This window comes from Dipodomys spectabilis, unplaced genomic scaffold (genome assembly GCF_019054845.1).
Source record: "Dipodomys spectabilis isolate Male_0828 unplaced genomic scaffold, ASM1905484v1 ptg000024l, whole genome shotgun sequence".
Classification (NCBI taxonomy): domain Eukaryota; kingdom Metazoa; phylum Chordata; class Mammalia; order Rodentia; family Heteromyidae; genus Dipodomys; species Dipodomys spectabilis.
In genome coordinates, this window is record NW_024870701.1 from 25,091,128 (window position 1) to 25,235,306 (window position 144,179).

At 40.0% G+C, this 144,179-nt stretch overlaps 1 protein-coding gene across 4 annotated transcripts; it reads right to left on the reverse strand.

Moving 5' to 3' along the window:
• Window positions 1-21,538: 21,538 nt before the first annotated feature.
• Smad2 (SMAD family member 2) lies at window positions 21,539-86,417 on the reverse strand. 4 transcript variants are annotated; one of them, XM_042675012.1, is made up of 12 exons: window positions 86,336-86,417; window positions 63,500-63,785; window positions 48,133-48,222; window positions 46,924-47,117; window positions 45,891-46,025; window positions 42,035-42,109; window positions 34,838-34,891; window positions 33,502-33,714; window positions 31,218-31,355; window positions 30,886-31,030; window positions 29,283-29,444; window positions 21,539-27,538 (listed from the first exon to the last, which is right to left on the reverse strand). In XM_042675012.1, the coding sequence occupies exons 2-11, from the start codon at window positions 63,733-63,735 to the stop codon at window positions 29,321-29,323; spliced, it is 1,404 nt and encodes a 467-aa protein (XP_042530946.1). In that variant the 5' UTR covers window positions 63,736-63,785; window positions 86,336-86,417; the 3' UTR covers window positions 21,539-27,538; window positions 29,283-29,320. The 4 variants fall into 4 exon arrangements, with proteins under 4 accessions (XP_042530946.1, XP_042530943.1, XP_042530944.1 ...); XM_042675009.1 differs by having other exon boundaries at window positions 21,539-29,444; XM_042675010.1 differs by lacking the exon at window positions 86,336-86,417 and adding an exon at window positions 85,939-86,062 and having other exon boundaries at window positions 21,539-29,444.
• Between the last annotated feature and the right edge of the window lie 57,762 nt (window positions 86,418-144,179).

Here is a 144,179-nt window from a genome sequence, read left to right on the forward strand (position 1 = left end):
AAAATGGCTGGCAAGTTGGAGATGGGAACTTCCCAACCCAGCAATCTTTAATTACCTTTTGCAATGGGAAGGAGTCATGTAACCAGGAAAGGGAGAAAAGTCACGGGCTATCGTAGCACCGACAGCCTCAGGGATGAGTCATAGATGTTGATGTTACCATCCATCTGGATCACTGAGACTGAGGGTGGGGACATCTTAGTGGAGGGCAATGGTCACCACTCCTAGAACAAGAGGGAGGCTAGGGTGACTTGGCCCAGCCATTTAATATTTTGGAAACCCAAAATCCTTTTAAAATACACTTCCTCTCTAAAAGCCCTTTGCCAATTAAATTATACAAGTTAAGAATCGGTATGTTTCCTGTTTTTTACCTGATACATAGATCTGCAAGTCAGAGGCCCTGGTGAGCATGTGCTGAGCTGACTGGTACATGACACACCCAAAGTAGATGGCGATCCAACCCTAGGCCTTATCCCACCTCTGCGGTCCCCCTCTGGTCTCTTCAGTTCACAGCTGGGCAAACTGGGCCTGCAAGGGGAAGTGGCTTGACCACTTGGATATGGATAGAGAGCTGTCTTCTGGCGGTTGGTCTCTGTCCCACTGTTCACACACTTCCCATTGCCCAACTTTCAAACTCCAACCAACAGTTCTGACAGCACAATGAGAGAGCCAATTTGGCACTGTCTCAGAGAGGAGGGGGAAATAACTCCCAGGGAAAGGACTTTAAAAATCATTCACACCCACAATTGTAAGGCAGAAGGGACTCTAGCATCAGATGGCCAAGGCCATGCCAAAATGCCATAGGTACCGTAAATTAAGCAGCCAAACGTGTCTGACTTGTTATAATTGCCCAGTAAGCTGACAGCGTGTCTGGAGGCTGCAGGCTTTATGGCGGGCCACAGCGTGAGTCTGGCTTGTTACATGATCTCTGATGATTGATAAGGGAAAGTATTGTTTTCCCCAAACTGGATCTGGATCAAGTTCAGGGGCTGACCACCCAGAAAGCACTTAAGACATGTCACAATTTGTAGAATACTACTTCTAGCAGTATTCTTTGCCGGTAATCTTTGAGGTTTGCTAGTAATCTCAGCATCCTTGGCTGATAAAGACTCATCACTCCATCCTTGCCTCCATCTTCACATGGCCTCACCCCCTGTATGTGTCTGCTTAGTTTAAGCTCCAGTCATATTGGCTGCGGGCCATAAAATGACCTCATCTTAACTAATTATATTTACAGTGGCCCCATTGCTGGATAATACCTTATATTTATGGTACTAGGGATTAGGATTTCAACCAATAAATTTTGGGAGAACACAGTTCATCCTATAATAGTCCCATCTCTGCCATGTCTGCTTGGCCTGTAGGCCATAAACAGCCTAACAGACAAGCAGGCTGGGTGGGAGAGAGGGTGTGTACTCTCTTGGGAATCTGAGGGCCACAGAAAGGTGACTGTGACATCTTCAAGAAGCAAGCCAAGAGGTATGAGGAATCTGTCATTGTCTGCGATACCTCAGCAAAGAGCTGAGTTAGCAGTGTGCCCCTGAAGATTCTGGCATAAAGGGACATTCCTGGGGGTGAAGGGTTTGGCGTAGAGATAGAGCATTTGTCTGTCATTGGTGAGACCCTGGGTATTGTCACCAGCACTGGAAACCAGGCACATTCCCTGGAAGCCTTTGCACAGCAGCTCAGTGATCCACAACTGACTAGAAGAGGCTTCTGTTTCTTTCCTTTCCTGTGGAACAGTCAGTAGCAAATTAGCTTTAGCCCTTAGAGACCTGGGCAGGGAATTTTGTCTGAGTAAACTGCTTTGGACTCAGTCTTTTCTACTTCCACCCCCATGTGGTTTGGGCTGGAGGAGAGAAGTTGCCACTCCCTGCTCTGCTGTGTGCAAACAGGACCTTGTCCCTGCCAAGTGGCCTAGCTCTAGCTAGGCTAAGAACGGCAGGTCTTCTGAGCTGCCTCCACTTACTCTTCCAAATTCATAGGCCACTCTTTCTCCAGCCTGTCTCTTCCCATCCTGTGGACCAGAACTGGAAGAACATGACCAAGGGCAAGCACTTAGGGGGCAGAGTCAGCACTTGGACCATGCCAGCCTGGCTCAAAAGCACCATATTCCTCTGTGTCAGGCTGAAGCTGGTCAAGCTGACCCAGATCAAAGGCTGGGGTGTGTGGTGCCGTGTTGGGAAAGGGCTCTGAGAAAAGGCTAGGCCATGGGAGGATGGAATTTTCCACTGTTGCACTATAGCACTTTCAAAAGAAGTATCAGGAAGAAGGTGATTGGTGTTGAGACTGGCTCCTGGGACAGATGAACCATCGGGATAGGAGAAAACTCCTGGGTAGGGGGCTGTCCATAATCTATGTAACTTTTCTCATTATTTCATTTGGTTAATTAGAAAGCATATCAAACACCCACTAAGTTTCATTTGCTTTAGATTTTTTTTTTTTTTCCCATTTTAAGAGATAAAATGGTGGCTTGTGCCTATCATCCTAGTTTCTCAGGAATGGAGGTAGAGAACTGTGGTTCAAAGCCAGTCTGGGCACAAAAGTCTACTAGATTCCATCTCTCACCAGAAAAGCCTGAACTGGAAGCACAACTCAATAGGTAGTCAAGCAAACAAGCCAAACAAGTACTGAGCCCTGAGTTCAAACCCTGGTACTAAAAACAAAACAAAAACATCAGAATTACAGCCTCTCCGAATATTATTCCTGCCATCATTTCCATTCTCCTCAGAAATGTGGGGTTTTTGATTCCCCGGAAGATCAGGTTGGCATCACCGTGAGTCTCATGTGAGCTCACTTGCCCTGCTGCCAGGTTCACTTGCAGCAGGAAGGCCTTCTCCACAGGCAGCCTCTCTATCCTGGACTTCCTGGCCTCCAGAACCATGACCCAAATCAATTTTTTTAATTCTGTGTAATGGTACCAGAGCTTGAACTCAGGGCCTGAGTACTGTCCCTTAGCTTTTTGCTCAAGGTAGCACTATACCATCCTAGCTCTGTGCTGCAGAGAGCAAGGAGCTTGTTATTACAAGAATCTTCTCCAAGGTCATCTTCAGCATTAAAAGGGAGAGAGATAAAGGAGAGAGAGGAAAGAAAGGAAACAAGTAGAGCATAGACTTAAAACCTTGGTCTATCTGGCTCATGCCTGTCATTACAGCTATGATCTGAAGGTTGTGATTCGAAGCCAATTCAGGCAGTAAATTCTGTGAGTAAATTATTCAGTTATCACTGAGAGAGAGAGAGGTGGGGGAGAGGGGGGAGAAGGGGAGAAGGGGGGCGAAGGGGGGAGTAGGGGGAAGGGGGAAGAAGGCAGGAGGGAGAGAGAGAAAGCAGGAAGTAGAGCTGTGACTGAAGTAGTAGAGCAGTAGTGTTGAGCATAAAAGCTCAAGGAGAGCACCCAGGCCCTGAGTTCAAGCTTAGGTCTGGCACAAATCAAAAACTGAAAGTCCAAAAAACTGTGGTTAATCTAGTACTGTCAAAACAAAAGAAAATTCCTGGGCTGGGAAGGTGGCTCAGTGGTAGAGTGCTTGCCTTGCATGCAAGAGGCTCTGGGTTCAATTCCTCAGCACCACATAAGCAGAAAAAGATGGAAGTGGTGCTGTGGCTCAAGTGGTAGAGTTCTAGCCTTGAGCTGAAGAGCTGAGGGACAGCTCCCAGGGCCAGAGTTTAAGCCCCATGGACAAGAAAGGAAGGAAGGAAAACTCCTGAAAAATTTGGTCTGTCCACACAGTAGTTAACATGAACGAAGTATGGCCATATGGACCAACAATTTCAGTATATTGTTTGCCTCTATAACAGAATATCCCAGATCAGGTCATTTAAAGGAACAGCAATTGATTTGTAAGCCAGGTGGTTCATACCTGTAATCATAGCTATCAGGAGGCTAAGATTTAAGGATCATGGCTCAAAGTCAGTTTGGGCAAGAAAGTCCTTGAGACTCTTATCTCTAATTAACCAGGAAAAATGTGGAAGTGGAACTGTGGCTCAAGTGGTAAAACACCAGACTTAAGCAAAAAACTAAGGGAGAATACTTTGGTCCTGAGTTTAAGTCCCAATACCAGCATACATACATACATACATACAAACACACACACACAAATTATCCTTATAATAAACTAAAAATATGAACTCAAAAACCAGATATCAGTTTTATTGCTTCATTTCCACCTTGACTGTTTATAAAAGTTAATCTTAGTTGGGCATTGTAGCTAGCACCTCTAATCCCAACAGCAGTCAAGAAATAAGAAGATTAGGAGTCCAAAGACAGCCTGGGCTACATAGAACTTTTTTTTAAAATCCAAAGAAAGAAAAAAAGAGGGAGGAAGAGAGGGAGGGACAAAGAAAGAGAAAGAGGAGGAGCAGAAGGAGAAGGGGGAGGAGGAAAGGAGAAGGAAAGAAGGGCAGGAAGGAGGGAGGTAAGGAGGGAAGAAAGGAATGAAAGGAGAGAGCAAGGGAAGGAAATGAAGAGAAAAAGACAATGAAAGAAAAAAGAATAGAAGAATGAAAAAAGGAAGGATGCAAGGAAGGAAGGAAGGAAGGATGGAAGGAAGGAAGGAAGGAAGGAAGGAAGGAAGGAAGGAAGGAAGGAAGGAAGGAAGGAAGGAAGGAAGGAAGGAAGGATGGGCAAGTGAGTAGGTAAGGTGAGGGGGAAAAGGAAAGGAAATTAATCTTGATTCAATATGTTTCATTACCTCCCTCTTCAAAGCAGACATGCCCTCCTGTTTGGCTGTCCTTCTGCAAACTGACCTTGTCCAGAGAAACACAGGCTACAACATGAAACAGAAACAACTCTATCCTGCATAGAGCCTGCTCTCTTGAAGCCATGTCTACAACATCTAATCTAAGCTTTGCACCAGGCTCCTGTTCCAAAAGGCTGACACAAAAGAATGGTGTTTTAAATAATACTTTCCTTTTAAATTCCTATTTAATAGATGAACCAGGAAGATGTGGTCTGAAAAGACTAGCCAGCTTGTGACAGGCAGAGTGTCAACTGAATCTTCATCTAGGAGTCCAGGGTTGGGGTCCCCAGTCCAGAAGTTGGGCAGAGGGGGTCCAGAAAAAGTGCAGGATTCCCAGTTCATTTGAGGTACACAGTGGTTCCTTGTGTGCCCTCTTCTGGCAGTGGGCATTGTTAGTGGGTACATCTCGGTATGAACAGGAAGAATCTTCCTCCCACAGACAGTGGCCTCTGTCAGGGCAGCAAGCTGTGAAAAGCACCATCAGTGCCAGAGAACACCAGGGGCCTGCCAAGCCAGGTCAACGCTTACACATGTGTCAGGCCAGAACAGAACTTGGCATTGATTGAGTCACAAGCCAAGGGCCAAAACACACACACAAAAAAACAACCAGTGAGACCCTCACCCCCAAACAGCCAACCTCTCACTCCAGCAGATAGATGGTGGCCAGCAGGGATGACTCGGCTTTCCCTAGGGAGCAGTTATTGGAGGAAATGGCAGAGTGCATGGGAGGAGCTTTGCATGGGTGAACCTCAGGAAGCTCCTAGTCTCCAGGAAGGAAAAACAGAGCTAGGATGGAAATCACAACAGTGGTCACAGAACCGTCTCTAGGACATACGGGTCCCTAGTAAGCAACATACCAGGAAACTCAGTAAAGCATAGGGATGTGTGGTTGCTAGATGGAGAGCCACTGTGGCCTTAACTGAGACCCCATGGAGGGACCAAGATGGAACTGAGCCTGGTGGATCTCCCTGCTTCTAAAAGTACTAACTGGCCTGAGATGGTGGGCTGTCACATTCCTAGCTGTGTAGAGTCTATATGAGTAGAATAATTTGAATATTGCAGCCTCAAACCACCTTTTTTTTTTTTTTTCTTTTTCAGTCCTGGAGATTAAACCTGGGGCATTGAATTTTCTAGCCAGGCATACCGCCTACTGCAGGAGCCAAGCTCTCAGTTCTTTCACTTTTTTAGTTTTTCAAATTCTTCTGCTCACGTTGCCTGAGCTGACCCTTGGGCCTCAATCCTCCTACTTCTGCCTCCTTTGTAGCTGAGATTACAGGCATATATTGCCACACCTTTAACATTTGTAAGGAGTTAAATTGTAGATTTCTTATTAAAAAAAGAGACTGATGCTGTCTTTGGGGAAATCACACGTGGGGTAAGGATGGAAAGAAGGAAAGAATACAAGCATTCAAGACCATGTGCTTCTTGCCAGATCCCTTCAAAGCTGCCTCCTCACAAATAAGGCTCATCAAACACTTGGACCTCTTAGCAGTGGCATGGGACAGAAACAACAATAAGGCAGAACTCCCAGGTAGTCTGCTTGTGGCTAGAGAGAAATGAGTCACAGGATATACTTACAGGCTTCCTCCATGAGTCCTTCAGCACTTGGGTACTTAGCATCTCTGCTCCAAGCACCATAATGGAGCTAAAGACTTAGCAGTAGACAGGATGTTGTCCCTCCCTTTCCAGAAGTGGCTGATGCTGAGACCCCCATCTTCTGCTGGCTTAGAACTGAACTAAACCTGCTCCCTCAACTCCATCTCAAGGCCCAGGCTGTGCCTCTACACAACCAGGACCCCAAACTTAGCCTTTAATCCAAACCAGTCCAGCTTCCATAGTTGGAGGAGTATTAAGGTTTCTCTCCATGGTTCAACAGGGCTTGGTAGAGAAGGGAGAACAGGGCTGGGTCTCCTCCCTAGCTTTTGTGGGGCCCCAGCTTTTTAACCCTCTCCACCCCCGCCTTAAGAGGAGGGCACCAAAGAAACATAGGTCCTATGGTTTCCTTTATCTGCAATAATTAGTATATGTCTAGGACAAGCAGGAAAGGTCAATAGCTATGTACATATGACCATGTACGATGATGCTAAGCAAAATGAGCCCCAAGATAGGGACATGAGGTTTTATCTTTGTTGCTGTTGGTTTTAATATACTTACAATGTACTATGTGATTTTTTTGTTTATTTTGTATGTTCTTCCCCCATGGTATAACCCCTGTTTTCACTGTATTTGATTCCAGTGCCCTACATCTTGTATATACATTTTTCTAATTTGGGGAGGGGAAGGGAAATAACAAAATGCTGAAATAAGGATACAGGTTGACCCATTGTAACAATGAGGTATACAAGACACCATGTTGAAAGTGAACTTTACAACTTTGGTGGGGGGGAGGGAGGAGTTGGGGAGATGGGGTGGGAAGGGATGGTAGGGGAAAAACAAAGAAGGGGGTAACAATGCTCAATAGGAAATATACTCATTACCTTGCTCATGTATCTGTAACCCCTCTGTACAGTATATTTACAATAAAAATATATTAAAATAGTAATAGAGGAGGGCACACTCACCCCAACACAGGGGCCGCCCCCTTCAAAACCTACCAAGAGCCAACATTATGCCCTGTGCAGAGGGGCACAAACTGTTCACAATTCAACGACTGCATAGAAGTCCATGCATCGCTCTTTCAGGGGTAAGAGAGCCATATTACATCCCAGAGCCCTGTGCTGGTTGTGCCAGTCACCTTTTGGAGCAAAAGCATAAAATATATTATGTATGACTTCATATTTCATTTTGATATATTTAGATAATTTTTTCAGAAAGAAAAATCAACAAAATCTCTCTAAGAAAAGATTTCATGTTCCCCCCCAAGATCTTTCATGTTATTGTCAGTATCCTGGCCCTTCCTTTGGGGAGAGGAGAAGCAGGAGCTCGCCCGCCAGCTCTGGGAAGGGGCTGTAAGCAGTTCTTGGGGCACCCCTGCCAGCCTCACCGTGGGATGTCAGATTGATTAACTTCATCATGGTCCTGAGCTCCCTAATGTTTTTCTTTGAAATGTCTCAGCTCTAAACGATCGTGACCCAAGGCAATTTACAGTTACTTCCATTTTTTTTAATGAAGTCTGATTTAATAGTCGGAATGGTTAATGGCCTCGTCTGTCACACATAATAAAACAGAGCCTAATTGTGTTTTAAAAAGGCCCTTTTGGTATGAACAGAAGCAACAACTTGATTGAATTGTGAGAGGGCTTCGGAGTGTGCTAAGATGGCTTCCCAAGAGTGTTGTTCCTATGTTGCTGTTCCACTCTCTCCTCTCCCTCCGTGGCCCTTTCTTTCTAAGGGAATTTCATAACTCCCTAACGAGTTCAAACTCTGGCTGGCTGCCAGCTTCCCCGGAGTGTCCCATCCCAGGCTCCCAGGCTTCACAACCCTTTCTTATAATTATAGCCCTCCAGGCCCTCCCACAGCAGCAAAAAGGCTTATACCCATTTCGTATCTGGGAAAGCTGAGGCTGGCTGGACCCCAAGTCCCTGGGGTGGTGAGTCAGGCTCTCAGGAGGTGCTGTTGCCAACTAACAAACACTGAAACCAGATGTCCTGCAAGCCCTCCTCCCATGAAGCAGGAAAGGGCCCATGAACCAGGCCAGGCATCAATGCATCCTGCCCTCTCAGACATCCTGTGGTTACCCACTGAATTAAAGTTAAGGAGAGACTGAGGCAAAGAGAGGTCATTACCCAAGAGCCCAGAGCTCAAAAATAACTGAGGTTTCATTTGGGCCATTGAGCAATTAGCTTCTGTAGAGTAGGAAATACAATGCTCTTGTAGGAGAGCTGGGAACCCACAGAAACACTGCAGGACTGCCCTCCCTGTGCCATGGCCAGCCTGTGCCTGGAGTCCCGGTGCTTTCACATGAAGCCAGCCTGGAGCCTTGGCAAAGCCACCTGTTAGCAGGAGCAGAGGGGGCTCTGGACTCTGCTTCCCCTCTGGCAAGTACTCCAGCTGGAACCAACTGAATAGCCCACTCTCCTTGGGATGATGGATGGAGAATGGGACTCTGGAGTTAAGATCATGAGGCACCAACCAATCATCTTCCCAAATGGGTGTTCTCCTCTCTGAGGGCCAGCATCATTAGATCATGTTATCTTGGGGGACTGGTCCACTCCTCCATGCCCCCTGGTTTGGATGTTCCTGACTTGACTTTAGCCAGAGTCAGCCTAAAATTCAGAAGAAAGACAGACCCAGGCCAGGGATGGCCTAGCCAGAAAGGGCTGGGGAATATTTCCAGTGAATTTGACACCCATCATCAGCTTTACAGTCTAGCTTCAAGTAACATTCTCCATTTGCTTAGTATTCTCAATACCATCCACTCCCGTAAGCCAGAGATAGTCCTTCTTACTGTCATTGAGGAGAGAGGCAACAATAAGGATCGTTCTTGTCTCCTTCATGAACTCTCTTACCTTGGTGGTACCTGAATGCATGTTCTCCGCCCATCCCAAGACCATTGCGCTGTTCATTAAAACCACTGCCTGTGATTGTCATCCATCTCCTTCACATCCTCCACTTCCCCTTCTCTGCTGAATCTTCTTCCTGAGAAACAAACATGCTGCCTCATATCTCATCTCTAAAAGCCCTCACAAGGTACCACTGCCTGCCTGCTACCGTCTCATTTCTCATCTTTTCATAACAAAACTCTTCCAAAAATGTTCTCTTCCTGCTGTCTGAAATTTCTCAACTTCCTTTCTTTCTTAGTCTAGGCCCTTTAGGAGTTTTGTCTACCAGACACAGAAATCAGTCTAGTCACCAATGACCTCCCCATTGTTCATCTAATGGTCCTTCAGTTTTTTGTCTTTCTTATCCACTAGTAGCCTTTAAGAAGCCATCATTCCATCTTCCTGAAAGATAGCCTCAGGGGCCCTCTGTTCTCAAGTGTCATTGGCCACTCTCAATCTTCTTACTAGGTTCAACTTGGCCTTCCAAACCATTTTACTTTAGAGAACCAAAGACTTCATAGTTAGATCTCCTTTGTAGTCATGTTCACTTCCTCTGTTTTATGTCAGTCACATAGCACAACACCACATGTGGACTCTCAACTTACATCTTTCAGTTCTATCACCTTCTCTGCAATTCAGATTTTTTTGTCCAGATGTTGAATCAACAGTTCCACTTGGACAAATGAAACTTGATTTTAGCAAGGTGTGGTGGCACACAACTGCAATCCTAGTCCTGGAGCCCAGGTTGGTGAGACTATTTCAACAAAACCAAGAGCTGGGGGGTGGAGGGGAGGGGGAATGGCTCAGTGGTAGCATACTTGCCTAACATGAACAAGGCCCTGTTCAATCTCCAGTACCTCAAAAGTGAATCCATCAACTTTTAATTTTTAACCTCTAAACCTACTCCTCTACTCCTAGTCCCCTAGGTTCTGATTTAGTTATTGGCAACCCCATACTTCAATTCCCACTAAAAACCTTGAATTTCAAATTTATCAGGAAACAACCCTATTTGCCTCATCTTCAAAATCTATCACAAATATGACTGCTGTGTTTCACTTCCCTGGTACAAAACCATGACAGTCTTTCACCTGTACTATGATTGCAAGAGCTCTTCAACTGAGCCCCTGCTTCTGCCCTTTGCTTCCTCCAGGACACAGGGAAACTGTAACCTTAATTTTAAATCAAGATACTCCTCAAAACCCTCCAAAGGCTGCCAATGAAGACTAAAACCCAACACACTTACCATGGTCTACAAAAGCCTGTGTCATCTGGTTGATTTCAACTATTTCTCTGTCTTCTACTATGTCTCATTTGCTGCACCTGAGACAATGTAGCATTTCCCAAATTCACCAAGCATCTCCTTCCTTGGTCTAGAATATTCTTCTCCTAGATACATACCCACATGGCTGGATTCTACAGCCCTTTTTTCAGAGAGACCTTCCTTAACTATTTCTACAAAACATTCTCTTCACAATATCTGCCATGTTTTTACTTTTACACTTTGCAAGTTGGCTTGTTTTCATATCATTCATCATTATATACACATTTTTTCTTTCCCTCTCCAAAACAGATGGAAATATCAAATGAAGTATTTTTGTGTTTTCCATTGATGTAACTCCAGCCCCTAGAGCAGTGCCTAACACAAAGTGGACAACTAATAAATATGTGTTGAATGAATGAATGGATGGATGGGGGTAGTAGATCACAGAGTCAGAAAATAACTCAATCCTTTACAGCAGAAGAACTAGGGTACTTTGTTTTGTGACACATTAAGCTGTCTGGCTATTTAGGCTGTTTCAAATCAGATTCTTGTTCTTTTCTGCCAAGAACATCCTAACTGAATTTCTACCATTTCATTGATGGACAGGGACAAAGAACACACATGTGCCCGGCGCCAGTGGCTCATGCCTGTAATCCTAGCTACTCAGGAGGCTGAGATCTGAGGATCACAGTTCAAAGCCAGCCCGGGCAGGAAAGTCCATGAGACTTTTATCTCCAATAAACCACTAGAAAACTGGAAGTGGCGCTGTGGCTCAAGTGGTAGTGCTCGCCTTAAGCTGAAGAGCTGAGGGACAGCACCCAAGCCCAGAGTTCAAACCCCATGACCAACAACAACAACAACAAAGAACAAACACGTGCCCAAGAAGCATCTTGCCAGGAAGTCCTACCTGGCAGCATGACGCCAGGAAGGTACTACTTCAGGTGAGGCTTGCAAGACTCTCTCAAGTTCGGGCTTCACCAGAATTTTGGCTATACATTACTACACTCAATGGTCTCCCAGGGCTCTAGGTCCCTAGGGAAGGAATTTGGAAAGGAAAAGGCTACAATGGAATGCTAGTTTTGTCTCCTTGGTCCCCTAAGAGCAGTATCCTCTATCCTGGTTCATTCTATTGCAAACACCAGGTAAATAAGTGTCAGCTTCCCTCCAGAGAAAGATGGGGATGAAACCTGATCATAGCAGCCATTATTGTGAGCCACACATTTCACCACTGATCCCTCACATCAATTGCTCTTTTCTTCCATTGTTGCATTTCTCCAGCATTTCCTTTCATCGGGCTTCTTTCTCCCCTATCACTCTACCAAGCACAGTCCTGTCATGATTACCGGGAACCCCCAACAATGATTTCTTTTAGTCTTATCAGCATCAGATGTATTTGGCAAGTTGGCCATTTGCTTCCTCAGAACACTGCACTCACTGCTTGTCCTCCTACCTCAATGGCAGGTCAGGCTCACAGGCTGATTTCTCTCATCTGCCCAAGCTCATGCTACCAGGCTGCCAGGAAGCTCAGGCCTGCACTTGTTCTCTCTACCCATAACCACCCCCTTGGAGAGCTTACTCATCCCAATTCCAGTATGCTTCATCCCTTTCTTCAAGCCATCATTGGGCATATGTATCATTGGCAACAAGTTCTCTAAGCTTTTGTGTATCCGAAAATGTCTTTACTTAGAAAATTTAAAGAAACTACTTATTCAAATAGTGCTTCCTAACCTGGGCTGCAATTCTCCTACTTGTACTTCCCAACATTACTGGCAATGATAGGTGTTCACCATTGGACTTAGCCATTGATTGAGATGTACTATTTTCCTCCTGAGTTGGTCTCTAACAGACTCTCAATCTGCACCTCCTGAATAGGTAGGATGACACACTGAGCTACTGCACTCAGCTGATTTGCCTCTCAACAATTACATTCTTTTACTCTCCTCTTGCTCTTGGACAGAAAGCCTTGACCTAGATCAATAATGCATTGGTTAAAGAGGGCACATGGCAAAGAAGCACTCACATTTAGGAGTAGTATATGCTGACACAAACTTCATGGAAGGCAATTCTTAGTATCTTAATGTTGTAAATGTTATTTGGGCCAGCAATTCCACCACTCACTTGTATATGTGGATAAGTACAACGTTACTTATAGTAACATTATTTACAATAGTGAAATACTAGGTCCCACTAGTGGGGAGTGGGGGAACTGTTGGATAGGCTACAGCAAATCCATATGGTGGGATATCATGCAGCTGGAAAAAGAAAGAAAATGGAATAATTTCCAAAAAATAATCATGAAAAAGTTAAGGTCCAAACAGTGGATCTAATTGTTTGTGTGGTCATGAACTACATCTTGTTAAGATATAAAGTGCCCGAGGTAGACACTGTGAAGAAGCCCACATCACAAACTGTCTCCTTTCCAGCCCACCGAGTATGTGTGTATGCTATATCCAGGCACACCATCACTGCCCCTCCAGACACCCATACCTTTGGCTGGCCACACACTTCTAACATTCAAGCCAAGGAGTCCATAAGCTAATCTTGTTCTGCTCTATGAATATTTGCATAAGCATCAGAGATTTGGGAAACACTGACAAGAACAACTGATTGTAGGGATGATTATGCCTGAAAAATAGGCTATAATGTGGTTTAAAAAAAATTCTGGGACAGGAAAAATACTGACTTCAACATCCCTCTTCTGCTCTGTACCTGGAATATTGCAGAGATACCAGACTCTTGGTGCTCATGTTAAGACTTTCTACGCTAGGAACTTTCCTGTGAACACTCAGATATGTGCCTGTAATAATCACATTTTGACCCAAGTGATACCACAGAGAATTGAGGAAAGCAGAGTGAACAGGCTCTGTGCCAGCAAGAAAGAAGTCCCAGATCTAAAGGCAAAATGACTCCCCATATGCATAGGTCCCATGAACTTTTTTGCTGTGCTGAGCTGGAACATCAATCCTCCTAATCTCTCTGCCTCATGTATGTAGGTGGAATAGGTGCATGCCAATGTGCCCAGCTATTAGTTGAGTCTTGTAAAATGTTTGCATAGTCTAGCCCTGAATAAGAATTCTCCTGACCTCCGCCTCCCAAGTAGCTAGAATTATAGGCATTAGCCACTTGTGCCCAGCCTTCACCAAGCCTTTCTAAGCTCAAAAATTTCTGGACAACTCTGTATGGAAATAATCTGTGAACAAAAACACAAAAAAAATAGTCTCATTGCTTCAGCTCTACTTTTATTTCCAACACCAAGAAGTACCTAATTTCTAATCAATTGAGTGATGTGTGACTCTTTCCAACTATCTGTCTGCTGGCCTAATAAAGAACTATAGGTGCCCATAGCAGTGCTCCAATGCTATTCTCAATAATCATCACTGGACAAACACAGTGCTCTGTAGCATCTTTGGGAGGATGGAGGTAAATTGCGTTACCATGGAAACAGGCAGTCTCTAGACTTGGGAGTGAAGCCTACAGCAATCTAGTATTGCTAGTTTCTTCCTCTCCCATCCTGTGTTTTGTTTCTTCACATCTATGGCAGAGATTGGTTGGTGGTCAAAGAATGTCCATTTTCCAGGCCGGAAGCAAGCAGGGGGAAGCCAGAGGTGGGTAGCATTCTCCAATCCCTCCAATCTAGAAACTGTGTCAGGGAGAAGAAAATATGCAGGGGGAATGGAAAGTAGTCTAGAAGGGCTGTGTATGTTCAGAACCACCTCTCAGCCCCCATCCTACCCAACTCAGTGCCTGGGAACCCAGAACCAGAAAGACAATTAACCACTCTTGGGCCTGTGCCAGGTCTCCCAGACTCCTCTTCCCTCCAGGTCAGAAATAGAGTACAGGGTAGTGATTCCAATCTTTTAAGAGCTTTGTTGGATGATAGCCAATGTTCAGCCCTGTCTATCTGTAATTCTCTTTAAATCTTCCAGGATTTCCTCATTATTGAGTACCCCCAACCCCTCTCCTTGATTGATGATTAAGTTTGTAGGGAGATGCCAATTTTTTCCACCGTTTACATACCTATTACTTGGGTGGAGATTTCTTTTTTAAAATTCCCCAAGCGAAAAGAACTAACTAGCTTCTTCCTTTTGACTCATGGTCTGAGACATAGTTGGATATGGAGCTGAGTGAACTTGCTGAGTATGATTTAATGCGTAATAGAGCTCTATTCCATTTTGCCAACTTATCCCAAAGAGGGCTAATGTAGTCTGTTAAATGCTGGTAATTAGAACGTTGAAACACATAGCTTTTCAGACATTTAGTCAGAAGACTTCTGCCAGCCTAGCTGCCCAGATCAGCTGACTTGAGGCACAACCACAGAGAAGCCCTGGAAAACCTCACAGCCCAGGTAGACAGGGCCTTGAAATTGCTTCCCATCCTAGAAAGAAATTAGCAGAGATAAAAATCCTAAGAACCAAGCAAATTCCAACTTATCCACACGTAAGAATAAACTAGGTGTTCAATCAAGTAATTTCCCTGTTTACAACCTCCTGGGTTTTTTCCTGCCCCTCTTCCCTCCCCTACTTGACCTTCCCTTTCCAGCTCCCCATTCCTTCTTCACTCTGGCTGAGCTTAATTAAGGTCCTCTCAATTAGTTAGTTGACTGGCCAACTAACACATTTTACTTAGAAATGTAAAGAAAATATCAGCAAGCAGTGTTGACTGTGCCCTCATAATCTTGCACTGTCTTCTGAATCCAGCATTATCTTCCTTATACCATGAGATGTAAATCATGGTTTCTTATGCTAGAACAACTTCTATGCTCATCTTTCTCTAAAGATGATACTTACTGGCCTATAGGGTTCTGTTGGAGTGAGCATTATTATACCCCAAGGAGTGGAGGGCCAAACATATTATGGCACCAAGACAACACTACAGTAGATATAGTTTTAACTGAGACCAATCTGATCTTCAGCCCCCAAATATTCAATAAAGGAGACAAGAGCTACTTACTATCCATTTGGCTTCAGGTACAGGGTGAAAACTTCAATATATATAGCTTTATGAACTCAAGGTCAATATTGCTTTTAAAGAAGTTACTGGGTACTGGGCTGGACATGGTGGTGCATGCCTATATTCATAGTGTTTCAAAGGCTGAGGAAGGAGGATCAAGAGTCTAGGGGCATTCTTGTCTACATATGGCCTTATTGTGGGGAGGTGGGGGGTGGAGGGAGGTTGGTGGCTATTTTTCTTTTAAAAAATCTATCCTAAGATCTACAGCAGTATATCATTGATCCCTATACATATATACACTAGACTGGGTAGGATGGTCCCGAACTTCAAGTCTCTCTCAAGCCCCACTTCTGCTTCAAACACAGATTTCAAAGCTTATCAGAACTTTTAGCCACAAAAGAGAAAATGACACCCACTGATAAACATGAAATCTAATGGATGAGGGAAAGGAAGCATAGAAAACATTTCAAGGAAATGAAAAAAAATAAATGAACTCAGGGAAAGGAAAGCATCCCAAGGAAGTCATCATCCAGGCCAAGTCTTCTGAGCATCTGTCAGTAGACCAAAAATCATTTATTGCAGGCTTACTATATACAAGACACCAATGGAGATGTTGCAGCAAACACAAGATATAACATATGTGTGTGTATATGTACATGTATATATGTGTATGTATGTACACACACAACACACAAATTGGCTAGTGGGTAAGATGGGGTGGTACATGCCTGCAATCTCAGTGCTTGGGAGGTTCGGATCTCAAAAACTCAAGGCCAATCTAGGCTTTGCAGCAAGACTTGGGTTCAGACTTCAGTATTATCAGCAACAGAAAAGTTTGAGGAATTTGATTAGCACCACTTAAACCCCTCCTAAAGACCTCCACATTAAGAAAACCACTTTGTAACACAGCATTATACTGTTTCTTCCATATGTCCATCACTGTCTCCTCAAGTCCCCCCTGGATTCTTCCTGCATACTTCCCACCAACATCTAGCATTGCTGCCAACTATTGCTATAGGTAGGGGGACATTTTCAGTAGTGGAGGTTATGGAAGAATTCCACATTGAGACTGAGTTTTAAGTAGGTCTCGGGGAGCTCTGAAATGCAGAGCAAGGCCAGAATGCTTTGCAAAGAAAGCATCAGGACTCAGCAAAGCAGTTAAGAGGTCTTAGTTCAAAAATCCTGAATTATGACAGGATGAAGGCTCTTTCATCAGTACACAAGCAGTGAGGAGTGAGGACAGAAGGCAGACAGGATTGGCATGAACTGGTCCTCATATCATTTGGTGATGAAGGCCAGAAGGAAATGAATTTTCTAGCTATCTTCTGAAGGGGGGTAAATTATAAGCTGCTAACTGCAAGGTAAAAAAAGACCATAACGTATTTTTGCATGTTCACTGGAATGTGACTGTTAAAAGGAGCCAGGAGCCTGGCAAGATGAATGTGGGGACAGGAGTGTCATTTAAACATAAATCAAAGAAGCATACCCTGTCCTGAATGACTCGGCACCCTCTGATAAAGGAGTGGTGGACACATTAAGGTCCAAGGCCATCAAGCACCTGGAGGTTCCTAGCAAAGGGAACTCTTACCTCCCTGATAGCAGAAACTTCACATTCTACACAGTTTTTTGATACTGGTAATATAGAAACAGAACATAAACGTGGTCTGAGTGAACATATTCCTTGGTAGGTCAAATTCTTGCTATGAATGCATAAAGCATTTCATGCTTCTGAAGTGGCTAGCAAGGTGACAGCATTTTCATGTTTGGGAAATACCAGAAAGGTTTTGGATACAGCATCAATAAATGTCAATGTTTATCATAAAGAAGTTTCTCTGAAGGAATGATGCCTTCTATCTCGGTTACAAGGTGTGAGCTTTTCTAGTCAGCAAAGGCTAGGCTTAGATCAGGAGCGTGAACTCCCAGTCATGTGACAACAGCCACAAACAACCGCAATGATGGGACTTTTTCAGAAAATAGACTGCCTGGGTTTTAACACCCCATCGTGGGTTATGTTAAAACAGGCATCTACTTAATGCTTCTGAATTAAAAACACTTTGAATCAGTCTTAGGTTGGGACCTCATGTATTTATTTCTTCCCCTCTTCCTCATTGCTGGCAGTAATAGTAAGGATAGTAAGTAACTCATCAGTGCAAAGCTGACAGGGCCTGGCAGATTGTCACCTCTGGAAACTGTACAGCTTTCTACTGTGGAGCTGGCTGAGTAGCTTCCTTCTGAGAGCACTGCTCAGCATGGAGCTCGCAGAAAGGGACCAGTGAGATTGGGCGTGAATGTGGTTCTGCCACTGCCATGAAAACATTGGGTCTGTCTGGTGGAAAAGCATAGGAAAGAAGTAGAATCCCTCTAGGCAACTCTTCTGGTACACCAGGCAAGACTATGACTGCCCTAGACACTCAGTTCCATCACCAACCCACCTCATAAATGACATGGCTGTTGTTACACAGTAAGTACTGGGTCACTGGGAGTTTGTAGCTATTATGCATTACTTCAGTGATGATAACTGTTCCCATAGGCTTTCACTTATTTGACACTTCTGAGTTTTACACCTATTTTCAACTTTCCTGAGAATATGTTAGTAAAGACCGTGTTACTATCTTCTAGTATTTTGGACAGTGTGGATTCAGCCATATTAACACTGAGCCTCAGGTTGTATTATATACACTCACTGAAGAGATTGCCTTCCATCCTCAACTACATTGAAAATTAACCTCCCCATTTGGGGTAATTTGTGTTAATGAGGAACTTGAAGGGAGACTAATAAATTGATATACCCAAAGTCATATAAATTAATACAGTAAGGGTGGGGATGCCCTTCTAATTCTATTTTCCATTATTTCCATATTTAACCAAGGCTTAAAACTAACAGAATGGCCAGGTGCCAGTGGCTTATGACTGTAATCCTAATTACTCAAGAGTCTGAGATCTTAGGATCAAGGTTCAAAGCCAGCCAGTCAGGAAAATATGACCCTTATCTCCAATATACTGAAAGGCCAAAAGTGGAGCTGTGGCTCAAGTGGTAGAGAGCTATCTTTGAGCAAAAGAAGCTCAAGGACAGCACCCAGGCCTCCAGAGTTCAAGCTCCAGGGATCAAGGGGGGGGGGGGGGGGGAGGAGAGAGGAGAGAGGAGAGAAGAGAGAGGAGAGGAGAGGAAAGGGGAGAGAAGAGGGAGGAGAGAGGAGAGAGCAGAGAGCAGAGAGGAGAGAAGGAAAGGGAGGGGGACAGGGACAGGGAGAGAGAGAACTAGAGCGAGCTAGCACTATTATCTCAAAATCACTTAAGGCCAAGTAAGTATGTTCAAAGAAGGCAACTGGGTTTTTATCTCTTACAGCACTGTTTCTTCAAGCGTTCAATCCTCCAGTCTTAAATTGACCTCGGGACACTGCTATTGGCTATGGAGAAATTGCCTGGCAATCAAAGAGACTAAATCATACCAATAGAACCTCTGCTATTTCCCAGTTTAGTCTCAAAGAACTATGTTCAATATTCCTCTATACTAACTACACACTAGAGATTAGTGTGGGTGGTGACATTCTTAGAATAAAGATAGATAAAATCAGAAAGTAAGTGAATAAACAAATTATGTGCCCATTTTCAGAAGTAACTTTCAAAGAAAAATGATAAGCTGGAGTTTTAGGTCTCTTTTCCTTTATAATTTTAAGTTCTTTAAAAAATAAAAACAACAAACTAAGAATTCTAAGATATGGTAGTTTTCTAAGGGTTTAATAACAGAGGGTGAGTAGTAGAAAGAAAAAAGTAGAACACAGAGAATGAAGTTGGTATTTTGGCAAATAAATATTGCATCTTATATATATAGAAACCCTCTGAGCACTAAAATATAGTACTTGACTTTACCAGCATATATGAGTTTCAAAATATTGGGATTCTAGAATGATAAAGAGCAAGCAAACCTGTTAAAATTAAACTTTTAATTTTTATCAGTGGTTTTCATTTTAGAATTGAAAAAAATTGTTACCTTTTACTTTCCTTATGAATATAGCTTGTAGCAGAAAATTCTCCCTTTAACAACTTCAGAGCAGAGTAAGAAACCACAGGGCTTTGCAGGCCACTAATTCTGTTACAGATGAAAGCATCCAATTATCTCTACAAAATTCAGTTCCTTAGAAAATGTGCTCATGATTGACTAAGTATGCTTCTAAAATGAGGAGATACCACAGTCTATTATTCCAGATCTTGATTTAAAAGTTGGACTGAACTAGCCGCAGTTCATGGGTAAAACAAAGACAGTCATCTATTTTTTTTCAATATAAAAGGGCAACCTAAATATTTTTACAAAATACTTTCATTTCAGATGATTAAACTAGGCTTGTTTTAATCTTCATTTTCCCTACTGCAGCCCAAACATACTTTTAAACTGCAAAAAGCATTTACAAGTAGGTGAGCTTTGTGCATTGAAGTGTTACTTATTCTACATAGTCTGATCAACATCTACCAGTTACAACATAGACAAGATCTCACATGAAAAAATTCTTAAGATTGCAATCAGAGTACATGAATTTCCAGCTGAAATTCCACATGAGTGGCCATGACCGAGAATCACAACTGAGTTTGGGCCTCTAATGATTTACTCACACACACACACACACACACACACACACACACACACACTCACACACATACACCCTGAGAAACTTTCAGCCTTGTAAGCTAATGTTTTTTTTACACACACATATGCACACATATGCACACACACGCACATACACACACACACACACACAAAACCAGTGTAAATGCGGCTATACCTTCATACCCACCCCACACAGCCCATCCTTAGCTGGCATACTTACCACCATGCTGCCAACTGACTGTTCAGAAGTATGTCTCTCGTTGTAGACTATGAAATCCAAGTTTTACAACTCCTGGTGGATTTTACTTCCCAGTTACCTAAGCTGTTTGCCAGCTTTTTGGCACAGGGTCTTGCTATGTAGCTCAGGTTGGCCTCAAACTTGGGATCTTCCCACCTCTGCTTCTGCTGGAATTACAAATGTGCACCACCACACTTGACAAGGCTCCATTATTGTATAGGCTTCCCATCTGTTTATGGGCTGTAGATTTTTCTTTCCTCCACAAATGATAGCAGCTTGGTATCATTGTCCAGTTTTCATACACATTGATCTCCCAAGCAAGAGGGGTTTCAAGATCTCATTTTGACCTACTTCAGAAGTCGTCTCCAGCTCCGCAAGTTGAATGCATACTTGAACAATGCACTTACCCTGTATTAAGTCCATGCTCTTCCTGGACCACATGGTTCAGAAGCACTTTTTTTCCCTGTGGGACCACCTATCTTCCCTAATTTCAAAAGTTTCAAAGTAATACTATTACTATATAGCAGTAAGGAAATATTAGTGGTCGCCAAAGTAAGCTACTGAAAACAGTTCATTAAACTTGGAAAATTATGGGGGCTGGGAAGGTGGCTCAGTGTAGAGTGCTTGCCTTGCATGAGGCCCTGGGTTTGATTCCTCAGCACCACATAAGCAGAAAAAGACGGAAATGGTGCTGTGGCTCAAGTAGTAGAGCGCTAGCCTTGAGCTGAAGAGCTAAGGGCCAGTGCCAAGGCTCAGAGTTCAGGCCCCATGACCGACCAAAAAACAAAAAAACTTAGCAAATTATTTTCACATTCCCATCTACTCAATCACCAATAAGGGCATGTAGCTTTAGACACATTCTCTAGTGTCACTTCCTAGAAAGCATACTTATTCTGTGGCTGAACTGCCCTTGGATCTGTTACTGGCTTAATATTCTTACCTTCTATTAAGAATTCAACAGTTGGGCACAGATGCTCACACCTATAATCCTAGCTACTCACAAGTCTGACATCTGGGGACAGAGATTTGAAAGCAGCCCGGGAGGTGGGGGTGGGGGGAGGGGACCCAGGAAAAAAGCTGGAACTAAAGGTATAGATCAAGTGGTAGGTGGCTCAAGTGGTAAGCAAAAAGCCCAGGGAGAACATGAGGCCTTGAGGGCTTTTTGGTTTGTATCCATGTAATTTAGGCAGTGGACACACACACAAAAATATAATCCCCTCTAAAAAACAAGATCAGTAAACCCAAACCATTACAATAAGAAGCAGTCCCATAATAACATGGTAAACAACTCAAATGGCTTTTTTTTAATGCTAGGAAAATTGTTCACCTTTCAATGGCGACAATACTGTTAACACAGGTAGAGAGCAAACAAGGTAAAAAATGAAAGCACATACAGATGCACACAAATATATATATAAAATTGACCAGAAATCACAGGACATTTACGCAATGTTTTCTTAAGTAGAACTATTTTTTTAATACTTTAAATAGACTAAAATATTTGGTGTGGGCAGGGGAAGGAAATCAGTATTTCACAAGTTTAACTTGAAAACCAGCTGTAATAAAGCCTCAGCTCATTGTTTAATGACAAAAAAGGAACCACATCATTCTTCTGTTATAGGAAGAAGGCTTACAAAGAACACATCATCACAGTGCAGAGGATGCAGCCCCTGAAGACTACCAGTGGGGAACAAGAACAGTCTGCATCCACCATGTTGCATCACAACATCGATGCCTTCTTAGGAAACCCTTGGCTCCTGAGCTTGGTGTTCTAGCTAGTAAGCACCTTCAGGATGGGAGGACGTAAGACTTGAGAGCAAACAGTGCAGCCTGTGTCAGGACACACAATCTTTCACCTGTGATTGGCTGGTGCATGGGATCATTTCAATACAACAGTCACCAAAAAGAAATATAATACTGTATTCTGTCCTTTTGAGCAGGACAGAACGGGGTATTTATAGAGGTCAGGACCTCAAAAGCTATGTTTCTCTTATGAGAGAAATCCACAACCACACTGTTTTTGTTTATTGTGAAGTTTCACACCTGATACACTTACAGATTGTGAAGAGCCTAGCTATCTAGTTGTCTTTTCTCATTAAAAATGCAGTGCCATTTCCTAGGTTGCTAAGTGCGAAGTCTCATTACAATGTAGGTGTTTTGGCTCACTGCCTGTTACAATCTCAAGTCCTATCCATAGTAGTAAGAGAAAAGCTATCTCAGCATCTAACATATTGACAGCCATGGAGCAGCAAGCATAGCCAACAACTATGACAACACCAGGGAGAGTAAATCATGAGGACACCAAAGGGGGACAATTCTTAATGGGGGGGAGGGGGCCTAGGGCTTCCCTGGCTCTGGCCCCAAAGGAAATTCCTTAGTCCCCAGCATGCCAGAATAGTTGGCTATCCTAAGAACACCACTCAACCCTCCCTCATAATCGAAAGAAATGTCCAAGAGCATAAGGCCGTTTTTAAGGATATCAGCCCCCAAATTCTTTTAGCCCACTAACTGACGGCTAGTTCCTCCAAACTTGCTAAAAGGCTAGAAGTCCAGAAACACCTTAAAGGTGTTAGCTTTAAAAAAAAAAAAAAATTGTGAGTAACCAAGCAAATTTAGTGGGTAGTAACAACAAAGTCCACTACTGAAACCTGTTTGCAGATAATCTTCCAAAAGTCCACCTGGCTTTGTCTAGTCACATAGTACTTCACTCTATACCTTTGAGATTTTTAAGAGCTAGACAAATAATCAAGTTTTGTATGTCTTTCTATACTCCTTTTTAAGGTTAAAAAAAAACACACAACAAAACAACCCACCAGCTACTGCCGACATCTTTGCTTTATATAGTTAAAAAGATGGCCAACTGGAGATATTTACAAATAGCCCAAATCATGGTACTTTCCACTGTATTCTACCAGAAGGGCTGACCTTGGGGGAGAATGGCAAAAATACTCTGATATGCACATTTTTATTTTGCCTACAATGTTATGATCTAGTTCAACAACTGAAGAACTACTTTCATCTTAATCTCTACGAATTTTCTTGTTTTATCCCCTTGTATAAAATGTTTAGTGTCACACCATCACTATCACTAATAAGAAGTCACAAATATTTATGCTTCAAAAGTCAGGGTCAGAAAAGCAAAACTGAAGCCTGAGGTAAAGCTGGTCTCTAAGAAATACCCAATCTGAGTTCTGCATTTTGCTAAGAAATGCTTTTTAATTAAATATTCATGCACACCATCTAATCGCTATAATGTGGTAATTATTTTTTTCCTGATTTAACCTGTTTATATCAGTTACACAAACCAACAATGACTATCTTCCTAAGGTAAAGACGTATATTCACCAGCAATGTTCCCTCTCCTTTCTCTGCACAATTCTTTTCAGCTTGAACAATCTGAGAATGTGACTAATAACAGTGGCATATCTATTTTCTTATGGACTTACTGAGGAAAGGAAATTTTCAGTGGAAAAAAGAGACTTTAGTAAGCTTCTATTTCCACAGACAAATGTTAAGAACCAACTTTATGCTACAGCATTGTAAAGGGCAGAACTTAATATAGAACTAGAAATATGGCAAGTTACCTAGTGACTAACACTGTAAAATAGCCAAAAAATTTAAGCCACAGGGAAAAGGAAGAAGAGTTGATTATGAAATGGAAAAATATATCTGATTTAGCTATTATAATTCTAAATGTTCACTTTATCCTTAAGTGAACACATTATGGATTTTATTTTTCAATAAATGTCTTTAATTAGAAAGACCATCCATTCAAAAAGAGCAAACTGGAAATTTTGGGCAAGAGATTTAAAAAAAAATTAGGAAGGCAGAATGAAATTAAAAAATAAATACCTCAAATTCCTCTAGGTGAAATTACAAACCCTCTCACATGTATTGTAAGACACTGTATCTCAAAAGATAATGTGTATCAAGCAGTAGTGAAACTTTTATTCTACTCTGGGCCTCCTGTGGCAGCAAACCAATTAATACTGACATCACCTTAGTTTAAAATACTCTAGTTAAGTCCCCTGTGAGTCAGGGAGGACCAAAGGAACCTTGGGAAACTCAATGCTGTTGGGCATAGCTAAAGTCAAGCTGGAAACCACCTTCTTTCAGGCTATCATTAGCTTCTGGTGGTACTTCCCAAGTATCTTAAGCAACCTTAGGAAGAAAAGAGGGGAACTAAAGTGAGGAGTAATCTAACAATAATCAACCCTAAGTTAATACATTCAGAAACCATTAAATGTTTAGTAATTTGGAGAAGGAGTAGACAGAAGAGCTTTATCTGTTGTGGATAAATCAACTTAGGATTCTTGTCAAGCTGCCTAAAAATGGCCAACTTACTGAATGGCCAAATTAAAACTGGCAGAATTAAAAGAAAAAATTACACTGATGGTTGTGATGAAAGGAAAATATCTGAAAGCAAATTAGGAAGATCTGAGATTTAAACAACAGAATCATTCATGACTGTTACAATGACCCTTCTGTCCATTTTTCTGCATGTATATGTATTTATAAACTCATATACAGTTTTTTGTCCTGCTAAAAAATGTGAATTCTATTACATATAAAGTTAGCTGTAATATCCAAGTTAAAAACAGTTCCTACATAAACACATGTATGAGCTCAGTTCTTATCATAAAGGCTATCAATGAGATTATCTAATATAGTTCAATTTCCTAGCTGTGAGGTGTAAAACACAGGAATTCCACTCCAAGAGAGATTGCCTGAAAGAACAAAATACTCACAAAAACTTGCAAGGGTAGAAAAGGAACTCAATAGTAGGATTCTGACTGGTTGGAGACCATATTCATTACCATGATGTTTGTACTAAATACAAAAATTAAGTAAGCCCCAGGGTGGGATAGGGCTAACACTGGCTTTAAATATCAGCAAAGTCCATTATAAAGGTAACTAAAAGTCTGCTAGTTTGCTACTTGCTAGTCACAAAGACAGTTAACCAGGTAGAATTTTGAGCTATTTTTAAGGGGTAAGTGAAATCTGAGTATTGACCTTCCTGGTAAAGAAATGAGGACTTGGCATAAAAAAAATAAAAAAAAATTAAAAAAAAAATCTTCCTTTAAACAGTCAAGTTCTGAGGGAAAAAAAAAAAAAAAACATTTTGATGTACACACACAAAATATGGCTGGCAGGGGAAAGTGTAATCAGCAAGTACCACTTGGATACATGTTGTCAGAAGGGAAGGAGCAAAAAATTCTGTTGAGGAATATAAAAAAAGATTCATCTAAGTAAAGCATGAAAGACAATGGGCATCTAAACATCAATGCCTTAGATCAGAGTAATAAAAAAGATCCCTGGTTGCTCATGTCCAGATAGAGATAGATACTTGTGAAGATGGCATGGTGTAGGGGCAAATGGGGAAATAAGAATGTTCTGTTTTTAAAGCAAAGACCATATATAAATACAGATTTTTCAGTACAGTGAAGATCGTCTTGTGTTGCTTTAAATCCCACTATCAACATCCCAATCCAAACTAAGAGAGGCCCTAATAAAGAATAATTGCTGCAAGTATTTTGTAAATTTAAAAAGGATAGATTTTTAAGGGTATATATGGGCAGCTTTTAGAAGAGGTAGAGAAACCAACTGGGCATATACTTTCTTTTATTTGTTTCAACTAGCAAGAGACTAGACTGATTTTCTGCATCTTCAAAGTCTTAGTCTTGATGAAACCAACAAAGGCACAAATCAAGTAAATTAAAATAATTTTAACAAAAGGAAAAATCTGACAATGTTTATAAGGCAGATGAATGAAACAAACTGCATATGGTTAAAGTAAAAAATACAACTAGATATTAAATAAGCTGCAAATATACTCAGAATACAAAGTACTAGGGTAGAATGAGAAGATTTAGCTTTCCAGAAAAATTGGGCAACATGTCCTGAGGGCAGAGTATATGCTCACAGGACTAAGATATGCTTGAGGGCCATACTAGACAACAGGCATCATTGTGTCCACTGGTTGAGTGAATGTATACCAGTATATAATGTGTGAATCAGATCTTATCAAGAAAATTTTAATATGGTGAAATTAGCACAAAAGACTGGCACTAAATCCTGTTAGATGTTTCTACTCTAATTCTAAAGAATTTACAAAACATATTTTTAAAAGGCAATAAAACTTTTTTCAGAAGAAATATTATGTGGAACTCCACTCCACCAGCTACCAAGTCCTACTAGGCCAGCTCCATAGTGCCTCTGTGGAGCCATCGGGAAGACACCTCCTAAATCACCTTAGAAATGGTACACCAGCATGGCCATTCAGTTCTGAGGTACTACATGAAGGACATCACAGGGCTATGAAGGGTAAATCCCAAATCATGTTGCTAACTTCAATCAAGACAAAAATCAACAGAGAGGAGACACTATCATTGGGAATAAAAACTATTCCTAGAAAATGAAAGGGGAAAAAAAAAAATTCAGCCACAGTAGAAAAAATATAATACAAAAACCAGTATCTCATTAAAAGAGCAAATATGATCATTAAACATATTCACACAAACATAATCACCACTACGATGAAATCAACTGCTCAATACAACGGTGTTTTCAATATCAGTACAAGTTCTCAAGTACATCAAAACTTCCAATGAAGGACAGATCCTCCACTGAGACGGCCAGCAGGCTTGAAGGTGGTAATACCTGGGAAATAACTTACACACTGTCAGTGGAAGTAACAATCAGTGAGAAACAAGAAGTCTGGAAGTAAGCAGCAGGTCACAAGTTGGTGAAAATTTGCGCAAGAAAGGGTTTTTTAATTAAGTGGTATTGGCCTGGTGCAAATAGGAAATTTTTCTAGCAAAGGTTTCAGGCAGAGAATTTATTAATAAGAATGACATGAAACAGCGTATCACAAAATAAGGCCACCTTCAACATAATAAACTGTAGCACTATTCTGATCTTCAAGTTTGGTTTTGTGTAGAGGTTTCTGTATAAAGCATGACCACTTAATAGTGAATTACTTTTAGCATGAGCCTTTGTGTTTGATGCTGTCCCCTTCACCAGGAGTGCTAATCTCCCTTGGCTCTTCACATGGCTTGCTCCTTCTAGACCAGATGTTAGCTCAAGCATCACTTCCTCAGAGGCCTTCTCAATGTCCTACCTGAAGCATCATGTTAGCTGCTAGTCTCTAGACAGAACCCTGTTTATCTCCTTCATAGACACATAAGACGATTACAGGTTTGATCAATGTTGTCTTGGCAAAGGCAGGAGCTGAGCTGTCTTGTTCACCTTCTTCTAAAGGCTAAGAAAGTTCCTAGCACAAAACAGGTGAACAATAAATATTCATTGAATGAATAAAAAATTACTATACCAAATTCACATGAACACATACATATACACACAAATATATGAAAATGGAAAAGTATACAATAGGAAACAACCAAATGCTGAAAAAAAAGTATCAAAAATGAAACCTGTACATACAGGTAAATATGGTTTCAAAGAACAAGTACCAAAAGTATCTATCTCCAAAAGTATGAAAATTCACGAAAACGAGATCAGGAGTGGTTATTCTACTGAGATGTAAACAAGAAGAAATGTTTACACTGTCATGAGTCAACATTAGACATAATTATTTGCAACAATGGTCTATCAACAGAGCTGCTGGAATCTTCTCACTGCAGTGCATGAAGCCAACCTCATACCTAGGAAGAGTTAGGAACAGGTCAGACTGCAGGGAAGTAAATGCTAAAAAAAACTTACTTGCTTTTCTCCCACTTTTTAAAATTCTAAATTCTTAATTATGCAAAACAGCATCCTATTTATAAACTGAATACAACATACTTTAAAAACAGATGGCCCTTATCTGCTGATCATACCTCAGCATAACTTTTCTAGGGATTTTTATGGAATTACATTATAAAAGGTCCATTTCATAATACAATCTGGTAACTGAGTCAAATGAAGCTCCTCAAATCAGAGAGCAGGTCTACTACTGAAATATTTTTAAATACCTTTTAAAAAAGGGTACTTTATTACTAGATTGGCTTTTTAAAAAGGATAAATATACTGAAGTAATTCTAGCATATCCCTGAAAACAATTACACTGTCACTTGTGTATTTTTTATGAAGTGGAAGGTTAAGTCAGTAGACTGATAGGCTATACAAGTCAGTTATTATCTGGTTGCAAGTCAAGGAGACTTAGTCCATACGAACTTTTACTGGTCCCAGAGTTAACTGGTGCCAGGGGCTATTAGCGCAACTATTACTGATGATGATGTCACGCTGCACTGTTTTGGTATCAGAACAAAAGTGGGATGAAGAAAAGAGGCTTGGGAAAAGTTGTCAGCAAGGTATCTCTACAGTAAGATTTGCCAGTAAATAAACAAACACAGAAAGAACGAATGTTAAGCCCTACTGAACACATTAAGGTCAAGGATTTCAAAAGTTAATCCACTTTTCTTCCCCCCAAGAGTTTATTTTTTGGTAAAAGGCAGAAAAATTAGTTTTTCTACAAGGAAAATCTGCTTCTAAATGATAATTTGAAAATCTTGATATATATATTATATATTAAAAAAGACACAAAAATAACGGATAAGTGAGAATAACAGAGTAGGTACTGTAACTTTATAAAGGCTTGCCTAAGGTCAAGAAGCAGCACACGCATACACACACATACACACACACATACACACACACATACAAACACACACACCCCTCATTTAAGCAAACTAAAAAAATGTATATAAACAGCACAATACTGCGATACTGGGTCATGATCCATTACCTGTACACATAACTACTACTGTATTATAAACCTTTGGGACACTCAGTCTTAGGCCCAACAAGATATCCTTAGTCTTTAAATCTTCTTTTTCCCCTTTTTGGGAGGGCATTTCTAGACACTAATTTTCCCATCTAATATTCAAACATAGGAAAGGATTCCACAAGGTGCTTTAATTGATGAGACCTCAAGTGCTGTTTTCTCTCTGGATTTTTTGGATAGCAAAGAGTCCATGGGGACCAAACAACAAATACTATGACAGAAGAGTTGTTACATTAAGTCTTTTGATGGAACTTGATTGATGATGAAGCTTTACGACATGCTCGAGCAACGCACTGAAGGGGATCCCATCTGAGTTAATACTTTGTCCAACCACTGTAGAGGTCCATTCAGATGAAGTTCAATCCAGCAAGGAGTACTTGTTACTGTCTGTCTTCTGTTTGAATAAATACAAGGAAAAAAAGTTAGCAAACTGTATGTAACAAAATGTTATATCATTTGAACAATTCTTAATTTTGTACATCTGGGTAGAAAAATGGCTCGTCTTCAAAATCAAAATACTCTAATGAACAGTTTTAAGAAATTTAAAACACATTCTTTTCCTCTTAAATTAAGATTAGTTTATTGACATTGTTACTTAACCATTACTTAAAATGGGACATTTCTGAGGGAAAATGTAAGCTCTATCAGGCTAAGAGGAGAGAAGTACACAGGAAGTACTATCGCAAGTAAAGTGAGAAATAGTCACCCTACTCAACCAGCCACAGATTAATAAGATACTTAGTATCAGAGTTTAAATGGAACAGGGTTCAAATTTAGAGTATATCAAAATCAAATTGAATTTTGACCCAAGCTAAATTTTTACCACAGAAGACTTGAGAATTGAACTTCCCTTAATAGAGCTAAAGAATAAACATCTTCTTTAGCAATATCACTCAGTCTTTTGATTAAAAACAAACAAACCAACAAAATACCCCTAGTACTTCAACAAACTGACAGCTCCTTGGGAATTGCCAAGTTTTCTGACATCCTGTCCCTCTCATGAACTTGTCTGAGTTATTTGTTACACAGACAAGTCAATAATGGTGCTTCTGCATCTTCAACATGACAACCTCCCAAACATAAGAAAAGTCTGTTATCAGCTCTTCATTTCCAAATGAATGATATGTGCCTAATATAATTTGAAACAGTATTTCTAAAAACGTGTTCTGTAGCAGATGATGTAAGTACCCCACTATATCTTTCAGATTATGAAAATGCTCAAGTTAACTTCCAAGTGCTGATATTTAAATTTCTATGTCTGAAATTTTTTCTATTACACCTGTACATACAGTACAAGAGCCACAGTGTGAAGCTCACTTGACTTTGGGTAATGAATACAAGATGAGACCACAAATAAGGAGGTTATTTGCTCAAATGGCCTTTCATCATGTTTGTCCAATCTTAGTTTTTTCAATTTTTATTCTCTAAACAAAGCTACGGTTTAACTGTCAGGATTACAACTTTCCACCCTATCCATTCCTACCTATAAAATCCTTTTCATCTTTTAAAAAGTAGTTGATGTCTCATCACTACAAAGAAGCCTTCTCTGAGTTCTAAGTGAAAAAATTTTCCTTCTGTAAACTAACATAACCCTTTACATATACTGGTATTATGTTAAAATGTATGCCTACATGCTTGAATCCTATCATCTATAACGCCAGCACTGGAATTTGCAACAGTTTTGAATTCAGGTCTCCAACTTTTCCTTTATTATTATACATAGAGATCAGCTAACTCCAGATCTTCAATGAAAAGAGATTATAAATGAACGCTAGAAGAATAGAATACAAATAATTATACTGTAGAAACTAGTGAACTGAATATATATTTCATACCTGTATTCTGCTCCCCAACCTTTTACAAAACTCATTCTTATGGTGCACATTCTAGTTAACTGATATACAGCTTCAAAACCCTGATTAACAGACTGAGCCAGAAGAGCAGCAAATTCCTGGTTATTAAAGATCTTCAGGTTACAACCTAGGAAAAAAAATAATAAATGAAACTGTGTGTGAACAGCATCATTATTAAGAAACAATTTAAAAGGAATATACGTTTTATTTATAATATGAGCATGCAAATCATCTCCTGGTTCCTAAAATTATTAGCAACTACAACAGCTAAGTAAGTTGATGTGATAGGTTTATTTATACTGTTGAGTCCATACCTGGTGGAATTTTACACACTGTTGCAGGGTGCCAGCCGTATCTCTGATTGCAATTGGGGCTTTGCACAAAGATTGCACTATCACTTAGGCACTCAGCAAAAACTTCCCCACCTATGTAATATAAGCGCACTCCTCTTCCTAAAATGAAATAATACTATGTTAGTCTTAGAACATTTATTATTTCAGTGTGACTATGGAAATCTTAAGAGAGATTCTAAAATGATCTGAAGTATTTCTGTGACTTTTTACACAGCCAGGCTTTAAAAGTAATATATGCTAAAGAATTTTAAACTGTAAAAAAGTACATTGACAATGGGAATATTTCAAACAAATTGTATTTAAAAACTTTAAAAACTGACCTAATTTTGAGAGAATGACTATGTTTGGACAAGTGTATTTTCCTTAAAGATTACATGAAGGTTACAAAAAAAATATCAAGAGGCTATGTATCACAGAGGCAACCAAATCTCTAGATCTATAAGCAAAATTAAGCAAGAAAAAAATGGAATGAGGTATCTTAGTATTCCTTTCAGAATCTGACAAATCAAAAGATGCAAAAGAATTATTTTATGACAGAATGTAAGAGTTGTCCTGGTGTCTCAGTACCTTCTCTGTCAAGAGGATTTTTCAGATGGGTTAAGAAGTTTTCAGCTGTAATTATGTTAGCAAATAACCTGACCTTAAGAAAAGGAGCTTATCTTTTTGCAGGGAAAGAAGACAATCAACAAGCCAGATTTACAGATAAATGCAGAGCCTAGTACTCTTTTCTCTTAAGTCTTGAATATTTATACAACAATCAACCAGATATCATGAAAATACCGAAGAAAAAAACAGATTCTTCAGGTTCTATTTTCTGATCAAAATCACATGATAAACAAGAAACCAAAAGTATAAAGGCAATCTAAAATTACTGCTACCTGAAACACTGTTAAAATAAGTGAGGACAGAGGATATTTGCTGATTTTTTTTTATGCAAAACCCCAGTTAAAATACAAAAGAGAAAATAACTGAGCTGAGGTGTGGCTCAAGTGGTAGAGCATTTGTCTAGCATGAAAGGTCCTCAATCCTCGTTACATGGAAAGTAAGGAGAAAAGAAAATACTACGTGGGTAAAGTAGTGGGACAGTCAGAGGCCTTCTTTACCTGCCATGACACCTGGGTACTTTAGTAAGATGATTCAAATTTAGATATCAACCAAGATTTGGGAATTCTACACAAATACAACTAAGTATACTCTTTCATTTTACAGTATCAAAATTACTCTTTTTTAAGCAGCATTATACAAATCATTCCTTGGTAGGTATTATTTCTCACAGAACATAATGGCAAATGCTTAACAGAAGCAAACTTGGTGCTCAGAATGATGTTCAATTATTAAGAGAGTCAAATTTTTTACCTCATTGTTTAAAAAATACTACATATCCATCCCAAACGATTTTGACATATGTGGATTATATTTAGAGAAACTTATGTAACAAATTCAATAAACCTGCCATTTATTAATATAAACAATATTTATGAAAAATAACTCATTCCCAGCATAACAAGAAGTGACAATAGTCCAGTCACTTCCAAATTTCTTTACTTCAAAGTTCTTTTGAGGGGCTGGGAAGGTGGCTCAGTGGTAGAGCATTTGCCTTGCATACATGAGGCCCTGGGTTCGATTCCTCAGCACCATATAAGCAAAAAGAAAAAAGCCGGAAGTGGTGCTGTGGCTCAAGTGGTAGAGCGCTAGCCTTGAGCCGAAAAGCTGAAGGACAGCGCCCAGGCCCAGAGTTCAGGCCCCACTACCGGACCCCCCCCGCCAAAAAAAAAATTTCTTTTGAATTTATGTATCAGTAGCACATTTAACCTAAATATTCACTGACCACTTGGAAGAAAATCAGGAGTAAAAATGGCAAGTAGTATCTTGATATCATTAGGTAAACATTCTGACCTCATCAACTTGCTGACAGGTTCTAGGAATTACAGGGATCCATAACCCACATTATTCTGAGCCCCTCTGAACGGTATTCTCAGATTAATTGAGAGCAAGTTTGATTTAACATAAATTTACTTGAATATATATTTATTGAAGTAATTCTCACTATGAAGTGTGCCAAATAAATGTTAAGTCAAAGCAAAGTTCTTGAAGACTGAAGAATCTCCAGGATTTATCAAAGGTAGTAAAGCCTATATACTTAACTACAATAGCATTTAAACAATGGAAGGTTCAGTATTTTATAAACAAGCCCACATAATAAGTATACCGTACTGGTTTTTCACACCAGGAAAAGAAAACGTACCTATATGTCTTCTTGTCATTTCTACTGTAGCATTTCGATTAACGTTGGAAAGTAAACCTAAGCAGAACCTCTCTGAATTTGATGGATCTGTAAAGCCATCTACAGTGAGTGAGGGCTGTGATGCATGGAAAGTCTCTCCAACCCTCTGGTTTAATTCATAATAGGCTATTGAACACCAAAATGCAGGTTCTGAATAGGTAACTGGCTGCAAATCTGGAAAAGAAAACAAGTAAAAGAGAGATGTGTGAACAATTTAAGACAAGAATAGAATAGTATCGTCTTCATATGTTCTATTCCAGAAGACATGGGCATCAGTTCAGGAAGTAGATGGAACTCTCTCAGTTTCCACACATAGTATATTTTTAAATTTCCCCCATCTCATGAAGTGTCATTTTATACTGGATTTATTTATCTGTAGTTTTAATCAAGTTCTTGCCCAAATATAAAACCATAGGTAGTAAGTCAACTTGCCATACCAAGTACATTTTAAAAATACATAATGGAGGTTAATTTTGGTAGGATAAAATATAAAGCTGGAACAAAGATTAGTAAGCCTAAGATAAAAAGCATATAAAAGATGGCCATTTGTCTATTTTGACTTGGTAAGTTATTCTAGTTATTAAAAAAGTAGAAAATAAATTCCTGCATATATAAAAATTAAAGTATTAAAACAGAAAGGATATACAAGTGAAAACAATATGGAAATAAGCTTATTTCATGGGAAAATAAGAACCACATATATTTTAATTCTGTACCTTTAACTAAAATTATGAAGAATATCAAGAAAAGAAAAAAACTGAAACTTTTCTATTTCATGGAGTTCCAAGCATATAAAAGATAAGGAGAAATTATAGAACTCCAAGTAAAATGAGGTTAAAAATAAATGACACAAGTTAATATACATAAACACTAACACACACACATTCACTCATCCAAATTCTCTCTTCTATCATACATTTATGTATTTGTACGCTATATATATTTGTATATACATATATGAGCACTCACACACACACGCGCGCGCACACACACACACACACACACACACACACCTCTTACACTAACTGTTACAGGAAGACATTAAATATACCAATAAAAATATTTCCATATTAGGATATTTTCATAAAGGACATATATTCAATGAATAGAACGATTATGTTTCCTACTTACAGGTGTTTAGTATAATATTTGAACAGTCTTTTTAAAAGCAATGATTTAAACCTTTTGCCTATTTTTGCTTATTCACTGGTATTGTTTTCTCATACATATGAAAAATAATTTTTAGAGTAGACTTTTCCTTAAGTAGGCACTGTGAAAACAGTGGTCTTGAACTTACCAAGGCTATGATTAACAGGAGATAGGGTAGTAGGAGACAGTTCAGCTGGAGAGCCTAAAACAAAGGGAGAAAACTTGAAACTAGACACTGAACAATTTTCTGAATTTCTAATTAAGTAATCATAAAATGTTCATAGCTGGATGCAATTCAACAATAAAACACAAATAATTTAAATTCTAAGAATTCAAATAGGGTACTATTTTATTTTATGTTTAATTTTGGAAGCTTCCCCATACAAAGGTGTATGAACAGTCTTGGCTTTTCACCATCCAATTCCCCATCCCAAAGAAATCCATCCATTATTGACAGCTCTTTATGTATCATTCCAAAATCATTGTACCAACTACTTCTCTTAGAACCTGTTTGTGTTTCCATTATTACCTGCTGGTCTATCATCCAATTGTAGCTTAACAAAACATCAGGGTACATTATAATTCGATTATGATAAATATTCAGGCTTTTAATCTTTTTCTTTAAGAAACAACACTGTAAGGACTAATCTTATATGTTTTGAAAGATACTCTTACAAGAGAATCTGCCAGACTGAAAAGTCTGTATGTGGTTAATTGACAGATTTTGGTAAAATTATCATTCACAGAGACTGCATTACTTTACCTTCCCAGTAACATAAAAAATGGTGAGGAGATGCTTAGGCTTTTACTGCTGACAGATGAAAATATAGTTTCAATAAGTATACTTTCAATTATCATTTCTCATAAATGACACAAACTACTTCCTTATACTGTATTTCTTTTTGTGAACAACATGTTCTTTACTCATTTTTCTCCTATATTAATCATTCTTTTTACTTATTTGTAGAAGGCTCTTTATGTTTAAGAGATAATCAGTCTCTTTGTGGTAGACTGCAAATATCTGGTTGATCTATGACTCAATTCTGATTCTGACAATGTAACATTTATTGAATTTCATATTACCATTTAATGAAAGAGTACTAATAGTGGATCGTCTTGTCTTCTTTAAGGTAGGCAATATTTTTAGCATTTTACCTCCAAGCATAATTGGCCTTGAAGCTGAGAGATAAAATTACTTATTCATAACTTCTATATTGACAATCTGAAGCAATACAAATGTTATGCTAGTGTTATGTTTATAAGGCTGTATGATCAATGTTAAAATAACTTAAAAGCCTTGTCTTTGTCTATGCTCTATAAGTTCAAGTTATATTTTAACTGTACACTTCAAAAGTTTAGAAGAATTAACAATTCCCTAGGGTTTTCTCTAAGATATTATTTCTCAGATGAAAGATAGGTTTATTTCTTCTAGTCAGATTTATCAAATCACATTTTCTCAGAAAATCATCTGATTTTTATTTCCATTTTAAGTAATCCAAATCACTCAAATCAAGAAAATAAAAGCGCATAAATACTCAAAATAAGAAAAAGGACCAACAAAAGAGAGACAACAGAACAAAACAATCTTTAAGACTACTTTACTCAATTCCATATATTCTACAGCACAGGTTGTTAATGTTAAATAATTTACTAGAATTATAAATATATATTTAGTGTACTTTTATCATTCTTTACATATTTAGGGAAAGTCATCTGAAAGAGCATAATTTACATATAGCTCCCAAGCTTCCCACATACACGCTGGAACACATGTAGAGGAAGGGAGGTCAGACTACTTCATGTACCACATACCTATAACCACTACATAAAATGGCAGGTAGCAAAGATTAAAGGGCAGCTCCAAGATAAACAGACAAATGAGAAACAGAACAGATGATGAATACTTTTGAACACAAAATGATCTTCTTTAATACAATTAAGCTAGTTACTCATTTGAAAAATCTGTTGGCAAGTAGCAACTGGTACAACTAAGAAAAGGTCAAATATATTTAGACCAACTAACTCAAATTCACCACTGTTTGCTGAAGCAGACAAAAAATAAACAAAGCTATTGATGGAAAAGGAAATTGCCCAGTTATACTTATCTATTAACTACTTCCATACATATATGCATGCATACACACACATACATACATGCATGCATGCGTATCTATACACAGACACCTGGTGCTGGTACTAAGGCTTGAACTCTGGGCCTCAAGTTCTTACTTTACACTCAAGGCTGTCACTCTACCATTTGAGCCATACTTCTACTTCTAGCTTTTTTACTCTATATCAAAGATATTTTTATAAACAAGTGCTGAAGTACCCTCTAAAACTGTGTTTCATTTCATTAGTTTCTTGATATCACTACATGCTGACACCTGCAACTTAACAAGTTTAAATGTAGTAACTGTTTATCCATTTTGTTTCTCTTGTTTTGGTCCAATCATAGTCCTTCTGTCCATTTTTTCTATTAACTATCTTCTTCCTCTTTTTTTTAAGTTTTTAAATTTAGAACTCAGGTCTTAGAATTGTCGCACATTTGTAAAATATTTTCTATTAAAAAATCTGTTTGGTGCATCTTTCAGGTGACATTAAAACATTATTATTTTATTATTATTATTTTAGGTTCAGGGCAAAATTGAGAGGAATGTATGTAAAGGTCCCATATACTGCCCCTTCTCTACAATCTCAACTCAGCATCAGCATTCTCATACTATAATAGTATATTTGTTACCATCAATGAACTCACATTGACACATCATTATCATCTAAAGTTCACAGTCTCATTCTCATTAGGCTTTATACTTTATATTTTCTATCGGTTTTAACAAATGTATAGCATGTACACATCATTTGTAGAATCAAGAGTAACTCCAATGACCTAAAAAAGCTACCCTAATCAATCTTCCCTTCTCTTTAGCCTTAACCTTTTATCGTCTCTGGTTTTGCCTTTCCTAGACTGTCATACAGTTGGGACTTTGCAGAAGAAAGCATTTGTAGACTGGTCTCTTTCACTTAGCAATTTCACATCTTCCATGTCTTTTAATAGTATAATAGCTCATTTCTTCTCACTAAATATTATATTGTCTTGATGTACCACAATTTATTTATTTACTAATTAAGGATATTTTGCTTATATTCACATATTTTAGAATCATGAATGAAGCTGCTATGATCAGACTATGATCATGTTTTTATGTAAACATTTAAGTTTTCAATTCACCTGGGTAAATATCAAGAAACAAGCCAGGACTGTATGTTGAAAGAATGGCTAGTTCTGTAAGGTACCACTATACTGTCTTCCACAGACAGTATAGTGTACAAAGTTAAAACAAAGACAGGATTGGATTTGCTAAAAAAGAAACCAATTCAAAACTTTATGGTTATGAGAATTAAGAAGTCCCAACACAGAGCTAGTCCTCATCAATCCATTCTAATTCATGTGATTAGCTGAGTATATGATAACACAGGAAAGGGGGTGGGTGTCAAGCTAAGATAAGAAACTATGAACAGAAGGGAACCTTACTACATTGTTGGTGGGAGTGTAAACTTGTTCAACCACTTTGGAAAGCAGTATGGAGGTTCCTCAAAAGACTCCACATAGAGCTCCCCTATGACCCAGCAATCCCACTTTTGCGCATTTACCCAAATCATCACAAACAAGACCATACTAAAGCTACCAGCATGACTATGTTTGTTGAAGCATTATTTACCATAGTTAAGATATGGAACCAACCCAGATGCCCCTCAGTAGATGAATGGATCAAGAGAATGTGGTATATATACACAATGGAATTCTATGCCTCCATCAGAAAGAATGACATTGCCCCATTTGTTAGGAAATGGAAAGGCTTGGAAAAAATTATATTAAGTGAAGTAAGCCAGGTCCAAAGAAACATAGGTCCCATGGTTTCCCTTATTTGCAGTAACTAGTATATGTCTGAGTTAAGCAGAAAAGGTCAGATAAGTTGATGTTAGGGGAATGAACCCCAAGGTAAGTATTCAAGTGTTTGTTTTCTTTCATGCAAGTGTTTCTAACATATTTATAAGATGATTTCTATGTTGCTTTGTATGTCCCTCCCCCACCGTATAACCCCTGCTTTCACTGTATTTGATGTTGGTATAATTTGTGGAGGGGAAGGGCAAAAACAAATCATTTAACTAGGGATACAGGTAGAGCCATTGCAACAATGAGATGTACAAGATGTTGTACAAGTTGTTATGTCGAAAAACTAAGTTCACAACTTTGGCGGGGGGAGGGGGGGATCGGGTGGGGGGAGGAGAAGGGAGTATGGGAAGAGGAAACAAAGAGGAGGCAACAATGCTTGATAAGAAATGTACTCATTATCTTGCCCATGTAATTGTAACTCCTCTGTATGGTATTTTCACAATAAAAAATAAATAACAAAAACAAAAAATAGCAGAAAAAAAAAAGAAACTATGAGATAGCCTATAGTCTTGTCTCAGGCATCTGAAAATTCTGCTAAGAGGAAGGATACCTGAAACTTTAGATAATCTGGTATTAATTAAAGCACAAATCATCTAGACTCTTCATTCCAGAGGAGAGATAAGCTCTTCAAGTTAGTACCCAGAAAGAGAAAGAGTATCTAAATTACTCTGGTATAATTTTATATAAAATGCCAAGTATTCAATTATAAAATGAGATACATACAAAGTAGGAAAATGTAATCTATAATTAAAATGATAAAACAGAAGCAGAGCTATGTATTAGCCAGATATTGGGATTATCAGATAACATCTGTAACATGGGAACTGTAAACCTGAAAAATAAAATATCTATATGAAGATTCAGTTGTCTTAATAGCAAGACAAAAGCCAAATCCACAAATATATTATCACTTTTTTGTCAAATTATCATTAGACAAAGAAGTCAAACTAAAACAATGGAACAGGTAATGTCTCTTCAACAAACGGTGCTGGAATAAATTAATGTTTCCAGAAAAGGAACGGAAAACAGGAAAAAAAGTAAAAATGGTCAAAATAAAGTATTTTTTTAATCCTTTAAAAATGCCTTTAAAAGTATAATGTGTGATCACAGCAAAGACAATGGGTATATATGAATGGAATTAGACAGCTATAAGGTTTTTAAACTTCTCATGAAATTATAAATATTACAACTTAAGTAACTTTCATATAAAAGGTGCAAAATATAATGTAAGTTTTACAATATCTAGGAGATATTATAAGAAATAATGCCAAAGAGCAAATATAAGAACAAAAATAAATGACTATGCCGGGTGGGTGCTAGTGGCTCCTGCCTATAGTCCTAGTTACTTAGGAGGTTGAGATCTGAGGATGGCAGTTCAAAGCCAGCTCATGCAGAAAAGACAGTGAAACTCTTATCTTCAATTAACAACCAGAAAACCAGAAGTGGATCTGTGGTACAGCTTAAAGTGGTACAGTGCTAGCCTTGAGCAAAAGAGCTCAGAGAGCCCAGGCCCTGAGTTCAGGCCACACGACCAAAAAATAATTTTTTGACTATGGCAGGAAAATAAAATAGAAGCATCAAAAACAGATAAAGCAATTGAAGACATGTAGCAAAATGGTAACCTAAACCCAGTATCAATAATCTCTTTTTATATATATGGAAATGGAAGTACAAACATTAATTGTACATTTTATTTCAGTAAAAGGTAGACAGTACAAAATGCTGTCCATAATAGACATATCTTGAACATACCTTACTCATGTAACTGTAACCCTCTGTACACTATTCTTTACAACATTTTTTAAAATGTGTAGTTTTAAAGCCAAAATAAGGGTTAGAAGAAAACTTGTAACTTTTTTCTTTTTGGTCGGTCATGAGACTTGAACTCTGGGTCTGGGTGCTGTCCCTCAGCATTTCAGCTCAAGGTTAGCACTCTACCTCTTGAGCCACAGTGCCACTTATAGTTTTGTAAGTGGTTTATTGGAGATTAGAGTCTCAGGACTTTCCTGCCAGGGCTAGCTTTGAACCACGATCCTGAGATCTCAGTCTCCTGAGTAGCTAGGATTACAGGAATGAGCCATTGATGCCCAGAGAAAACTTGTATCTTTTAAGTGCCTATATTAGGAAAGAAATCAATGATCTGAATGTACACAAGAGGTAAGAAAGGGGATTAATTGCAAATTAATTGAAAATGTTGTAGAATAGATGCAAATGAAATAGAAGAGATAAAGTCAACAGAAAAAAGTTAACAAAATAAAAGTTGGTTCTTTGAAATCATTAACAAATAAATCTTTTCCAAGACATTAACAAGACAAGAGTCAAAAGATAATTTTAAAGACTTTAAATATTAACAGAATTTAAAGTTATGTGGATTATAACTACAGAGTGTTAGCATAAGACATATTTACTTAAAGATGCACTGAATAGCTTTAGCTGCTCTCCATCTCCTATTCTCAAATACCTCTAAAAACACAGACTACTTATGGCCTTTTATCAAAGAGCCTTTGTGTATATGTGCTGGCAATGGGGCTTGCCTCAGAACTTCACCTGACTTTATCACTCAAAATTGGCACTACACCACTTGAGCTATACTGCCATTGCAGCTTTTGTTAATTCAAGGTAATGGTCTTAGGGATTTGTCTGCCAGGGCTGGCATTTAATCTCAATCCTCAGACCAGAGCCTCATGACTAGGGTAGGATATAGTCAGAGCCACTGGCACGCAACTCAGAGGGATATTCATGTATCTTTTTGGGTATGGGGTAACTAAAAATTTAAATAGAAACACAGGATATAGAAAAGAAATAAAACCATGTATTTCCACATTTATAATTACTATAAATTGAAAGAATTTTTTTAATTTTTAAGTAGTTGTAAAAAGGAGTTGCCTTTTAACAGTTTATGAATACAATGTATCTTGATTGGTGTCATAAGAAAAATTCTATTATTTTCAAAATAGTTAATACATGCGGATTTTTTCATAGCAACATTATCTCCCTTTAATAGTTACTATCAAAACGGGAGATTCTCTTTTTTGGTATGTTTCTCAACTTCTCTAAATTTGGGAGCGATATCCAAGTTTCAGTTAATATAAGAAATGTAAAGTGGACCCTAGGCATCTTCAAAAGATTGGCCCAAAACTCCTTGTGGACAATAAAAGTTTACAGCTACTTTCCTCATATAAAATGACACAGAAAATACCATGTCAACAGTTGTTATACTGTATTATTTAGGAAATAATGACCAGAAAAAGTCTTGTATGTTTGGTACAGATGCAAAATTTTCCTTAAATATTTTCCATCTGTGGTTGGTTGAATCCACATGTGGGACTTGTAGATACAGAGAGCTGAAGAGTTATCATTCAGAAATTTTGGTCTTTTTTTTTTTTTTACCTGTATCCATACTTTGGTTCAACTGCTGATCACTTGTTTCTCCATCTTCACTAATATATCCAGGTGGTGGTGTTTCTATAAAAGTTTAGAACAAATTAAGTAGTTATTTTGATTTGATTTTACCTTTTCTCATAGCTACCAAATATAACCAATAAATAATCCCCAAATAAAAGATAAAAACATTATTATAAAAAAAGATTGAACTGAAGATTTATGACTCAAGTTCTGATCAAAATCTTCCAGGTACATCTTTAAAACCTACTCACAATACAATTCAACTCCCTTTCTGTGTGTATGTGTGTCTGTGTGTGAACTGGGTATTGTCCCTTCATTTTTTCACTCAAGGCTGGCACTCTGCCACTTGAACCACAGCTCCATTTCCAGCTTTTTTGGTGGTTAATTGGAGATAAGAATCCTCATGGACTTTCCTACAGGGCTGGCTTCAAATAATAATCCTCAGATCTCAGCCTCCTGAGTAGCTAGGATTATAGGAGTGAGCCACTATCACCCAAACTCAATTGGCATATTTTGTTAAATACAAGGTTTACAGTACAACTTATGATAAAATGGTTCAGGACTGACATGTCAATTTTTCATTATTTCTAACTAGTAACTTCTAAAATTTTGAAGTAGAAAATTCATGCATGAATTACTGTACTATATAGGCAAAATACTCCTTAAAAATAAACATTAAGACTCAAATGTATAATTTTCAATACTTTTTAAACAAAATATTCAAGTGGTATCTGAATAGGCAAGTATACTTCATAGAAAATAAAAATATTTGCACAATTTCATCATTTGTGATTTTAAGGAGAAAACAATAAGTTCAAAAGATTTTTCAACAGCTTTATATTGAAAGTTTTAAGCAATAAAGGTAATATATACACAAAGCTAAGAAAATACTTCCTTGGAGTTTTCAATCATGGAAGAATGCTTGTTCATGGAAGGTAATTTAAAAAGATGTAAGAAAAGGGAGAAGAAATTTTATTTTATTTATTTATCTTTAAGTAGTTGTACAAAGGAGTTGTCATTTAAGTTACACATTCTTTAATAACTATACATTCTTGCAGTTATTAAAAGGGAGAAAGGAAGGCATGGTTAAAAGTCTCCTTCACTATCCCTACAATGTATATTAAATTATTTAACCATAAATTTTAAATATCAAACTTTCCATTTAAAAGCCAACACCTCAAATCTTTTTGTCTGTTTCTTTAACAGGGTCTCATTACAAAGCTCAAACTGGCTATAAACTTGTGATCCTTCTGCCTCAGTCTTCCAAGTGTTGGGATTACAGGAGAGTTCCATACTCAGTGTCCTAAACTCATCATACTGAAAAAAATCTTAATTATCTTCATATAGCTAAACCGTAAAGGGCAAAAATATAACTAAAAGATATATGTTATTTTAAAAGTTAAAGTTAACAGAGTTAGAGCTAACCTTTGCCAGGTTAATCAGTGTCTTAGAGATATAAGGCATTTCTTCCACCAAGGTAAGGTGAAAGAAATAAGACATTTTAGCTTACTGTATTTCATTTTCCTCCAGTTATGTTTGTACATATCAATAAGCTATTTGTATTTTTGAGAAAATGCTAAAATTTCTTTTGAAGAGAACTAATAAAGTGAACTTTGACTAGGGATCAAACTAGGTATGTGCCAAGTATGCACAAGACCCTGCGTCTGATTCCTAGCACCACACACAAAAAGGTGAACTCTGGTTTTGTTTATGGTTGGCAGTGGATAAAACCTCCCTGATCAGAAGAGCCAGTCAGAAGAATTCAATTATGATTTTCTACTTTATGCAATATTAACTTCTATACAAGTTAGGGTAAAAAAAATACTAACCCAAACACCTTCACAAGTTAGGCCACTACACATTTAGATGTGTGTCCTTGTAAAAAGTTATAAAGTATGTGTCTCATGAGACTGTGCTTATACCCTAGTTTATTATACTGTATGTCATTTCCACGTTTAAAGACTTAAACTGGGCTGGGAAGGTATCTCAGTGGTAGAGTGCTTGCCTTGCATGCATGAGGCCCTGGGTTCGAGTCCTCAGCACCACATAAGCAAAAAGAAAAAAGCCGGAAGTGGTGCTGTGGTTCAAGTGGTTCAGGCCCCATGACCGGACCCCCCCCCCAAAAAAAAAGACTTAAAACTATCTCTTTTCCTCCTAATATGAGCACAAACATACATGCACATACATACAACATACAAAAAAAAATCCACCTTAAGCAGGTTTATGAAAGACAAGATTGAATTTTTCTACTTGGGAAATGTCTCATTCTTTAGTATTGCACCCCATCTCTCTTCTTCCTTGCTAACTTTTTAAAATATTCCTATGTAACAACACTGTAAAAAGTAACCTTATCACTTCCTATCTGTAAAAATAGATGCAGTATGTTAAATGGCAACTCCTTTGTACAACTACTTAAAGATAATTAAATAAATAAATATAAAAATACTTCTCCCTTTTCTTACACCTTTTTAAATTATTTTCAATAGGGGCTGGGAAGGTGGCTCAGTGGTAGAGCGCTTGCTTTACATGCCTGAGGCCCTGGGTTTGATTCCTCAGCACCATATAAGCAAAAAGAAAAAAGCCAGAAGTGGCGCTGTGGCTCAAGTAGTAGAGCGCTAGCCATGAGCTGAAGAGCTGAGGGACAGCGCCCAGGCCCAGAGTTCAGTCCCATGACTGGACCAAAAAAAAAAGTGTCTTCAATGAACAAGCGGTCTTCCATGATAGAAAATTCCAAGGAAGTATTTTCTTAATGTACATGAAACTCTTAACTCTTAGGTTCCTGACAGGTTTTCAGTTGTAAAAAATTAAAGTCAGGTTGGAATAAAGAAACATAAATGGAGGAAGTGGAGGTATATCTCCAGTGGTAGACAGCCTGCAATCTGGAGACTTGAGTTCAACACATTTCCCATCACCAAAAGAGGAAAAAAAACCCATGACCAAAAATCCAGCATATAGCTGAGTCCTCATTCTAATATCATATCCTTAGTTTCTACATGGGGAGAAAACAAGCAAGGGGAAACATACAGGAAAAATAACATAAGATTACTGTTCCCTTAGAAAAAAACTAATGACAAAGGAGGAGGAAACAATGCTTGATAAGAAATGTACTCATTACCTTGCTCATGTAATTGTAACCCCTCTGTACGGTATTTTCACAATAAAAAAACAAAACAAAAAAAAAAAAAAAACACAAAATAACCTAATGACTAAAATGACAAATACTGTATTGTGAAATTTACTGGATCACATAAAACAGGAGAATGGAATTTTTAGAGCCATGTGGTAGGACTTATTCATATTTCATCTGGAGTTTAGACTAAAGTCCACAAGAAACCTAACTAAAAATAAGAGGTTTTCTGATTTTTAATATAATTACAGTGTTGTTTCATCTACTGAGTTAAAACACTGTATCTCCTAGAGAAATGTTACACTTAAATATTACATTATCTAATAGTAATTATTTAGGAAGCATTCTTTCAGTTACATTTGTTTCAGAAATACAATTTTCCTGAACCAATTATTTGTTACATTCTGCATTTCTCTGTTTCAAACAACTAAGACAAACTTTCACTACAGTCCTTTCTGCTTCTCACAGCACTTAGACTAAACCCACTAAAAAAGAAAATGAATATAAAGTAAAAGCTTTTTTCTAAACCAAATTTTTTTAAATGTACTAAGCTTAGACACTTCAAAACTAATTATCCAACAAATCAAGATTTTTCTATTCAAAATCTAGAAGCATTTTGAAAAAAGCAAAACCATGATTTACTAACATTTCCACTGTTAATGACAAAATTGTTATCTGTTTAAGTTTTAGGCAAGTTTCAGAAGGCAAAAATACCTGGGATGTAATTACTCTGTGGCTCAATTCCCGCTGGGAAATTAGTGTTTTCTGGAATGGAGTGGGTGTAATCATCCAGAGGTGGTAGTTCTGTTAGAATCTCAGTATGCCGGGGCACTAACACCGGAGGCAAAACTGCAAGAGTTAAAGAAACCCATTAGAGGCAAGAAGGAAAGAAAGGAGTGGAGGGACCTTAATGAAAGTTTTCATAAGGAAAGAGAAGGCAACAGATTAATTTTTTTAAGTTATTAGAGTTCACCTATTTAGTATTCTAGTAGTTCCTAAGAAAGGATAAATTCAATCCTGGCTTTGATTTATGTAGTCTACCACCTGAATGTTCTACTATCAGAGTTCATAGAACCTAGAGGATTTTCTAAAAATATATAGTTGTATTTTTTTTAAGGTTCCAAGCACACTCTAAATGAAAATCTTGCAATGAGCTTGAATAAACTACATATACACAAATATCATAAAAATACTCTTGAAAGTGCATTGAAGAGCAAGTGCTTAGCTGGGAGCTAGTGGCTCACATCTGTAATCCTAGCTACTCAAAAGGCTGTAATCTGAGGATTGTAGTTCAAAGCCAACCCAGGTGGGGAATTCTGTGGGACTCTTTTCTCCAATTAAGCACAAAATGTTTTGAGCAAAAATGCTCAAGGATGGCATGCAGACCTCGAGTTCAAGCTCCAGGACTATAACAATAACAACAAAACAAAAAAAAAAAAAAAGGAAAAAGAGCAAGTGCAGCAGAGGTACAGAGCACTGTCAGTTTACTCTAAGAAAACTGTAGCCTATAATTTCCTGACAAAGTATCTTTATGAACAATATAGTATTCTATCCAAGAACCAGACCTCACTTTTTCTCTGTTTTTCCATAATTTTTAAAAGAAAGCATTTACAACTACTATCAATTAATACACTCAATTTAAGATAGTTTATTAGAATTTTATGCTAATATTTCCCTGGATTCACAAGAGTACCAAAAAATATTTAAGTTCAGGCATTTAATTTAAAAATCTCTGTAGTCTTCCTACCTGGTGTCTCAACTCTCTGGTAATGATAAGGATTTACACAAACTTCATCCTTTTTCAGATTAAAAGCATATTCGCAGTTTTCAACTGCCTTGAGTTCATGATGACTGTGAAGATCAGGCCAGCGCCATAATCGGCAGTATATAACATGTGGCAACCCTTTTCGATGGGAAACCTGAAGCCGACCATCAAGAGATCTATTGGGAAGCAAGGAGAAAAAGAAAGAAAGAAACTTTAAAAAAGAAAAAAGAAAAAAAATATATGTAGTCAAAAGGGCTAAGTAGACTGAGAACATAAAGAAAGGAATGACAGCCACTGAGTTAGTTTTGGTGAAAACCAGGAAGAAAAGTGTACTCTTTAACCAATCTGATCAAGTGAGCAGCAGCACTAGCAGATGTTTCCTATCAATACTCTGAGTAAATGACTCACATGCCAATAAAAGGCTCATCACTTGGGAAAAATTCATCTTTTCAAAAGAATATCACATGACTGTACTTGAAAAACATTTTGTCAATATCTATCCTTAATAAGCCAAACTCTTTAAAAGGGCATTAATTCTGTAGATAGTTGAATAGTCAAAAAAAGAAAGTTGAGTGAGGAATGATAAATATCAACAATGATGGGTAGTAACTTACTCAAACTAATATAACTCATCATTCAGTTGTGATTTTGGTAACAGAGGTATACTTATATTTAGCTCACACATAAATGCAGATGGCGATGAATATGATGAGATGAAATGGACAAATACCAATATGCTTAAATGAGGTGATTTTTTTAAAAGATAACAAAAAAACAAGTTAGCCTATTGTTAATTGTGATATAAGGGTTTCAGTAAATAACTATGTATTAGTACAAAGATGATATTTAAATGACAACAAAAAATTTAGCAATAACCGGTCATGTGTCTACTCAAAATACTAGACCGCAACGATTAATCTAATCTTGAACTACAATGAGTATATAGTTATCAAAGTTCTTATTCTTTAGGGGATAGAATAATTTTTTAAAAGATTCAAAACTAAAATTGCATTGATCAAAACATCGGCTGAAACATTTAATACTGGCAAGCAGATATTTTGAATGCTATGCCTTATTTTACATTAAGGAAACATATTAGGCAAAATTATAGTAAGCAACCCAATAGAGGTCTTCCAAAACACACCCCCTCCCACAAGATCTCTAGGATTCCATAGAGGGCAGAATATTCACCTGGTTTGTTCAGAGAAGCTGTAAAGGCCTGTTGTATCCCACTGATCTATCGTATTTGGTGTACTCAGTCCCCAAATTTCAGAGCAAGTGCTGTGCATAAATTGAAAAACAAAAAATTGATGTGAACATGGAAGCATGGTTATTCAAAATACCATGATGTAAAACATGGAGAATGTACAGAATACTTCCTTCACCCAGAAAATATACATTGTTTCACTTTTCACAGGCATTTAGTGCTGGTTACTATATTTTCTATATGAAGGAAGCCAATAAAATGAAACATGTGACTCCAGATAAGTTATGATTATGTTTTTAAAATGTGAACATCAATGCTCTCTAGCTTAAGTGAAATCATACCTGTAATGTCCTTTCCCATTTCCTCTACTCAAAACAAGATCTAACACCCATGCCTTCAGCCATTCAAAGAATGTTCCTGTTTTATCACTCAGTTAAAAAAAAAATCTAGCTATTAATTTGTATCTGAAACCAGATGTCAATTGGATACTTTTAACATAAGAAAAAATCCAATTGAAACAAATATAAACGCTGTTAAGATTTTCATGTTATTTGGCTGTGATAGTTATATATTCAGTTTCACTAAAAATTACTATTACTCTATTTAAAGGACACACGATTGTGAAGTTACTCCAATATAGCACATCTTAAAATTTCTCTTCCACATTTCTTTCCAGAACATAGGCATCCCAGAGATAAATTCTATTTTCCCTGCCACTACTTCAATTCAAAGTAACTTCTGGTCTGTGGAAGAAAGGAAGAGTTTAAAAGGAATTTTTGGAATGGGACATTTGTTTATTTGACAGCCATGGATCCTAGCTGTAAGGTAGTTTATGAAACTCAATTTCCTTTCTCACATACTACAAAGTCATCAAAATTTCAAAAGGGAAGATGGACTATTTCAAAACAACTTTTGAAAATAGACAATTGATTACACTCCAAATTCACACATAGCTGGTCTAGTTAGCTTACTTTCTGAGTCTAGGCAGAACAGTCCCCCTGTACACAATCCTTATATAGCTGCCTTTCTGCCAGAAACTGTTCTCATGTCCTGCTTTGGGGGCGTAATTATTACACAATTGAAAAAAAGTTTAAAAACCATGTTGAGAAATTTTTCTGCACTGCCTTAAAATGTTTTAGATTCTTTTGCTTTTTAGTGTACAAACTATAACTACTAGAATAAGACAAAAAAAGAGAGGATAATTTAGACTTATCCTTTTCTCCCAAAAGCACGCTGATTTTAAAATCACAACCTAAATGGTTTCTTTAATTAAAAGATACATATCAAATATTCACTAGAATATATGGAATAAATAGTTTAAGTCAGAAAATAATTACCTGGATTTTAGAACATTTTGTGATTCAATTTAAAAAAGGGATAGTACTTAATCATTTTGTTTTTGGAAATAACTCAAGGAAAATGATTAAACACAGTGTTGGTCAGAGGGCATTTTGTTCTTATGACATTTAAAAGAACATTTCACTCAAGTTACTCTAGGACTAACATGAAAACCAGAACTTACAACAGAGCATGACGCACTTAAGTTATACTCTGTTTAAGCCATGAAATTAATCAATAATCAGTAGTTTTTAAGAACATGCAATCTAAAAGCAAACAGACCCTCACATCTTAACTCAGTCATTTTCTGACTACTATTAGCACATAGTACTTAACCCTTTACCTGTTTATTTAGACTATCCACTTTACTAACCCTTTACTTCTTTATCAGACTATCCTTACAAAAGTTCTTTTAAAATATTAAATGCTTCTAAAAGTATCTGCTTGTGTATTTTATAATATAATTTTAACAAAGTATACAAAGCAACGAGAATCAATACAACTGCAAATGTGCAAAATTATACAGGAAACATTTTAAACATAACTCAATGCAAAGGTACAGTAAGTAACATACATGTCTCTAAACAAAAAGACAGTATCATGGATATATTTGTACCAAATTTATGTACTTGATGCAATCTCAATAAAAAGATCCAGACAAAATTACTCTAATGTAGCACACCACAATTGAAAAGCTGCAATTAGTGAAAGAAAATGCAAACTGGACAGCAAGAGTAGTATTTAAGGAGCCTCAACTACATTAACTTTCTTCTAGATAATAAAAAATTCTGAACCAAATGTAATAAAAGTCTTTGAACACAGTAGAGACAAACCAGAAGTAAATAAGAAGTAAAGGGACATAAATCTGTAGAAGAAGAGAACTACATTAGAGAATTGTTTCCATGTTTTCATAATTAAGAAACTCTCTAGAGTGAGCTAGGTAAGGCAACAGTAACTTAAAAAACTAGTTAACTCTAAATAGTCAATCAGAGGGAAAAAAACAAAAACAACAACATCAAACTATGCCTATGAACTGTGCCAAAATCCCTTTTGAGACCTTCATGACAAAGTGGACAGACTGGGGGTTGAATGAAACCAGCAAACTAGCACGTGGAGGACTAAAATAATATATTTCAGCTCCAGCCTATGTATGGATTTTGATGCTACTGAAAACTACCTGCTGGAACACAACTAACACTGCCGAGGCAAGTAACATGAAGAAACAGTTAAATATTATACCTAGTCAGAACTGAACAATCAACAGAAACAGATCCCAAGATCAACTAGCAGACAAGAATATTAAGCTATTTTAAATAAGTTCATGAACTTAATGAACCAGTTGAGTAATGAAAACTATTAAAATGTAGCAAGTAGAAATACTAGAGCTGAAAATCACAAATGCAGAAATAAAATTCATATGAGGATGGAGAAGACAAGTCATTACATCTAAAAATTCACAAAAATTATCTTATCAGAAAACCTGAAATAAACACTGATCAACAAAACAAATACTCAGTAATACTCAGTTTCATAAAAACAAGAACAGACAAGGAAAAAATATTCAAGATAATAGGGGGGAAAAGATAATAGGGGAACATTGGGGGCTGATAGCTTATACCTGTAATCCTAGCTGCTCAGGAAGCCGAGGTCTGAAGATGATGGTGCAAAGCCAGCCCAGGTAGGAAAATCCATGATACTCTTATCTCCAATTAACCATCAAACAGCAGGAAATGGAGCTGTGGCTCAAGTGGTACAATGCTAGGTAGTCTTGAGCAAAATAACTAAAGGACAGCACTAGAACAGGGACAGGCCTAGAACAGGGACAGGCCTAGAACAATACAGACCCCTCTCTGGTTCCTGTCAGTAAAAGCTCAAGACTGCCAAGAGAACTTCCACTTGTTCTACCGATGCCTGATTATAGATATTAACACAAGATATCTAAGACCTGCACATTTATTAACCTTGCCAAAGTCTTTATACAACCTAAGTATAAAGATAAACTATATGTTTTTTCCCACATGATTATGGTCCATTTGTTTACAATCTTTTACCAACATGCTATTATTAAGATAATTTTATAGTAATGGATAAACTAATTTTATTTTATTTGGGGGGGGAGGGTCGGTTGTGGGGCCTGAACTCTGGGCCTAGGCACTGCCCTCAGTGTATCAGCTCAAGGCTAGAGCTCTACCACTTGAGCCACAGTACCACTTCCAGCTTTATCTGCTTATTTGGTGCTGAGGAATCGAACCCAGGGCATCATGCATCCACGGCAAGCACTCTACCACTGAGCCACCTTCCAGCCCGATAAGCTAATTTTAAAAGCATGGAAATTCAAAGGAGATATATACATACAAAAAAGAAAATTATGGACACTTTGATGAACTTCAGAAGTAGTCTGATAAGTAGTACAGTGCTTGATTCTTGATCAAAAGAAGCTGAACACTAAATACTGAATGATTCTATGTGAAATCTTACAAGACACAAGATAGACTGAAATGAAAAATATTCAGTGATTGCCTACATAACCACTGAGAAATAAAATGAAGGAACTTTGTGGGTAAATGTAATGTTCTAAATGAAACACTGTTATACATATTGGTAATATAATTCAATTGAATACATAATTGGAGAATACCATCATATGAAAATGAAATAACAAAAGGCAAAAAGAAAAATGGCCATAAAACAACTCAAAGAGGCAAAAAACCAGAGGAGAACGGAGAAAACATAAGCAATCTAACATAGGAATAAAGACAGCTCTACATAAATTGATATAGAAAGACCTCTAAAATATCTTTAGTGAATAAAACAAACAAGCACACATCTACAGTACGTTACACATAACTAGTATGTTTAAAGAAAAAAAAAAAACTCTGTTTGCTATATATGTATAATCACATAATCACACACATATAAGCCCCACACACAATGAACAATAAGCAGTGAATGCCTTTTACCAGAATTACACAAATGAAACCAAGAAAATGTTGCCACAGAAATACAATGCTACCTTGACATTTATGATGTGAACTAACATTATGATTATTTTCCAAAATGAGAAAAGAAATATGAGCATTTAAATAACTCAAACATCAGAGGACTAATGTGGTACATTTCAAGGTTGATATATATTGCTGGCTTAAAAACCTAAGTTCTTTGTGGCACACTTTTGTAGAATGGTGACTTAAATTAACTGCTTGTATAAGAGCTAAAGTATTTTTGTGAGAAATGCAAATATTACTGAAAAACATAAAACAGATTAATGTTGGCATCTAGTTACCAATATGCTTTTATTTCCTAGCTACAAATAAGCTTATTATCATGCTACTAAAAATACTGTGACTGTTTTTATTAAAACATCCCTAGATAGGCACTGATGGCTGCTGCCTACAATTGCAGCAAGTTATGAGGCTAAGATCTGTAGAACTGTGGTTAGACTATAAGCTAGACTTTAATCTCCAAAACAACCAGTTATACCTCCATGTTTCTATGTTTTATTTTCTTAATTCACTGTAATAGCTAGGCCCTCTACTAATATAATGAAAGGAACACAGAAGATCTAGTGGCTATTGACCTAATGTATAGCAACTGGTCATAGGGAAAACATGGTGTTCTACAATTAAGTTTAGTCTTAGCTATTTGGTATTTTTAGATGTTCTTTTTTCATTAAATATTTATTTTATTGTAAAGATACTGTACAGAGGGGTTACAGTTACATGAGCAAGGTAATGAGTCCATTTCCTATTAAGCATTGTTACTCTGTTACCCCCGCCTTTGTTTTTCCCCTACCATCCCTCTTACCACCCACCCAACCCCCGCCCCCACTCCGCACCTCCCTCCCTCTGCAAAGTTGTAAAGTTCACTTTCAACATAGTGTTTTATACATCTCATTGTTACAATGGGTCATCCTGTATCCTTAGCTGAAATAAGGAAATAACAAAATGCTAGATGTTCTTAATCAGATCAAGAAAGCCTCTATATTTCTCATCTACTAGGAGTGTTTTTCATGAATACATTATAAATTTTGTCAAATGGCTTTTGACTGAGTGATCATATTATTTTCCCTCTGTTAATAGTTAATTACATAGATCAATTTTTGAAAGTTAGAAACTAATTTTGCATTGTTGGGATAAACCCTTCTCGATCATGATGTCCTCCTTTTTATACATCACTATGGAGTACATTTCAATACTTTTTCATTCATGTTTGTAACAAATACTACTCTACAAATGCTCTTCCTTTAGTCACTATTGTCAGGGACTTTGGTTTGTATAATCTTAGAAGCAGAAGAATCAGATGGTAACTGAAAAGCTTTCCCAGTATTTCTCATTTCTACCTTCACATGCATGTCAAAAATACCACCTGAGATCCTGCTAGATGTTTCTCCTGCCTTTGAAAATAACAAAGTATTTCTGTGAACATAAAATATTCTGTGCCAATGCAGATATTTAAATGTCAAGTCTAAAAATGTTTGCTGGAATATTTCAAGTCCTTCTAAAAATAGAAAATTTTATTTAAAAAAACAAAATATTAAAAACAGCTCAGACAATTAGTTTAATATTGCAGCTTATCGACTTTCTATATTTATTTATACCTACAGTTTTGAACAATGAAAAACTGGCATCTTACTTGTTGAGCTGAACCCCTTTGAATAGCTACTTTAAAAAATAACATCCTGACAAAAAAAAAACATAATCAAAAAAATAAACACATGACATGTAATCTTTTAAATTTAAAGTATAAAATCTGGACTATATATCAAGTGTAAAATGAGAATGGCTGTAAATAATAAGCTGCTGGGAGAGTCCAATTTAAGTCATACATTTTCATAATACTTGAATTTGGTTTTAAAGTATTTTTAGAGTTAGAGGTATGCTCAGTTGGTAGAGCACCAGCCAATGAACAAAGCACTAGGTACTAAGTTTGAGTACTGGTCTCACAACCAAAAAAGAAGAAAAAGAAATATGTTTTAAATGTAACTATTTTGTAAAATTAGCATCCCACAAAATAAATATCAATTCAAATTTACATACCACTCTGAAGCTGACAAAGTGCTTTCACGTATTTAATGTGAAATGTTTAGGTAATGTCAGGTTAAATGTAAAATGTTTAGGTATTGTGGACCAACTAACTTAATAGATATACTTGTTGATAAAAATAACATGAACCATCATAAAAATCTATTTAAAAAAACTTATTGGTTATGTCCTTTGCTATACAGAAACTTTTTAGTTGATGCAGTCCCAAGTCTTTCTTTGACTTGCTGTGCTTCTGGACTTTAATCAGAAATTTCTTACCTGTGCCAAGGAGTCCTATTGTTTCTCCTACTCCTGTAATAGTTTCGTGGTTTCAAGTCTTACATTAAGGTCTCTGACGCATTTTGAACTGATGCTGGTGCAAGGTTATAGATAAAAATCCAGTTTCAAGTCAGGCACTTGTGGCTCACACCTGTAATCCTAGCTACTCAGGAGGCTGAGATCTGGGCCAGCCTGGGCAGGAAAGTTCATGAACCTCATCTCCAATTAACCACCAGAAAACCGGAAGTGGCTCTGTGGCTCAAGTGGTAGAGTACCAGTCTTGAGCTGAAGAGCTGAGGGACAGCACCCAGGCCCAGAGTTCAAGCCCCACAACCAAAAAAAAAAAAATTAAAATTAAAAAAAATCCAGTTTCAGTTTTCTGCATATGGATATCAAGTTTTCCCAGTACCATTTATCGAAGAGGCTTTCTACCAGTCTGTTTTGGGCTCCCTTATCAAATATTAGATGGCTATTGGCAGGCCTGTGAGTCTATTTTCTGGATCTTCTATTCTGTTCCACTTGTCATCCAAACTGTTTTTTGTGCCAGTAACAAGCTGTTTTCATTATAACAGCACTGTAGCCAAGTTTAAAGTTGGGTATTGTTATACCTCCAGCACTATCTTTTCTGCTCAGAATTGTTTTTGTGATTCAGGGCCTTTTGTGGTTCCCTATAAATTTCTGAATTATTTTATCTTGTTGAAGAATATTGTTGGGTTTTTGATAGGTATTGCATTGAATTTGTAAATTGCTTTGGGCAGTACTGCCAGTTTCACAATATTAATTCTGCCAATCGAGGAGCATGGAATGTCTTTCTAGTTCCTTAAAAGACGCCTACCAAATGGAAGATCTTTTCCAGATATACATCAGACAATGGCCTAATGTCCAGAATATAGAGAGCTTAAAAAATTAAATCCTCAAAGAACCAACAACCAATTCAATTACTTTTCAGAAGAAGTAAAAATAGCCAATAAACACATGAAGAAATGTTCAACCTTGGAATTCCATCTCAGCCCAATTAGAATGGCCATTATCAAGAAAACAATGCTGGTGAGGATGTGGCCATTAGGCTACCCCAAAACACTCATACGAGCATGTACAGAAGTCTCTCAAAAAATGAAACATGGAACTACCCTACAATCCAGCAATTCTACTCTTTGGTATTTATCTAAAAATTACAAATCAGGCTACAGTAAAACCACCAGTACAATCATGTTCACTGCAGTACTGTTCACCATAATCAAGGTATGGAACCTGCCCAGATGTCTCTTAATGGATGAATGGATCAAGAAAATGTCATATTTATACATAATGGATTTTACTCATCCATTAGAAAGAACAATATTGTATCATTTGTAAAGAAATGGAAAGATCTGGAAAAAATTATGTTAAGTGAAGTAAGTTACACCCAGAGAAACAAAAGATGTAAGATTTGGGGATCTCTTAACTTCCACTTTAATATTCTGTTACCTTCTATTTCTAGGTAAAATCTAAGCAGGTCACAACTGGCCAATGCTGCTTTTCAAACAAATAGAAGGAAAAGATGAAAAAAAAAAAAGACCAAAAATAATGGAGAGCTATCAAAGTAATGAGATCTAGATGAACTAAAATCCAAAGAAACACTTTCCTGATGAACTGATAACTGCCAATTCCTCCTTTGAGATCATCTATACATTCTAGGTACAGGCTAAGGATTAGGACTGGCCTGGGAAAGAAACCATACTGAGAAAAGGAACACAGTAGAACTGATGAAAATCAAAAGTCTATCCCCTTCAGTATTTTAATACTGAGGCTAAAAGACCATTGAAACTATGAAAAAGGGGAAGCATATTTCCTACATTGTTTGATGTACTAGGTGGCAGCCCTCAAAGTTTTCAATCAAAATCCTTGTCTGCAGAAGAGGTATAAGCTCTAAGTATCAGTGTTACATTAATTAATGAATTAAAATATAACTCAGTCCCAAAACAATCTGATCCTTAATAAATTAATTTTCTTAGTATCTCTGACATAGGTAGATCAAATCCTCTTAATAAAGTATTACTTTTCAGCGACCATCTTCTTTGCGAATTTTGTGTGAAGTATATTTTTAAAAATTCAGGAAAATAGACAAAAGAGATGGAAATTTTCAACAGAAATATGGAACATACATTTTTTTAAAAAACTTAAAACTGTATAGTTTCTGAAATTAAGAACTTATTATCTAGCTTTAATAGTAGATTGGATATAGCACAAAAACAACAATACTCAAAAGACAGATCAATGAGAAAATGTTTGAGAAGGATGGGAGGAGAAAAAACAGCAAAAGAGACATGCTAATTTTGGTATGAGCACAAGAAAAATTGAAAATAACATTGTAGGATATCATAAGCTGATATTTTACTATTAGGTTATATTTGTAAAGTCCACTTGTAGTACTATTTTCAGGCACCTGAAATGCAAGTGCATTTACTTAACATTATCAATGGGAACCATATAGGCCTGGAAATACTACTACAAGATGGGAAGGAAAAAGAGAAAAACAGTTTAGTTAAATGCTGTCCTGAAAACTTATGATCCTCCTAAATGTAGTTATAGTCACATAGGAATGGTGTGGACAAGCTGGAATGAATCTAGGTAAAGCTGAAAACAGATCAAGCAAGTATACTGAACAAAGGAAAACAGCTGTAACTATTATTTTAGCTAGGTTGAGTCTCTTTCCTAAATATATTAATGGTATAAAATAGTAAAATATGACCAGGCTTCAGTGGCTCTCATATGTAATTCTAGCTACTCGGGGGCTGAGATCTGAGGATTGAGATGCAAAGCCAGGGTAGGCAGGAAAGTCTGTGAGACTCTTAACTCCAATTAATCACCAAAAAGCCAAAGTGGCCTATAGCTCAAATGGTAGAACATTAGCCTTGAGCAAAAAAGCTCAGGGATAGACCTTGAGTTCAAGCCCCAGAAACAGCATACATGTGCGCATGCACACACACACACACACACACACACACACACACACACACACACAAATATTGAGATGGAAAAGTTGCATGAAACTTTGTATTATTTAGCATACCACAGCTTAAGAAATTAAGTTGTGCCCTTTGTGTCAGTGTGTACAATGGTAGGAAGGAAGCAGTACTGATACATATCTCTACAGCTTCCAAACTTTCAGACAGCAAGAATAATTAGGTGAGGGTAGCGGGAAAGACATAAAGCCCAGACTCTTTCTGCCTAACTTCAATGGAGAGCATCCTCGAAGATTAGTGGCATTGAGAGTACGGAGAAGGAAACTGCTAAATCAACCAACCAGATAGTGTAGCTATAAACACATGCTATTATTAAAATTCTAGTATGTTTCCTCATCAAGTAAATTTATGTGTATTTCTAGGTTTGTTAAAGAGTATTTTATTAAGATATTACATTGCTTTGCACTCTTACGTGAAAAGAGCTCACATTAATATATATGGCATGAATTTATCCCTAACACACCTTCTTCATAGCCACTTGCTCTTTTATACTACATAAATAAGAGTTCACTGAAGTCCGACTAAATTTATCACATTTAATAAGATTTAATAGTTAAGAAATGACTTGACATATAATTTTTCTCTACTATTTTGAAAAGTTAATCAACAAAAGACATAGTTACTAAATTAGAAAGAATGCCAACAGACTGGGAGATCCTTTACCAGCAATACATCTGACAAAGAATAAATATTCAAAATATACAAGGAGCTCAAGATATTAACTCCTCTTCAAACTAATAAACCAGTCACTAAATAGGCAAAGGAGCTAAGAAAAGACTTCCCCGAAGAAGAGGTAAGAATGGCAAAGAAACATAAGGAAATGCTCCACATCCCTGGCCATAAAGGAAATGCAAATCTAAACAACTCTGAGATTCCATCTCATCCCAGTTTGATCGGCCAACATCATGAATTTGAACAACAAAAATGCTGGCAGGAATGTGAGAAAAAAAGGAACCTTATTACACTGTTGGTGAGAAAGTATAACCACTCTGAACAGCAGTCTGGAACATAAGATAGATCTTCCCTATGACCCAGCCACATCACACTTGGGCATCTATCCAAAACCTCACAAGCCAGGATATCATAAAGACACTTGCACACCTATGTTCACTGCTACATTATTCACAATACCCAAGTTATGGAAACAGCCCAGATGCCCTACAATAGATGAATGGAATTTCATATAGCCATCAGAAAGAAAAGTATTATATCATTTGCAGGGGAATGGATGGACCTAGAACAAATCATGTTAAGCGAGGTAGGTCAAGCTCAGACAAATGGTGCATGTTTTTCTCATATGCAGAGGCTAGATATAAAATACACTGGGACATGATAAATTATACAGGACTCTAGACATTCACACACAATGAAACCAAAGGAGGATACTCTTTGGGGAGGAACACAAAGGTGTTCCTCTGTTCCACTAAAGTGTCTCTGTCTATCTGATCATATTATATATACCTAAATGAACTCCAGAAAATGGAAACAAGAGATTGTTCATTTATCTGTCTTGGGGGGGCGAGAGCAAAATACAGGGAGCACAGAAATGGAGGGACGAAAGGTAAAAAGTGCAGCAGTGGTACAAAGTAGACACTATGCTGAAAATGAACTACACAACTTGTGGGCAAAGACAAGAGGAAAACATTGGGAGTGAGCAAAAGGAAGAGGCAACACTGCCCAAAAAGAAATGTACTCATTTACCTGATTTATGAAACAGTAATCCCTGTGTAAACAACTTTATAGTAACAGTTTTTTAAGTTATTTTTTAAATGACATCAAACTATACTGTCAAGAGACAACCTACTACTTTTTTTTTTCTTTCTTTTTTTGTCAGTCATAGGGCCTGAATTCTGGGCCCAAGACTAAGGCTATCTACCACTGGAGCCATAGCGCCACTTTCGGTTTTGTTTGTTTTTTTTCCTGCTTATGTGGCGCTAAGGATTCAAACCTAGGGCCTCATGCATGCGATGCAAGCACTCTACCACTGAGCTACCTTCCCAGCCCAACCTACTATTTTTGTTTGTTTTATTGTGCTAGTCCTGGGGCTTAGAGCGTGTGCACTGTCCTTGAGCTTTTGTGCTTGAGGCTAATACTTAAGCACAGTTCAAGTGATAGAGCCAGCCTACCCAGGCTGGCTTTGAACTATGATCCTCACATCTTGGTCTCCTAAATAGGATTAAAGGTATGAGCCATCAGCACCTGACTCAAACCTATATTTTTAAAAAGCATGCTAAATTACATAAATAAGCCCTCCTCCAAGCTTCAAAGACCTTTTAGTGAAAACCAAGGTAATAAACAAGAACTGTTTCATTTTCATTTTTCTTATAAAAAAGAAAAAAATAATAATGAAAAAGCTCTAGATTATGAAGACAAATCTCTGTAACAGTCTGTAAGAAGAATGAATACAAAGGCAAAGAGATATAACTGAGGTAACCTCCACATTGTAAAGCTACCCTTGGATCACTTCCAACAATCAGGTCAAAGCCACTATCTGCTGTATCACTAGAAGTGCTCCAACCTGCTTCTCCATGGAGCACCTCACTAAATGGCAACAGGTCCTTGACTGATTTGGTACAGACCATGCTCCTTTTTGGCTGTGTTCCCTTTGATGTGTTGATTAACCAATGACTAGAACCCTGACTTCATTCTAGACAGCCTCACATCCCTGTGCTACACTTAAAACCAAGTTGCCCTCTGGACCCAAGACTTTTCAATGACTCTACCCTCCCCAATCAAACTCAGGTTAAATGTGAAGGCCCTGGCATAGCCTGCTGGCAGTCCTTCCTGCTTCTAGGAATGTCTGTCATATCCTGTTCCTGGATACCTGCTCACCTGGAACTCTTCACCAATCCTCTTCCACCTCTAGTCTCTACATAACAGTATTACTCTTAATGGCACAGGCTTCTCCCAACTAATTCCTCCTAGAGACTCACCATCAACACTCAAGCATCAACACCCCCAAAGGAAATATCACACAAGCTTTGTCTGGATCAAGTTCCCTAGGTATACGCTTTTTTCATTAACACCTAAAATTATTTTTTAAGGTATATCTCCTTTACCAGAAAGCAAGAAGCCCAAGAGTAAACTCCAGTGAAGAAAAGTTTATCAGCTATGCAATGGGAATTTAATAAATGTTTACTCAACTGAAAAACCACCTACACAACAGAAATACTAACAAATAAAACTTATTTTTAGCCAATCGGCAAATCCCGTGAGCTCCATTTCCAAAACACATGCTAAATCAAATCCATTTGTTTTCTGTACCAACAGAGTCATGCAGGTTCAGCCTCCATCATCTTGCATTTAGAATACTGTCACAGCAGCCTGGTTTCCCTACTTCCATCACTCTCACTAAACATACATATACCCCACATGCCCACACCCACACCCTCATTCACTATTCCCCCAGTATTTGCCTCCAATGAATGGGTCATAGTAAAATGCACATTTTAATCCTTAAAAATTGATTTTTTAAAAATCCTCATTTGCAGCCAGGCACCAATGGCTCACACCTTTAATCCTAGCACTCAGGAGGATGAGATCTGAGGATCATGGTTTGAAGCCAGCCAGAGCAGGAAAGCCTGTGAGACTCTTATTTCCAATAAACTACTCAGAAAAAGCTGGATGTAGCACTGTGGATCAAGTGGTAGAGTGCTAGCTTGAGCACAGAGAGGCTCAGGGATAGCACCCAGACCCTAAGTTTTAGCCCCAGGACCAGGAAAAAAAAAGTCTAATTTGCTTCCTATTTTACTTAGACCAATGTTCAAATTCCAGTAGCTCCTTATCATGCCCTAAATGAGTGTTCTTCTAAATTTTATAGTCTTCTTCCTCTTATATTCCCCAGCAGAAGTGACTTCTACTTCAGACTTTACACTGCCTCTTTCCTCTGCCCAGAAGATAGTTGACTAGCAACTGCACCTCAGACTCAGCTGAAGCAAAAACTCCAAGCCAAAGTAGCTTCTTTGTCCCTCAGGCATTCTCTATCATATAGCTGCACTGTTGTCTCTGCAGTCATTACTATCACAAATTACATTCATTTGTTCACTGATTTAGTGTGTACATTATCTACTATTTCCTAGAGGACAGAAACTGTACGTATCACCAAGGATGATGAGTTCCTCCCAGGAACTCAGTATCCCAAGTGCTTTCCATATAACAGGCATGCAATAAGCATTTGTAAAACAAAAGAATAAACCAAGAAAAGTGATGCATGTAAGATACACATAAAAATCTGGGCACTGGTGGTTCACGCCTGTAATCCTAGCTACTCAGGAGGCTGAGATCTGAGGATCACAGTTCAAAGCCAGCCCAGACAGGAAAGTCCGTGAGACTCTTATCTCCAGTAAACCACTAGAAAACAGGAAGTGGCGCTGTGGCTCAAGCGGTGAGCATTCGCATTGAGATAAAGAGCACAAGGACAGTGCCCAAGCCCAGAGTTCAAGCCCCATGACTGACATTTTTTTTTAATTTTTAAAAGATACAAATAAAATAATAAAGTAAAAGATATGGTCTACCCATCAAGAGAGGAAATAGTCTGGTGTAACTAGGATCCATTACCTCTAAGCATAAGGAGTGTTTCTCATAACTCACAGGAAATAAGTCAAGTAGAACAGTTTCACATGTTTTATGTTAGCATACGTAAGACATTGCAAACCATTGTTTCAGGGAATTTCATATTTGACAATCAAATTTGTAATGTACAAAGTACTGAATTTATTTTAAAACCAATTGTCAAAGCACTTCTGACAGTGGTACTAATCTGCAAATGATTAAATTTCCACTCAAAATTTCAAGCTCTTAAGTAAAAAAAATCCTTCCAATATAAAAGGTCAGTCTTTAAAGAGGTTCTGATAACTTCATATAATATTTAAGAAGTACATACTGTTCTTAGAAATAATGCTGCTCAAGCAAAAACCATGTAAAATACAGTAAGAAATCAGCAGCCTCCTGTATAAAAATACAACAATGAAATCTACTGAAATTGTCTTAAGAAAGGGAAAAGGAAAAAAGGGTGAGGCTGATTAAGATACACTATAAATGTATATAGAAATACCACAATGAAACCTCCCTTGTATCACTAATGTATGCTAATAAAAAATTAGCAGCTTTTTTAAACTACTTAACTAACTGAAGTTTTAACCAAGGAAAAATGGCCAGTCACTACCTGTGGGTAATAAGAATTCTGAATGTTTTATTTAAACACCACTCAACCACAGAAATTAAAACAACACATAATTTGTTGTTGTTGTTGTTGCTGCTGCTGCTGTTGGTCGTGGGGTCTAAACGCTGGGCCTGGGCGCTGTCCCTCAGCTCTTCAGCTCAAGGCTAGTGTTCTACCACTTGAACCACAGCGCCACTTCCAGCTATTTTTCTGCTTATGTAGTGCTGAGGAATCGAACCCTGGGCCTCATGCATGCAAGGCAAGCGCTCTACCATTGAGCCACCTTCCCAACCCCAACAACACACAAATTTAAGCAACAAAGACAAACCTTACATTTTACTCAAACCTTACTGCTCAAGAAAATGATTTGCAAAATAAACAAGAATTAACTAGTAAAACAGAATTAGTATGGCAGGATAAACAATCATATTTTAGTTATCACACACAGTTGCTGTGAAAGTAACAAAAACTCACTAACTTTCCTTCAAGTTCTTATGAGTAATTTTCCAAAGTACGGTCATCAAACTTTAGGTCTAGCCACACTTACCTTGGTATGGTAACACATTTAGTATTACAATTTTGAGTGGTGATGGCTTTCTCAAGCTCATCTAATCGTCCTGTTTTCTTTAGCTTCTTCACCAGACTTTTCACTGCTTTCTCACACCACTTCTCTTCCTGTCCATTCTGCTCTCCTCCACCTGCTCCCCCAGAGCCACCAGCAGATTTCTTCCACCCCAGCAGCCTCTTCACCACTGGAGGGGTGAACGGCAAGATGGACGACATGCTCGTAACCAAAGCAGCAATCCACACTGAAACCACCTTGTGAATCTACCCTAGAAAAGACATTGAAAGGTTAAACACTAGCTTTAATATCAAATGTGATTGCAACATATTCCTAAAAGCACACGATAAAACAAGAAGCTCAGATTGTTACTTCCATCATAGACTTTCTAAAATTATCCATGAAAATGACTTTACTATTTAAACAAATTGTGAAAAGGAAACACTTTTTTCATCTACTATTATGAACACTTGGTGGATCCTGAAGTCCTAAGAATTTTATTTTTTCTGTTTCTCTGATAGCTTCTGCCTTCATTTACCTTTCTAGCAGTGCTATGTCAGGTAACATATTCTGTCACTAACACTCTGAACTGTGAGCAACCTCTCTGCCAATGCTATTCCCCATCCATTCTTAGTCCCACCAGAACCGAGGCTTTTCTTTCCTTTGCCTTCATTTTGGTAAGGTATGAGGGGAAAGAAAATACATATATTTAATCTGCTGTGTTTAATGAAGGTCCCAGAACGTCCTAAGGATGCCTGTAGTCTATTTATTAGAAGGGGGGGGGGGGCCCAAAGGAGATCCCCTAAACTAAGTTAATTACTAATTAAATTATTAATAAAATAGTTTTCCCAAAAAATGCAAGAAAACTGCATTTTGTATGGAGAGGTTTTGTGTGTGCATGCCAGTTCTGAGGCCTGAGTACTGAGCTTTGGTGCTCAAAGCTAACACTCTATCACTTGAGACACAGCTCCACTTCTGGCTTTTTAATTGGAGATCATAATCTCACGGACTTTCCTGAACAGGCTTTGAACCATGATCCTCAGACCTCAACCTCATAAGTAGCTAGGATTACAGGTGTGAGCCACCAACACACAGTAGGAATCTGCATTTTGAAGAGAAGAAATTGGGTATAGGCGAGGGAAATCAACCCAAGAGACTAGATATTTCAGTTGAAAAATGCTGAGAGGTTGGATAGTAGAAATAAAAGAAAACCTTCCACTCAGATATCCTGTATGTTAAACTGTCAAGACTGGGGAAGAGCAGAACTGCAGAAACCTTGGGCAAGTATCAGTATCAGAAAGATACCTCATTTATCACAAAAATCTTAGGCAGGATTAGAGAGCAAAATGACTTGGCAATGACCTAGTACTGATAGCTGGGCTACAGAAAAATCTCCCATGGTTCAGAAAGCTGGTGACCCAAAAGAAGGGGGTACAGGAGCAGGAGAAAGGACAAGTTTTGCTCTGATTCTCAAGACACTTTAACTAAATCAAATAAATGTTCCAAGAAAGTCCAGAATTAGGTCAACTACACTGTTACTTAGCCCCACATTCTATCAAATTAATATAAAAAAATAGGCTACTTTCTAAAAGTATTCACTTCGAGCTCTACCGTTTATACAAATGTAAGCATTCAATCAAAAAATCAGAAGATATCACTAGTAGTAAATAGTCAAAGATCAAAGATAATTCCAATCAAAGAGGGTCTAGATGTTGGATTAATCAGACTTTAAAATAACTATACTAAAAATACTAAAGGACAAGATGGCAGAGACAGATAGCATGCATAATGAATTAAGAGAATTTCATAATAAACATTAAAGCCATAAAAATATCACAAGGAAATGTTAGAAATGAAAAATACAGTACTATATAGATGTCATTAGTTTTAGTAGCACAGAAATAGGCAGTGAACTTGAACACCAAACTAAAGTACCCAAATGGAAGCACAAATTCTGTGGGAAAAATTCAGAATACCCAGGATTAAATGTCAATTGGGCCCATTTAAGTGTATATTCTTCTCTATTTGTGCTTATCAAAATTCTAACAAATGCACTGTATTTGTGAAACTGAGCAAGGTATGGTAATTCGGGTTCAGTGGAAGGGGGGGGGGGGGGCCGGAAAAAGAAGAAGTATGAGTTCATAAAGAAACCCTGTCTTAACCAAAAGAAAAAAAATCAGTAAGACAATGCTAAAATTCAGACACAAAAAAGTCTAGAATAATTAAGTCAATCTTGAAAAATAGAAGGAAATTAGAAGACCTACATAACCTTATATTACCAAGACTTACTAATAGCAAGGTGTAATGGCATACACCTATAAACTCAGGATTCAGGACAATGAAGCAGAATTTCAAGTTCCAGAAAACAGCCTGGGTCACAAAGCAAGACTGTCTCTAAAGAAAATTATAAAAGAAATAAGTAGGTTCACAACTAAGAGTACAAAAGAGACATTAAAAAAATACTTATAGGAACAGAACCTACTGTCACATCTGAAACACAGTACTTATCCCTTGTGCTAGAGTCTAGGACAGAATGTTGGCCTTGATTCACTGACAGGGGCAATAGTGCCACCATTAGTACCTATGTAAGAAATGTGCCCCACCTGGATCCTTGAGAGATGTGATTGTCAGGCTTCTTTCCTCATGACTATTAGGGAGACTGTGTTTTCCTAGGTGGATTGTAAGTCCTTGTAGGGCTACTATCAAGTCTGGGGAAAGGAAAGATTCCTAACAAGCCCCTCATACTAAGGACAAATTCTTCAGCAGAGGAGCTGAGGAGAAGATAAGGTTCTTGGGAGTGTCTTGACTGTATTTATGAAAAGAAAAGTAAGTCTAGAAATAGAACCACATAGACACAGTCATCTCATTTTCCACTAAGGCATCAAGTCAGTCTACTTTGCAATAATATGGAAAATAAATAATAAACCTCATACCATTATTACTATCTCATATGATTCTGAATGGGAAAATAGAAATCTTAAGCTGTTGGAGAGATATACAGAATATTTTCATGAATTTAAAACATAAAGCTCTAGCCATGAAGCAAATCTACATAAATCATCAAAATGAAAAATGTTTATTAAAAGACACGACTGAAAAATGGTAAGGCAAAGAACAGACTGGGGGAAAAATATAATGCATACATCTGACAAAGGACTACTGACTAAAATACACAAAGAACTCCTGCAAATCAACTGATACTAATGATCTCTTAGTGTATTCCTTTGTCCTCTTTTATAAAATTGCTATAACTGGGCCTTTTCTAGTTAACAAAAAACTGAGTATTGTTTTCAGGACAAAACCTGACAGCACAAATGGTATCTGATACTTATTTGAGGCAATGACAGTATGGTTGCTTTAATAGAGCTATAAACTTACTAAAAATGAAATATTAAGCATAATCTTAGCACAAAAGTCTTTGGATCCAAAAAGATCTTTTTTTTTTCTTAGTCAGTCATGGGGCCGGACCTCTCGGCCTGGGCACTGTCCCTCAGCTCTTCAGCTCAAGGCTAGTGTTCAACCACTTGAGCCACAGCGCCACTTCCAGCTTTTTCTGCTTATGTGGTGTTGAGGAATCGAACCTAGGGCCTCATGCATACAAGGCAAGCACTCTACCACTGAGCTACCTTCCCAGCGCTAAAAAGATCATTCTTAAAATTGGTATTCCAATTGAATATACTAAGGCTTTAGCATAATGATCACGATCTAAATAATAATCACAGTCGCTTCTTTAAGAAAGGGGTGCAAAAACAGAAACAAAAGCAAAACCCACTGTGTTCTGAAGCTCAATTCAGGAGACCCCCCCCCAAAAGTCTCCTAAGAGAAGCAATACCACAGTATACCAAGTTTCAGAATTTGACCACAGACCCCCATTAAGTGACATATGAAGTCCTTCTCAAATATATCCCTGTCAACCTGAGAGCCCTGCAAGTTTAGACACCAAAAATGTAAAATGAATGGACAGGGTTATGCAACTTTTTTTAGTAATGCAGCACAAATGATGGGAAAGTGATATTTGCTCAGTTAAGAGAATTGTAAGGCAATCAATAGGAACAACTAGAACCTGTCAGGAGCCCCATTAAACTGTCTTCAATGGTGGCCTCTGAAATAAAACACCTAAATAAGCATGATAGTATATAAAGCTTCAACTTAGCAAAATAAATACACAAAACACCATCAAACACATTATAATCTGCCAACTAGAAGCTAGGGACTAACAGGCAGCAAAATTATACTGGATACCTTTGGCCTCTGCTAAATTTCTACTCTGTACCACCAAGAATGTGCTAAAGAAGCCAGCTATATAATGCCATGTGACAGTCTTATCCTAGTAGAGAACATGATTAATTTAACCTTTGGAAGGGAGAGGTAACAGAAATAAATCACAGCAGGACTGAAGTCAGAATGGAGAGACAGCATACAGACAAAAGTTCAGCCTATTTTCTAAAGAGAAATTTTCAAGCAGCTACAAAAATACTCAGCTTACCACCAGAATATGTAGTATGGGAAACATAGTGGTTGTAAAGAAGGGGACATTTAGCCCAGTTCTGATTACAAACCTGAAGACAGAGTTAATGATCATGACAGGGTAATTCAGCTTTTTCAGAGACAGTTCACATGTTATTGACTAATTAGATGTGGGTATCTTAGGAAAAAGGAAACTTCCTAAAGTATCCAATGCAGCTACCTGCTGTACACTGACCACTATGTGGAACAAGGAACAGCGGACTTGAAAGATAAAGACTACAGTGTCAGTTTTATACATACTGTTATGTAAGTATGTTGAGTTACACATACTGTTACATAAGTATCTTGACTATGGAATGGACACAGTCAAGAGGCTGAAATGAAATACAGTAGATTCAGTAGAGTATTTATCAAGCTAGACAGAAACAAACATATCCTGAGAACAAGCAGAGGAGACAACCTCCAAGCTTGCTTCCTGAGAACTGTCCCAGTCTGCTGTGTGTATGTGTGTGTGTGTGTGTGTGTGTGTGTATAATAATATATATACACATACATATATATGTATATATACATATATATCCTTGTGTGAAAATCTTTCTAAGTATCCATTTAAAAGTAACTATTTTTTACTGAATTATTCCATTCACAAAATTTTAGCCTAAACATGGATAAAATTTAAACTTCTGTACAATGAGCAAAAACAAGAGATGGTCAGTACCAGGAAGAATTGTGAGTAGCTTATCTGTTACACTTTTCTTAAAAGAAATGTTTCTCAGGAGCCCAGATACATTCTTCGAGATCTAAAAATTGTATAAAATCTTTTTAACAGAAATAAAAACATCACCCATTTTAGGTCCTCTGAATGACCACATGACCTGGTACAGCCATGTGATTTCAGTGTCCCATGTCTTACCACATCAGTAATGATCAATGTGGAACTGGGTTAACAGTTACCACCCTTAACCTTTCTTATCTGGAGAATCATGGTCACCTAATATCTAATTATCTGGACAATTTTTAAATTTCACAAAATAGTATTTGTCAGTAATGCTGATAATGCATTTCAGATAGTTGAACATTTACTTTATTTTAAATTACAAGTATTACATTTAGTCAGAATCTGAAATGAAAACTGAGTATAGATTGACAAAAAAAAAGAGATGGCAACAGGTTCCTAATTAACAAATGGAATTAAAAATCCTAGATTTATAAACAATTTGTTATCAAAATACAAATGAGTCATTTGGGGAACATACAGGTTTCCTTCAATAGTCTGACAGCAAACTTTTTTTTTTTTTTTTTTTTTTTTTTGGAGGTCCGGTCGTGGGGCCTGAACTCTGGGCCTGGTCACTGTCCCTCAGCTCTTCAGCTCAAGGCTAGTGCTCTACCACTTGAGCCACAGTGCCACTTCCAGCTTTTTTCTTTTTGCTTATGTGGTGCTGAGGAATCGAACTCAGGGCCTCAGGCATGCAAGGCAAGCACTCTACCACTGAGCCACCTTCCCAGCCCGTAATTTTAATGATTTTTTTCTTTTTTTTTCTGGTCCTGGGGCTTGAAATCAGGGCTGTCCCTGAGCTTTTTTTTTTTTTTTTTGGGGGGGGGGGGGGTCCGGTCGTGGAGCCTGAACTCAGGGCCTGGGCACTGTCCCTCAGCTCTTCAGCTCAAGGCTAGCGCTCTACCACTTGAGCCACAGCGCCGCTTCCAGCTTTTTTTCTTTTTGCTTATGTGGTGCTGGGGAATCAAACCCAGGGCCTCAGGCACGCAAGGCAAGCGCTCTACCACTGAGCCACTTTCCCAGCCCTTGACAGCAAACTCTTTAGATAGCTTTTTTTCAACATTTGAAAGTACTGGAAACTAAGTTTAGATGCCAATTAGTTCTAACTCCAGCAATTAAGTGGTATTTATTGGATGCAGGTTTTAAAAGCACAAAGTCTTTACCTTTATAGCTAAGTAAGAAAACTTGCGAAATGGTATCTTACCAAAATTGGGATTCTAAGATTACTCATTGGAAAGTTTCAATTAGGTTGGATTATCCTGGATTTCTAGTAAATAAAGTCTTCAAGTTATTAATAATTCTATAACAATTGGACAAATAGTGTTCTTTGATGCTGTATACAACTAGAGCTTATATTCTGTACAGTCTTCAATTGTGCTGTATGTCCCTCTTATTCTTACTCTGACATAAATGCGATGACTGTATGTGTATTACAAAAAAAAAACCTCTCCAAATGGTTGTTTCATTTTGTAATGTTGTCTTCTAGAATGTACAAACATATTTCAATTTAAAATATTTTGTGACAAAACTGCTTCTTTTTAAAGGCATCTCATTCTGCCTCCTAACCTAGAACATTTAGTGTACTTGATTACAGGACCCTCAAAACGATATGGAGCAGGTATTAGATTGACAAACCAAAGAGAATTCCATCTATTCTTATTTTTTATATGTAGGTTTCTAGTATATCAGAAATTTGCTTTTACAGGATAAGATGGTGATTTAGCTTATTTTATCAGCAGTTTATTATAGTTTGTTTTAATAATCCTTAATGCTACTTCTGTCATATATTGAATCCCTATTAAACAAAGATCTTAGTGTGTGAGCTTTCTATCCTGTTCACATTCATATATGTTTGTACTTAACAACAATATCACAGTTTTAATTACGAATGTTCTCTTGATATTTCCCAAGCTAAGCACCTCTCCTAGTGGATGTGCAATGAATTTATATTAATTTGTGGAGAACTAACACATTTGTGAGAACCAATGTCCTCATTAGGAACATGTGACGTTTCATTTATTTTGGACTCAAAATAAATAAAGCTTGTGCAGCTCACACAATCTTGCTGATTAACTTATTCCTCCAGGCATCTTGGTTTTTGTTGAAAATGGAATGCGATTTTCAAAAACAAAAATTGCCAGGCACTGGTGGCTCATGCCTATGATCCTAGCTACTCAGGAGGCTGATATGTGAAGACAACCGTTCAAAGCCAACCAGGGCAGATAAATTCAGGAGACTCTTAACTCCAATTGAACAGGAAAAAGGCTGGACTTGAGGCATGGTTCAAATGGCACTGAGTGAAAAAGTTAAGTGAGAGCATGAGGTACTTAGTTCAAGTGCCAATACGGATCAATAAATAGAGAAAAGAAGGAGAAGGGGAGGGAAGGGGAAGAGAAGAGGAGGAAGGGGGAAGAATAGAAAGGGAGGAGGAGGAGGGGAGAGAGAGGTGGAAGATGGGAGGGGCAGGGAGAAGCAGGAGGGGAGGGAGGTTGGCAGTATTTATAGTTTTAAGGGTAGAGTGTGTATTTAGCATGCATCAATAAATCAATAGTGCCAGGTACCAGTGGCTAACGCCTGAAATCCTAGCTATTCAATTCAGGAAACTGAGATCTGAGAATGGAAGTCTAAAGCCAATGCTAGCAGGGAATCAGTGAAATTCTTATGGAGAGTACCCAGGCCCTGAGTTCAAGCCCCAGGACCAGCACAAAAAAAAAGGAGTATCATCAGAACCAAGAGACAACCTGTGGAATGGGAGGAAAATCTTCACGCCACTCAAAAGAGCTCAAAAAAATTAAACAGTAATAATCCAACTAATCAATATTGCAAACTGAACACAGTTCTCAGAATATAAATAGCTAATAGAACCATGAAGAAATGTTCAACACCTTTAGCCATAAAAATCAAAACCACACCAAAATTCTATCTCACCTCAGCTGGAATGGCATCCATCAAAAATTAACAAATGCTGACAGAGATTCTGAGGAGAGTAGGAGAAGAGGGGAGAAGGAGAATGTAAACTAGTCCAACAGCTATGGAAAGCAGTATGGAGGCTCTCTGAAAAAACTAAAAACAGACCTTCCTTATAATCCTGCCATACTTCTACTGAGAACATACTTGAGAGGAAAACTGATATTCCAGAAAGGCACTTCATACCTGTTTATTTTTATTATCAGCCAAAGTAACTAGCAGATGAATAAAAATGATGTAGCATACACTTACTGTGGAATATTATACAGCCAGAAATAAAATGTTATTTGTACAAAGATAGGACATCCAATTTGTTAGGCCCAACCAGGGAATAATGACCCCTTCCCTATAAGTTCCCGCCCTGACCCAGGTAACAGGCCCACCAGGGGGCAGTGGGAGGTGCTCCAGACACTGACGTCACTGCTGCAGGCACTTCCTTCCTGCTTTTTGTTGTGGCTATACCTCCTTGCTGCCCTCTCCCCCTACAGTCAATCTCCATCATTAGTTCGGCCCTTGTAGCCATTCCCTTTCCTTCCTTTGCCCCTCCTCTCCCCCTTTCCCTTCCACTGCATCTCTTGCACTCCCTCACCCAACATCTTTTGCAGGCTGGCGGCAAACTCTCCCCACAATAAACTCTTTTCTGCCTGAACCACGTAATGGTCTCCTTTCAAGCAAGACAAGCTTCACCAGATATTGTATGTTTTCATTCATATGTAGAACCTAGATCTCAAAAAATATTTTTTCATGGACATGTATATATTTCTGACTGGGGTGAGATAGATACATAGCGTGGTTTTTTTATTACATTCATGGCTAAGGATGTTGATTACAGATATATTTATAGTTACCTGTTTAATTAGATAAGTATTTATATGGATAAGCACAGAACATGAGTCTAAGGGATTAGGAGACGGGAAAAAGAAGAGAAAAAGAAAAAAGAGGATGGATTATTTTGAAAAACATCGCCAAATATATAAAAACCACAGAAGAGGTGAGAGTGAGGAAAGAGAAATAGGCTCAGCTGGAGAGTATTAGTAGGAGGGTCTCAGGCTAGTAAGTAAATGGGGACCAGTAGAGTTGAAGTAAATTGAATGTATGAAAACAGAACAATGAAACCTGTTGAAATTGTTTGGGGATGGAGGGTAGGGGAAGGGAGATTGATTAAAATGTGTGATTAAATATAACTGAAGTCACTAATTAAACAGAACATCTTTGTCCTCCCATCCAGCTGTCAAGTGGTAACATTTAAGTGTTTAGTAAATATAAGAAACACAGCATGGTAAGTGTAATTGTTCTGTGCATACCTTTCTAATCCTATTTCATACCTGCTTGCTTCTGATTTTTACTATGATCACTTAAGTTTTGCTTCCTAGTATACCAAATAGTAGTTTTGTACACTTTACAAATATATGAGCATTTAATACTATTCATTTCAATTGCTTTCATCCCTCAGCATTGTAACTACTAATGCCAATACATATATAATCTGAACTCTTACTTCACTCTTTCAGCTGACATATAGCATACCAGGTATGGCTTTATTACAGCTCACTTCCATTCTCCTCTTGATAACTACTTAGATTACCAGTTTACCATTCTTACATGAATAGTCATGAATAGTCTGGTATGTTGGTTTTTTTTTCTTTTTTAACACCATGAAAGCTGTTCTGGTGCAGAAACTTTCAAACTTCTTAACCAAAAGAACCCTATAGTGAGAAAGACATTTTACACTGCAACTGAATGTACACACACAGAGACATTTCTCCATATGTTGTACTCTATTTCTCTAAATGAAAGAACTATTAGTAAGGATGAAGTCAATGTAGTGGATCCTGGGATATAGCAATGAAGATAATAAAAAACAGACTTTAATTCTGCTTTTGTCACTATTTTCCACTATGGATCATCAAAAAACATTGTTAAGGAAGCCACAACTTTACCACATATACTATACTAAAGGACAGAAATAGTACAGACTAGAAGCTCATATACAACTTTACTGACAGTACCAATTGTCTGTCAGTCTCCCTAGAGAACTATAAGCTCCTATTTTATCCACACATCAACACCTCACATGACCTAGTTCCTCTAATTTTGGCAAATAGGATGGGTACAATATAAGATGTTGTGATATTTATAATCCTATACTAAGGGGAAAAAAAGAGTATTTTCACTATTAGCAACTTTTCAGGATTCTATTCCCAAGAACCACTGCTCACATTCACCATCCTTTTCCTTAACTCATAGCAACGATTTATTCAGTCTGGAATTATCCTTTTTTCTTTAGTATTGGGGTCTGAACTCCGAACCTCGTGCTTGCAGTTATTCCACCAGTCCTGGATACTAATCACTGTCAAATATACATGTTGTGTGTATCTTCAGTCAGACAGTGACTTTTTATGGCCTCTTTAAATACCTCAATATTACTTTTTTTTTTTTGGGGGGGGGTGCCAGTTGTGGGGCTTGAACTCAGGGCCAGGGTGCTATCCCTGAGCTTTTTCACTCAAGGCTAGTGTTCTACCATTTTGATCCACAGCTCTACATCTGGTTCTCTGGTGGTTAGCTGGAGATGAATCTAATGGACTTTCCTGCCCAGCCTGGCTTCAAACCATGATCCTCAAATCTAAGCCTCTTGAGTAGCTAGGATTACAGATATAAACCACCGGCGCCCAGCTTAGTATTTCACTTAATGTGATCAGATTTGCCTACTACATTAAGTATTATTTTATATACAAACTTTTATCATCTTAAAAATCCACATGCTGTGATTTAAAATTCAAACCTAACATTTTAGTTTTCATTTTCAGTTTTCTAATCTATTGAGAACATTTGTTTTTAGTTTGGGGGCAGTACTGAAGTTTGAACTAAGGGCCTCATAGTTAAGGTAGAGACTCCATCTCAAATATATTCCTCCAGTCCCCTTTTGCATTCATTATTGAGATAAGGTGCTTTTTACCCAGGCCCATGCCTGAGCTGCAATCCACCTACTTTAAAAACTTCCCACTGTAGCCAGGATGACATGTGGGCACCATTACACCCAGCCTTGGGAACTTTATTGCCTGAATTGGCCTGGGAACTTCAAGTTTCTGATCTTAGCCTCCTGAGAAGATGAGATTAGTTATGAACCACCATGCCTAGCTTACTTGAAACTTACTTCATGTATAATGTGAGTTATGGATCTCCCTCACCTCAATATAGATATCTAAGTATATCAGCATTGCTCACTGAAACTCCTCCCTGACAATTTATAATGCTACTTGCCTTCCTGTGTTCTTCTGTTTCCTTCCATTAATCTATATCTAAAGCAAATACCGATTGTGTCTTAACCAGTAAAGTAATATACTGTCTTGATATCTGACAAAGTAAATTCCCTTTCACCTGCTGGGATTTTAATTGGAATGAGACAGAATTTATAAATAAATGGAGGAAAACAGGCATCTTTATGATATTGTATATTCCCATAAACACAAGATTTTCTTCTTACAATTTGAATTATATGAGTCTTAAAATCTTCCCCATTAAGTCCCAAACATGTTTTTGTTTTCTCCTAGGTATTTTGTACTTTGTGATTCCATTTTAAATGCCACGTTTTAAATTTAAACTTTGTGTGATGCTGACATACAAATGCATTGACTTTCATACATCAACCCTTAAAGTAACTTTATTGAGGCATAAGTTACATACAATAAAATGCACAGATGTTAAGTATGCAGTATGATGAATTCTAACAAGCATTTGTATTATATAACCACCATTCCAAGACAGCCAATTTCATCAAGAGCACCGAGAAGGTGCTCTTGTATACCTTCTCAGTCAATTCACCTCTTCTGTCCCATGCACCTCTTTTAATCTCTAAAACCAAGTTTTAGCTTACCTGTTCTATAAATTTGTATGAACAGGATTACTCTTCTGATTTAATGGTAAAAGATACTACAGAATTCTGTGAACTACATACACAAAATAAAATATTTTCTGATATCACTGAAGCATCCACTTCCAGGAAGAAAGACCCCCCTCAAACATCTCTACAAAGGAACTAGAAAAACTTTAGTTTTAAATGGACTTAAACATCACAAGGAGGTGAAGCAGAATAAATTTAGAAATACTTATCCAGGTTAGATGTTAGATGTAGAATGGTGGGAATTTTTATACAGGCAATAAGTTACTCTAATTTGTAATTTAGATGATACACAATGAAATATCTTGTCAGCCATCCCTTGCCACCCAGTTGCCTTTCCAAAATCAGGTACTGTTAACTAGTTTTTGTGTATTGTCCATATATAAGCAACTTTGCATATATTTATTACCTTTTAGGAAAATACATTTTGTAGACTGTTCCATGTCAATACAAAATGAGTTTTTTCTACTACTCTTTGTATTTCACCATAACTCGATTGGCAGATGTTTAGGTTATTTTTAGTCTGTGATACTGACTTCTATGCAATTACCGCCATGTCCAGCTACTGGGTACTCTCTGGTATAATCCCCCAAAGCCACTTTTTTACTATTTGGGTGCTTGTGTTCTGTGTCTGTCTCTTATACATGCATAAAAGAAAACTTGTCAACTATTTCCTCCAACACTTCCATGTGTTTGAAGTAGGATGAATGGGCTTAATCTCTGTCTGTTCTAGCATGCTGTCTGTATCACTTTAAGAAATTTAAGCTAGTTATTGTGGTGCATACCTATAATCTGGCACTTGAGAAGCAGAGGGCAGTTAGTACCTGAGTTGCAGGTCAGCATAGGCTATGCACTAAGACCTTTCTCCCCACCCCCTCAAAAGAAAAGAAAATAAAGGGGGGAGGGGAGGGAGAAAAAGGGGCAGACAAACATAAGACATAAAGAAAAAGAAAGTAGTCAATAATGGCAAACACTAATGAAATAGGATCATCACTGAGGAAAGACCACTAAATATGGCAGTACATCTGAAGAGCAATAGGAAAAGGAATATGTTAAAAGACTGGCAAGTGCCTGCCTAATAAGTGTGAGGTCTTGAGTTCACAGAATACCACTGAAGGGGGTAGAGGCCAGAACTGGCTAAATATAAATAAATACAAGTTGAAGTCTACAACAGAGGAAGTAACTGAATACAGAAAGCAAAGAGGTTGCTCTTTTAAGGGGTATGGAGGGAAAAGAAATTTCAATTATGTTTAAGTTGCAGACAAAAACAAAGTACTCTTCAATACATATATGATTTTTATTTCAAAAGAAATTTGGAGTTCAATATTTCAACATCAAATACTTCAAATATGATGGCTACAACTTCAGAGGACACCTATAGTGTCAATTTTAAAATAACTGTATTAGGTTATTGGCATCTATGTTCAAATCACACAAAGTACAAAAATGTAGCATCAATGATAATCTGTAATTGTGCCAACTATATTGGTCAAAGAAATCATAAGTAACTAGAAAAGAGTTTAAAACAAAACACATAAAAATTGTTTTAAAAAGCTAGGCATCACCACATGCTGGTGGCTCATGCCTGTAATCCTAGCTAATCCAGAGATTGAGATCTGAGAATCAAGGTTTGAAGCCGGCAAGGGCAGAAAGCATGTGAGTCTCCAATTAACCAGCAAAAAGCCAGAAGTAGTAGAGCCTTGGCGGGAGAGGGGAAAGGAAGGGAGAAGGATATCAAGGTGTGTGAAGAAAGGGGACAGTGACCAGGGGCATGCATGTACGCACACATAAAATGTGTAATAAGCAGAATAGTCAATTTCCACTGTAACTAGATCACCCTAAAAATCTAGGAAGGAAAGGCAGTGCCAACTATAAAACAAGCTGGCCCCCAAAACAAAAAGAAAACACACATATGGGCAATTTTATGTACTGTCAAAGCCTAATGTGAGACTAGATTTAGCCCTAGAAACAAGTTGTTAGTTGATTGAAAGTCTACTTCCTCTAGAAAATTCTGTAGAGACTACCTGTTCTACAACCAAGTTATATATACTACTTTCACCTTTAATGAGCTGTGTAGAACCCAATGCTCTATAATCAGCTTGTAAACATACAACTTACACACTGGTTTATCATTCAAAGATGATAATTAAACACCATCACAAGACTATACAGGCCCACACTCAACTCAGCAGGAGTATCAAGTACTCTACTGGCCCTTTGACTCTCCCAAGTCAGTTTGCCTCTTTCCTGAAGCACTACCTAGCATTCAACTCAAACAGTCCTCAGGCATACACATTCAATTTCCTAAGTCTAAAGTAGCCCTGTCCAAAAGAATTTTCTACGATGACAAAAAGGTCCTTTACCTAGTAGTACAATAGTCACATATGGCTATCTAAATTTAGATTAAAATTTCATTAAAATTAAATAAATGTAATATTCTAAGCCAAGTACCAGTAGCAAGTGCCTATAATCCCAAGTAGTTTTGATTGAGGATCATAATTTGAAGCCAGAATGAACAGAAAAGTCCTTGAAAGCCAGGCATGCCTGTAATCCTAGCTACTGGGGGGAGGGGGGGGGCTGAGATCTGAGGACTGCAGTTCAAAGCCAGCTGGGCAGGAAAGTCCCTGAGACTCTTATCTCCAATTAACCACCAGTAAGCCAGAAGTGGTGCTGTGGCTAAAAATCACTAACCTTGAATGAAAAAGCTCAGTGCCCAGGCCCTGAGTTCAAGCTCCACAACCAACAAAGAAAAAAGAAAAAAAAAAAAAAAAGTCCTGGAGATTTCATCTCCAATTAACTACCAAAAACTGGAGTGGAGGCATAACTCATGTAGAGCACTGGTCACCAGCAAGAAAACTGAGCAAGAGGAGCAAGACTGCAAGGCTCTGAGTTCAAGCCCCAGAATCAGGGGGGAAAAAAACAGTTCCTTAATTACAATAGCTGAATTTCAAGAGCTAAATAGTTGCATGTGGCTGGCAGCTACCTAATAAAGAAATACAAAACAGACTTTTGTAAGACCTAATGCTCCCCAGTGCTGGGAGTTAGAATGAAGAAAACTGGTCAGCCAGGACTTCCTCAACAGCCCATTCCCCCTCCACAAAAACAGCACTGTTTTTTATCTTTTTACATTTTGCAATTCTACATATTTCTCTCTTTTTAGGACTGTTTGCTGCTATCTGCATAGGGTGTGTGTGTGTGTGTGTGTGTGTGTGTGTGTGTGTGTGTGTGTGTGTGTGTGTGTGTGTGTGTGTGTGTGTGTGTGTGTGTGTGTGTGTGTGTGTGTGTGTGTGTGTGTGTGTGTGTGTGTGTGTGTGTGTGTGTGTATCTGCATAGGTGTGTGTGTGTGTGTGTGTGTGTGTGTGTGTGTGTGTGTGTGTGTGTCTCAAGTGGGAAACTACTTACAGCAGAAATGGACAAGGCACAAATCTCAAGCAAAAGCTGGATCCTCCTGGTAACTAAAACATATTCTAAAAAAAAGCTTAACTGACTAGCCAATGTGAATTATACAACCTAACTACCTATCTGCACAGTACTTAAGAAGTTTGTCTAAATGTAGAAAATATGCATTTATAGCCACTAATAACATATATGTCATCAACACAAAAATTTCACTAGCTCATTCAAGTTAAGGAAGAAGGTTCAGGCCTAGCTCCTCTATACCATAATTTATAAGGAGTGTATGTACATCAGACTTTCCAGTCCATGTCTTAGAATAAAAGATGTGATTAAGATGGAATGCTTTCTTAGTACTTTTTAGAGCTTTTGGAAAGCACTGACACAGCATATGAAATGCAATACACTTTTAAACAGATAAATTATGAAATCACAGACTCACTGTGCTACTCTCTCAGATTAAGTCTTTGTTCTTGGTGCAGTGGTGTACACTGAGAAGTAGAGCAGGAAGACCAGGAGTTTGGGCCAGCCTAGGCTATACAATGAGACTATTTAAAACACAAAGAACATGCCAGGCACCGGTGGCTCCGGTGGCTCGTGCTTGTAATCCTAGCTACTCAGGAGGCTGAGATCTGAGGATTGCGGTTCAAAAGCCAGCCAGGGCAGGAAAGTCTGTGAGACTCTTATCTCCAATAAACTACCAGAAAACCTGAAGTGGCGTTGTGACTCAAGCGGTAGAGTGCTCGCCTTGAGCTGAAGAGCGTAGGGACAGAGCCCAAGCCCAGAGTTCAAGCCCCAAGGCCAACCAAAAAAAAAAAAAAAAAGAGAGAGAGAGAGAGAGAGAACTGGAAACCAGACACTGGTGGCTCCTGCCTGTAATCTACTCAGGAGGCAGAGATCTGAGGATCACTCTTGGAAGCCAGCCTGAGCAGGCAAGTCAGTGAAGATCTTATCTTGTTAACCAGCAAAAGGCTGGCCTTGCAGTCTTGCTCTTCTTGCTCAGTTTTCTTGCTGGTGACCAGTGCTCTACATGAGTTATGCCTCCACTCCAGTGGTAGAGTGCTAGCCTTGAGCACAAAAGCTCAGGGGCAGTACCCTGGCCCAGAGTTCAAGCGCTAATACCTGCACCCTCAAAAAAAAAAAAAAAAAAACAGAAACAAAAACAACTGAAAACAAAAATAGTCTTTGACTTGAGACTCCAATAATCAGCATATAGACTTTCAGTGGTTCAGCTAGGATTATTCTTCCCTACTAAATCAACACATTAAACCTGAAACTACCCCCCTCAACATAAGATTGGGTACTACAGATTCAGACATGAAAAAATCTTCAAATTTAAACTAGACAAAAATTCATACTCGCTATACATTCCTCTATATCCTTAAGGCCAACATATTCTCAGTTTTGTAATATTATTCATCTAGAAGAATTACCAACAATTTCACAACTTCACAACTTTTAATGAGAATGAATAACCTTACAACTAGTTTCTTACAAGTACAAACATAAAGATCATCTAAATTACCAAATACCTGCCTAACAATGTGGCTCAGTTACAACCAAGCAAAATTGAGCTACAAATCACTCACACTCTAGGTCCTAGACTGGAGGACATAAGGCAAGTAGGTAAGTGATGGAATCAGCCTAATATTTTTCGCTATCTGGCCAAACTAGAAGCAGTCTAAACCTACACTGGCAAAGTTATATTCTCTATACATCAGAATTGCTGAAATTAAGCCAAAAGCTTAATTCAGTACTGAATATGTCCTAACTGAATACATCACAATTACATCATTCTGGAGAAATACTCAAAACTGATTAGTGACAAGCAGTAAGTCCCGGGACATTTTTTAAATGAAAAAAGCTGAGTTACTTCTGTACAACTTTTAACAATAAAACACTTTTTTTAAATAGCCAAGGCTTCTTATTACAATATCAACAACAGTTATTTTATAGATTTAGATAGAAAGTACTACACAGTTGAAATAAGGGAATCGTGTATGTATGTCAGTGTGAGTGTTTGTGTGTATGTGTGTGTGCGTGTATAAAGTAGTACCAGGCAGACCTCACACTTAAAGAGGAACGAAATCCTTACCACAGAGGCTGTCCAACTATACAGAACTACTCCATGTGTAAATTTTTAGGATACTATGTGTTAAAGCCTGACTGAAAAGTTTTCTGTGACACTCCTGTAAATTGGGGGTTAGGGAGAGTTTACTCTGGGGGGGGGGGGGGGGGGGGGGAAGCAAGGCACAGGGTGGTATACCTCTAAAACAATCTTTCTTGATTACTGAACGTTAGTCTGAAATCAGGGGTCTCGGAGAGGGGAAAAAAAAAAGTGTGAAGTATCTTGGTCATAGTAGGTGATAGATCGTTCATGAAGTCCTTTGGTAAAGCACACTGTTCTACCCCTTTGAGAACATTTGCTAATCATCCTGAATAACCATCTAAAGTATATTATGTAGATTACTTCACTCTTAAAAAGGTTTTCCGAAACATGATTTAAGCTAATTGATGAGCATTCATTACTAGGCTTTCAGGTCTGGTCCTGCACAGAATGGCCCCAGACATGCTACATGAATATTTGTTTTTGTGTCTTGTATATTATTTCTATTATCCTTGCCAGACTGTTATCTATTTTTTCTTACAATAGACAGTAGATTTAACAGTTCCCCATTCTCCAAACTAGTCCCTACCACATCCTTGTAAACCTCCCACACTACTCAATCTACAGTTTTCTTATCTACTAGGGGTTAGAAGCCAAATAATTTAGCTGGTTAAACACATTTTGAATAAATGCCAACAGGTTCTGAGAATCTCAAAGGCTCTCATGCTTTAAGATATAGGCTGGGGGCTGGGAAGGTGGCTCAGTGGTAGAGCACTTGCTTTGCATGCATGAAGCCCTGGGTTTGATTCCTTAGCACCACATAAGCAAAAAGAAAAAAAGCCAGAAGTGGCGCTGTGGCTCAAGTGGTAGAGTGCTAGCCTTGAGCTGAAGAGCTGAGGGACAGCGCCCAGGCCCAGAATTCAGGCCCCACTAACGGACCCAAAAAAAAAAAATTTTTTTTTTAAAAAGTTATAGGCTGGAACAATTGGCTTCCCTAGACTTTTGCTGCTTAAGTGTCTTTTTCTCAAATACATTTTGTAACAAGTCAAGGATAGTAGTGCAAGCAAATCATTTAGATTAGGGAAAGCCCAAATAATTAATATCTAAAACTAGAAAACAGCAAGAAAAAAAGATTATTTGGGAAGACCCTTAAGTGCCTCAATGAAGTTGTAGGTATTTTAATCAAGACCACTTAATCCTTATAATACCCTCAAAAGTTAAAGATTATTTTTACATTTTCAGTTAAAATTAAAAAAAAAAAAGCTTCTGAAGTAATTTACCCAAAAGTATAACTGAGAAGCCAACTATTAGCATAGGACTCTGTTTCCAAACTCCAAAGCTTTTCTATTTTCTACTACATGGAATTGCTACCCAATCTATATTTATTGGTTTAACATTTTTACGTGTCATTCTGATCCTTTCACTGAAACCTAATTCAAGTTTGCGTTCTTCTTCTTACTGCTTTTTGCAACTAAAGGGCAATGGTTAACGAAATTGAAGCCAAAAAAAGCTTAACTCTTCAAGTGTACATCTGTTCAATAACATGTTTCTGGAACACTGTCCATTATCTTCCATTTGTATAGACTGCAAAAACCGGTGACAGATCCAAAACCCTTTCTGCTCCACAGAGAAAGCACTGACTGTTCCCAATGACTCTATCATACCTTCTTCAGTGCTGTCCTATATACACTGATACAAAGTAATGCAAGTATAGTGCAGGAACTGACTCAGTAATGAATTTATTACATTTATGCTCCCTCATTTCTACATTGTCATAACTAATTTTCTTATTCTAAGTACTAGGGAAATAAAGTTGCCGCATGCCTATTTCCATAAAAAAACATGGCTGTACTTGCTCACTATTACCTTTATTGCCTAGTACTAGGGCTGTTGTTTGTTGAATAAATATATACAACTGCTCAAAAAATACAAGTTATGTGATGAATAAATTTACAACTTCTCCTGAACTACTTTTGAGTTATTTACATTTCACATTTTCTGACATAACTTTGCAGGACTTACTAGAAAACATCTTCCTTGTTACAGAAATTAAGGTCCTAAAATGGCTCTTGTACTCATATCAAAAGACAAAGAATCTAAGTACCAGTGGCTCATGCCTGCATTCCTAGTTGGGAGGCTGCTAGCAAGAAGACTGAGGAATGAGGCCAGAAAGAAAAGTTCAAGGAACACCCACTACACACACACCAATAGTTAGGCGCAGTGGTACATACCTGTCATTCTAGCTATGTGGGGAAGCTGGGACTATAGTTCCACACCAGCCAGGCTGGCTCAAGTCTGTAATTCTAGCTACTTGGGAGGCTGGTAACAGGAAGGTTGAAAATTGAAAGCCAACCTGACAGAAAAATTCAAGAGACTCTCAACCAACAGCTAGTTGCAGTGGTACATGCCTGTCATCCTAGATTTGTAGGAGTCTGAGATAGGGTCCATAGTTCCAGGCCAGCCAGGCAGAAAAGTGGTAAGATGTACGCTATGCCCAACATAAGAAGCAGGGTGGAAGAAGTTGAGTATGGGACTGCAAACCTGTCATTCCAGCTACAGTGAAAAGTGGAAAAAATAAAAGAATCATGGTCTAGGCACACACCAAGGGAGGAAACAAGACTATCAAAAATAATGAGTGCAAAAAAGGGATAGAGATGTGGCTCAGCAGAAGCACAAGGCTCCAAGTTCAAACCCCAGTACCAAATAAATAATAAATCTAAAAAGTTATGCCCTTCTTCACCTTCTAAAAGATGCTTGCCTCAAGAACGAGTAAATCTCCAATCTGACAGTTTACTATATACAGCTTGCATATGCTTTAGAAAAGCACCCTACCTATACAAGAAAGTTGTTCCAAACGAGCACTAAACCAGCTGAATCAAAATCAAAATAAGAAAACATTTTAAACCTAAAAGTAAAAATTGACAATACTGACAACATGCAAAACCCAAAAGGTACTTGGCAAGCAATTTAGCAGCTATTTTTTTTTACATTCACATATTTTGCCCCCAAAGGTGTAGTGAAATTATGACATTTTCTTAATATTTATAACATGAAAATGAAAAGTGGACCTCCTATTCTCAGGAAGCAGAAACAGTTCAACATTATAAAAAAAAAATACTGTATACCCAAATCATCCCCAGTATTCCTACAAAGAGTTAAAACACATACAAGCCTGATAGGCTACATGGCAACAGGAAATTGTCATGCACAGTTTCTTACAAAACTTTATTTCTGGAACCTTGCAGATTGAGTAGAGATTTAGAAATCAAATTTTGTTGAACACCTACAAAGTGAAATAACTTAAGGTGTAGCTATAAAATCTAAAGAACCTTTTCTAACAAAAGAACAGAAGTGGATGTTTCCAATGGCATCAGAGTAATTAAACTTGGCCAATAAGCTTCCTTAAATTTACCTCCACTAGATTTTAACATTAAACACTTAGGCATTCACTTTAGAAATGCACAAAGACTGTACTATAATTACTGCTAAGACAGTGAAAGCTAAAACTAAGTTATTTTAAAAATTATTGTTATGTTGAATTTAACATTTGCTAAAAGATCTTCTTGCAGAGGAAGAAGTTAAATAAGAAAGTTTTCCTAATTAAAATCAAATTATGACATTTTATGAAGACCATTCTACATTTTTCCAACTCTATTACATTTGCTCTACTAACTTACGCATTAAAACTTCAACTTTCATGTAACTTTGAATTATCATTTCTCTGTAAGAGGGAAACTTTTCAATAAATGTATTTTCAGCACAGTAAATGTAAATGCATTCTCAGATAAGGCTCAAGGAAAGCATACTTAAATGATGGCGGTTCAGTTCACCTGAAGTCAGAGAAAATAAAAAGGAACTTTGGAAATTCATTCACATTTCAGGAGAGCAATTTGGAAAGATAAAACTACTCTATGTGTGCCTATAGTAGTTTTATATGTGTCGTTTTAAGTTTAAAGCAACCTCGAATTAGTATATTCTAAAATGTTACAAGACCTGACTTTAATGGAAAATGCTACTTCCAAATTCGTCTTACCTGGAGTTTTTTGTTTTTGTTTAATAGAAGTCTGACAACTAACAGGTGGCGTTTACCTTTCAGGACAAACCGAAGAAATAACAATATAATCACTATAATCTACCTACTGTTTTCTTTTGTTGAGGATCGGAAAGAAGCCATAATCAAGCAAGGGTAAGTCAAAGACAAAAGTACCTGACCCAAAGAGAGTTTCCCTGAAAGAACTCCTCAATCTTGGAATAATTTTGAAACCCAAGCTGGGGATACCTGAAATCAATTAGAATTAGCATGCGCCCTAAAGGGGTATGACCAAAGCTAGCAGGCTGCACCTACAGCAGAACTTTCCCAAGTGTGTGGAGGACGATCCCAGCAGAGCATCAGTCGTGAGCGTGCTCCAATGAAGACGCCCAGACAATTCAGATCCCGCGACCGTGGCAGTTAACAAAGGGTACGGACCAAAATAAACAACAACACAACAACAACAAAAGCAGAAAAGTGGAAGCAAAGTATCTCACGCTCCGAACTCTGCTGCCCCAACAACTCCTCGAACAAGAGAACCTGTCCTTCGGCTTCGGAAATCAGTTCTCCGAACTACACTGAGGGTGCTAGCGAGCGCCGGGGAAGGGAGGCGGGCCGGGCTGGGCCGGGGACTCGGGGACCGCAGCCCCGCTCTCCGACGCCCACCCCGGCCCGCGCGCCCACGGCCCCGCCACACCCCAGCCCCCACCCGCCGTGGCCATGTGACACGCCGGCCCGGCCGCACAAACACACCCCTGCCCGAGGCCCGCGGGCGCCGAGGCTTTACCTGCACCGAGGCGCCAGGTCCGGCCCCGACAGATCCGGGGGACCGGGACCTTTTGTTCCTTCCCCTGCCAAATGGATGGAGGGGGCTGGGAGAAGAGGAGGGGAATGGGCGATCCCAGGCGGAACTGAAAACACTCCGGGCCGCCGAGCCCCCGCCCCGCCCCGCCCCCAGCCCCGTGCCTGGCAGCCACCCCGCCGCTCCGAGCCGAGCCCAGCGGAGCTCAGGGAGGAGGGAGGGGGCCCGGCCGCCGCCCGCCGAGGAGGGGGTGGGGACGCCGCCGCCCCTCCTCCCCTCGGGCGCGCGCCCGCCGCCCTCCCAGCCCCGCGCGCCGCGCCCTCACCACCGGCCCACCTCCACTTCCGCCCTCCGCCCCGGCCGCGGGCCGCAGCGCACCCACCTCCGGGCGGCTCGCTCGGCGCTCGCGAGCTGCAGGCTGGCGAGCTGCTTCTCCGCCGCCGCGGCCGCGCGGTAGACCCGCCTCCCACCCCGGGCCGCGAGCCCCGCCGATTCGCCGGCGCAGCCCCGGGGCTGGCACCCTGCCTCACGCTGATTGGCGCCCCCAGCCGCCCGTTAGGGCGCGAGGCACGCCGGCCGAACGCCGCGCGGGGTGCGCACGGAAGACGGAGCGAGTGGAGGAGGGAAGGAAGGAGGCTGAGCACCGCGGGAAGGGCCAGCCGCGGAGCGGAGCCCTGGGAGGCGCGGGCTACAGCCTCCCCACCTCCCAGTACCTTCAGCCCGCCCCACCTCCGGCCGGACCGGCAGCACTCGCAGCCAATGAGCGCTCGGGGAGCTCGGGGTGTGAGCCGCGCGTCGGGGCCCTGGAATCGGAAGGGAGACGTCGCTCGCTGATTGGTCCCGCCTCCCCCGTCCAGCGTGAGGCGAGGCGCGGCCGGGCGGGGTAGGATGCCGGGGGTTTCGCTTGAGTTTGTCTTCTGCACGTTCCCACGGGGCTCGCGGAGAGGCGAAAGAGGCCTGCGGCCTACCGCGCTAAACAGACCACGTCCCATCCACAGACTCTTTTTCCCCGCTCCCGGTCCCCAGCCAGCACCTCTCAAGGGAGAACTGCCGCCTGGTCCGCCTTTTGTCAGGAGGCCGAGAATGGACACGTGCTTGTGTCCCCTGGGACAGAGCCTCGGGGCGGCCCCGAGGACCGGACACGACTGGAGCCGAAAGGGCTTGGAAGAAGCTCGAGTGGTGGGCCGAAGATGGGCGCGCCCTTATGCAAATGAGTGGGCGGGGCTTTGTGCTGGAGGACGGGGGGCGGGACCAGGTGGTTCACACACACTCTCTCTCTCTCTCTCTCTCCTCTCTCTCTCTCTCTCTCTCTCTCTTTCTCCCTCTCTCTCTCTCTCTCTCTCTCTCTCTCTCCTCTGTAATCGTTTAGGGTGAGGGAGTTGTGAAGTGTTTTTCTTCCAACTGAATCTTGCTTCATCTAAAGTAAAAATTATACTGATCTTGCTCGTCGTGCTTTGTAAAAGGTGAGCGCCTGGCAGTGAGCTCCTTAACTGCTGGCTTTATCTTTCCTAACGCTTTTTTTTTTCTCCACTGTTCAGTTTGTTTCATGATCCTAACTTGGCAAGTTTGCTCTACTGGAAGCAGCGAAGCTATCCAAGGGTGTGTAACTACTGCGTTCCGTGGTAACCTTGTTTTTGTTTTTTACTTAACATGGATGAAATATTGAGCTCAAATAATCACATCCAGTACTAACCACCACTATGTTACGCAGGGAGGACCGTGAAAATACGGTTAAAAAGAAACTTAGGTTCCACAGAGGCTGCGGCAGAAACAAGTCTAGAACACAGTTTTCCAATACTCATACTTGTGTAATTCTCATAGATTTAGTAGGAGATTCAGGGAAATGATCACTAGCAATCAGGAAGTGCCAAATGATTATTTCCAGCACCAAGAGTTTTTTTAAATAAATACACTCTTGAGAGTGTGGCCATCCCAGAGGAGGGTACCTTTATATAGTCCATGAGAGATATTTGGCCATTCCCTAAGTCTTACAGGTTTTCTAGATGTACTTTAAAAATCTTCATTACCACTACCTCTCCTCAAATGTAGCAATACTGATCTCATGGGAAAGTTCTGGTGATGAGAGTGAACCTTGAACATAGGCATAGGCCAGTTGTAGTTTAAAGAACAGCTTTGTTCCAAATGTATGACCTCTGGCAAAATGGAGCTTACTTGCAATAATACCTACTTAAATGTAATTTGTGATGAAGTAAAATAATAAATGTCAGTAAATAGCAAAGGGCTTAGAAATTACGGGAAGTTCATTGGCCATTAACTTTCCTCTTCTGTTTTGTAAAGGCATGCCTTTTTAGAAGAAGTTGTGAGCTAGTAGGGATATACTTTAGTGGCAGAATATTTATGTAGCATGTTTGTTGCTTTCTACCTAGCACCAAACCCAGTGTTTTAGCCCCTAGGCCCAAAACTCCAGGAGTTCCACATGTCAAGTTAGGCTTTTGGCCCCCACACACCAAATCAAGAGACTCATAGTTAAGGACAGAGAAAGGTGTTTGGTGTAGCACAAGATAGCACTTGGGGCTATCTTGAGCCATCTTCCAGTAACAGATGTTTGCCTTAGGCAGAATTGAGGTAACAGTAAGAGGTTTGCATACTTAAACAGTTCTGGTGAAAATCATATTTGGTGGTCAGAGGTGTTCAAGTGGTCTGACAAGTGTGTTGTCTCACTACTTACTGGTCAGGTAAAGTCTTTTTACAATAGGAGTCATTTATACATGGCAGATTTGTCCACTTGACAAATAGCTTTAATATGAAACAGACTATTAAAACTACCTTTAGTCATATAAATTTTCCCTGTATAAACAATGTGTAAATTAGAGTATCCAAGTGTGTAGCAAGAGTGGTAACAAGCAGAACAGGATTGGATTCTAGAGGAATCTGCTCCTAGTATGGGAGTTAATAAGTTTGAGACGTATTAACTCAGCGGGTAATATATCTTAAATTATTTCTCTTAATTATTGGACTTTCAGTTCCTAACTTCTGTTTAGAGAGCTTTGTAAGACTAGAGAATTGAAGAAAGAAGAGGGGCATCTAGCCACTAACGCAGTCCCCAAGGAGTATAGAAATGGGAACATGCCTACTGCCCCCTCCACTTAGAAATGCATCTAAACCAAAGTGGGTCAAGACAAACTAAAGGCACATAGAGCAAGGATTGCTCTATGTTGCCATGGAAACAATCAGCTTGGAAATCCACTAGGGTACCTGAAGATCTATCTGTAGGTTCCTATTGGATGAATTATATTGAATGAGTCTGATTTTTATATAGATATCAAGTTTAACCCTTTGTAACTAATGCCACTGCAAAATCAATTAAGCCTAAATCAATTCAGAATGCATTTAAAGGTAGTTAAGTACATCCAAAAGACATGAGAAAAATGATAATGGTGGTTGTTTCTATAAGGAGCCTAATTATGGTCATGAATGGAAAAGTTGTTTCCTTCTAACTTCTGTAATTTGATTGTTTAAATACATTTTGGTTTTTCAAAAGATACCTCTCATTCCATCTTCTGTCTGATAAATCTATAAAATACTTCTTGGCTACACCAGCCCAAAGTGATTCATTGATGTATCATGCAAATGAATTTTTTCTTAGAGTTTGAATGATACTTATACCATAGCTTTAGTTAAGGTTTTGTTTCATTTGTGTTGTCTTGATCAGTTTCATAACTTCTCATACATGTATACATGTCTCTGCAGCTACAAAATTACTGAAGGCAAAGAACAAATTATTTTTAATTGCTTTTTCATTCCCTTATCAAAAGACTAAGTTATGAAAGAAAGGAAAAATATAGCATTTCACCAGGTGTTGGTGGCTCATTCCTGTAATCCTAGCCACTCAGGAAGCAGAGATCTGAAAATTGCCACTCAAAGTCTTTTTTTTTAACCATATATTTTTTAATTTATTTTTTATTGTGAAAATACTGTACAGAGGGGTTACAATTACATGGGCAAGATAATGAGTACATTTCTTATCAAGCATTGTAGCCTCCTCCTTTGTTTCCCCTTCCCATCCCTTCCCAGCCTCCCCCCCCACCCAACCTCCCCTCCCCCCCACCAAAGTTGTAAAGTTCGTTTTTGACATGACAACATTATCTCCAACAGACTACTCAGATAAAGCCATAGTGGCACTGTGGCACAAGTGGTAATGCACTAGCCCTGAATTCCAGCCCCACGACTGGCACTAATAATAATAATAATAATAAATGTGTGTATATATAGCATTTTCATAACAGGAAAGTGTGTATCAATCATTCTTTCACTTTTATCCCATCCTTCAAAGGGAATGTTTGTAGCTGCCCTCAATATAACAGTTAGATCTCTTCTCAACATCTGTGGTCTATTTGCTCATCTTAGTGGGACAAAGTTGCAATAAACATTATTATATCATAAGGAAAGATCTAATTACTGACAAGTGAAAAGACACTGGTTAGTTCAGATAACCTAAGTAAACTTTTATTCAAATTACAGTTAAGAAATCCAACTGGATTTGCATATCATATGGTAAATGTATACATACTTACAAGTACACAAAGCCCTCATTCACTTGTTAGTTTGCTAAAAATAGAAACTATTCATTGTCTGATAGGAAATGCCAAAGACAAGAACAAGAACAGACATAAAATTTAATAGATGTCTGTTAGGCATATTATGTGCCTAACTTAAAAATATTGGCTGAACCTGGTAGAAAAGGTCATTGTATGGCCAAATTTACTCAAGAAAATTTGACATCCAAGAAGGGTTTTTTGTAGGACTTTTTAATATTTTTATTGTAAAGATACTGTACAGAGGGGTTACAGTTACATGAGCAAGGTAATGAGTCCATTTCCTATCGAGCATTGTTACCCCCTTCTTTGTTTTTCCCCTACCTTCCCTTTCTTCCCCCCTTCCTCCCTACCCCCCACCACCAAAATTTAAAGTTCTTTTTCAACATAGTGTCTTGTACATCTCGTTGTTAAAATGGGTCATCCTATATCCTTATTTCAGCATTTTGTTATTTTCCTTCCCCTCCCCCAATTAGAAAAACTGAATATACAAGATTCAGAACACCAGAATCAGATACAGTGACAACAGGAGTTATACCATGAGAGAACATACAAAGAAACAAAAAAAAATCATATAGTACATTATACGTACATTAAAAAGAACAGCAAGAAAGATAAAATCTCTTATGTCCCTATCTTGGGGTTCATTTCGCTTAGCATCAGCTTATATGTTCATATGTACATAGCTTTTGACCTCTTCTGCTTGTCCTAGACATATAATAGTTATTGCAGATAAGGGAAACCATGGGACCTATGTTTCTTTGTGCCTGGCTTACTTCACTTAGTATAATTTTTTCCAAGTCTTTCTATTTCCTAACAAATGAGATGATGTCGTTCTTTCTCATGGAGGCATAGATTTCCATTATATATACATATATATATATATACACACAGACATATATATGTATATATATACATATATATATATATATATATATATACACCACATTTTCTTGATCCATTCATCTACTGAGGGGCATCTGGGTTGGTTCCATGTCTTAGCTATGGTAAATAATGCTGCAATAAACATAGTTGTGCTGGTAGCTTTAGTATGGCCTTGTTTGTGATCGTTTTTGTAAATGCCTAAAAGTGGGATTGCTGGGTCATAGGGGAGCTCTATGTGGAGTATTGAGGAATCTCCATATTGCTTGCCAAAGTGGTTAAACAAGTTTAACCAACAATGCAGTAGGGTTCCCTTTTTTTAGGATTTTTTTACAAGTTATATTTCTCACTATTCTTTAGGAATCTATTACATTATATTGTCAGTATTTTTAAAGGCATAAGTAACCACTGGATTATCTCATCATTGAATAATCCAAAAGTTGTTCCAAAATCACATGGAAAATTACAATATAATTCTGATGCAATGAGTACCCCATAAGGTTATTTAAATATTATTTGAAATATATATGTGTGTATGTATGTGTGTATATGTATATGACCAGTGTCTAAAGCCCCAAAGAATATATTGTTTAAAATTCTATTGTGAGGACCAGGAATGTGGCTTAGTAGTAGAGTGCTTGCCTAGCATGCATGAAGCCCTGGGTTCAATTCCTCAATACCACATAAGCAGAAAAAGTCAGAAGAAAAAGCTGTGGCTCAAGTGGTAGAGCTCTAGCTTTTAGCACAGAGAGGCTCAGGGACAGTGCCCAGGCCCTGAGTTCAAGCCCCAGGACCAGCAAAACAAACAAACAAAAAATGCTATTGTGAAGAAGAATAATATGGTAGTCATAGGTCAACAATAAGGCCTTATGCTTTAATTGTAATTGTCTGTGTGTGACAATATTGACTGAACCAAGCTGCTGCTAGGCAGGACAAGTATATGAAGGTATAATATTCTTCGGAAATTTCAAGTATATTAGCATAATTGCTTTGACGAAGACTGAAGAGCTTATTTAACATAACTGACTGCAGTAGACAATAGATGCATAATCAGTGTCCTAATGATTGAATTAATGAGCTCCAATTGTTTGTCCTTACTGTAAACAGTCCTTAGCTATGAAAAAGACAATTGCTGAAGGAGTCTGACAATTGTGTTAGCTGATGAGTGGTCAGAATGTAATTAATGGTAGAGAAGAAGCAATAACTGGGTCCTAAAGAGTTTCTGGTAGGTTTTAAGGCTAAATTACATTACTACATTGAGTTTCATTATCAGCTCATATAATAACAGATGCTTTTATTTTTCAGCTAAGGAAATTGAGGTGGAAGCTTCCTCAAATCCTACCACCTAATGGCAAAGGATCATTAACAATATTTTCATTTTATGCTCTAGTATTATTCATTAACTCTCCTTCCTATTCCTCATCCACACTCCCACACCCTTGCTGCCAAACTATTCTGAACCCTTGTGTCTCTTCAATCCCCCAGTTCACATTTCATTCTATGCGTATGTCCTCAACACCCAGTTCACAATAAAAATAGAGACACATTTCCTATCCATTCCCAAACTCTAATGACAAATGTATCTGTTATCAGATTCTTCGTTCTAGCCACTTTTGTGGAAGTCTTGCTCCTCCTTTTTCTTCTATCTGCTCTCTGCTGCCTTCACAATTCAGGCTAGATTAGCATCACACACACACACCTATTCAATCATGTCACATGAGCTTTTTTTTCAAAACTCTTTGCCACTCACTATCTGAAATCATTTATTTATGTACTGATTTATCCTTGCCCCTCTCTACTGAATGTCAGTTCTCCAAGGGCAGGAAACATGTCTGCTCAGTTAACCAAAATATTTCTAACTCATACATGTCTTGTTGGTTCTCAGTAATATCCTTCAATTAAGCATACATGGTGAAACTCAAATACTTTAAATGGATCCCTACTTTTTACTCAAGTTCACTTAAACTGAGCATGTTAATATTGAACTGACATTTCCTGGTGTTTCTGCTTAGCCCATTGGAGTCAAGCCTGAGGCAAGTATTAAGTCCTGATGCTTTTTTTGGAAGGTGTAATACCAGTGCTGCAATAGTGAGGGAAGAGACTAGGAAGAAAAGGAAACAATGGTATATACTACACACTAACCTGGCACCAGGACAAGCTTAAAGAAATACAGCTTGGCTCTCAGCAAGTACCATCACAGAATGTCTCCAGACAGGTAGTATGGAAAACATTAGTGCCTCATGCCTATATGCCTAACTACTCAGGAAATTAATATCTGAAGATCTTGCTATAAAGCCAGCAGGGACTACCAAGTCCCAGAGATAAACAAAACATGAGGCTCTGAGTTCAGGCACCTGCACCTGCACCTTATGGTCAAAGTTTATCTCACAAAGAGTTAATGTTCCTTCAAATCTAGTTATCTGTGTTTCTTGATAGCCACTCCAAAAGCCAGGCCCTATCCCTTCAGATCCAGAAGTAATTGGAGGAAGCTGTGGGTTTAGGGCTAGATGACAATGGCAATCAATCCACAATGGACTTAAGTCTCATGTTGTATTTGAGACAGAGCAACAAGTCAAGTAGAGAAAACTGGACAAGTCACATAAAGTAAGCCAATACAGAATAACTGTTAGCACAGCAAAGGTGATACCAGGTTTGCTTTACTCACTGTGTTAATGCCAGTACCTACTGGAAAAGCAAAAGTGATACATCCATATAATAGAATGTCATCTTTATTGAAAAGGGATGAAGTATTGAGACATGTTACCGTACTCATGAATCCTGAAACTTAATGCTTAGTGAAAGAAGCCACTTACAAAGGCCCCATACATTATGCTTCAATTTATATGAAACACTTAAAACAGTCAGGAAGTAGACTGGTGGTAAGCAAGGTCTGGGAGAATATGCAGGCATGTGTACAGGATTTCATTCTGGGAAAATAAGTATATTAGAAGCCACTGAATTGAATATTTTAAATGAATGGTGTGATTGATGAATTACATCTCAATAAAGCTGCTTTTTTTTAATGAATAAGATTTTTTGGGGGGTGGAGGGGGTTGTCATGGGGCCTGAACTCAGTGCCTGATGCTATCCCTTTGCATTTTTTGCTCAGGGCTAACACTCTACCACATTGAGCCGCAGTGCCATTTCCAGTTCTCTGGTGGTTAATTGGAATCTCACAGACTTTCCTGCCCAGGCTGGCTTTGAACCATGATGCTCAGGTCTCAGCCTCCTGAGTAGCTAGGATTACAGGCATGAGCCACCAGCACCCAGCATGAATAATGATTTTTAAAGGGGAGCTCCTCTTCAAGTTACTGACACATGGGACAGCAAAGAGCAAGGAAAAGATACAACTTCATATTGTATAAGCGCTTCCTTCCCTCTTACGCTTCTTTCCTCATTCTTTAAGATGGAAGTATTCCTATCCTCCCTGCCCTAGCATTAACTTTTTTTTGGACTTCGGATCACTTAGACTAGGTGCCTGGCATACAGTAGACTTCCAATAATTGTTGAATGGTGAACAAGATAAAGCCAGAACTGGAACCTGGGTATCCAAAGCCCCAGATCAAACTCCTAACAGAACTCAACTATTCTGATGTTGGAAACAAAGGTTTTCAACATGTGACAGCATGCCAGAGAGAAGTCTATACCAAGCACAATTACAATTGGTTTCCAGGTCTACATTTAACATTTCATACTGTAAACGTAATTGTTCTGTTTTCTTCCTAATTGCACTATGTTCTTCAGATCACATCTTCACCAACTTCATTGAAGTTTTCTCTAAGCTCACATGGCATTAGCTTTATTGGCAACCATAGCATCCTGTAGCTGGCTCCTCACCCCTGGGAGAAATACTGACTGGGTAGTCTGATACTCTGCCCACTTGGCTAATGTGTATTTTGAATTCTTAATACAGTTTACTAACTTTAACACCAATTGGAAGATAGCTCTGTGGGCACCCATTTATTATCATTGGCTAGTTAGCATAGTATCTTCAAAGCCCATCCATCTGGTAGAATGTGTCAATACTTCATGGCTTTTTATGGTTGGTATTTGATGAGGTGAATCTACTACATTTTTGGTTTTGTTAGGGTTCTCTTTTTTTGCTTTTTATGAAAAATGCCATGTGTTTTTCCCTACTGCTTTTATTTTTTTATTTTTTATTTTTGCAGTGCTAGGGATCAAGCCCAAAATTTATCACATACTACACAAGTATTTCTGAGGTATGTTCTCAGACCTCTACTATTTTTTAATTATAATTTTAATAAAATTCCCTCAACCTTTTCTGCTGTGTTCTCCTGTGTTCTGTCTCTTAAGTTTTCTTCCTAACAGTTCACAAGGCTCTGCTAAAGTTTTTATAAGGGTTATTAGTGGATATTGACATCCTAAGCTTTACTGGCAAATATATAACCTTAATGCTATTGTAATTGTTATTACTATGTGATATATTTCACTGATTAATGAGTGAAACATTTGTTTTTCAAATAGCATTTTGTGACTTCAGTGAAAAGTTGCCAATAAGGCTGGTTCCTATCTGCCGAACCAGCTACTTGATAGGAGAAGGTAGGACGATCTCCCCATTTTACATTTGTGTCTTTTATTTTTCCTTTTAGGTCTAGATTCCATATGTGAGAGAGAATATGCAGTATTTGTCTTTCTCAGTCTGGCTTATTTCACTTAAAATGATTTCTAGTTCCATCTATTTTTCTGAAAATGTATACTTTCTTCTGGCTGAATAAACTAAGGATCTCACTCCAATGTATACATATAGATCACATTTTCTTTATCCTTTTATTGATTGATGACACCTAACCTGATTCTATATGTTGCCTATTGTAAATACCATTTCTATAAACATGATGGATGTATGTCTCTCTTATACAGAGACATATGTTTAAATATATGCCCAAGAATCGTGGTATTTCTGGTTTTAGTTTCTTTAGAAATTTCAATACTGATTTTCAAAGTGGCTGCCCTATCTATATTTCCACAAACTGTATATAATAAGGCTTCCTCTCTTTCCTTCCCCCATATCCTTGCCAATATTTGTTTGTTTTCTTGGTGATTGCCATTCAGACTGATGTGAGGTGGCTTCTCAGTATAGTTTTGATTTGCATTTCTTATGGTTAAAGATACTGAGCATTTCTTCATGTATTGACTGACTATTTGTACTTCTTTTGAGAAGTATCTCTTTCGTTCATTTTCCCATTTATTAATTGGATTGTTTTTTCCTAGTGTTTAATGTTTTTGAGCTTCTTATATATTCTGGATATTAATCCTTTAAACAATGAATTGTTGGCAAAGGTTTTCTCACATTATGTGAGGTGTCTCAATTTTAGTAATTGCTTTCTTTGTTCAGAAGCTTTTTCATTTGATGCAATCTCACTTTTCAATTCTTGCTTTTATTTCTTGAGTAATTTGAGTCCTATTCAGAAGAGCTTTTCCTATGCATACACCTCAAAGATTTTCCCTATATTTTCTTCTAGTAGTTTCAATACAACAAACATCTCTAATGAAAATGGGAAAAAAGACATACACAGCAGGTGTGAACGCATGGACAACTGGTACTGGCAACCACCCCCTACTTCAGCAGAGGGAGGAAGGGTTGGATTCTTTTCACTTCCAGGGTCATTTTTGCATATCTACTCTAGATTTAGGAAAAGTGATGAAAACCCCTTCTAAGACCTGGAAGTCACTGGCATCATGGGGAAGCGTCTTCATTCATATGCTTGCTGAGTGATGCTGATTGCCAGCCATCATATCTACACACTGTCATTTTTATGGTTTTTGTTTGTTTTGATGTTTTGTTTTGTTTTTGTTCCTTAAGGAGTATGGAAATAGAGATGCAAAGGGAGATGCAGATCTATGTGAGGATTTTTATAAGCTGGAACATACAACATTTTTGTAGATGAAAGGGAATGCATAGTAGGAAGAAGAAATGATGGTACAGGAGAAAGCAAATGATATGCATTGATGTTCTAGAATGAGCAAGAGGGGATGGGACCCAATGCAGAATGGAGGGTTCTAATCTGTACCTTTCTCAATAAGTAACAGATGTACATGCAATCCATGAACAGGTACAGGGTATATATGTGATACTATATTTTCATGGGAGAGAAATTAGAGGCATGAGAACTCAAGAAATTCTTTAAGGAACAATGACAAAAGAAAAAGGTGAAAAACCACTGATGTAATTGAGAGAAATCAGAGAGTACATGTGTAGGTACTAGTAGGTGTTTAGATGTGTGTTTAGATGTCAGAAACACATGGAAACTCTTTTCTCGCTTCCTCTTGGAGTCAGCTTCTGAGAAAATCAAATTGAAACAATGATAAACCACAGTTTTTATGACAGATGAGGCCTAAAAGGAGAATGAAGGTTATGGCAAGTTGATCAGTTAAAAGTGATAGAATCAGTGGATCAGAGGACCTTGGGAGATTTTTTTTTATGTGGAATGAGATATGACACTGCCATTTTGCAGTTATTACTGGAGCCACCATTTAGGGGATGACCATGGAATATGTGACACAATAAGGTGGGAGTAACATGGTTACAGGTGAGGGATCAAGAGACTTAAGAAGCCAAGGCAGCCAGGTGCTGGTGGCTCACGCCTGCAATCCTAGCTACTCAGGAGGCTGAGATCTGAGGATAGTGGTTTGAAGCTAGCCTTGACAGGAAAGTCTGTGAGACTCTTATTTCCAATTAACCACCAGAAAACCAGAAGTAGCACTGTGACTCAAGTGGTAGAGCACCTGCCTTGAGCTTAAGAGCTTAGGGACAGAGTCAAGGCCCAGAGTTCAAGCCCCACAACCAACAAAAAAAATAAAAGCCAAGGCCAAGTGGAAAGCCACTTCTAGAAGAGTGAGTAATCCCTTCTAAGGATTGTTAAAACTCAACTCAGGAAATGCCCTCCTTTCTCTTTGGCTGCAAGTGTGAAGTTGAAGTTGCTGATGGCCACCTGTGCTCTCCCACAAAGAGAAGGAAGTAGTTGGGAGCAACCTAAAGACAAACACAGAGAAAAGATTGAGAGAGGATCCTGGCAGTGCTGAAGTCCCTACAAGTCAACTCTATCAACATCTCTATCTTCCCTTTAGCTGCAGTGTTTCTGTTTTGTTTCACAATAACTTAGGAAAGTTTCAATCTTGCTCTGCTTTAGCTGGTTTGAATTGCATTCCTGTCATTTGCAACAACAACAAACACTTTAAATGGCTAATAAAGAAATGTATCTTTTGCCTTATGCTGGTCAAAATGATCTAATACAAGGCTCAGATAGGAGACTCTTTAGATCCCTAGAAGAGAGAAAGCACCATAAAGTCTAACAACATCTAGCTAAATGCATTCCCTAGTTTGTCACAACCGTGCCCTTTGCAAGCTAAATAGGCATCATTCCTGGAGGTTTCAGTAGGAGATCCTCTACCAGTCTGCCTTGCTAACTTAGGTTATAGTAATGTTGGTGAAGCATCAACTACCTTACCTCTCAACATAACCTATTGAGAAAGAGAATGGAAAGTGAGAACTAAGAAATGGATTATAGCTATTCACTTTATGCTACTTAGTAGTTTAATTGTTTGTTTACATTTTTCTGTTTAATACTTATGTTTACTATTTTGTCCTCTGTTTTATAAAATCTCTAATCATTTATGGGATAAAGTAGAGTATAAATAAGTAAGTCTACACATTGGTATTCAATTTGAGAAATATCCCTTCTTGTCTCTGGGTGATCTTCACTGTAAAATTATAAAGTTAACATTTCCAATTGATAGTAATTTCTCAAGCATCCCCTTTATTCCAAAAAATGGCTGTAATAGGTGACAACAACAAAAAAACTAAAATAACACACGTGGATTAAGAAACAAGATAAAAACTTTAGGACCCAGGAACAAAATAGAAACATCAAGAAGTAAGTAGGGCTTCAGCCATGGCTTGCTGGACTTCTGGTCTGCAGGCAGCAGCCATAGCTAGTTCAGATCCTGCAGAATAATGCAGAGCAAATAGTCCCCATTAGGTGGGGTCAAGCCAGGACTATTTACCTGAACATTAAAGGAAGTAAAAAAGAAAACAGAACATTATCTCATCACCAAGAACTGAATGACTTCCTGCTGGCCCAGCATCTGGATCTGAAGTACCCAAAATATCAGTTGATCACTGACCTGATTCATGCTTCCCAGTTAGATATTTGGGGTCCAGGGAGCAGTTGCGGGGAGGGGGGAAGAGGAGAAGGAATGGGAGGAACTCTAAAGATGCTTTCACAAACCTAGGAACCAAGAGAAAAAGAAAAACTCCTAAAAATGGGCTCACAAACTAAAATCATTGGAAAGCACTTGAAGAAAGCAATGCTAAGGCTAAAAAAAAAGACCGTAGTATCAATAATTAGAAATAATTTGCTGGGCTTGAGTATGTAGCTCAATTGGACAGTGCTTGCTTAACACATACAAGACCTTGGATTTGTTCCCCAGCACTGCACAATAATAGTAACAATATTATGTGCTTTATTACAAATAAGTTTTAGAAATTATTCCAAAAATACTAAAACATAAATATGCTTAGCATGCTAAAAATCTACTAAAACTAAAAAGAAGATGTAGAAATAACAGCTATAAGACAAAAATTGATGAGACCTTTTAAAATAAAAACAAAATTTGGCTAGGTACTGATGACTCATACCTGTAATCCTAGCTAATTGGGAGGCTTTGGAAAGGAGGATCATGATTTGAGTCCAGCTCTGACAGAGCAGTTTATTAGACTCCTTTCATATGTAGCTGCGTGCACTACTGTGTATCTGTAATCTTAAACTACATGGGAGGCTGAGATGGGGAGGTTTGCTGCTTCCCTGGTAGAAAAGTCCAGGAGACTTCATGGAGGGATCCTAGCCTCTCATTTCAAAAACCAAAGGTAGCCTATAATAGGCAGATGATGATCCAGGCACATGCCTAAAAAGGGTGCAAGAACCTATCTTAAAAATAACCAGCAAAAAAACATGGGCTAGAGACATGGCTTAGCTTAGAGTAACTTATCTAGCAAACATAAGGCTGTGAATTCAAATCCAAGAACTTAAAAAAAAAGTTCTAAAAGAAAATCATAGTAAATAATGAAAGAAAAACAAGTTTGCTGGACTTAAATAATGATAAAAGTCATAGTTTTAAAAGTGTTTTCTTAGTACCATGCATGTATAAGTAGAACTAAATCCACACTTTAAAATAAAACTGCAGAAGAGCAAAATACATGAGAAATCTTTAAGAAATTTTACCTAAGAAAGTTTACCTAAAATGAATGACAATTAGAAAAGTGACAGTCTTATTGTTGACTGTATAAGTTAAAAGAAATGTAATAATATCTTCAATATGCAGTCAAATATATTTGCAAGCCAGAAGTTTATTCTCATTTCTACTGTTATTCAAGAGAAACAAGATAGAGGAGACACACAAATAACCTAGCTTTAGCATCCATAAACCCTTAGTCAAAAGAATGTTTAAACCTTTTAATTCAGAAAATAATATGGAAGGAGAGAAAGAAAAGAAAAAGCAAGATAAGCAAAAGCAGGGAATTAAATGAGTAGGGAACAAGAAAACTTCTAGTTTAATACTAACAAAAATCACAATAAATGATACATTTTTAAGAAGAGTAAATTAATATTAACAAGAAGAAATCAATTGAGGGTACAGTGTCTTAGAGAAAATATATTCTTACTGTTTTTCAAATTTTTTATTGTGATTAAGTGGTTACATAATTTTCCAAATTTCACAGTATTATGGGATAGTGAAGCTTAGTTAAAGTCACAAACACATTCTAACTTTCATAGGACAAATTGTCTATCATGCTCTATAACACTTATGAGTTCTATAAGCTTTGCAATACAGTTATTTCTTCAATGGGTGATATGTACATTTCTTTTGTTTTGCATAGCATCAGCTGTTCCCTCTTTCCCACTTGTTCCCTCCCTCCCATCACTGCCATTGAGTTGCTTAGTTCATTTTGTTCTACCACTTTTGAAAGGTAGAAATATTCAATATTTGTGTGTATATGTGTGCTTGTATTTGTTTGTGTGTGTGTATGTGCGTGTATGTGCGTGTGTGTGTGTGTGTGTGTGTGTGTGTGTGTGTGTGTGCGCGTGTGTGCCAGTGCTGGGGCCTTAAAAGATTCAGGGCTTCATGCTCACACATGGCTTTTTCATACAAGGCTTGAGACCTACTACTTAAGCCACACCCCCATGAAATAGTGAACAAATAATTTTGGGTTTTTTGGTCATGGGGCTTGAACTCAGGGCCTGGGCACTGTCCCTGAGCTTTTCTGCTCAAGGTTCAGTACTCTACTTCTTGGAGCCACAGCTCCACTTCCAGTTTTCTGGTGTGAACAATTAAGTTTTATAAGATTTGAAATGAATACTATGTAACTGTAACCCCTCTGCATAGCATCTTTACAATAAAACAAAAAATTTAAATAAAATTCAGTAATATAAAAACTTACATTTAGTGTAAATAATAAAAATATTATGTATAGCTTCTCAAAAATGGGATTTAGAAGTTGGGAATGATAGAAAACTTTATGTAGAAATCTAGAATAGAGAAAGAATCAAACTTATGGTAAAAAGGAAACAGTAGCAGGTGAGGTGTCACATACCTATAATCCCAGCACTTAGGAGGATGTGTAGAAGGATTGAGAGTTCAAGACCAGCCTGAATTATATACCAAGATCATATCTCAAAAACAAAGGCTGAAGATGTAGCCCAGTGGTAGAGCACTTGCCCTCCATGTTAAAGCACCAGTACCACAGGAAAAACAGAAAGATAAAAAAGAAAACACAAAGTAAGTTGGGAAAAATTCAAATAGTTCAGTAAATTTAAGATGAGGAAAGGATTAAATTCACACACTAAAAGTTAGAGGCTAGCCAGGGATTGATGGCTCATACCTGTAATCCTAGTTACTCATGAAGCTGAGATTTGAGGATGTCCATTCAAAGCCAGCTGGAACAGGAACATCTATGAGACTCTTCCTCCAAGTAAACACCAAAAAGCCAGAAGTGGAACTTTGGCTCAAGTGGTAGAGTGATAGCCTTGAGCAAATAAAGCTAAGGGACAGCTCCTAGACCCTGAGTTTAAATCCCAAGACCAGCATACACACACACACACACACACACACACACACACACACACACAGATCTATACTTTTTACTTATGACTCCTATGTAACTGGGATGATATGTATGAGCCACAATACCTGGCTTTTTCTTGTTGTTGTTGTTATTGTTGTTGTTGAGATATGGGTAACATTAATTTTGTGCCTAGACTGACATTGAATCATGATCTTTTCATATCTCTACCTCCTAAGTGATTGCGATTGGTCAAAGTGCCAGCCAACAGCAGGTTTTTTGATGTTGAGATTAGAAACAATGGGGTAGGCAGTATCTCGCCATTACAATTTAGGACAGACATCCACTCAGCCTTTTCTGATGTAAAAAAAGACTTTTTGCAGGTAGAAAGAAGCCAAAATGCAGACGAAGATGATTCAGATGGTTCTAGCTGGTAAGTCACCTTTATCTCTGTCACTCCTATTGTTCCAATGTTCAGTTCTTTTTTTTCTTCCACAAGCCAAAACATTCCTCTTTTTTTTTTAATTTTGCTTATGTAAGATTAAATAGAAGTTCTTTGTAATTTGCAACTAATGCAGCTGTGAACTTAATTTCACTAATCTCCATATCCTTCCATTTTAAAAGCAAATAGGAGAGAGCACATTAGCTTTAATCTCAACTTGATCAAGTATGATTTTTACACAAAGAGAAACAGCTCTGTTCCTATCTATTCCAACCCAGTACGTCCTTTCTTCTTCTATGTCCATGCCTAAAAAGAAAATTACATGTTGGCTGCCCACTTTAATTGTTTGTAATCACTGAAATTTGCAGGCCTGTCCTGTGGTGTGTTCTGAGACCTCTCCTCATGAGGCACTCTTTCAATGTGCCTTGTTGGCAGTAGCTGTAGCAATTAGAAAATTGAGAAATGTGTAAAATTCAGAGGGATATCCATTTTGACATTTCTTTCATTTAGTCAATGTTGTTGTTGGAAATGTATAGGGCCTTGGAAAAAAATTAAACAGAACCTTGGTCTTTGTTACTAACATGCAGAGCTCATCCTGTTCCAAGAATCACTATTTGTCCCTGCAGGTAGATCTAACTCTCCTAGCATCAGGATCCAGTGAGCCTCTTCCTAAAGGCAGAGGGGAGGAGTCTCTTGCCCACTGAGTTTGTTTAGATACTGAGTTTGTATCTTGCAAAGACCATCTCCTTCCCAAAGCTTCTATTTGCTGGGTTGGACTTCAGCTTGTAGTTATATCCCTATATACAAAGCAGGAAGATTGAACCTCAGGTGTCTCTGTGCACACACCATTAATCAAACACAACTACAGGAGGAAAATACTGGGAGAAAATGAGGGAGAGGGTTCAAAAGAAGTTCAAAAAGAAATGTATTTAATACCTGACTTAGATAACTGTAACCACTTTGTACATCATTTTTACAGTAAAAATTTTTAGAAAGAGGAAAATGTAAACACACACAACTACAGAGTCCTAAGACTGATTCTTAAACATAAGCAGAACTGAGATCCAGCTCAGAACTGAAGTCCCCATCTTCAACAAGTTTCAAAGGAAACAGGAAGGATTCATTTGAGCCATATTACCTGGACAAGTCAAGTGTGGTCAATCTACAGGATGTAATTTGGGATCCAAAAAGGCTTTTTAAGTTGTAAGACTGGTTTTCTATGTGACTCAAAACGTCTTCCAAAAACAATTTCCAAAGGAAATCAGTAATGAAAGTATCCTTAGAATTATTCTGTAGCCTTCTAAAGAGATTATTCCAAAAGGAAACCACTCTCTTTATATCTTCTACATCTTTGGATATATGAAAGCACTTGCTACTCAAAAAAAAATCAAAAATTCAAAATAAATCTTAGGAGGCAAAAAACAAACTAATTCATCTGCACCTGATAACAGTGATATAAGTATTTATTTTTAGAAGTTATTAAATGGTTCTGGGTAAACTGTAATTTTCCAAGTATTTTTCAATTTTTCAAATCAAGTTGGACTTTTTCCTTCTACTGTATCCTAAAAGGAATTCCGCATTGTTAGATGCCAGTGGCTCATGCCTGTAATTCCAACTACTTAGGATGCTGAGATCTGAGGATCACAGTTCAGGGCAGAAAAGTGCAAGAGACTTTTGAGACTTTTATCTCCAATTTACTATCCTCCCTCATGCCTTCCAAAAAAGCCTGGAGTGGAGCCTCAAGTGGTAGAGCACTAGCCTTGAGCAAAAAAGCTCAAGGACAGTTCCCAGGTTTTTGAGTTCAAATCCCAGGATCAGCACACACACACACACACACACACACACACACACATTCTACATACAAAAACTTCGTATATTAAAGGGGAAATACAATCATAAAATGTGGAGCACATGGGCAGCAAAGAAGGCGCTGGGAGGGGGTTGAGTGGGCAGAGCCTAATTTACTGGAGAGCACATGGCCAGCCAAGATGGCTCTGGGAGGGGTTGAGTGGGCAGACCCCAATTGATCTTCTGATCAGTGCCTAACCAGCCCGTGAGGGCTCAGGTGAATGATAGGGTGTGACCTTGACAGTGATTGGTTCCTCTTCCTCCCTTACCATACCACCCACCCTTGTTGTCTTTAAAAGGGGCTGCTCTCTGTTAATAAACGAGTTTTTCTACCTGCTGGATTTGGCTCTCCGCTGTGTCTGATTGTCTCCTGGGCTGAGGGAGGCTAGGGAACGGGCGAGCGCCGCACTTACCTTTCCTCGGACCCCGTCCGTCTTTCGTGGGACGGACGAAGACCCAACATCTGGCGCCCAACGTGGGGCTCGGAAGGAAAAGATACCGGCCGAGGCTAAGCGGTCTCTCGGGGTAAGTGAAACCCTAAATATGGGTAATGCTATATCACAGAAGGAGGAGGAAGAGGCAACAGGCCTAGAAGGAGTACAGGAGGAGTTGGGAAGTGAGAAGGAGAAGGAAAGTGTCAAATCCAATCGAGAACGCACTGAGACGTGCACAGTAGAAGTCAAAACGAGGGTAAAGATTACCCCCTCTGACCCAGCTGATACTGACGGTCCTAGGCCCCCTCCCTATTCCCCCGATTGGAGGGGAGGTACGGCGCCCTATGAGACCTGCGAGAGGGACTTGCAAGACCCAGACCCCTACCAACCTTCATTGGAGGGGCCGAGGGCTGGGGAAGTAACCTCCTCGGAGACCTCCTCTGGAAAGGAAGGGCCACGCAAGGGCCCAGACTCTCGGCCACAGGATTCGCTTCCCCAAGCGTATCCGGTCAATGTGGCATCAGGGGCTAACAGGCCCTTGGAATGGTATCCATGGGAAGCTAAGGATCTTAAAGAGCTCCGCAAGGCGGTGGTGGAGGATGGCCCAAACTCTCCCTGGGCCCAGACCACTAGTTCTCAGTTTATTAAATGGTGTGCTTTCTTTAAGGAGGAATGCAGAGTGCAAGCGGAGAGTAACCGGCAGGCTCAACCAGCAAAACCTATTACTTATGCCATGCTAGCAGGGAAGGGGGAAGGGTACTCCACCGGCATCCAACAGGCTGCAATACCTGGCCCGTACTGTGACCAGGTGAGGCAGGCAGGACTTGCCGTGTGGTACAAACTAGATGATGGGCCTACTGAGTCCTCCATGGCAGAAGTGAGACAAAAACTGGGTGAGCCTCGACCTGATTTCATAGACCGAGTCCAACAGAGTGTTCACCTCAAGCTGCCGACAGGGAACCTCCGAGATCAGTTTGTAAAGCTGCTGGTCTGGGAAGGGATGAATACAGACCACCGCATGGCCTGCACGGGATTGAGAGAGAGTTCCCTGAGCAGATGGGTGGTGGCTTCACAGGATGTGGGAACGCAACAGCACCAGTCCCAATCACTAGCTTTAGCTTTACAGGCTCAGGCATCTACAATGACTGAGGCCATTACTCAGGCGCTGGCAGCCCAGGGCCAAGGAACCCCAAGGCCATCGGGGAGAGGGACTTGTTTTGAATGGGGGCAGGAGGGGCACTTTAAGAGAGATTGTTTACAACAATCCCCTGCCAACTGGCCCGTGGGCAAACCGCCCCCTATACCCTACCCCAGGGGCAGGGAGGGATACAAGTTTGATTTAGATGGGAAGTCTTTAAACTTGGGGAGGGGCATCCTCTAGCCCCTTTAACGCAAGGAGGAACCCCCCCTGCTGTGAGGCCCAGGCAGCCTCGTGGCAGGGCGACCCAGGCCCATTGGACCGTCCCCCTGGTGGACGGACTCCGCCCTAAAATGAGTATTCTCAGAGGCAGAAAGAGGTTTCACTGTTTAATTGACACCGGGGCAGACCGAACCATACTCAGGGAGGAGGAAGTGCCCTTGGACTGGAAGCTTACACCTGGGCCCCCGATATTGGGGGTAGGGGGCAACTCCCATACCAAAGAAACGGTTGCCCTTATGACATGGACTAGCCCAGATGGAGAACAGGGAAGGATACGCCCTTTAGTGGCAAAGAACCTCACTGCCAATTTACTAGGGCAAGATATGCTAAGACAAATGGATGCCGTGGTTACTACAGACCATCGAGCATCATATGATGATATCCTGGATGGGGAAGAAGCACAAAGGCTTAAACAGGATCTAGAGGGAGTTAAGGAAGGGGATTTTTTTAACTTTCATAATTACAGAGAAGAACATAGGGGATCCGCTCGGGTGCACCCCCAATCCTAAAGGCCACTGCCCCCCAAGTACCTCCCATTAGGTGGAAGCCAGGAAGCCCAATCTGGGTGGAGCAGTGGCCATTGACTAAACCTAAACTTGAAGCCCTCCACCTTCTGGTGGAGGAACAGATAAGCCTCGGGCATATCCGCCCTTCTATAAGTCCTTGGAACACACCCGTATTTGTTATTCAAAAAGCCTCTGGGGCTTGGCGGATGCTCCAAGATCTACGGAAGGTGAATAAAAGGATGGAGCTAGTAGGAACGCCCCTAAGAGGCATGCCCTGGACTCCTGCTATACCTTCAGAATATACTTTGGTTGTGATTGACATTAAAGATTGTTTTTTTTCTATCCCTCTGCATCCAGATGACTGCGAGAAGTTTGCTTTCTCTATACCTTCTCTTAATTTCTCCCAGCCTGACCGGAGGTTTGGCCTGTGCTGGGTTCAGATACCTCCCTTGCCTATGCCTACATGGATGATATAATTCTGGGGCACCGAGACCCAAGCTGCCTGGAGGGCCTTCTGGCCCAGGTCCTCGACATACTAAAAAAGGGGGGTTTTACCATAGCCCTTAATAAAATTCAAAAGGTAGCTCCTTTTAAGGTGCTCGGGACCCACCTTACCTTGACTCAGGCCAGCCCCCTTAAGCCTTTGCTGGATATTCCAGCCTCTCTAACCTTAACCCAACTTCAGAGTCTTTTAGGGGAAATCAATTGGCTGTTGCCATGGGTTTCTGTCCCTAAAGATAGTCTTGTGCCCTTATTTGCCCTGCTAAAAGACAAGATGCCACAAGAAGTTATTACAATTACAGACAGCCATAGGGCAATATTTTTGCAGTTCCAAAAAGCCCTGGATGAAGTTTCCCTAAAGAGGTATTCTATTAGTGAGCCCATTTCCCTTTGGTTGTTTGCAGGGGTCACATTAATATCTGCAGTTTTAACTCAAAATGGGGAGCCATTAGAGTGGGTTCACACTCCCCTGGGGGGCACACCTCGGGTGTACTCTCAAGCAGACCAACTTGCAGATGCTATTGTGAAGGGAAGGACTCAAGCCCAAAGGCATTATGGCCTCGACCCTCACTCCATTGTTTTTCCTTTTCGGATGGCAGACGTTGAGTGGCTCACTCGAGCCAATGCTCGTCTTGCTCTCTCCTTGGAGGGGTTTCTAGGCCAAACTGACTGCCATTATGGGCCATCCAAATGGACTGTCATGTTGTGGCGACTTCCCCTCAAAATACCATCCCTATTTTCTCCTACGCCTATTCCTGGCGCCCTCCATGTTTTTACTGACGGAGGTAAAGCGGGCTCTGCATATGCAGCCTTTGAGGAACAACAAAAGACCCCGAGCCAACAAAGATTTCAACCTTGTCAAGGGTCAGCACAATATAAGGAAATGCTGGCCGTAATTATGGCTCTTCAGGACATTCAAAAACCCTTTAATTTGTATGCTGATAGCCTATATATGATTAACTTGCTCCCTCATATTCCCCAGGCACATATTAAGCTGGATAAAAACCCTATTTCCCCCCTTATGGTTACCCTTAAGGGCCTATTAGAAGGGCGGGGAGCCCCTATTCATATTCAGCATTTGAGAGGGCATTCAAATCTTCCTGGGTTTTTCTCACTAGGCAATAAGTGGGCGGACCAGTTAGCTACTGGCCCACAAGCATTAACATTACAAGAGGCTACCTGTTTGCATGATTTAACCCATATTAATTGGAGAGGTCTTCAGCATAGATTCCCTCAGATTCCTGTAAAGGACCTCAAAAGGATAGTACACACCTGTAAAACATGCCAGCCTTTCTTAAAAGTACCCCCGTTACAACCCCCGGGGGTAAATCCCAGAGGCCTTAAACCCAACGTCCTCTGGCAAACGGATGTTACCCATTTCCCGGCCTTTGGTAAGTTTAAATATATCTTTGTCTCTATAGATACCTACTCAGGAGCATGCTGGGCCACAGCACATACTGGAGAAAGAACTAAACATTCACAAGCACATTTTCTTCAATGCTTTGCTACCTTGGGTCTACCAGCACAAGTTAAAACCGATAATGGACCCTGTTTTGTTAGCAAAGCAATGTTAGAGTTTTTTGACAAATGGCATATTAATCATACTACAGGAATTCCCTATAATCCCCAAGGCCAAGCAATTATAGAAAGAAATCATCAATGTCTTAAAGAGCAATTATTAAAACAAAAAATGGGAATTAGCCCCCATGTACAGTTACAGATAGCTTTGTTTACCATTAACATCTTAAATTTTTCAAAAGGGGCAACTGAATCCAGATTTCAGAAGCACTGGGGACAACTAAACCCTAAGCCCCAAGTGAAAGTCAGGTGGAAGGACCCCCTGACACAACAATGGAGAGGACCTGACCCCCTAGTTACTATGGGCAGGGGATTTGGATGCGTTTTCCCCATAGGGGAGTCTGCTCCCATTTGGATCCCTGCCAGGAACCTTAAGTTTTTACCCATTTCCTCTATACAGGAGGATGCCCAAGAATAAGCTAACCAAAGACAAAAGCCAGAAAGACAATTATTAACCATCCCCAAGGGCAACCAGCCCTTGAGAAGCTCTTGTGTTCTCTAACAATTGCAGATGGTGACACTCCAGCTGTTGGCTGTCCTGACTCCGAATCCTGTGAACGGCCCTACGGAACCTGCATCAACCTCAACCTCAACGGGTGACCTGGGCGGTGATCAATGCTGGCAATGCAGAAATCGTCAGGAGCACCACAAGAGAAGCTGTCCCTTCGAGCTGGTGGCCTGACCTTCATTTTGATCACCACCCTATGGACTGTTTAATATTTTTGTAGGAGTTAATTATTTTAATGTTACCTGCTTTAATTGTTCTTCTACTAATTGCTTGTATAGCAGCATTGAATCCATACTTATTGTTAAACAACCACCTTTTGTTATGCTTTCAGCTTAGATTTTGTCCAACCCCACAGGCAAATAGCTGGATTAGAACAATCCCCACCTCTGGACTCTGAAGTGGCAAAGACTGCTATCCCATCCTTCACTAAGGTTAAAGGACTAGTAGTGACATTTCCTGGCCTGGGAATGCTTTTGCTGATGGTTTTTCTATGCCTTCCTTGCATTATACGTGCACTGCAAAACTCTTATGAGCTTAGCCAGCCAGTTATCAAGCTCCAAATGAATGAATTTCCCCCACGAGAGGAATCGCAGCCAGAGACGGGTAAGAGGGGGTGTCAGTCTGACCAACCTAAGACAGGGCCTTCAGCTTCGCTCTGAAGAAGTTCCCGATGACGGGTAAGGCAGACCAGGCGATCCACCCAACCTAAGACAGGCGGGTTCACTTCTTTAAGCAAAGACGGGGGGAGATGATGTTGGGAGCAATTGGGAGCTGACAGTAAAGCTCAAAGGTCATCTTGACTCCTGTGCTAGCTTAAAGGCACATACAAGGAACTGGCGTACTTAAAAGACACCAGGTGCCCAGGAATTAGTTGAACTGCTTCGGACATTTCTAACTGTGGTGGGACTGATGTTTATTACTGTGCTAGGTGGGTCTGCCATTAAAACAAAAATAAAAGGGGGAATCTGTGGAGCACATGGGCAGCAAAGATGGCGCTGGGAGGGGGTTGAGTGGGCAGAGCCTAATTTACTGGAGAGCACATGGCCAGCCAAGATGGCTCTGGGAGGGGTTGAGTGGGCAGACCCCAATTGATCTTCTGATCAGTGCCTAACCAGCCCGTGAGGGCTCAGGTGAATGATAGGGTGTGACCTTGACAGTGATTGGTTCCTCTTCCTCCCTTACCATACCACCCACCCTTGTTGTCTTTAAAAGGGGCTGCTCTCTGTTAATAAACGAGTTTTTCTACCTGCTGGATTTGGCTCCCCGCTGTGTCTGATTGTCTCCTGGGCTGAGGGAGGCTAGGGAACGGGCGAGCGCCGCACTTACCTTTCCTCGGACCCCGTCCGTCTTTCGTGGGACGGACGAAGACCCAACAATAAAATTTTTAGCAATTAACCAAATGTGTTAAAAAATAGAGATAAAGTATTAAAGTCTTGTTTGGGATGACAGGCATATGCCAATATTCTCAGCTTTCATGGGTTGGTTTCTCAAGAACTTTTTGTCCTGTCTGGGCCGGAACCTTGATCCATCTGATCTCTACTTCCACAGTAAATGGGATGATGGTATGAACCACCTTGCCCAGACTATCTGAAACTCACCTTTAACCCACAACAGGACAATTCAAAGCATACAGATTTTTCTACTATGGAAGAACTTGCCCTTTTGCCTATGGTAGCTAAACTGTAAGATTTGCCAACCTGAGGATTAATTGGACCTTGTACAGAGTGAACAGTACATAGTCAGACTTCTGCTTAGGTGGGAGGGACACAGAAGAAAGACTGATGAAGTATAAGGTTAGTTGTCAGGATTCCTGTTTTATAAATCCCACAATATAACCAGACAGAACCTTAGAAAAGGTAAGTATGAGGGAGCCTCTCTCCTGGAGAAGCCTGATCATCAGCTACTTAGCTTGGGAATTTAGCAGGATCTGGGCAATTTGATGGACCACACCTTTGTGGTGGTGCACAGATGCTCCTGGTGAAGATGCTTTCTGCATCCTGACTAGCAAAGACCCACACAAAGACAAATGTCATATGCAAAAGCAACAGTGTTGAGAAGGAAAGGAAGCCAGCAGAGACCAGTGGGACCCAGTATCGAAACCCAAGAGGCCTGATGCCTTCTAGTTGTGACAGGTTGAGACCCAGACTTTGTGTCTGAATTTGTATGTTAGAACATGCTTAAACCAGAAGAAATGGAAATACTAGTCACTGTCTAGTGAGGAGATGCGCATGAGAAATCATCAGAAAGTGATGGGTTATCAGCCGTTAATCAGTTCAACATGAAGCCACAGTGACATTACATTTTCCCCATACAGGTAAGTATGATTTGCATAATGTGCGCCTTGTTGGCATGAATGCTGCCATTTTTTCTTTCTTTCATGTAGCTTTGTTGTTGAATTTTTTTGTTTTGTTTGTGAATTTTTCATTTTGTTTTTGAAACAGGGTCTCAATATGTGGCTCAGGGTAGTCTGGAATTAATTATCTTGATGCCCCAGCCTATTGAGTGCTGGAGTTATAGTTATATATATATATATATATATATATATATATATATATATATATATATATATATATGTTCAGAATATTGTGAGTTTCCTATATTTTTCCAAATATTTCCTATAAGAAACATGAGATTACTTTTAAAATAAAATATGCATTACTTTTGACATAAAAATATAATATGCCAATGGCTCATGCCTGTAATCCTAGCTACTCAGGAGGCTGAGATCTGAGGATTGAGATTCAAAGCCAGACCAGGCTTCAACTGTGAGACTCTTTATTTCCAGTTAATCACAGAAAAAAGCCAGAAGTGGTATTATTGTTCAAGTGGTAGACTACTAGCCTTGAGCAAAATTAGCTCAGGGACAGTGCCCAAGCCCAGAGTTCAAGCCCCAGGACTGGATATATGTATATATATATATATATGTAATTTTAAAGTTTTTATTAGTCTAGATTATTTTACTGAACAAAATCAGAAGATACTGTAAGGTATTTCATTAAAACTACATTCTATAGTGACGTGTACTATAAGAAATTCAAAGGTTAGTAAATTTAGGTCTCCTGAATTTCATAACTTACCCCAACATGTATAGTCATTGTTTTTAAAGAAAACTATCCACCTCCTGAACTGATTTCAATTATCTATGTGTATAAGTCCAACTCACCCTTGCCTAATGAAGCATATGCTTAGTGGGATTAGTGCCGTACAGATTTACTGCCCAGTGAGCTCTCCGGGCCCCCAGCGCCATCTGTGCAGTAAGCTGCACTGAAGCGATTCTGTGATTCACTGGAACCTGGTGAAGAGCCTGGCATGGCTCCCACTGAAAACAGGATATGGTAATTCTCTCGAGGCTTCACCTACCTCTGCTGTGGTTTCCTTGATGTACTCTCTCTGATTCCCTTAGGCCATTCTTCCTTGGGTTTTTGTTGCTTTGCAGTGGGTTTTCCACACTTGAATGACAATGAACTTGTGAGCTCCTTAATTCTCCAAGAGAATCAGAGGAATGGAGATTTTTGCCCCTGGTCACCACTAACAAGGAGGATGAGGATAACACCAGCACTGCTCACCTTTCTCTAAAATCTGTTAAAACATTAGAGAAAATACAAGTCAAGAAAAGAACATTTATGACAACAGTTGTAACCCCCTTTCATCTTCATATTCCACTTGTCAGAGGCTCAAGATCAAACTTATCTAATCTGTAGGATTAATCACAAATGGGAAGAGCTGAATAGTATTTAAAAACAATTTAAATATAGTCATTTTCCTTCCTGTGACCTCCAAATACTTAACTTCGTTAACAAAGTTTGGTTTTTTGTTGTTTTGATATGTAATACAAGCAGAAGTCAAAAATATTTTGTAGAGAAGTCAAAAAGTATCAACAGCAACCAGGCACTGATGGCTCACACCTGTAATCCTAGCAACTCAGGAGGCTGAGAGCTGAGGATCGTGGTTCACAGTCCAGACAGGAAAGTCCATGAGACTCTTACCTCCAATAAAACTACTCAGAAATAGCCAGAAGTGGTGCTATGGCTCAAGTGGTAGAATGCTAATCTTGAGCAAAAGAAGCTCAGGGACAGCACCTAAGCCCGGAATTCAAGCCCTAGTACCGGCACAAAAAATGAAAAGAAAAGAAAATGGAGCAGAAGACATTCCATGGATAAGAGGGCACAAGACTAAACTGGAAGCCTCAAGCCCTATTCTAATCAGCAGCAATCTATTCATGAAGAAGGAGCCCTCAAGACCTAAACTTTTCTGATTAGGCCCCACCTCTCAGTTTTGTTCATTGGAGATTGTTTCCTTACACACGCGTTGAGGGGGACACATTCAATGGGGAATACAGCAATGGTATTGTTCTCTGAGGGCTATCCATTTCCTTCGCCCTGTTCTAGTCCTTCCATCAGAGTAAATGGCACGACCCAGATGCTGGGGTCAAAACCTCTGGATCCAAGACAAGAAGACTGAGGAACTAGCACAGATTGGAAATGTAAAAGGCATAACTTGGGTAGTTTGCTGGATTAGCAAAAGGACATTAGTGCAAAAACTGATGAATCTTGAATGTAGTCTACAATTTAATGAAAGATGACACCAATATTAAACCTATGAGCTTGATTGCTGAACTGTCATTATGTGAGGTATTAACAGTACAGCTAGCGGACAATAGGCTAAGCCACTTTGATTTCTCACCCTATTTGTATGCTCCCTAAACACTATCTGGCACAGGTCCTTCTGATCTACTCAGGTAAAAATTGTAGGCAAGTGAGGAGATGCTCACCCAGTGCCAATGTTTGCAAGCAACAGGAGTAGATAACAGTGGGCAGCAGCAGTTGGTCCTGGGCCTTTGGCAGCTAGGGAAGGACATGAGGTTCCTTGGCTCAGGATGGTACCTGAGACCTGAAGTGCTTTACTTCATTTGTGCCTCTAGTTGGGACAGTTTTACTTACATACTGCTGCCTGATGTTAGGTTTACTCTCCCTGCCGCAGGCCAAATTGGCCATTTTCTGTTTTATTTTCACTCTTGTCCTGATCTTCAATCTATGCATTTCATCTCCTGTCACTTTAATCACTCCACTGTTACCTTCACCTCTGCCACTGTGATGCCAATTAGAAGCAAGCTGTAATTCTGCTAACCATCTACGCCTTGCCACTCCTTCCCTATGCCACTCCTGCCACAGCTCCCACTAACACAGAAACCCACTGGTGGCCCATTTGCCATACTCTCATTCTCCTCTACCACCATTACTCTTATTTCTTTGTAGTTTCAGCTCAGCCACTGCTCTACTAATAGTAAGAATCAAAAGTAGGCAAGGCAGATCACTCTGAAGAACCCTTAATGAACTTGCTGTCAAAACATCAGGGGGCAGCATGGGAGGGAATCTCCTAACTGCTCACCAAATGAGCCAAGCAATGTCTGTTTACATACCCAGAAAGAGGGTGTTACATGGTTGTCTGCACCAATCATGCCATAGTCTTCATCCTTATGCAAATGAAGGAGTGCTTGCACCAGTCACAGTCCTTCTGCCAGTTCTGCCACAGTTCTTCTTCCAGGAAGAACTCCCCCTCTGGCCTGGGTAATAAAGGCTGCAAGGTCATTTAGAGTTTCTCAAGGCTCATGGTGGAAAAAAAAAAATCCAGTGCAAACGGTTTGCTGGGGGCAGTACCCTTAGGAACCAAAGCTATGCATTGGGTTCAAAGTAGCCAGCACTAGCATGAGGGCAGACTGCCTGCCTACCTGGCTGGTAGTCCTTTATTCAAGGTAGTGTGAGCCTGTGAAGGGTCTACTAGATGTCAATAAGGGAGTCTAATCCTAACCGGCACATTAAAAGAAAAACTTTCAAAAAGGTGCTTACACTAAAGACTTCATCCATAACAGTATTCAACAGTGCTCCAACAACACTTAACTCCTGCCTCAGTGCAGGAATTATTTTACTACTGTTTCTGAACAGTTCACTAACCACCCTGCACCTGGATTATCTTTTAAAACATTAATTAGACTGTCTCATTACCTAGCCTAAAGCACTGTGGTGGCTTTCCCTACAACATTTCAAATAAAGACCAAATTCCTGTTCAGAACTCTTAGGATTACATGGTCTAAACCTACCTAAATTCTGATCTTATATTGTCCACAAGGATGAACTCAGTGTTTCATGCTTGTCTGGCTTGCTTGTTCATGGTTGATGCTCTACCACTTGAGTCATACTCCAGCGTGGCTTTTTGTTGGCTAATTAGAGATGCTGTCTCTCGGGCTTTTTGCCTGGGCTGGCTTGGAACCACAATCCTCTATATCTCAGCCTCTGGAGTAGCTAGGATTACAAACTGAGCCACCAATGCATTGTAAATTACTGAAAATAATTATGGAAACTTGTCCATTTCTTTCATATGTTTTTAATTTAGGAGGATGGAGGAATGAGAAATCATTCTCCAATAATTGCTACTTGTATTATTTTAGTGTGGTCAGATAAAGTAGCCATTTGGCTACTTCTTATTAGAACTTATATTCTTCAAACATCTCAGGTAGGGGATGTGAAGGGTAAACCAAAGGAGGAGGCTGCAATGCTTGGTAAGAAATGAACGCATTATCCTGCCCATGTAATTGTAACCCCTCTGTACAGTATGTTCACAAATAAAATTAAATTAAATTAAAAAAAAAAACATCTCAGGTAGGATACATAGACATTAAGACACTGACTATATGGGGTTGAAGTGCAGATCCATCACTAGTTAGTGGGCTTAAGAAGGTTGTTTACCATCATCACAGGTAACAAAGATCTGACAGCAGCATGGAGGATATCAAATGGCTCCTACATGGAAGACACTTAAGAACAGTTTCTGGTATATGGCAAATAGTCAGTAGATGTTAGATTTTATTATTATCATTCTATGGTATTCTTTTATGGAGATATTTTATAACACTTCATAGTTGATTTTAATACTACAGAGAATTTTTATCTAAAAGTGTCTTCTGTTTCCAATTACAAGTCTTTTCTTAAAATATTCTTTAATTAGTACATAATATTGTACTACTTCTTTAATCTGTGCATGATATATACTCCTCACTTTTTTGTCTTTCCTCTTTGTACTATGAATGCACAGAAAGCTTTGGGATAGGAGTTGCAAGACATAATATTTACCTTTGATAGGACATTCAATTTCAGCTTATCATTTGCCCAAGAATTGTGTTTGTGGATGAATCTAAACTGACTTTCCTTTTTTCCAAAGTGATGCTTTAGATGTATTTGGCACTTGAGTCAGAAAGCAGGTCATCACAATCCATGATGCCAAATGCATAGACAGATGAGAATGAATAGCAGTGGAAAGGAACACGAATGCTTTATCTCTGACCATCCTTCCTCATCCTGCCTCTTATCCCATATGAGAGGAGCTTTCAAGTTTGGGGGTGCCCCTCTTTGGCTTATCCAGCTACAAAACTGAGACAAAAGAAAATGGTTTGGGATTCTCTCTGCAACCAAAGCTTCCTGACCTTTTTTTTTTTTTAATGTTTTTTATTGTGAAAATACTGTATAGTGGGGTTACAATCACATGAGCAAGGTAAGGAGTACATTTCTTATCAAGCATTGTTGCCCGTTGCCTCTTCCTTTGTTTCTCCCCCACTATCCCTTCCCTCCTATTTCCACAACTACATTCCCCCCACCAAATTGTAAAGTTCGTTTTTCGACATAACATGTTGTATATTTCATTGTTGCAATGGGTCCACCTGTATCCCTATTTAAACAATTTGTTTTTCTCCTTTCACTCCCCAAATTATACCAACATCAAATATAGTGAAAACAGGGGAGGGACATACAAAGCAACAAAAAAAAAATCACATGGTACCTTATAAATACATTAGAAACAATAGCAAGCAAGAAAAAAACCACTTGTGTCCTTATCTTGGGGTTCATCTTATCTGAACTTTTCTGCTTGTCTCAGACATGTGCTAGTTATTGCAAATAAGGGAAACCATGGGACCTATGTTTCTTTGCGCCTGGCTTAATTCACTTAATATAATTTTTTTCCAAGTCTTTCCATTTCCTAACAAATGGGGGAATGTCATTCTTTCTGATGGAGGCATAGAATTCCATTGTGTATATATACCACATTTTCTTGATCCATTCATCTACTGAGGGGCATTTGGGTTGGTTCCATATCTTAGCTATGGTAAATAATGCTGCAATAAACATAGTTGTGCTGGTAGCTTTAGTATGGTCTTGTTTGTGATGATTTGGGTAAATGCCCAAAAGTGGGATTGCTGGGTCATAGGGGAGCTCTATGTGGAGTCTTTTGAGGAACCTCCATACTGCTTTCCAAAGTGGTTGATCAAGTTTACACTCCCACCAACAATGCAGTAGTGTTCCCTTCTGTTCCTGACCTTTCTTTGTCATGAAAATGGACCCCAAGCAACGGACCCCTGCTCACCATCCTTTCACAGCCCCACAAGACTGCCTTACTCTGACAACAATTGCAAGTTGTGTTGGTGTGAGAAGGTAGACATGAACAGAAACAAGGAAATGCCCCAGGTTACACTATTCTATTCTCCTTTAAGGAGATTCATAAAACCAGATTGCTCACACACTGGGCCAACAATTAGGAGGACAGCCCTATCTCCTCCCTATGGAGCCCACTCTCCAGATCAGGGTCACACATGTACCTTGAGGGGATGACCACTATCTACTCTACAACCTTCTAACAGGACATCAGAAGTGCACGCCCTCACCTTCTCAGAAGTGCAGCTGTTTTCCAGGTAGCCACCAGGAGTTCCACACCTCCTCGTGCCCCTGTCCTGTGGATGAAAAGACCTCAGGCCTTGCCGGTCCAGGGAGGTCAGTCCTTATCCAACATGCTTGCCTAACCCCTGAGTGATGCTTTGCAGTTGAGGCGTTGTCTCTCTAAGCTACCTGCCCCACATCTCTCTCCTGGGGCATCCTGTTACCTCTGCTTAAAAAAAGCAAACAAAAAAACTTTCTCTTTTCTCAACAAAAATATCTTCCCTGTTGTACTTGGCAGTTTATTCTTCTTTATCCCTGCTGCTAGGAAAGTACCTTGATTTTAGACACTGTACCCAAAGAACCAAGGAACATCTGGAACACTGTCTAAAACCATCCACCCAGCACCTGAATTATGTTTTAAAACATGCATCAGATGGTGTCATTCCCTGGCCTAAAACATTCCAGTGGCTTTCCTCATTGCATTTCAAATAAAACCCATAGTTCACAGGACTTCAAGACCCCAGGACCCTTCTTCAATTCAATCATTTACCAGAGATACTTAGAACTCGCTGTTTTCCTCACTGTTGCTGTTTATTGCAGCGAAAAGACAGATAAAAAATCAGCCACAAGCAGGTGGCACAGGGGGCTGAGTACAGCAAAGTTCAAAGCACAGAGTTCTGGTTAGCCTTTCCCAGTGAGGTTAGGAGCACTGCTGCTTTTTCTTGAGGACCCACACAAAGTACTGTCAGCCAGGAAAGCCCATCCAAGCCTCAGTGGGCAAAGCTTGGACTAGGGCTTAGTCGCTAGCATAGCTGACTGACTGCTCCTGCAAATGATCCTAATAATGAAGCTGATGCCCAGAGGACCGAAAGCTCCCTCCTTACTAGCCGGTGGCCCAAGGTTTCCAGCCAAACAAAAACATTCCTATCAGGCATGCCATTCCAACAGCTTTGGAGGTTATTCTCAGAAGTGTGGCAAAGACCAGACCTTCCTGAGGCAAAGTTCAATTCTTCACTACTGGCCCCCATGAACATCAATTTACACCTCCAGATCGGCGCCGCATATAAACAAAAGGAAAATGATATTGCACTTTGTGCTATCCTTTTATTAGCTTAGTTTTCTTTCTATCTGCAGCTAGAGCTCCTAGTAACTAGAACAGTGCTGGAATCTCCAAGGCACACAGTGTGTTTATTGAATGCTTAGATGGTTGTTGAATGAAGTTTTTGTTCTGTAACAAGGTCTTACTATATGACACAGACTATCCTCAAACTAATAATCTTCCTGCCTCAGCCTCCTGAATGCTTGGATTATGGTAGACAACATGTGTATTGTATGAAATTGTGGTTACTGTCTAGGAACCTTTTGTCAGGATCTTTCATTTTATTCTTTTCTTCATTCTGGTGGATCTCAGAAAGCATGGAGCTGCTATCTCTCTAGAAGTCAGCCTTCTCAGTTTACAAATGAGGAAGGAAATATCCAGAAAGGCTGAGTCACCTATCCACTGGGGAAGAGACAGCAATGGGGTGGGAAGATAGGTTTCCCAACTTTTAAAACCTCTCTAAGCCAAACATTTGTGTTCCTCTTTTCTTTGCAACAAACAAACAAAAACAACAGCAAAATTGCTGCTTTCTAATGAATTTGTTCCTGACCAGGGACACTCCTCATTCTGCAGCTACCCAGCTTGACTGATGGCTTGAAAGGGTTAATACTTGAGAAAACATCAATCCTAATGAAAGCAGAGTTTTAAGTCTCAAGCCCAAACTCCTGGGCATCCACCTGTCAGGTCCAGCCATACACTCCTAGACACTAAATAAAGAAAAATGGAAAAGGGCAAAAAAGTGATTTATGTCATGGACTTGGCAGCTAGGAAAAGAGGAAAGGCAGTATTTTAATTAATCTTTCTACCCTCTTTCCCAAACAGACATTTGCCTTAAGTAGATTAGGCAGCACTGGGGGAGGGGAGGGGAGGTATGCATAGTTAAACAGTCCCTAACCACCATGGTGGCCTTCTAATGGTCATTATCTCAGTCCTTGTGTTGGGAGGGCTCCCAGTATCCTTATCACTCAAGGGGAGCAGCCTGGTTAGGATAAATAAGTAATCTGGCAGGCTGTCTAGAGCATCCTGGATTCCAAAAGGTTGCAATGTGACTGTCCTATTTCAGTGAGTTGGGCCTCCTAAGTGGAGTGAGACAATCTATGTACCAGACTTAAGCTAAACTGCTGGGGCTTAGACCCAAGAACTGCTTGCCTACTGGGTGAGCAAGAACAAGTTAGTACTCTTGCTTTGATTCCTGCAGGGATATTGACAACAGCACCTGAAAAAAATGCCTTCATTTCTATCTGGCAGCTAGAATGCTGACTAGCACATAGTAACTGTTGGGTCACAAACATGGCAGAAAAGCCCAAGGGCATTGAGGGTTAGAAAGGAATATGGGTATATGAGATATGCTGTTAGGACTGGGAGTATAATGGAACTGGGAGTGTAGCTCACATGATAGGGCATTGGCCTAGCAACCATGAGGCCCTGAGTTCAAATCCCAGTATTGCCAAAAAAAAAAGTCTATTGTGTTATGCTTTACTTTCTGGTTTCTTGAGCTGTCTGTGATTGTCTTCTCATTATAATCTAAACCATCAGGTCAGACACTACCTTGAGAACATTCTTTTGAATAATGTACTTCTCACCAAGAGTTTTCTACTAATTCAGGCCCCATGATTCCCCGCACCGGAACTGTCCCTTTAACCACAATGTTATGAAATACTTGAGTTCAGTTGGATGCGCAATCAACTCTCAGCACCAACACAAACACAGTCAATTCTCAATTGTCCAATAGTGGAAGCAATGTCCAGATCCTGAGTAATTTTGTTCTTTGTATCTGTGTCCTTTGTCCTGAGCCTTCAATTCCAGTAACACTTGGACCCTCCCAACAACCTGGCAGGTGTCAAAGATTCTCATTGTGTTAAGGCTTCCAGTCCTGCTGCTCTAAATCTCTCTGAAGACTCGGATCTCTGACTCTCACACCTTTTTTCGGAAAGTCTCCCCTAATGAGATAAGCCCCACGCAGGAGGACTCCCTTTTCTTCACTAGAGGTCAATTTTACATTTATAAGATCCCTTCCCCGTTGCCTTGTACTGGACAACCTACTTAAAGGGAGCAGATGACAAAGGGAACAGATACCTGGTAGGAATTTTAAGGTTAGTCTAGATTTCTTTATGACACAATCAATTGCCTCAAAAGTCTTGGGACAGAGACGGGGAGTTATCCCTGCCTGAAGGCACAGGACTCCAGCTCTCCTCTTTGGTAGAAACAATTCCCTCCTCTTCCCATCGTCTCAGTGTGACCATCAGTCAGTCCCATTTAGCAAGCCCACTGTGCTATGTGCTGGCTTGGCTTAGGGAACCTTCACATCCTCCCCACCCAATTCCTTATACACTGCCTCGGTTCTGCCACCAGTGACTTCATCCCCAGTCCTGGAGCCTCACAGGTTCCCAGGACTGATGCCTGAGAGGAAGGAGTGTCACTGAGAGCTCATTAACAGTGTAATCAAAGGATTAATGGCCATATCAAGCAGAGGAAGCTGGGAAAAAAGGAAAACGGAATTGATCTGGTTTATGTCACCTCCACCCCCTCCAAGTGTGTCTCTAAGAATAACATTCCCAGATGATGGACTTCATATCCTGTAAGCTCCATCAAACAGTGCTTGTGGCGTGATTTTCCTTCCCCGCTGTCCTCACTTCCCTCCCCATACAAGGCTGGCCTGACATCATTCTAGCAAGCCCGGAAGCAGGAGGAAGTGTGTCTGGGGACAAAGTTGTAAAGTGGTGGATGGTGCCAGGGCTGGGCAAGAGCTATGCATGTGTTTGTTTAAGAGATAGCGGGTCCCCTTTTGTAATTTGATAAGACCACAGAGCCAGGGTAAGATACCTTCCCAGAAGTCAGAACTGTTGGTTGAAAAATACTCCACCAGAGGAGCAGTTTGAACTAAGGTGTGGACAGAGTTTGCAAATGAATAGGGTCAGGATTAGCCCTTTTATTGACCTGTGCATACAACCCATCTTCTCAGCCCCAGGGGGGAATAAAAGAGGAGAAAGAAGAAGAAAAGGAGAAAGAGAGGAGAAGGTGGGGAAGGAGGGAAGAAGAAAAGAAGGAAGGAAAGTAAGGAGGGAGGAAAGAAAGAAGAGAGAGAAGGAGGGAAAGGAAAAGAAAGAAATCGAATTCAACAGTCTTCCTATAGTTTCCAAGTTATCCACTCTGAATCCCATCCCTAGCTGCTCTCCAGAGTGTGATCTCAAGCCCACACTCAGGAAGTCTGATTTAGGAGGGCTCTTAAGAGGTCAGAGAGAGAGAAAAAGAGAGAGAGAGAGAGACAGAGAGAGAGACAGAGAGAGAGAGGGAAGAGCACATTGGCCCTGGACTCGAACTCAGGTCCTGCCCCTGAGTTTTTGTTCTTCTGGTTAGGGTTCTACCACTTAAGCCACAGCTCCATTTCCTGCTTTGTTTTTCTTTTTTTTGTGATTAATTGGATATAGTCTTATGGACTTTCTTGCCCAGGCTAGCTTTGAACCACGATCCTCAGATCTCAGCCTCCTAAGTAGCTAGGATCACAGTTGTAAGCCACCAGTGCAAAATAAGTGCTTATTTATTAAGGTTCTATTGGAAATAGAGGTGACTGTCATTGTTTTAAAGGAGCTAATTGTTTTGTTTTTGTTTTGCTTTGTTCACAATGCTGAGTTTTGAACCCAGGGCCTAGTACATGCTAGGCAAGTGTTGCACCTATGAGCTACAGCCAAGTCTGAAGGATCTGACATTAATCCACATTATAAAAAAGGAAAAAAATAGAAATGAAAATTTCTAGAAGGCCTCCAAGAAAGCCAAGCATACCTGCCAGACACCTGGCTACAGGCCTGCACTTAGCTCCCTAAAACTTGAGAGCCAGTGGCCTGTACTAAAATCATCTGGTGTGAGTGTGTGACAACAGAAGTCCAATGTGTACCTATAGCCACTTTATTTACCAGGAAACTTTTTTCCATAGAGTACTCTCTCCTTTAAACTCATGATTCTTTTTTGTCACACTTAAATATCTCATCTTTTCATAGAAATTCTAAAATAAACATTCAGTGGGTTATAATCCCCATTAAAGAGAGCAATGTGGATCTGGGAATATGGCTTACTGGTAGAATGCTTAGCATGCATGAAGCCCTGGGTTCAATTCTTCAGTACCACATAAACAGAAAAAAACAGGACTGTGGCTCAAGTGGTAGAGTGCTAACCTTGATCAATAGACACTCAGGGACAGTGCCCAGGTCCTGGGTTCAAGCCCCAGAATTGGGAAGAGAGAAGATGGAGGGAGGGAAAGAGAGAAATGGGTTTTTTTGAGTGTGAGATTTCATAAACAATGACTTTATTTGACCCTATTTATTGTATATGTGTGGAGATTCAGATCATCTACAATGGTCAATATGCACACTCCATATAGTCTATGTCCTTCCCAATTCCTCCTGCTCCTTTTCTGAACATTGTGCTTCCCAGCATACCTGCAGGTCTGATTTTCATCTCTCTTCTCTCTCTCTGCTGTGGTGATTTCTAGGTAGAAGAATAAATAGATGAAAAAAGAAAGGGAGAATCTGAAGAGCAGAGAGTTTTCTGTAAAGATGAAGAGATTTGATATCATTCCTTACTGAAACCCCATTAGAATGCCAGTAAAGGGATTTCTTAAGGTGCAAACCCACATGTAAGGGGAAAATTGGAGATTTGAAAGTAGCAATAAAATTGGAAACCTGCAAAGCAACTAGATAAGGGGTAATTTACTTAGCAGACCCAAGAAAATGGAGAGAAAATTGAATCCTCAGCCAACAGTGCAGAATGTGGGAAACTAACCTGATGTGTAAGCCAGAAAATCCCCAGAAGGCTCATAAATTGGCAGTACTAGAGCTTCTAGAAGTGGAGGTGAGGATGAGGGGAACTAAAATTAACAGAGTTTATGAAGCACTCACATCCCTGTATTTCTTCTCAAGTCTGTGCAGTGGAATGATTCTCTCTCCACTACTATGGGAAAAGATGGTAAAGGGCAACACCAAGGGCCTCTGGCCTGGCAAAGGCTGAGACTGCAGAGGATAGAGATACTGGAATCCCCTGGAACTGTCTCCTCCACAGCCAGCAATGTGACACTCAGACCTTCACCCTTTAGGCAGGAGCTCAGTACAGTCCCCTTCCACAACCTGAAAGTTCCCAAAGGAAAGACCTAAGGACTCTGATGGGAGAGCTCCACAGGGAAAAGACCCTGACACATTAAGGTAGTTAATGGCAGTTGAAAAATCCCCTACACCTTAGAGCTTGTGATAGGATTTTTTGTTTCCAGGACTTAAACATGAACAGCGCCTCCCCCTAAAACAGGAATACCAACATCTCTACGGGATATACACAGAACTAAATGAAACAGTACTTGTGGAGTGGTTAAAACAGCACCTAGCACATAGGAGGACTTATGGAACAGTAGAAACTAAAACAACCAGAAAATAGAACTGCTTAGAGGCTCTGTTAGTCAGAACAAGAAACAGCACCCCATCAAACATATCATTTATATAAATACGGCTATATGAAATTTATTTATATGGCTATATGTACAATAGTATATTAAAGCAAACAAGATAACTATTCTAGTGAAAACAAGAAGCAGAGGGAAGTTTAAAGTAATTGCAGTCAAGTACATAGATTTGGCTGTAGAGAACTTTAAACATAATGATGGGAAGAATGAATATGGGCCAGACCTAAATGCAGTTGATGGACTGGAAAAGAGGATTGGGACAGTGTGGAGGGAAGATTGCTGAGTTTTGTCTTCTACAGTAGGAACCTCTCAGATACTCATGGAAGCAGCAAGAACACAGTACAGGAGTATTATCTGGAGAGGTAAATGTCAATACACAAGGAATCAGCTAAGAGCCTAACGGGGTGACTTCTGGGGAGGGAGACATTTGGTATGGTGAACAATGAGCTTCTTTTTTGCTATACCAGAATTAGAAACATTTGTGTTTTTTTTGAACAGCTAAAATGTGCATGTGTGGCTTGCACAAAAATAGAAACATTTAAATAGCTTTAAAAGTATCACATAAGCATTCTTCTCCTTTCATACCAGGTGGAAGAGAACACTGCAAACACTCAGCCCGCTTGGTTGGCTCTGTTCTTGTTGTCATTGGTTTGTAGCACTTGAATGCACTAAAGCCAACATGTGTGTTGACCTTCCAAAACCAACCACTGGCACTTCTTAGGGCTTTCCCCTCTAGGGGATGCGGTAGGAAAACCTGTTCTCCCCCCCCCCCCCACACCCAATGTGTGGTCCAGAGGGAGTTGCAACAAGGACTCAGCCCTGAGGCTCAGGAGTCCCCATACTGTTGCTTTATAGATTTCTGAGATTGGTCTTCATGCTCATTTTCCTAGTTTGTCTTTCTCTCCTCTTACATTTGGTCCTAGAGGCATCCCTAACCTTTGACAAAGGTGTATATATGTTATTCATTCCCTTTCCTTTTTGCACTTCAGCTTCTGAAGCCAGAAAATGAAGGGTCTGGACTAGAGCATGCCCCTGGGGCTCCTTCATGTATCTGGAAAGTAATCAATAAATATAGCTCCTTTCCGACTCGACCATTTAACACTTGGCACATGTTCTGCCAAGAAATTAGCTCTGTTTCTGTTTTGGTTTGGTGTGGTGGGTGCTTGTGCATGTGCAGTTTAAGCTAGCCTCCTTGGAATGGATGGAAAGTTCTTGCTCTCCACAACCCTTAACTGGACATATGGGTCATGATCAGTGGAAATTCCAAGTAAGAATAATGGTAAATGACTGAGGAGGGAAACAGTGGCTACAGACCTTTGGTTTAACAATTAGTGCGGTGCCTGGCACATAGTTAAGTGCCCCCACCCCATTTTTTTGTTGTTGTTCAATGAATGAATAAATGAATGTACTCAAAAGAAAGGCTAGATAAAGAGTTTGTTGGGTAGAAATATTGAAGCACTTGGGGCCTGTAGAAGAAGCTGTTATTGCCTCCCCAGATAGAGGACTGGAGAGAAGAGCAAAACCCTGCTCCTTCTCCTCCTTGGTTAGGGTTCCTCAGGACTGAGGGCAAACAGTAAATCTTCTCAGGAAGATGGTTAGTTACTATTTAAAATCTTATGAATCTGCACTACCAATTACTTTCTGTCCTAGAACATTTTCCCTGATAGCAGAGGTAAGAGAACAAGAATGTTAGTAAAAGCCTTTTCTGTTTGTTGGATTTATTTTTTGTTTTACTGAGAGCCTTTCTATGTACCTCAGGCTAGCTTCAAACTCTTGCTCTTCTTGGCTTGGCATCTTGAATGCCATGATCACATATAGGCACCATTTTACTCAGATATTGAAATTATTTGTAGCAGAAACATCCATCCATCCATAAACATACACCTATATACAGAAAAATACTGGAAAGATACTGAAAATATATATGAAATAATTGTAGTAGGAAATAATTTAAGTTTAGTTTCTGTTTTGTACCTCTGTGCTTCTCTCTCTCTCTCTCTCTCTCTCTCTCTCTCTCTCTCTCTCTCTCTCTCTGTGTGTGTGATACTGCGGTGCTTGAACTCAGGACCTTGTACTTGCTAGGCAGATGCTCTACCACTGACCCACATCTCCATCCCTTTTTTGCTCTGGTTGTTTATTTTTAGATAGGGTCTCCCTGGATGGCCCTGGACCATGATCCTCCTACTTATGCATCTACCATAGCTGGAATGACAAGTATGTACCACCATACCTACCTTTTTTCCACTGAGATGAAGTCTCAGAAACTTTTTTTTTCTTTGCATGAGCCAGCCTGGAACTTTGGTCCTCCCGATATCAGCCTCCTGAATATCTAGGGCTATGGGTATGAGCTACTGCACCTAGAAAAATGATGATTCTTGATGGTGAGGGACTGGACTGGGAGGAAAGGAACTATGTTAGGGGAAGAAGAAGAATAAACGTTAAGACCCACATCCTATTTGAAATCAGACCTACCATTAAACTTGTGCCCACTCTATGGTAGGCGCTCTGAGAAGCATTAGAAGTGCGAGACAGTTCACTCTAATTAAAAAGACAAACCTAGCATTTATAAAGTTATTAAAGACTAGGGCCAGATTGTTACTTATAATTAGTGCTAAATTGTAGCATTCTGATAAATAGACTGATAATAGTCTAGAGTTTAAATATTTAAGATGCAGATAGGTAGATAGACAGACAGACAGGTAGATAGACAGACAGACAGACAGATTTTTACATATGTTATTAGTCAAAAGACCAAGAAGCTTGTGGGTTTGTGTTTGTGCAAACCAGTACTGGGCTTGAACTCAGGGCCTTGCATTTTTACTTGGATTTTCCACTCAAGGCTGGTTCTCTGCCATTTGAGCCATACTTCCACTTCCAGCTTTTTGATAGTTAGTTGGAGATAAGAATCTCATGGACTTTTTTTTAAAATCTAGGCTGACTTTGAACCATGATCCTCAGATTTCAGCCTTATGAGTAGCTAGAATTACAAGAACAAGCCACAAGAGCCCAGTAGCACTTTTTTTTATCTCATTGTTGTTTTGATGCAGATCTTTAGGATTGTCACTGAGCCTTTTTGATCAAGGCTAGCTCTCTACCACTTAAACCACAGGTCCACTTCTGGCTTTTTGGTGGTTAGTCTGAGATTACAGTTTTATAGACTGTCCTTCCCAGGATGGCTTTGCCATGATCCTCAGATCTCAGCCCCCTGAGTATCTAGGATTACAAGTGTGAGCCATCATGCTCAGCTAGCACCGTGTGTGCGTGTGTGTGTGTGTGTGTGTGTGTGTGTGTGTGTGTGTGTGTGTGTGCGCGCACGCGCACATGCTGGTTCTAGGTTGAATAGGTTGAACTCAAGGCCTGGGTACTATCTCTGAGTATTTTTGCTCAAAGCTGGCACTCTATCACTTGAGCCACAGCTCTACTTCTGGCTTTCTGAGGATTAATTGGAAATAAGAGCCTCACACTTTCCTTCCTGACCTGGCTTCAAACTACAATCCTTATATCCCAGTCTCCTGAGTAGCTAGGATTACAAGTGTGAGGCACTGGTGCCTGCCACAGCATGCATATATATATATTTTTTTAATTTTTTGCCAATCTTGGGGCTTGAACTCAGGGTCTGGGCTGTGTCCCTGAGCCTTTCTGGGCTCAGAGCTATTGCTCTACCACTTGAATCACAGCACCACTTCTGGCTTTGTTTATGTAGTACTGAGGAATCAAACCCAGGGTTTCATGCATGCTAGGCAAGCACTCTACAACTAAGCCACATTCCCACTCACAGCTTGTATTTTTTAAAATCAAATTTCATTGAGATCTGAAACAGGCTACAAAAGATCAAGGATTTAACAATGGACTATTATTACTAATTTTGGTGTTTGTGTGATTTTTAAAAATTGACTTTCTGTATCTGCAGGTTCTACATCTGTTGATTTAACCAAACTTGGGTGGAAAATATTGTAAAAAAAAAAAAAAGACCAATATAAAGTAGCAATAAAATAATAAAAATGAATGCAAATAAAAGTATTGTCCATCAGCTATTTAACATAGTTCTTAGAGTATGTCAAGCATTCTAAGTGATACAGAGATGACTTAAAGTATATGGAAAGGTGTACATTGGCAATTTCCACATGTGACACCATTTTCTATAAGGGACTTGAAGCCTTTCTATAAAAGCCATGTATTCTGGTATCCATTGGAGTTCTAGACCCCATCCCCCTCTCTACCAAGGAGTAGACTGTGTATGTCACCCTTGGTAAAACCGCTCCAAGAATTCCCCATGTGGGACAGGAAAGACACATGAGTGCTTAATCTGTAAGATCAGCAGACAATGGAGCTGAGGCCCTTTTCTCCCGGACAGCTCTGATGGACAGGAAAGATCTATAAGGCGAGGCCTTGAGATACAGAGGCAGTTAATGGATTTCTGGCGGGGCGGGGACATGCTTTCGTTCTAAGAGAAGATTGAATGTGACAGGAATTGACTTGTGATGGTGAAGGTATAAGGCTGGGCACTGCCTAGTCTGGAGTCTCAGGCCTGGAATGAAGCTGAGCAAAATTCTGTGGCTCACGGGCCCCTCCCTGGGTCCAGATTATCTCAAAACTCAACCCAACAAACACTGATGTTTGCTTAGGAATTAGGGCATATAGGATTAGGATTACTCTTCCTATGATACATAAATAATATCTGTTCATGAGATATGACCACAAATATAGACAACAATCACCTGTAATTTTCCTTCAGCTAAGGTTGCCAGATTTAGCAAAGCAAAGACTCTGTGTGTGTGTGTATATGTGTGTGTGTGCTAAGGCGATAGTCATTATCTGTCGTTCAAACCCAGTATGCTGGGAAGGTGGCTCAGTGGTAGAGCGCTTGCCTTGCATGCATGAGGCTCTCGGTTCGATTCCTCAGCACAACATAAGAAAAAAGAAAAAAGCTGGAAGGGGCGCTGTGGCTCAAGTGGTAGAGCGCTAGCCTTGAGCTGAAGAGCTGAGGGACAGCGCCCAGGCCCAGAATTCAGGCCTCACGAATGGACCCAAAACAACAACAACAACAAAAAAAAACAACAACAAAAAAACCCCCAGTAGGTCCCTGTATCTTCTCTGGCAGCCTAACCTCTGGGGACCACTGTACCTGGATTCACTTGCCCACTTCTGAATCTCCTTTAGTCCTAGTTTTCTTCTTTACCACCTTGAATTCTGTGTCTCAAACCAAATGTATTGGAGTGTTTGTGGAGATTTTGTGCTTTCTAATGTTACACTTCTAATGCTACACTTCTCTCCTGCACCTCTCATCTTCTAGAAGAGTTTGGCCTAGGCATTGTCCCAGTACAGATGCCTGACCAGTTCTCTCCCATGAGGCCACCACCAGCCTCCAATATGTGGCCAGACTGGTTGGTTTCTTTTCTTTTCTTTTTTGTTTAGTCATGGGGCTTGAAGCTGGGCGCTATCCCTGCGTTCTTTTGCTCAAGGCTAGTGCTCTACCACTTTGAGTCACAGCATCACTTCCAATTTTCTGGTGGTTAATTGGAGATAAGGCTTTCCTGCCCAGGCTGGCTTCAAGCCATGATCCACAGATCTCAGCTTCCTGAGTAACTAGGATTACAGGTGTGAACCACCAGTGCCAGGCTGAGACTGGTTGGTTTCTGATTCTCTGCCAATTGTCTCATATTACCCAAGCCAGGAAAACACTGGAGAAACCAAGTGGAGCTTGCTTTTGGCCCTTCACTCTGTGTCCAACCCCAGCCTTAATCCTACAGTTCTTTTGTGGTTGTTGTTGGTTGTGGGGCTTGAACTCAGTGCCTGGCGCTGTCCCTGAGCCTCTTTGTGCTCTAGGCTAACGCTCTACCCCTGAGTCATAGCACCACTTCTGGGTTTTGAGTGGTTAATTGGACTTTTCTGCCTGGGTTGGCTTCAAACGGTGTTCCTCAGATCTCAGCCTCCTGAGTAGCTGGATTACAGGCGCCTGGCCCAATCCTACAGTTTTATCCCTTTGAATCACCCTTCCCTCTTCCCTCCTCCTTTTACTCTTCCCACCTCTTGCCTTCTCTCCCTTTTGCCTCTACAAATCTTTATTACAGGTCATATAGCAACCTTCTACTTCCATCTTCCAAAGCCTGTGCCTTCTGTGGTGCCACTCCCCTTTCCCATGCCTCCCCCCCCCCCCAGTACCCTCACATCACTTTCAGATTCTCTAAGTTCCACTTTTGAAAGGAACTGGGGAAAGTCAATGTCTATCCTAGTGACATAGTGGGAGTGGGAAGGGGGACAGAAATTGGGGAGATACCACCAGAGAGTTAACTTCTTTCCCTAAGACAGGCTCCATTTATTTTTGCTTTCAACAAAGCAGATTCAAAAACTCAAATTCCTTGTCACTCATCTTCCAGGAGCCCCTGTCTGCATCTTGCGTAGGGCTTTGTATCTCTCATGGACTGAGCAAAGTGTAATTTTATTTTGTTTTGTTTTGTCTTTTGTAAATGAATGACTGTACTCCAGGGGGGGAACTTTTTTCCAAATATGATTTCTTCCTTTGCAACTTTTAGCAACAGTAAGCAAACATTGCTGAAATGTACCAAACTGCTGGAGCAGGCTTTGCACATTTGAGTGGGCTTAATATCTTCATGGAGATTGTTAAAACTCTTGATTTCTGCCAGATGCAGCGGCTCATGCCTGTAATCCTAGCTACTCAGGAGGCTGAGATCTGAGGATCTCAGTTCAAATTCAGCCTGGGCAGGAATAGTCCGTGAGACTCTTATTTCCAATAAACCACTGTGGAAGTGGCACTGTGGCTCAAGTGGTAGAGGCTCGCCTTGAGCTGAAGAGCTGAGGGACAGCGCCCAGGCCCGGAGTTCAAGCCCCATGACCGACAAAAACGAAACAAAACAAAAAGGTGTGACCCAAGTGGTAGAGTTTAAACCCCAGTAGTTTCTTGCACCCATCCCTGAAGCCTCTGTTGCTGCAGGGCTAGGACGCGACTGAGTATTCCTTTCTAACAAACTCTAAAGTCTTGCTGCTGGTGGTGACTGGGAATGCGCTTCCAGTCTCAGGCTTCCAGAGAGAAACTTGAAGCAGTCTTTTTCAGTCACCCCCCACCAACCTTCTGGCAGAGGATCTGCTGGCCCCTCTGGGTGGGGGGAATACCCTTGGCTTGCCTACCTCCTGTCCCTTTCCTCTTCCTCGTCCTCTCCCACCCTCTCTTCTCTACTGCCCATCCCCTTCGCCTGGTCTCCATGCTGTGGCTTTTCATCTGTGTGGCTGGCTTCCTCCACACACGCGCATGCGCACACACATGTGCATGCACACGCATCGCCAGCCATGAGCTGGCATTGGGTTTGTGCAGTGCGCTCACAGCCATCTGGAGACGCCGGGCCACCCTGACTGACATATGCTAAAATACAGGCAGCAGAATGAGTCTGGGCAGGGAAACCAGTTTGTTAATTTAATTGAGTTGCAAACAAGCAGGAAGCCAACGGGGTCTGTAGGAAGCCAATTAGGTGTTCTCTGCCTGAAGGCCAGGCCACCTCTGCATGCCTGGCTGTGGCAGGAGCTGGGCCGCCCAGCGCAGTGCTGCCTCTAGGTTAGGCAGAGGGGCCTGAGATGCTGGGGGTTGGGGGAGAGATCGTCTGAGGCATAGATGTCACTAGGGATTCCTCTCCTGTTCCCCACACAACCAGACTTCAGTAGAGATGCATCCTTGCTGAGTTCTTTTCTGTCCTTGAGCACACTCCTCCGTCCCTCACACATGCTGAGTCTTTGCTTCAGGCTCTGCTTCTAGAAAGCCCAGCCCAGGAACCACGCCTACTCACGTGCTGATGTGAACAACTCCAAGTGGGCTGGCTGCAGGTTCTTTAGCACCAGGGTTTGAACTCAAGGCCTCTTACTTGTTTGGATGGTGCTCTACCATTTGAGCCACACCTCCAGCCAGACATTCTGCTAGCTACTTTGGAAATGGAATCTTACAGAGTTTTCTGCCCAGGTTGGCTTTAAAGGATGATCCTCTAGATCTCAGCCTTCTTCATAGCCAGGATTATAGGCAAGAGCATCTAGGCTCACCAGCACCTCTAATAGTTCTGGGGATGAAGCACATTCAAAAGTGATGCTAATCATTCCCATAGTTACCAATTGGTTTCTAAGTGGCCTTCTCACTGTGATGGTCCCTAGCTCCAGCTGGTGTCAAAGAATTCACATCTTTGTGGCCAAGACTCAGCTTTTTCTACTTGAATGTTGAGTATTTTCCATGGAGTCATTGATGGTCTGAGAGGAGAGAGTGTGAGCTGACACAGGTCCTGGCTTGTGCCGCTGTGTTGATGATAGTTTCACCTACCACATCTCCTGAGGCGATCCAGGGGTGAGCACTGCACTTGCCACAGCACTATGGAAGTTCGGAAGGTCAGAGTACACTGGGGCTGCCATTGGGCTTCCTAGGGGTGGGGCTGCAGCAGAGCTCTACCAGGCCTGGAGTGGTGGAGGGTGGAACCGGGACTGCAGGATGGCTAAAGTGTCGTGGTCCAGAGAGACACAGTGCGCGGCAGGTCAAGGAAGGAGAGATTGGCTCAGTGCTGAGAAGTTGGTGCCACAGTCTGAGGTAGAAGAAGGAAAATAGCTTCCTGTAAACTGACCCTTGGGAGGATAAGCAGATTAGTCCAGATCTCCTCTGAGGACTGAGAGCGTAGAGTTGCTCCTGAAGGATGCCATCAGGTTTCTCCTGGAGATGTGGGCTGTGGAGGGGAGTCTGGTCTATCATCCCAGAAGCAGGGCCTGTCCTTTTCAGGTACTGTTCTCCTCTCCTGGGAAGTAACCATGCAGAAGCCACAGGAAGTGCGCTTCCTTTCCTTGAACATGGTTTCCACACTCTTTGTGGAGCACCATTGCATGTCACTCTTTGTAGGACATTGGTGTCTAGGTATTGCCCTTGGCCTGAGGTTGTGATCCCCAGCCATCTTTGAAGCCCTCCTTACTCTAGCCATGCCTTCTCTCCTCCCCCCAGCACCTCCATTTAGCTAACTCCCACGAGCCCTGGTTCCAGTCAAGACTCTGAAGACATCTCTCAGAAGATGGCTTTGACACTTGGCTCCAATTTTTCTTTCCGTCACAGCACCTTACTCCTTTCGGGTCTTACTGGATTGCACCTATCCTTGTCAGTACCTCCCAATGTCTCCCTTCATTGGGCTTACTCTCTAGATTTCCATGAAAGAGATAGATATTTGGAAGAGCTGATGTCGCACATAAAGTTCAAAGACATCTGTAGGGGAAAAAAACCTCTCTTGCTGAGAAAGGCTGGCTTTTTGTTCTATTCAACTGATTGGATGTGGCCCATTCATATTGAGGAAGGCAATATACTTTATTGAAGTCCACCATTTGGAATGATAACCTCATCCAAAATCACCTTCACAGAAACACCCAGAATGATTATTACCTAGACCTCTGGGTCCAGCCAAGCTAGCACACGCGTGCACACACACTCACACATCACAGTGGGTGTCACGGTTCCTATGTCCTTTTCACATGGCCTTCTGAACAAAGTGTTTAAATCCCGTCCTAAGGTTGCATCCTTAGTAACCTGCAGAGGCAAGAGTTAAATTGAAGTCTATGTGACACCAAATACTAGTGTGCACACATTTTTTTTCTTGTTTCTTTTTTTTTTTTCACGAAGGCCAATTCAAGAACAACAAGAATGCTGATGGGCTGCATATTTTCATCCACAATGAAAACAACTTGATTGAATCTCCTGGGGGAAAATGTATTTTAAAATATAATTACCCAACTCATTGATGGGAAATGGCTTGGACTCTTCAGTCACAGAAGTATGTCTGGGCATATTTGAGAAGAGCAGCTTCCTACTACTTCTTCTTCCTAGTGAGAGAAGCAAAGAGTTGCACATTCTTACAGTCTAGGACTTATAGCAGGAAGAGGAGACAGAGGACAAGCAGGCGGAACTTCAAATGGAAGAGGATGCAGCGTGTTGCCTATGTCAAAGGCAGATTCAGGCTCTGTCTGTGGCTTTAGTGACTAATGGCTCTGGGTTTTTATCTTGTCTAATCTCTTTTCAAAACTTCAGGCATGCCTTTCCCCAGAGGAAGAATATTATTAGTTCAGCACTTAACTTTATCAACTTTGACCTAATGCTCTTTGGAGGTTACACATACAATGCACAAAGATAGTGAGAAGGGGAAGGGAAGAAGCAGAGGAGGAAGAGAGGGAGAAAAGAAGGGAGAGCAGAACAATAACGCACAGGCAGATGTGTTCTGAGGAGAATGAAAATAGAAGCAGAGTAAAAGCTGGTTAAGGATGCCTGATGAAGATTGGGGAAAAGGCTGTGATGGGATTAACAGGACCACTGAAGGGTGAAAATCAGGAGGCGGGAGGAGGCACGGAAGAGGAGATAGGCCGATATGCACAGCAGAGAGATGGGGGCTGGGCAGTCTGGAAGCATATGAAAGATGTGGTTGCTGGTGGTGATTGGGGTAGTCTTGGACATGTTGCTAGGCATGAGCAGTCACCCTGATGGGTCTTTCTCTTCCTTTGAAGTTTTATGGTGTATGTGGCAGTATGAATCAAGTGGTAGAGCACCAGCCTTAAGTGTAAAAAAACCAAGCAAGAGTTTGAGACCCTGAGTTCAATTCTCAGCGTCTGCAAACACACACACACACACACACACACACACACACACACAGTGTGTCAGAAGCAATTGCGTGAGTTTTAGTGGGATCCCCAAAAAGATATAAAATTCAACTTGAAATAAGCCACATCAATTTTCTTTCTTTTTCCTTTCTTTTTCTTCCTTCCTTGCTTCCTTCCTTGCTTCCTTCCTTATTTCCTTCCTTCCTTCTTTCCTTCCTTCCTTTTTTCTTTCCTTTCTTCCTCCCTTCTTTCCCTCCTTCCTTCCCTTCTTCCTTCTTTTCTTTCTTGTCAAAGTCTCACTTTGTTGCCCAGGCTGGTCTTGAAATTCTGGGCTCAAACAATCCTCATGCCACAGCCTCCTAAGTAGTGGACACCACTGCCCCCTTCCCAGTTGCATATCAGTCTTAATGCCAACTTGTATCTGTGTGATGCACAGTCAAGAGCCACATAATAATGATGTTTTGCTCAAGGACAGAATCCATAGCCATCTATGGGGCTGAGCAATGCTTGTCACCATGAGACAATGTTGCAGAACAAGCATACTCACGTGTAGTAGTCAAGGTGAGTCAACGAAGCCACTGCACTGTAGGTCACATGAGAATACAGGATGCATAGTCGTGAAAGGGAGAACACTTAATAATGATAATAAATGTGTTAACTGGTTTCTACCCCACTGTCATCATTTTAGTGAGCTCCTTATTCTGAGCACTTGTGGTCCACGCCTGTAATCCTAGTTACTCAGGAAGCTGAGGTCTGAGGATTGCAATTCAAGGCCATCCTGGGTGGATAAATCTGGAGACTCTCATCTCGAATTAAACAACAAAAAGCTGGAAGTAGAAGTGTGGCTCAAGTGGCAGAGTGCCACCTTGAGGGAGCAAAAGCTAAGAGCTTTATTTCTTTCTTACCTATGCAATGATTTTGTTATTTATGCTGTTTGCTTTTGTTTTTGCTTTTTGAGACACCATCTTTCTCTATAGCTCAGGCTGGACTTGACATCACTGTATAGCCTTGGCTGGCTTCAAACTCATGATCTTCCTTCCTGAGCCCCACAAATGCTGGGATTACAGGTGTGTACTATTATCCCTGGCTCACAACATTTTTGTTTGTTTTTGTTTTTTTGGTGTGTGTATGTGCATGTGCACATACGTGTACATATATGTGTGTTTTCCAATCCTGGAGCTTGAACTAAGGGCCAGGGCACCATCCTGAGTTTTTTGCACAAGGCTAGTATTCTACTATTTGAGCCACAGCTCCACTCCTGGATTTTTGGTGTTTAGTTGGACATAAGAATCCCAGACTGGGTGCCGGTGGCTCATGCCTGTAATCCTAGCTTCTCAGGAGGTTGAGATCTGAGGATTGTGGTTCAAAGCCAGCCCAAGCAGGAAAGTCCATGAGACACTTATCTCCAATAAACTACCAGAAAACCAGAAGTGGCACTGTGGCTCAAGTGGTAGAGCACTAGTCTTGAGCTGAAGAGCTGAGGGACAGCACTCAGGCCCAGAGTTCAAGCCCTATGACCAACCAAAAAAAAAAAAAAAAAGAATCCCAGAACTTTCCTGTCCAGGTTGGCTTCCAACTTTGATCCTCAGATCAAAGCTCCTGAGTAGCTAGGTTTACAGGCATGGCACCTGGCTACAGTGTTTTTGTTTTTGTTTTTTTTTTTTTAACACCAGCCTTTTAGGGATATTCTAAGCATTCAGGAAAAGAAATACTCTATGCTTGTCTTAATGGGCCCTGAACAAAGGCCTGTCTGTCAGCATCCAGCCCAGAGCTTGCTGTATAGTAAGTGCTCAATTATTCATGAAGCCCAGTCATGGGATGAGTTAAAGTTCCAGTGCTTGCTAAAGAAAATCCTTGGCTTTTGTAAACCTATGAGCTTGGGTGCAGGACTCAAGTAACCAGCCCTAGGGTCTTTACTTGGCTCCGGAAGAAGTTTGCATGTGTCCCTGAGTGGTCAGTGGAGGGCGACTCCTCCCTGGTGAAGAATAGGCATTGGACCAACTCCCCTTGTCCCTCCTGCCCGTGGATCCATTTGTCAAGGCAGACTCCCTTTCTTCTTCCCCTTCTTCCCTGACTTTGAAATACTGGTATCTGCTGGAAAATTAAAACCCCTTTGTCGCATTCCCCAGGGTTGAAAGGAATTTGGGTGAATGCTTCACAGCAGGTTAACATTCACTAGCCAGGATAGGCCCACCATCCATGGAGAGAGGCCTTTGGAGGGCTCTTGGTGACCTTCACAGGGATGTCTGAGCAGGCATCTGACTCTAGCATCTGACCTGAGGCAGAACCGTTTCCTCCCCGGCGTAAGGGGACTCTAGGTTGCTTTCAGCTGCATATCCCAAGTCTTGTTCTTCTGTCTATTCAGGTCTTGGCCCCAAGGCACTTAAAGGTTTGCAAGTTCCTCTCTTCCCAGCAGCCTTCTCTGGCCACTCCCACCCTGGCTCCTCAGCCTCTCGAAGCTATGGCTATACTCACTTGTGCTGTTGGTCTTCCCTGGGAAGGACTCCTTTTATTTGTGCTGTGCTGGGGAGGGACGCAGGGCTTCACACATTCTCGGCAAGTGCTCTGCCGCTCAGCTACATCCCTGGTCCCATAGGAAGGACTCATTTCTCCTGAATTAAGGAATGAGCCCGTGTGTCTTTTCCTTCTTTCCCGTCTCTGTCTTCTATGTGACCACTAGTCTAGCCTGGGTCATCACCCTTGGGCCCGGGCCCCTAGAGGAGTCTTTGAAATGTGTTGTTGGCCTGGGGTGTTGGACTTTCCTTGGCTGTGTCAAATTTATGAATGAACTTATTTTGACGCATGATTTCAAAGTTGTCGGCCCACGGTCAGCTGGCTCCGTTGCTTAAAGGTACATGGTGAGGCAAAATCATCATAGTAGAAGGCTATGGGAGGAAAGCTGTTAGGGAAATGAGCTCCCTTCCCATAGCTTAGTCCCCTCCTTCCCCTCTCCACAGCTCAGCATGCTCCCTTCCTAAGCAACACGAGGCCCATATAGTAAAGGCAGTAAATAATGAACCTCCAACCCCCTTTACCTTGGGATGGCACTTCTTTGGGGCGGCTACCACCATAATAAGGCAACAAGAGCCCCTTACAGTGACCTTCAGGTCTGGGCAGCTGTAGGATCTTTATCTACTATTTGGATAGCAGCCATAGTCCACCATGATGAAGCCCCTGGCCCTCACATCCACACTGGGGTCTCCACCTCCTAGCCTCTCCTAGCCCCTCCCAAACCCCCTAGGTTATATAGGTGACCTTAGACAATAGTCAGCGCTTCTCGCTTCTCTCCTGTGAGAAGGAGTCTTGCTAGCCCCTTTCCTGACAGTAAACCTTTCTTTGTTCTCTGTACCTGCGTGGTTCTCTGGCAAAGTCTAATTAATCTTTCATTTAATATTTCAAAGGCTATTCTCCATGACAGCCAAGAAAGAAGAGAGGAAGAGGAAGCCATGCTCTTCAGTCACCTACTTCCTCCAACTAGGTACCCCTCGTAGTTCCCACCACCTCCAAGTAATACTATCAAGTTATGAATCCATCAATGGTAAATCCATACATTAGAGCAGCATCCTTATAACGCACTCCCCTCTCAATGATTGCGCCCACCAGCCGGGGACCAACCACATAAGCTTTCTGAGGGTACACTTCTAATTCAAACCACATTATCAGCACAATTCACAAAGTAATGCTGGCTGGGTGCTGGTGGCTCACACCTGCAATCCTAGCTACTTGGGAGGCTGAGATCTGAGGATCATGGTTTGAAGCCCAGGCAGAAAGTCCATAAGACTCTTATCTTCAATTAACTAGCATAAAGCCAGAAGTGAAACTGTTGCTCAAGTGGAAGACTACCATCCTTGAAAACCTAAAAGATAGCATCCAGGCCCTGAGTTCAAGTCCCAGGACTGGGACCACACACACACACACACACACACACACACACACACACACACACATTATTGAATGTACTGTACTCATAATTTGACTTGTTGAATTAAAACCCCTCTGTTTATTGCTTAAAGATAATAAAATTAGGGGTGGGAAGGTGGCTCAGTGGTAGAGCGCTTGCCTTGCATGCATGAGGCTCTGGGTTCGATTCCTCAGACCACATAAGCAAAAAGAAAAAAAAAAGCCAGAGTGGTGCTGTGGCTCAAGTGGTAGAGCGCTAGCCTTGAGCTGAAGAGCTGAAGGACAGCGCCCAGGCCCAGAGTTCAGGCCCCATGACTGGACCCACCCCCCCAAAAAATATAATAAAATTATAGCAACTTATCTTAAAATAATGTATTTTTCCCTAACTTTTGGGCTGATATATTTTCTTGAGCCGTGGAGAGTAGCATCAAGGGGCCCCAAATACACAAGCCCCAGCCCCCACCTCCCCATCAGAGGAGGGAGCCAGTGCCACTGGGCCTGGCATGTTTCTGCTTTTCCACCTATGGCCTGTCCTCTGCACTCAGGGAAACAGGAAGTGAGGATTGCAATGAGATTTGGCTTGGCTGTAACACTCTGTTTGGTTTGGGAGAGTGGACGGTCATCCCCAGGAGGACATTAATGTCAGCCATTTGCAGTTATAGGGCTCAGTTCCAGTTGCTGACTACTCTCTGTTTTCTGCTTATGACAAATCACTGAAGCCAGGTTCTGTCCCTACTTCCTGCCACCTCCTTTTTAATATTAATTGCAGCCAAAGCAATTAGAAGAACAAATCTGCCGCTCCTGGAACATGCTGTGTGTGATAGAGCCAACTATGATTTTATTTTTATGCAAGTTATTTGTGTGATTGCTCTCTTCTATTGGGGCTGATCAACAGAGGCCTGCCTTTGAAACCAGAGGTAAGAGCCAGGGCTGGCGGCTCATGCCTATAATCATAGCTACTCAGTAAAATGAGATCTGAGGATTGCTGTTCAAAGTCAGCCTGGGTAGGAAATGTCTAAGAGGCTCCTATCTCCAATTAACAACCAAAAAGCCAGAAATGGAACTGTGGCTTATGTGGTAGAGTGCTAGCTTTGAGCACAAAAGCTCAGGGACAGCTCCCAGGCCCTGAGTTCAAACCGCAGAGCCACCTCTTCCCCCTCCTCCACTCCCCCCCACCCCTCCCCCTGCAAAAAAAGGAAAGAAGAAAAAAAGAAAAAGAAATCAAAGGGTAAGGTTTCTCATAGTCAGCAAAGGTTTCAACGCAGGATCTAGGTACTGCAGAGAGACTAACAGATCCTAAGCCATCCAGCTGTGCCTAAGTTTTGGAGGGAAGGAAGAGGAATCAAATGCCTGTGTTTGCATGGGCAAGAACATGGACTTGCTTGTGGCAGCCTCTCATTGGTCAAACGGAGCTCAAGGTCACATCTATCCTGTGGCACGTCAGATCAAGACCAGAACGATCTGTCCCTGTATTGCAGCTGCCCGAGGCAAGTGATTGGTGTAAAAATGCACCCTTTGTCCTTACCACCTCTTTGGCATATAGACAAAGGACGTGTCTAGGGAACCTGAGCTGCCAAGGCTTGCTCAGGAGGCCTTGAATGAAAATATGTGCCACATTTGGCAGCAGGCCATGTTGGGCTGAATATCCAATAGTCAGACAAAGCATTTGCCAAGCATTTTCCAACAAGCTGGACAAGCTATCTACCACTAGGCCATGCCCTCAGCTCCTCAACTCTCTGTATCACTTTAATTTAGATGTGTGGTAGAGTGGTATGCAGAGCATAATTTTCCAGGATATAGGTGCTCTCACAGGGTAAGGCGGAGTAGAAATGGGATGGGATATTTGCGATTTGTATGAGCTTTTTACTCTCTGGGTGGCAGAGGGAAGTCTGGGAGTTGTTTGGCAAAGCCTAGAGAGAAATAGATTCTGGTGGGCCCAGACCATTGCTCACCTCCTTGTGGACTTGAAATTGTCCTCCTGGGGCCAGAGTTGTCCTTGGCTGTGCATATTTGAATGTCAGCCTCACTTGCAGAGTTTGCTGAATTACAGGAGTGTGAGCCTACCTAGCATGGCTGGTCTGGGGATGGTAGTTCTGTAGGTATAGAACATGGTAGTTCACAGGGTGAGGGAGAGAAGGAGTCATTCTGGAGGTAAGCAGGAAGCATAGGTCTTTCAGGAACTAAGCCAACAATGGCTGGAGAGGTATTAAAGGTCACAAGATAACAGGAAGATAGGGGGATGTCAAGGGTTACAAAGTAACAGGACTGTCAGGGAGGTGGCAAAGTTATAAGGTGACAAAAAGTGGGGAGGTATCAAAGGTCACAGGTAACAGGAAGCTGGGAAGGGTCAAAGGTCACAAGGTAACAAGCTGGAGAGCTATCAAAGGTTACCAGGTAACGGAAGCTGGGGAGGGGTCAAAAGTCATAAGGTAATAGGAAGTGTCAGAGGTTGAAACAACTGAGTACTGTTAATTGTTTAGTAACTGGCCCTTGGGGAGTAGAAGCCCTGATTGTAGCTTTTGCCAATTTCTACTGTATAAACACTCCCATTACAGCCAATTAAAAGCAACAGCATGCTTCCATTGGACACTGAGAAGCGATGTGCACAGTTAGCTGTTTTAGCACAACAGGGGAGGGAAGGTTTACTGGTGGAGAACAGACTTGCAGCCCGGGGTGATTGCCAGAATGACTAATCTTGCCACCCACCACCATGCAGAATTCTTGAGATCTTCTAGATGAACAAGGAGAAGAAAATACAGGGGTAGGTAACAGAAGGAAACAACTGACTCTATCCTTTAAAAGAAAGAATACTTACACTTGGCCTGCCTTCTCTTCTATTGACTGTTCACATGGGACATAAAGAACTATAATATATGTTCTGTTTGTTTTAAAATTATATATTTATAGGTAAATCTTTTTTCCTGATTAATAAAGTTAAAATGTTAAGATTAAAATTTAAAGGTGTAAAAAAGAAACTTTTCCACTATTAAAATTTTGGTGTATATTCAAGGTTTTTTAAAAATAATAATATACATTCATATAGGTTTTATGAGTTCTCCTACGTACACATCTTTGCAACCCAGTTCTTGGTGTGGTTTTGGGGATTGAACTCAGGGCGCTGCACATACTAAGCAAGTGCTTTTTGTTGTTTTTGGTGGTGGTCTTAAGGCTTGAACTCAGGGCCTGCATGCTGTCCTTGAGCTTTTCACTCAAGGCTAGCACTCTACCACTTTGAGCCATAGCACCACTTCTGGTTTTCTGGAAGGTTAATTGGAGATTAGAGTCTCATGGACTTTCCCGCCTGGGCTGGCTTTGAACCGTGATCCTTAGATCTCAGCCTCCTGAGTAGCTAGGATTACAGGTGTGAGTCACTGGTGCTCAGTGCAAATACTCTTTAAACTAATTAATTAAAGGTTTGTTTTGGGCACCATTGGGGATTGAACTCATTGCCTCATATTTACTAGGCAAGGGCTATATACCCTTTGAGTTCCACCCCCAGCCCAGTCCTTGTAACCTGATTCTTGCACATAACAGTATCATGAGCATTGTGTCATGCCCTTAAAGGTTTTACAACAGGATTTTTAATAACGAAAGCGTATTTCCCTATTAAATGCATTATCATTTATTTATGGAATCTTCTGTTCTTAGAAAATCTGTTTTGTGTCCAACATTTTTTTTTCAATTACAATACACTGTTGCTGAACTGCCTTCTATCTAAATGTTGCCATTCCATGATTATTTCTTGGAATCCAGTTTTTTTTTCTTGGAAATACCAGTTCACCCCAAAGTGCACATGTTTTTGAGTTTGTGATTCGTTAGTGCCAAGTTGCTGCCCAGAAAGACCATCACAGTTTATTCCAAGAGCATTTACAAGTTCCCATTCACCACTCTTATCAATGCTGGGTTTTACTTGTTTTCAGAAAACTCCAATGTTTGTTCATTTGTTTTTGCTTTTATTTTTTTTTGCATGACAATAAAAGAGTCATGTCATGAGAAATGAATTAGCTTCCACACAGAGGACATGATCAATGAAGTTACCAACCCCCTTAAACTTCAAAGTTCCACTAAATACTTCAATCCTTGTCTTCTAAGGAAATAAAAACCACAGCTGCTCCATTCAGCTACACTTTCAACGAGCCATGTGTCTTGGTGGAAGCAGGGAGAGTGTGGGGGACTAGGGGACCTAGCCAAGCCTGGGGAGGTAAGGACCAAGAAGACACTATACTGAACCATCTCTCGTAGAAGAAGGACATTGTGTCATCTCAATTCCTCAAAACAGAGCAAAGGATGGGACAATAGCAGGAAGGGAGGGGGACAAAGAGAACAAGCTGTTAACAAGCAAATTAAGACCAGACAAGAAAGATGAATCAGAAGTGATCTAATAACTAGCCCTGGATTAAGTGCATCTGGCTCTCTCAGGATTTCACAGTTGTTTGCTTCAAATTGCTAATCTTTTCTGAGAGGTTCCCTTCAAGCTGTCTGGCAGGAGTGACTAAATGGTGGCTTAGCCACATGGTTGCGCCGTCATGTTTCATGCCTGGGTGTGCATAGACGTGGCCATGCCTCCTTGGTATTGAAAATGTGATCCTTTGACAAAATGACTGAGCAGGAACCTACACACTTTGAAGATGGGGAACTGAGGCTCAGAAAGGTGATGGTATTTCTTCTAGATTTATCCATCAAGATTTTGTCAGGGCTGAGACTAGGCCCAGATCT

Coding starts and splice junctions, on each gene's coding strand:
- Smad2 (XM_042675012.1), bottom strand. CDS start 63,735: ATGTCGTCCATCTTGCCGTTCACCCCTCCAGTGGTGAAGAGGCTGCTG. Junction 47,118..48,132: donor AGCTTCTCTGAACAAACCAG/GTGAATATTCTG, acceptor GCTTCCCAATAG/ATCTCTTGATGGTCGGCTTC. Junction 31,356..33,501: donor AATGACAAGAAGACATATAG/GTACGTTTTCTT, acceptor ATTTCATTTTAG/GAAGAGGAGTGCGCTTATAT.